Here is a 121,896-nt window from a genome sequence, read left to right as displayed (position 1 = left end):
GTACCTCCAATGGGAGGACAGAGTTGCTCCTTTGCAGCAGAGAATGTCCAGGGAATTGCTGGGCCATTTCTAGGACAATTTCTGATTTCGTAAACCGCTTTTCCTGGTCCCTCGGAGTTTAATATGAGATTATACTGTATAATCTAAGAGATGGCTCCATCCCCTCACCCCATGTAACTGGGCTCCTTGCTGCTCACCCTCCAGCCATGTGACACTGGGCCAATCCCGTGGATTGGTGCAGAAGCTCAGGTGGTAGCCCATTGCTTGTCAGCTTTGCACATTGTTGTGTATCATGACATCATTGCATGTGCACGACCGTAGCCACTGTATGCAGAGTGTAAGCGTCACAGGATCAGGAAAAAGCCCTTTGTTTTTTTAGGGTGGGGAAAAACAAAACTAAAAAAAAACAAAACCCCAATACAAACTCTCCATGTACTTTAGGCTACGTTTCCACTAGAAGCAAGAGAATCTTATTTGAATTTTCTGATGCTCAATTTGTATGCGTAATCGCATACGCATTTCTGCAATCTTTAAATGTGAATTTGCCTGAAACATTTTTAGAGTTCTTTTTACAAAAAAAAGTCAGTCCTATAATTATGGATTGCGTATGCAAAGAAGTGAAAATCGCATCACGCGATTTTTCCTGAATGGGACGTCTGAAAAACGGCAACATGGCTGTTTCTTCCTGGATGCGATTTTCACATCTATAGGACACTGGCCCATAGGAAAAATGCAGGTTGGTCTAACATGGCAACCTTGGGGCCTGAATGCCAGCTTCTCTGACCCTCTGCAAGACTATTATGGGGGCCAAAGATACTACATTGCCTTTCATTTTAAACCTTTTCCGATAGGAAATCATTGCTATGTGAATTTTTGTGCTGGAGGGAAAAAAATAAATAAAAAAAAACGCACAAATTTGGACCTAGCAGAAACAGGCCCTTAGGCAAAGGGGGGTAGATAACAGATGAGAAAAAAAAAAAAAAAAAAACACATCCACTTTGAACACTAATTATGATTTAATTTACAATTTATTGATTTGGTTGCCTCATTATACAGTTTTGTTAGAATCCTTTACATAAAAAAAAGATAAAACAAAGTCCTATAAAGTAGGACCTAACAAATAAAGAATTTTTTTTTTAACCAATGTTTGTTTATGACCTAATTTTGCCACTCCATGTAATTTAAAATGCTATGTACTGAACACAAAAGAGTAGTACTCTCCACGCACACACGCACATACTTACACGCACACACATAAGATTTCCCCAGATTTTCACAGAAAACCTGATACTGTCCACCAAAATATTAAATGGATGCCTCCAAAGCCAAAAATTACAGAAGCGGAGCTGATTAGTGAGAAGCTGCAGTCCCGGCGGAGGTGACCGTATGCACGGTGAAGCCTTACTGGCCGGCGTCTTGTAGCTGGAATGTTCCAAAAACTCCATGATCCAAGCTTGTAACACATCCAAGTGCTGGTGACAAAAAACTGGGTCATTTTTACGGGAGAACAACATTATGAACTGAAGAAACAAGGCTGGAGGCACAGACTACCAAACGGTGCTAAGAATGGCAAATCCCACGCGTTTGCATTGCAGTAAGCCAATTCGCCACCGCCCTATGGCGCCCAAAGTGGGACTGCGACTTGATGAAAGGATGATGGCCTTAAGATTGCGTGAGAAAATTTCAATTTTCCTGAATAAAAATAAAACCTTTTCAAGAAAAAACTAAATAAACTAAATTTTGTAAAAGCTCTGATTCAGTTTTAAGACTGTACTGTGACTGTGTGTATAAAGAGCCTTCTAGGCAGATAAAATAAAATGGGGGAGGAGGTGGAAGAAAAAAAAACATTTTGGATAGTATTACTAGGGCAAAAGGAGAGTTTCCGCACATCTAAATTGTCTTGAGGGGGAAGAGTAGCGTTTAGGAACGTTTGGTGTACTCCACTGGCACAAATGGAGTCACTGGCAGCACTGGGATATTGGGGGGCCATGTTCCCTAGCTCCAGAGGCCGGCGTAGTTGCCGTGGAGTCCTGATGGCAGGGGACCACCTGCCACAAAGAGCTTCGTTCCGGACGAGTCGTAGCAGTGCGTGTAAACGGCGTTTGGGCAGCAGTCCATGTCGTAGAAGTAATTCCTCCACATCTCGTTATGGTTCTAGAAGAGAAGAGTGGAAATTCAGTTAAAAAGCCAATTTTTCAAGCACAGATCTAACACCACCATCAATCAACTTCAGTGGGCACGGGATAACGTCTAAAAGGACCCCTGAAGTGAACCTAAGATGTCCAGTTTAACTTGCCTAACTTCCAGCCCCTCTATAGTCCTAGTCTGACCAGCAGCTGTGCCCCTGCAAGTGATCACAAACACTGGTCCACATGACAGCCCAGGGGCCCCAGGTCTCTCTCACTCACTGGGGCCCCCAAACCACCATGTGACACCTAGAGGGAAGTGCGGGCAAGCCCTGGACCTCTCACCTCCAGGGAACTCACCCCACCACCTCTAAACTGAATGCCAACTGCAACAAACACAATTGCTAACTTCCAGTCAGAGCAATATCCTGCCTCCATCTGGCCAGCAGACGCTTGTCAGCCAATCAGGTGCACTTTCATACACCCTTTGCCTGCTGTACCATACCTAGCAGGAATTACATAGATTAGCATTCAGGTGGGAGGCTTCGGTTGGACGCAATCGTGAATTGCGTCGTTTAACAGGGACGCCCCGTGTAGGCACATCTCCCACACGGTCCCCTCCCTAACCACTCACCTGTCAACCGCATCATAGAAGCTGCAAAAAATAAAATTTAAAATAACAAACACTGGTCCACATGACAGCCCAGTTGTGTTTGTTGCAGTTGGCATTCAGTTTAGAGGTGGTGGGGTGAGTTCCCTGGAGGTGAGAGGTCCAGGGCTTGCCCGCACTAACCTCTAGGTGTCGCATGGTGGTTTGGGGGCCCCAGTGAGTGAGAGAGACCTGGGGCCCCTGGGCTGTCATGTGGACCAGTGTTTGTGATTTTAAATTTTATTTTTTGCAGCTTCTACGATGCGGTTGACAGGTGAGTGGTTAGGGAGGGGACCGTGTGGGAGATGTGCCTACACGGGGCGTCCCTGTTAAACGACGCAATTCACGATTGCGTCCAACCGAAGCCTCCCACCTGAATGCTAATCTATGTAATTCCTGCTAGGTATGGTACAGCAGGCAAAGGGTGTATGACAGTGCACCTGATTGACTGACAAGCGTCTGCTGGCCAGATAGAGGCAGGATATTGCTCTGACTGGAAGCCCCTGCAAGTGATGGCAGAGAGAACCAGTCGTTGGCTACGCCGCATGCATGGCTGCACGCCTCCTCGATTGTGCTCCCATAGCTGGCAACATTCGGCACATGCATAGCTGCAATTTATACAAACTGCACAAGCGCAGTATGCTGCCGGCCACATAAGCGTAATTTAAGAGGCGCAAGCTTGAAGCTTTCATAGTGAACAGCAGCTGAATGCATCTGACTGCAATGACAGAAAGGGACCAGAAGGACTACAGGGGGGCTAGAAGAAACTCTAGGGAAGTTACACTGGGCACTTTGGGTTCACTTTAAGCAGGCTGGATAATGTAATGGTTAAGGGCTCTGCCTCTAATGCAGGAGACCTGGGTTCGAATCTTTGCCTGTTCAGTAAGCCAGCACCTATTCAGTAGGAGACCTTGGGCAAGTCTCCCTAACACTGCTACTGCCTATAGAGCGCGCCCTAGTGGCTGCAGCGCTGGAGCTTTGATTCCGCCAGGAGAAAAGCGCGATATAAATGTTCTGTGAGTTTGCTTGTTTAAGCCTCTTTCACATAGGAGGCTTAACTGCACGATTGCAATTAAGATGCAGCGTTCACCACACCCGTAACACCGCACGCAGTGGTAATGACCAATGGCAATAAATAAATAAGTCAGGACTCTGTATTCCGTTAGCTGATCTGTTTTTTACAGTGGAAGAGGATCCTATTTTTAACAATAGATTCCGCTGTCTGCATTTTTCGGAGGTGTAGAAAACTCAGTCTGTACATTTCCTGCTCAAGTGGGAAAGGAGGCTTATGGTTATGTTAGAAGACCATGGAAAAACAAAGGTGGTTGAAGAGAGGAGGGGGTCTTTGGGGGGATGGAAGAGGGGAAAAAAAAAAAAAAAAAAAAACCTTGAACAGGTGGTTTGAAAATTTATTCTCCAAAACTTAAAGGGGAACTTCAGCCTAAACAAACCTACTGTCATTAAGTTACATTAGTTATGTTAATTAGAATAGATCGGTAATATAATCTCTCACCCACCCCGTTTTAAAAGAACAGGCAAATGTTTGTGATTCATGGGGGCTGCCATCTTTGTCATGGGGGCAGCCATCTTTTTGGTTGAAAGGAGGTGACAGGGAGCAGGACACACAGTTCCAACTGTCCTGTGTCCTGATCACCCCTCCCAGCTGCACACGCTAGGCTTCAAATGTCAAATTCAAAATGTAAAAAAAAAAAAAAAAATTGCCCCAAAACAGCAGAACGAGAACATCAGAAATCCCACCATGCTTTGCACAGCATTAGGGGAAAAATGCCCAGGCAGTTTTTTTCTGTGCAGCTAAAAATGAGGCTTGTATAAGAGAAAAAAAAGTTCTGATGCTGTGAAACAGTTAAAGAAACACCAGGCCTTTCCAGTGCTGCTGAGTAAATTTTTAGTCTGGAGGTTCACTTTAAAGCAGGAAGACAAAAAAAAAAAAAAAAAAAGGTTTCACTTGCCTGGGGATTCTGCCAGCCCCCTGCAGCTGCCCTGTGCCCGACGTTGCCAAAGGATCCTCCAGTTCCCCTGCTGCAGCTTCATTTCTTTACCGCCAACTTACAAGTCGACGGCCACTGTGCCTGTCCTGGCCGTCCGCATCTTCGTTCCTGTCACTGGGAGCATCCTGCGCAGGTTCGAGGAAAAAAAATCATAATGCGCCTGTGCATGATGCCCCTGGTGACACGAGCGGGAGAGATGATGCGTACAGTACATACGCGTAGGCGCAATGGTCGTTGACGATAATTCAATGGTAAAGAATCACAACTGCGGCGGGAGACCGGATAATAGTTTTGCCCCGGCGTGGGATAGGACGTCTGCATGGGGCCGTGAGAAGCCCTAGGTAAGAAACTTTTTTACGTTGAGTCTTCAGGTTTCTTTTAACTGGAAGAGGTCAGCAGCACAAATAAAAAGCTCTTTACTAATTCCCCTTCATAAAAGTACAAAGTTAACTATATGAAGATGGTAGCAAAGCAGCTGGAAAATATACAGCAACAGCTTGCTGTTCCTGGAGCATGCTTGTTTTTAAGCTCTCTAGCACACAGAGCTTAACAGCAGGCTGCTGTGACCACAAGATATTCAAATGCCATGGGAAACCTTCAAAACATGGATGACAGGGATTCCCATGATGCTGTGTGACCTGATGCAGATGAATGGGCAGAAGTTGCATTGGTCAGGCTCCGGTGATAAGTCATCACAAGAGAATGGGCACTCACAAGCCAGCCTTTCCCTGTCGTCAGTTTCAGCATCTCTGCTCTGAATGTTGACGTTTGGATACTGCTGATGGAATCGTCCAGGAAGCGCTGAGCTCGGATGTCGTAGAAGAGGATGGAGCCCTGGCCGGTCCCCACTGTGATTATATGTTCATAGAAGCTGACCGATCTGATGCCTGCGCACAAAAAAAACAAACAGAAAAAAAAACACATTAACCGGCTTTAGAAACATCAGTGACTAGTCTGGTTTTAGATTTGATCTGCTCGATCATATTGTATTTTCATGCACCAGTTTTGCATGGGTTTCTTTGGCTGTGCTCACACATAAATACGTACATTTCCAGTCCCGTCCGTTTTTTTGTTTTTTTTTTAATCAGGCGTGTCAGACACTTCATCTGCTCTTGGGTTTCAGCAACATCAACAATTTCCCTGAGAGCAAGACTGGAGAAATACCAACTAACAGCTTGTACAATTAGCTAGCTTACTTGGGGGTTGATTCACTTTGTAGGACGAGATCCCCACACTTTGGCCCAATAGGCTGCCGGTCAAGTGACAGGCAGCCTATTGGGCCAATCTAAGTGCAGGGATCTCATCCTACACAGTCACTGGACCTGACAGGGTCCAGAGTGGGACATCTGGAACAGCTGTTAGTTTTGGGGGGAGCGCGAGTAAGTTAGTGGTTCATGCTGCAGCAATTTTTACTTGCGCTGCCATACTAAGCTGTGCTGCTTGTGCAGTGTAGCTTAGTGAATTAACCCCTACTGATCTGTATGTGAGCCAGATGTAGCCATCAAAAGAACCACATCTGGCTCCTAAACCATAGGTTCCCGACCCCTGCCTTAGGGCCTGTGCACATTGAACATCACCAAGCAAAATTGCAAACAATACAATCTTAAAATCACATGCGTTTTATTTTTTTACTTGCATTTTTGATGCATTTGCATTTTTTTGTGATTGCCGATTGGCTAAAATATTTGACCCCTGAAAAACGCAATGCAATTGCATAGCATTGCATCTTATTCAAACGCAGCACTTAAAAAGTGCAGCAGTCACTGCAACTGGAATTTTCTAAAAACGCATCACTGTGTACAGGTCATCATGGTTCTCATTATGTTGCAAAAGATTTTGCAATTTAAAAAAAACATGCAATTTAAAAAAGCAACGCAACGTGTACAGGGCCTTACAGCCCTTTTTTACTGTATCAGTTGCTGTCAGTTCAAACTGGAAAAATAAAACGGATGTGACGGTAATGTCCAGGTTTCCCTCTGGCTCCAGTGATCTTACTGGTTAGTGGGCAGCTGAGCCGGAAGCTGTTACAGGATCACTGCCATTTTTTAAAATGGGGGACAGAGAATTCCATCGATCCCAATGCACAAACAGGAAGAGATCGACAAGCAGACTATGTGGGATGTAAGTATGACGTGTGTATGCTTATTCTGACTTATTTTTCAATTCAGGTTTGCTTTAAAAAGAAACCCGAGGTGTGAGACCTACGGAAGCTGCCATATTTATTTCCTTTTAAACAATACCAGTTGCCTGGCTTTCCTGCTGATCTTTCGGGTCAGTAAGGTCTAAATCACACAAATGAAACAAGCATGCAGCTAATCTTGTCAGATTTTTCACAGATAGGAGTATTGTAGGCAAAGGATCAGCAGGACAGCCAGGCAATGTGCATTGTTCAAAAAATAAACAAACAGGTCATCCTCCACATCATTCTCACCTCAGCTTCCCTTTAAAGGGACTCCGACCAGTATTGCAAAGTACTTAACCACTTGCCGACCAGGGGATATTACAGTGATCGGTGCTGCGTGGACTCTACAGCCCGCAGCACCGATCAGGAGTGCAGCAGGGTGATCAGACTTCCCCCCTTTTTTCCCCACTAGGGGGATGTCCTGCTGGGGGGGGTCTGATCGCCGCCGGCTGCATTTGCTTAGCGGGGGGGCTCTTCAAAGCCCCCCTCCGCAGCGTTCTCCGCCGTCTCGCCGCTCCCTCCCTCTCCCTCCCCCTGTGAGCTGCGCAGGACGGATTTCCGTCCTGCGCATTGAAGGATAGGCTTCAGCCTATCATATGCCGGCGATCCCCGGCAAATTAGAGGCCGGAGATCGCCGATCTGCCTTACGGCGCTGCTGCGCAGCAGTGCCGTATGATGTAAACAGCAGGGATTTCTCCCCGCCTGTTTATATTTTGCCGGCGAGCCGCGATCGGCGGCTCTCCGGCTGTTCATGGAGACACCCTCCATGAACTGACATGGAAAGGCCGCTCGATCGAGCGGCCGTTTCCATGGTAACCCGCAGACGACCAGTTTACGCCAATCGGCGTTAGCTGGTCGTCAAGAGGTTAACGATGCATACCATTCTGTAGCTTGTTCTCTCCTCTCATTTGTACACCAAATAATTTTACATTTAAAAATCGCGGCTGCCATCTTGGCTATGTTATACCTTCCAGGTCACCCCTGTCTTCTCTGTTACAGAAGTACATCACTGAATGAAACAAGAAGAGGAAGTGACACGCATGCAAGAGGCTCCTCCAGATGAGTCACAGCACGACTTTGAATGAAGTCGTCTGGCCCCACGCATTTTATAGCGGCAACACCAGGGGAAGTTTGGATAAGGGCTGGTTCACATGGACGCTTGGCGGCGTTTACCGTCAAGCGTTCGGGACTCATTGGCTAAATTATCCCATTCAAGTTAATAGGAGCTTTTAGCATCGCGCGGTTACCTGCGATTGCGGAAACGCGGCGTTCCGATCCCGCTTTTACCAGATCTAGAAGCTGCATGCGACATCCAGGGCAGGCTTGCCACCACGGCTTCATGTCCGCTTGCGGGGACGAGAAACGCCGATCGTGACGGGAAGCCAATGATCACCGTACCACTGCCCCCAAGCGAGACGTCACAGGACGACGCTGCTTCCCGGCCGTCCCAACGCCGTCTGTGTAAACCAGCCCTTAACCTTCCTGGCGGTAAGCCTGAGCTGAGCTCGGGCTATGCCAGGCAGGAGGATATCTCTGCCCCTGGTGGGGCGATTTGCCCCATTTAAAGTGCTGTGCGCACAGCTAACACTTTGCTAGCCGCGCGCGCAGCTTGATCGCCGTCCGCACGCAGCGGCAGAAGAGGGCCCCCCCCACCAGAGCCCTGCGCTGCCCGGACCAATAAGTTCCAGGCAGCGCTATGGGCTGGATCGGAGGCGTCTGATGTCAGGACGTCGGCTGACGTCCATGACGTCATTCCAATCGTCGCCATGGCGACAGGAGAAGCCAAACAGGGGAACGCGTTATATATGCGTTCCCCTGTTTGCTATTGATGCCGGCGACGATCGCACTAGAGGGACACATGCGCCCTCTAGTGGTGTTTCATGTAGCTACCACTCTGGTAGCTTTACATGAAACAAAACAAAACAAAAAAAAAAATAAAAATGGATTTCTGCCTATTTGGCAGAAAAAATTAACCGCCAGGAGGGTTAAACAAGTGGCTGGTAAGTGTGCCGACACACAATTGTTCATGGGTATGCTTAAAGGCATACCCCATGAGAGGTGCCCGGAATCACTTTAAGGGCAGAATGTAGAGACTGGGTGGCAAATCACATGTTGGGATAGGGATGCAAATAATACGGAGTTGATACAATGTGAAAATGTATGCATTCAAATACAGCATTCATTGGTCAAATTCCAAGCTGCGTATATTTGCATAACATTAAAAAGGAGTCGGATTTTTATTTTTTTTTTAAAAAAGGCTTCAGATACTTACCTAAGGAGAGTGAATGCTCTGGGTCCTTATGAGCCTTCCCTCTCCTCTCCTAGTGTCCTAGTTCCCCCGCATGCTCCCCTGTTACCAGTCCACGACCAATTTGGTCATGGACTGCTCTCTCCTGGGTTGTGGCTTCCGAAGACGGGCCGCTCTGTACTGCCCATGCGCAAAAGCGCCCTCTCTCGCATGTGCGCAGTACAGAGCGCCGGTCTTTAGAAGCCCGAGCACTTCCGAAGACTGCAAAAGTCTCCGGTGGCAGGAGATTCAAACTGTGGAGCCTGCGGGGGAATGAGGACACCAGTAAGAGAACGGAAAGGCTCGTTAGGACCCAGAGCTTTCCCCACCCTTAGGCAAGTATCTGTTTTTATTTTAAAACAGGCTTCAGATTCACATTAAGCTAGCATTTTCATGGACTGGCAATGGTTAGCAGCGCGCAGCGCATGTATAGCCTGAATACTGTTAACATCATACTCACCACTGCCCTGCTCCCTGCAGTACACAGAGCGGGCATCCTCTGGCGGCTGACGAGGATCCAGGAATGAGACGTGAGCCTGGGAGCCCACCGCGTACACCGACCACTCCTGCCCATAGGCCAGACACACGTTCTCTCTGCAGTATGGTAGCTTGGTAGACAGCAGCTGCACAGAAGCAGGGAAACCAAACACAAACTGTCACTTCCCGGGTAATCAGCACACTATATAGACTACTCAATAGCCTTTCATTATAGTATTAATATCACTAGTAAAAAGGCCCGCCCGTTAAAAAACAGGCGCTAGGTCACAGCCGCTACCCCCGCAATGCGCGCACATATGCGTCCCGCTTGCTCGTTCCCCACCACTGTCTGAAGTATATGCACACAGGAAGCTGCTTGCTTGGCAGTTGGAAAAAGCTGTTATTTTCCCACAATGCAATGAGAACCTCTTTGAACCACACACAGCAAACTGACAGATCCGGCCCTGTGTCCTAACTGCCCTGGTTGCGCACATGCTCAGTACAAAAAAAAGCCAGGGACACAACCATTCAGTTGGTGACGCAGGGACACTTGCATTTTATTGTATAGGATTACGTATCTATATAGGGCTGACATGTTCACCAGCGATGTACAGTCTTGGCACTTTTCTGTCCCTCAGAGGGGCTCACAATCTTATCTCTACCATAGTCATATGTCTGTGTATGTAATGTAGTGTAAGGCCAATTTGACAGGGAAGCCAATTAACTTATCTGCATGGTTCTGGAATGTGGGGGGAAACCAGAGTGCTCGAAGGAAACCCACGCAGACATGCTGAGAACATACAAACTCCGTGCAGGTGAGGCCCAGTCTGGGATATGAACCAGGGACTCAGCACTGCAATATAATACAGATTAACCTGAAATGATAGCACTTGTAGGAAGTGTCAGTGAAGGGCTGAAAAAGAGAATGGGACGTATATAGTGTCTCTCTGTGTCCTACTACAGCAGGTAGTTTTTTTTTCTTTGAAAGGCGGACAAAAAAAAGGATTTTTACACTATTAAGGGCTTGTTCACACTAGAGGAGTTCTGGGAATTTTTAAGTGCAGGCGATTTGTACAAATCACCCTAAAAGCGCTTACACTATGCTTTCCAATGAGAGAGTTCTCATTGGGGCGTTCCGTTTGCTTGCCGCTGACAAAAAAACGCTGTATGGACTATTTTCAGGGCGATTTGCCCTAAATAGGAGGTATAGGGAAATGGCAAAGCGCTTGAAAAAACACTATGTATAGCGATTTCCCCAGCTTTTTAATGAATAAATACATTGTATTTATTCATTTCCAGGGGCAAAGTAATCACTTCCTGACTGACCGCAGGAAGTGATTGCTTTGGTAAAGCGCTTACAAAACCGCTTCTAACACGCAGAGCGAATAGAAGGGGGAAAAAATAGATAAATAATCGCTCAGAACGGGCGATAGGGCGAGCGCAACGCAATGTGAACAAGACCTAAGTGAGAAAAATGCACAGCCTTGCAGAACTTGGTCCCTGGTTCAAATCCCAGCTGGGGCATTATCTCTTAGTTTGCATGTTCTCCCCATGTCTGCGTGGGTTTCCTCCATTGGCTTCCCCCCTGAAATTGGCCCTAGCACTACAATGGACATAGGACTATGTCCCCTACCTTCCGTGTCCTTACCTCTCCCTCTAGATTGAAAGCCTTTGGGCAGGGTCCTCCTCCTTTTGTGTCCTACCTGATCATGCACCTCCATTACTGTGAACCCAAGCTATGCATCTGAGTGAACCTAACTTGCCTAATCTCCATGCTCCCCTCCAGTGACTAAGCATTACCTTGTACACACACTGTGCTGCGTGATCTGGTCTTTTTTGTATTCGGGTATTGTCAGGAAGAAAGCAAGAAAAAAAAAAAATCGGCGTGTTCGCGTACATGTAAAAAGTATGTTATTGTGTCAATTTTTACCGCAATTTTAATGAAAGTAAATGGGATTGAGTTTTAAAAAGCACTCCGAAAGCGATAACCAATCGCAAGCACTCAGAAAAGCGCTTATATAGTGTGCCTGAGCTCTTTGAGACTATATGTAGATGAAATATACTCTGTAAAGTGCGGTGAAAGATGTCGCCACTATATACTGTATATACTCAAGTATAAGTCTAGAAATGTAGGTCTGATTCGCTTCATAAAAGTAAGTCGACTTATACATGAGTCACAGGCAACACTGATCACAGACTAAATGTGTGTACTAATAGTGACATTCCCATTCACAGTAATTTACCCAGTGGTAAGTGATACTTTGTGGAAAGGAAATGCCAAGAAAACAGATCTAAAAATCCTGGCTAATGGCCACAACAATTTCCAAGGAAAGAGGCGGGGGGGGGGGGGGGGAGGAATACTGGGCTGCATAAAAGGGAGTGAATAATTTCAGCACTTGGGGCCCTGGAGGGAGGTACTGGCTGCACTTAAGGGACAGGTAGGGTTAATGGCTGCAATACTGTATGCAGTGTGGTCATTAACCTTTCCTGAGCCCCAAGTGCAGCCATTAACTTTGCTGGGTAGACTTATACTTGAGTCAATAAAAAATTCCAGCTTAATGCCCGTTCAGATCACAAATGCGGATGGCCATGCGTGCGTAACGCGCGCGGACCGCAACGCGTACGAACGCATGGCCATCCGTGTTTGTGTGCGTTGCGTGGCTGATCCCATCACTGAAAAGTGAATGGGACAGCCACGCGTTTTAGCAAAATCTGCGTGCAGCATGCGTTCCCGGACCGCACAGGTCCGGAACGCATGCAGTGTGAACATCAGACATTGCACTCTATGCAATGTCTGATGTCGTGCGTATCGGCCACCTGCACGCGTTTCCAAAACGCGGCTGGAAACGCGTGCAGTGTGAACGGGCCCTAAGAGGATTGAATATTGGAGTTGACTTATACACGAGGTCAACTTGTATTCGAGTATATACGGTAAATAATGATAAAGTCTGCTTAAAACATCTTATGGCTCTTAATACTGCAAAATAGTTGCTTTTAGTTCCATTTTAAAATACTGGCTCATGACGCACATTGCTGACATTAACCGGTTCAGCGCCGCAGTGCCGAAAATCTCATGCATCCGAGCAACGTTCACCTCCCATTCATTCGCCTATAACTTTATTGCTACTTATCACAATGAATTGATCTATATCTTGTTTTTTCCGCCACTAATTAGGCTTTCTTTGGGTGCTACATTTTGCTAAGATTTATTTTTTTCTAAATCCATTTCAACAGGAAGATTAAGAAAGAAATGAAAAAAATTCATTATTTCTCAGATTTTGGCCATTATAGTTTGAAATTAATATACGCTACCGTAATTAAAACTCGTGTATTTTATTTGCCCATCTGTCCCGGTTATTACACCGTTTAAACGATGTCCCTATCACAATTTATGGTGCCGATATTTCATTTAGAAATAAAGGTGCATTTTTTCAATGTGCGTCCATCACTATTTATAAGCTTATAATTTTAAATAATATAATAACATACTCTCTTGACGTGCATATTTAAAAAGTTCAGACCCTTGGGTAACTATTTATGTTGTTTTTGTTTTTTTATTGTATTTTTTATTTATTTTTTTATAAAAAATTTATGTGGGTAATTTTTGGTGTGGGAGGGAAACTGCCTATTTTAAATGTAAAATATTATAATTCTTTAATTAAAAATGTATGTGGGTGCAGTTTACTATTTGGCCACAGTGAAAAAAGTCCTGGATGCGAACAATCTCCCATCCAGGAACTAAAAATCAGAGGAGAAGTTTCCTGGGGGCAGAAATACCGCGCTCTCTGGATAGAAGAAACACTTACCTGGGGATTTCTAGGGCCAGCCCCTAGAAGTCTGTGTCCCTCGCTGCAGCTTCACTCTCAGCCGGTCTCCCCTCCATAGCGGCTGGCCTCTGTGCATAGAGCAATCCCGGACACGGGAGCGCAACAGACGCATGCCTGCCAGGAGGGGACCCTGGGAGACTGACAGAGTGGAGCTGCGGCAAGGGACACAGAGGCTTCAAGGGGCTGGAGGAAACCCCAGGTAAGTGAATAAATTTTTTTTTTTTATGGTTATCAGGGAGGGCTGAAGTACTAATCTGTTCTGCTCAGTGGATATAAGCAGTGCAAACTAACAGAAATACAAGTGAACGTTTCTCCAAAGAACATTTTTCGAGAAAAGGATCAGCACACACTGTGGCTAATATACAGTAAGCATTAACCTCCTGAGCGGTCTGGACGAGCTCAGCTCGTCCATCACCGCCGGAGGCTGCCGCTCAGGCCCTGCTGGGCCGATTTTTATCAAATAAAGTGCAGCACACGCAGCCGGCACTTTGCCAGCCGCGTGTGCTGCCTGATCGCCGCCGCTCTGCGGCGATTCGCCGCGAGCAGCGGCGAAAGAGGGCCCCCCTAGCCGCCTGAGCCCTGCGCAGCCGGAACAAAAAGTTCCGGCCAGCGCTAAGGGCTGGATCGGAGGCGGCTGACGTCAGGACGTCGGCTGACGTCGATGACGTCACTCCGCTCGTCGCTATGGCGACGATATAAGCAAAACAAGGAAGGCCGCTCATTGCGGCCTTCCTTGTTTATTCTGGGCGCCGGAGGCGATCGGAAGATCGCCTCCGGAGCGCCCTCTAGTGGGCTTTCATGCAGCCAACTTTCAGTTGGCTGCATGAAATAGTTTTTTTTTTATTTAAAAAAAACCCTCCCGCAGCCACCCTGGCGATTTAATCAGAACGCCAGGGTGGTTAAAGAGGAACTGTCGCAAACATCTTAACATTTAAAACACATACAAATAAGTACGTTTCTTCCTGAGTGAAATGAGCCATACCTTACTTTTCTCTTATGCTGCTGTTACTTAAAGTAGGTAGTAGAAATCTGACAGAAGTGACCGGTTTTGGACTAGTCCATCTCTTCATAGGGAGATTCTCAGCATGGCCTTTATTCTTTATAAAGCCATTCCCTGAAAAAGATTTATAAAAGAGCTCACCGCACACTTTTTTGGCAGTTGGACAGAGCAACTGCCATTCACTAAGCGCATTTTGAAAATAAAGAAAATTCCTGTGAACCCTCCATGAGGAGATGGGCTAGTCCAAAACCTGTTGGTTGTGTCAGATTTCTACTACCTACTGTAAATGACAGCAACATATGAGAAAGTTCATTTATGGCTCATTTTACTCTAGAAGAAACACACATCTTAATTGTATAGGTTTACATATAATTTAAATTTTAAGATTTTTGCGACAGAGGTCCTTTAAGTAAACGCTTGCACAGTACACACAGGGGGCCTGTCAGTATTATAAAATCAGGGCTGAAGTCAGTGATGCAAGTAAATTGCATTATTGACCTGGACCCCGTTTTAAGAGGTGATGAAAGCACACCTAAGCGCCAGTACTACAACGCATTAAAATATTATCATCCAGGAACTCATGCTATTCACAATACCTTGGCCAGCGTGTGCTCTGCTTTCCACAGGTGGAAGTAGCCATCGAGGGATACAGCGCCCAGTTCCTGCAGATTCAAGAAGAGACAAAATATAAATCACACATACAGGACATTTATTTTTTTGTTCCTATAAATATCTGCTTCCTAGTTTAGACCCCCCCCCCGACCGCATGGCCCTCAGCAATGAGAGTGTGTGGAAAGGTTCAGGCACAGATGTCTATCTACAGTGCCAGCTGGAATATAGGGGAAGATTTAGAAACACCAGTGTACAGTGGCACGGGGATCACCATAGCACCCATAGCGTCTGCTATGGGGCACACAGCCAAGGGGGGGGGGTGCAGTTTGTAGCCAGGAGAGTTTTGTCACTTCCCTCCAGTGCACCACCCACTTACTCTGCATATGGGGGGCTGATCTGGCTACCTATACTGGCGGTACATTTGGCTATTTATAGTTGGACCACCTAATACTGGCGTTTGGGGGGGGGGGGGGCAGTGCACTCTAGCTCTCTACTTTGGGGGGCTACCTAGGGGTCCAAAGGTACCTTATTTTTTCATTTTTCAGGGGTTGGCCAATCAAAATGTTGCTATGGGAACTCACAATTTCTAGCTACTGCCCTGGACACCCCCTCCCTTCCCCTCATTAAAGAGGTCTGAAACTGACATAACATTCAATAAGAATGTGTTTTGCTACGTATTATTCATACAGTTATCTTATTTGCTTTTGTGCACAAGTAATATTGTCTGTCTGCAAATTACAAGTTTCAAAAGTGTAGTTTTTCTTGCCCTGAAAGCTGCCATTGCATTTTATTCAAACTGATTTTTATTATATATTAAAATCTAATGAATTGTTCTGAACTGTATGTGTGCCTGAAGCAGACAGCTTCTCAGAAAGTGTTTTTACTTACGTTATCTCCAGTTTGGATGCGGATTTGAAGCTGAATAGCAGGACAAAGTGCTTTGTTTAACCATTTCAGTGATGTTCTGCTACAATTTTTTTTCTGGGATAGTACCTTTAAAGCTATGAGGAATCTTTTAGAACTAAGTACAAATGCTGACTTTCAGACCACTTTAAGACTGCCATGAAAGGCTCCGTGTTTGATACATTTTAAAAAGAGTACATCCAGTATAAATCAAAAGTACTGCTGAAAAGGTTGCTCTGGAACACGGTCCATTAATTGATCCAACAAGTCCTTGTCTGGTACATGCAGAGTGATCCTGCACATAACAGGGGGCTCCTAGAAGAACCGGAAAACCTTTGAATTTTCTCCCACTACTTTTTGGGGGGGGGGGGGGGGGGAAGAGATTAGGGGAGTTACAGGTTCACTTTGACTGATCTACCTATCCGTCTTAATCTACCTTATTAACTACATCACAGTCTGGATGAATCCGAAAGTTGGGCATTACCTTGCTCATGCTGTTGAAGGCCAGAGCGCGGACCTTGCAGTTGGCGGAGTTGCTGCTTTCTTTCGGGATATCCTTCAGAGCTTTGTGGCTGATATGGAAGTAGTCTGGCTCCTCAGAATGATCATGGCGGAAGTCACATTTATTCAAGACCTCGTCATTTACCTCCCACAACGCCATCGAACCATCCCGGGAACCTGCAACGGCAGAAGGCTTCCGTGTGACCATACAGTGTGCGAGAGAATGCATGGAAAAATGGAGGGTTAGAACTTGGGATTCTACAAGGTTGCCGGGACCAATGCATTCTTCCTGACAATGCGACAGCCATAACACCGGATCTCTAAACCAATCTACACTAGTTACATTTCAGTGGGTTGTGTACTGTAGAACACACAAAAGCAAACCTGCACTGGGCACGCACATGCTATAGAACATTAATAAACCTGATGTTAGATTCAATAAAAAATGTGTAAGAATTTAAAGAAATCCTTAAATCAGGAGACTTCCTTTAGGTTTGATACTTACCCATGTAAAGCTAAGGCACTATATCTTATAGAGGAGGCATGTCCAAACTCAGCCCCGGAGGCCAAATGCAGCCCACGAGCCTTTTCTGATGGCCACCAAAGCTCTATACAGTTCATTTCATGCTGGCCTCAGGCCCTAAGCTGCAGTGCCGCATGCAGGGGCCACCTTGTGTCACTGCTCTGCCTCCCCCTTCGTTCACCTGTAGGTTATCAGCCACCACTATGCCAGCTGAAATAACAGCCACGGATTAGCAGCTTCCACTGTGCTAATGGTATATGGGTTATTTCCTGTGGAAAGGTTTTATTTGACAAAATGTCACAGGCATAGGGTACCTAACGGCGGTCAGCAAAAATAGTGTTTTATTTTCGCTAATTTGACCCCAGCACTCTATAGAACACTGGTATGTCCCTTGTCATGAAGTTTGGACAACCCTGCTATAGAGCCTTCTCAGTCTTCACTCGATCCAGTTTTCCGTCCGGCTATGTCTTGACCCTCCTCAGGGAGGCTTCAGAGATGGTCTGCACCCGTGCATGCGCAGTACAAAGCCAAAGGCTTCTTCGTCATTAGCGTTGGATCAATGGGGGCCCCGCAGTGGAAAGGAGGGGACACAGAGGACCAGGAAGATTCTATGGGGTCCAGAGCATTCCCTCTGCTTTGACATGCAACTTTGTTTGAGGGGGGCTTGCTACAGGTATTCTTTTAGGACTCTTCTTGATCAATGTTTGGTCATTTCAGGCTCCCAATCAAGGTGTGGGTGGCTACAAGCAGGAGCGTTCTGCAATCGTCATGTACAAAGACAGGCAAACTAAATAAGTCCGAGCGATGGAAGATCTCACTTACTGAGAAAAGTTGGGCAATCTGGGTTTATTTAGCTTAGAAGAAAGATGGCTAAGGTGATACCAGATTAGCATGAATAAATACATCAGAGGGCAATACATAAGCTTGGCAGATGAGGTTTTTTGTCCCTAGGCTTGTACAAAAGACAAGGGGACACGATCCGTGTATGGAGGGAGAAAAAAAAGTTTTGCCATCTATTTAAGAAAGGGTTATTTACAGTGAGTGTTATTAAAATGTGGAATATTTTACTACAGGAAGTAGTTATTGTAAATCTATATCTGCATTTAAAGGACTTACGAGGTTAAATCGTAAAAAAAGTCAAATACCTGTATGCTAATTTAAGGCAACTTGTAGCGTGGATCGGGGGGGGGGGGTTTGGCCCTAGAGCTGCGCAGCCGCGCTCGCGGCTAAGCGGACTGCGCAGTCGCGGCCGGCTCATGCGGCCATCTTTGAGCAGCCAAGAGAGCCGACCCAGGCCGAGCGGTTGGGAGCCGGCCGGGGGGGCTATTGAGCGCAGGGGACCCGGCGGAACGGCACGGAGGGCGCGGACGGCATCCTCCATGCCTTAAATTAGCATACAGGTATTTGACTTTTTTTACGATTTGACCTCGTAAGTCCTTTAAAGAGGGCTTGGGTGCTTTCCTTGCATTGAAGGATATCCAAGGCTATATTTACTAGGAAATTTCCAGCAGAGTTGATCCAGGGATTTTGCCAGACTACCACCTGTAGTTGGCTCGGAATTTTTCCCTTCAAAGGTTAATTGGCCAAGCCTTGTAAGGGTTCTTTACCTTCCTCTGAATCAACTGAAATATGAGAGGGTGCAGGAAAGAAAGGTATCCAATTTTAACTTGTTTTTCCCCCTCCTGTTTGGACTTGATGTCTTTTTTACGACCCAATTAACTACCAGTATATGTAACTATATTGCCTGTTGCTGTGTCATAATGAGTGACGTTGCGATACCTCTCACCATGTCAAACTGGTCTGACAGCAATACAAAAAGAACACAAAAAGTGAGATCTCAAAGCATGGCTTATCCTGACCCTGCCTCTGACCATATTTAGGTGGTGCCACAACTGCACATTTTCTTTAATGAGGAACTCCAGTGAAAATGTAATAAAGTGCTTAATTTTTACAATAATTATGTGTAAATGATTTAGTCAGTTTTCCCATTGTAAAATCTCTCCTCTCCCTGATTTACATTCTGACATTACATGGTGACATTTTGACTGCTGGCAGGTAATGTAGCTACTGCATGCTTTTTTTGGCAGTTGGAAACAGCTGTAAACACAGCTACTTCCCACAATGCAACAAGGTTCACAGACAGCAAACTGCCAGGAGTACCACGGTCCTCAGTTTCTTGTGGGAGGGGTTTCACCACAATATCAGTCATACAGCGCCCCCTGATGGTCTGTTTGTGAAAAGGAATAGATTTCTCATGTAAAAGGGGGCATCAGCTACTGATTGGGATAAAGTAAAATTCATGGTCGGAGTTTCTCTTTGAGGCAGGGGTCACACTTGCCTTTCAGTTTCTACACTTTTCAGAAAACTGAAAGACAAATGTGACCTCTACCTTACAACAGCTAATGTAATTTATAGAGAAAACTGACAAATTGCGCAAGATGTCAGTTTTTTTTCTGCATGCGAAATCTGCATTAATGTGTGACCAAGCTCATTGATTAACATGAGTTCTCAGTTGAAGTCAGTTTTTCTGTGCAGAAAACGCGTACGAAAGCCGGTAAGTGTGACCCCTGCCTAAGGCAGGGTTCAATCTTCTCTCTGTGGAAACTTTCCGCACGCTAGTTTCTGGAGCTTTGCATTTGTCTGCGTTACAAAGAGCATTTTGCATAATGATACTTAAAATGCACAGCATGAGGTCTCACACCATGGACCACTGTGCAATTCACGTTTTCTCCTGAGTTTTCTTCTAGAAGGTAATTTTTCATCTTTAGTTTAAAATAACTTTAGCACTTTGCAATGGAACAAGTACCAAAAAGTAGGTAAATGACTGAAATTATTTTTAGTACTTGTTTGCTTGCTGGTGGTTTAACTATTTCACATTCCTGGACGTGAAACTCACGTCCAGGAAGCCATGTGCGCTCCTGCGCGTCCACGCGGCCGATCGCGCGCGTGCACGCGCGCGATCGGCCGGCGGTTTGTTAGCCAGTGAATCAGTGAATCGGGCAACGGTGCCCGATCACTGATTCCTCTCCCCCGCAGAAAAAGCGACAGCTTCTCTCGGAAGCTACGCTTCTTCTGCCTCCTATGTCGCTCTAAGCGTACGTGGTACGCTTAGAGTGACGTCACTGTAAACAACTCATGGCTGCCATCTTGTGGCCAAAAAGTAAACTACATCTAAATGTTAAATAAAAATAAAAATACACATATATTTACAAAAAAAATACAATTTCAATCCCACCCTCCCAAAAATACCCACATAAAATGTTTAATTAAAAAAAAAAAAAAAACATTACAATTAAAAAAAAAAAAAAAAAACACAAATATTTACCTAAGGGTCTAAACTTTTTAAATATCTATGTAAAGATGAAATATTTCTTTTTTTTTTTTATTATAAGCTTGTAAATAGTGATGAATGCAAAACGGAAAAAATGCACTTTTATTTCCAAATAAAATATTGTCGCCATACATTGTGATAGGGACATAATTTAAATGGTGTAATAAACGGGACAAATGGGCATATACAATACGTGGGTTTTAATTATGGAGGCATGTATTATTTTAAAACTATAATTGCCGAAAAGTGAGAAATAATGATTTGTTTCCGTTTTCTTCTTATTCTTCCTTTTAAAATGCATTTACAGTAAAGTGGCTCTTAGTAAAATGTACCCCCCAAAGAAAGCCTAATTGGTGGCGGAAAAAACAAGATATAGATCAGTTCATTGTGATAAGTAGTAATAAAGTTATAGGCTAATGAATGGGAGGTGAACATTGTTCGGATGCATGAAGCGAAAAACGACTGAATGCGAACTGGTTAAAGAGAAGCCGTAACCAAGAATTGAACTTTATCCCAATCAGTAGCTGATACCCCCTTTCCCATGAGAAATCTATTCCTTTTCTCAAACGGATCATCGGGGGGGGGGGGGGGGGGGGGGGGGTTCTGTATGGCTGATACAGTGGTGAAACCCCTCCCACAAATGATGTCAGCACCACACAGCACTGAGGTACTGACATCACACTGTGGAAGCCTTGTTGCATTGTGGAAAATAACAGCTGTTTCAAACTGCCAAAAAAAACAAAAAAAAAAACAAGCAGCATCTCCTTCCAGTGACATCACCTGCCAGCAGTAAAAATGTCACCATGTGATAAATGTCAGAATGTAAATCTGGGAGAAGATAGATATTACAATGAGCAAACACTGACTAAATTTATACATAATTATTGTTAATATTATGCACTTTTTTATTACATTATTTTCACTGGAGTTCCTCTTTAAAGTGCATTTTATTTTAAGTTGTGAAAATATCAACTAATAGAAAAAAACTCAGGTGAAAAACTGAATTGCAAATGGGCCCCATGTGCTTCTCATTTCCTCCATGTGAAAATAAGATTGGAGCCCCGTTCACAGTACTGCATTGTAACTGATTGTCTTATTCTAACTGGCTGGATGCAGGCTTTGTATTAAAGCACCTCCAGTCTCCACTGCAGTTCATACATTGGGCTCCAATCACAAAGCATTACTGCATTCAGTAATGCTGAAAACAGCGGATTTTACCGATTACCTTCCCAAGTTACAATTCCCTAAACCCATCACCACACAGAAAACCACAGTTCCCGACTAGTGAGGTAAATTACCGACTTGTGATGCTAATTCACAAAGACTTCTGCACGTTATTTACCGGCCAAAAGTGTTTGGTAATTTTCTCCAGCTCACAGCAGCCAATAACTGTCTCTGTGCGGTAGATTAGACGGACAGCCTTTGGGGAGAGCCAAGTAGCCAATAGGCAGAGCCACACAACCTGCTTCTCATGCTGATTGGATGTGGCAGGGATGCCGGTGGGTCTTTAAGTGTATCAAAGCAGTAGAAGCTGACAATTCTGCGGGCATCCCTGCATCCCTTTAGATGCGCATATGTGTATTGTAGCACACAGAAGAGCTCCCCCTGGTGGCTGCAGCACATCTAAAGGGATGACAGGATGCTCAGGACAGAAACCTCAGAGACAGACACTCTACACACAGACACACTACACACAGACACACACACACACAGACACTCTACACACAGACACACTACACACAGACACACACACACACAGACACACACACACAGACACACACACACAGACACACACACACAGACACACACACACAGACACACACACACAGACACACACACACACACACACACACACACAGACACACACACACAGACACACACACACAGACACACACACACAGACACACACACAGACACACACACAGACACACACACACAGACACACACACACAGACACACACACACAGACACACACACACAGACACACACACACAGACACACACACACACACACACACACAGACACACACACAGACACACACACAGACACACACACAGACACACACACAGACACACACACAGACACACACACAGACACCTCTCCCTGCCTGCCCGCTGCCCTGCTAGAAGGCTGGTAAGTGACACTTACTGGGCAGGGGGCTTAGTGAATGGAGGCATGTTTGTTCAGTAAATTACCTAACTTCTGCCTCATGGGGGAAAACTTTAGTGAATTTGGGGAAAAAAAAAAAAAGTGTAAAATACCGCATGAGGTATTTTACCATCCAAAATGATTTTACAGAACTGCTTATTGTGAATAGAGCCCAATATGACACTATAATGTGTGCTTTATGCAACTGGCCACTGTGAACCTGGCCTTAGAGGTGAACCTCACTGACTTGCATACTAATACAAATTTGACAAGTGTGAACCCTGCCTAACACTTTCCTCTGCTGTTCCCAGGCCAAAAAAGAAAACAGACAAGTTATATGGAATATAAGTGCTTTGAAAGGGGTAAGTTTAGTAGACTAATTGTTTTGGGTAATAACTACCACAGGACCGGTGCAGCATGTGAGAAACCCTGAAAACAAAGTCATAAGGGATGATGAAACTTACCAGACACTGCCAGGGTGTCACTGATCCACGAGATGGAGAATATCCAGTCGTTGTGACCCGCCTGGTGGAGAAATAAAAGTAAGCATTACACAAACCTCTTTAGCAAACTCACAGAACAATGGCTTCCTAGGTAACACTAAGGGTATACAGAGGACTGAAGGGAACCTCAGTTGATGGACACTGCGCCTGCACAGCCCTTGTGCCCGCGTCCTCAGTGCCGGGAGCGTCCTGCACAGTATAAGAAAATCTCTTCTGCGCAGAAGTCTCCTGGCAACAGGAGAGCGAACGAGGATGAGCGCATGCAGTGGCCATCGACTGGCCAGTTGGGGGAAAATCGAAATGTAGCTGCAGCGGGGGACCGGAGGATCGTGAGCATCAGTGCAGGCACAGGGTGACTGCAGGGTGCTGTTAGAAGCCCCAAGACTAGACTTTAGGTTACCTTTAAAGTGAACTAGAGAGGAAGCACCCTCATGTATTTTACCATGTATATCAGTGGGAACATTAGAGAAAACACCTACCCTGCTCTCTGTTTCATTCTTCACTGCTCAGCCTGCTTGTTATCAGCCCTGATAAAATCCCCGACTGAGCATTCAATCTGGCTTTGCTCAGGAATCATAGCAGAGTCTGTCTTCTCTGATGTCTTTTCAAGCACAAGCCTGCCCCCTTCTGGCTCTGCTATAATAACTCAGCTATGATTCCTAAGCAACACCAAACTGAATTTTCAGACGGGGATTTTATCAGGGCTGATTATAAGCAGGCTGAGCAGTGAATGATGAAACAGAGAGCAGGGTAGGTGTTTTCTCTAATGTTCCCACTGATCTATATGGTAAAATACATGAGGGTGCTTCGTCTCTGGTTCTCTTTAACCATTACACTATCCAGCTACGAGGTCAATGCATGCTTCTAAACAGGGCTGTGGAGTCGGAGTCGTGGAGTCGGGCAATTTTGGGTGCCTGGAGTCGGAGTCGGGAAAAAATGCACCGACTCCTAATGAATTTGTAACTGTAATTAAAATAGAAAATATGATAAAATGTTCTATTTCTCAGATAATAGTCATTAAAAATAATGTATATATACAGTAATAGCTGTGCTTAGTCCACAAAAATGAAATAAACCAATCAAAATTAGTTACTTGTGCTGCTTCAATAAAGCAGTCCCCGTATTTTTAAGATCAGATATACATATCTGATTGTGACTGTATATATGATGCGTACACAGGAATCTCTTATATATACTAAATAACATCTATGCTGTAAGAATAAAGCCTGATGTGTAGCTGTGTCACTAATAGAGATGGTCAATGAGATGGAAATAATTCTGCACTGATGCTGATTTATGCAAATGTATGCACTCCCTTTGCTGATGAAATCAAATAATAGTAATAATAGCAATAGTGCTGCACAGGTGTAGTATGCTCCTAGCGGTGGAGTGTGTTCATGCGCACTACGCCAGACTGGCTCAAGTACCTGGACTCATAGCAGAAGATCCAGGTGGTGGAGGAGGACAACGAGGGACTGATTATCCTGAAGGCGGCTGGAGGAAGCCCCAGGTATGTATAAAACTTTAATTTCATCTGTCTCAGGTTTACTTTGTTACACAGTAGTACTATACTCTACATATGCACTCCTCACAGAGCTGCAGGGAATCCACTGAGAATGCTGTGCACATTGAACACAGAGGTGTTGTCTGTTTACAATCTCCTCATTCCCCTGCAGAGTACCTGCACATCATTCTTACATGTACCCACACTTACATTGCCTAGGGCCTGATAGATGTTCTTTGTTCCGGTTTGTACCTTTTACAAGTACTATTACTAAGGACTAGTTTTAGTCTAAAGGGAATAAATATAGTAGTCTACATATCCTTCTCACTTCAGTTGTCTTGTAAAATTCCTAAGCGTTGGCAGTTATGAGACGAATTTCATGTTACATACTTTTAATCAACAAAATTGTAATATGCAAATTAGAGGAGTCGGAGTCGTGGAGTCGGAGTCGGTGGAATCCTAAACTGAGGAGTCGGAGTCGGTGGATTTTTGGACCGACTCCACAGCCCTGCTTCTAAACAGCAACTCACATCTCCCACGCAGACCGGATCCAGGGTGGGCAGGCGGTAGATGGCCAAGCTGTTGGGATTATCGCCTCCAGTAGCTAGCAGGGTCCGGGAAGGATTGATCTCAATGGCGTGGATGCCGCAGCTCTGGGGTGTTGCAACAACCGGTTCACGGTCCTTTAGGATGGGAATCTTTGTAAGTTGTCCAGTTACTATGTCCACTACAAACAACTGCCAAGGAAAAAGATGAAAAGCACCATTACTGGAGGGTAAAAACCTCAAAACCATCTATAGTAAAAAAAAAAAAAATTAAAAAAAAAAATGATAATCACACAACAGAGATAATCCTGAGAAAACAAAGACATGAACATAAATAACAGGAGGGTCTTGACTGATGCCGGATAGTTGTGAATTCCAGTTGCTTGAACGTTCAATGAACTGGTGGACTGTAAATCTTGAAGTCCGCAACAAATGCAGTAGCAAGCAAATGGTGCTTCTGTTTGCTTCCCAATGATAAGAACTTGTGGTATGCAATGCAATGATTCAAGTAAGAAAGTAAATGAGGCACCTAAGCATGCGTACCTATGAAATCGGCACGGGAGACTTGGGCTCAGGATACAGCTGATCCTGCTGCTGCACAAGTCCCGGCAGCGTTGTTTACTATTCCCCCTCCAGGTCCACGTGGAAAGTGAGGAATTATGCAATTCAGCTTCCAGCCATTGTTGCCGGCCGAATTATAGTGTTTTAAAAGTAACTTAAGCTCTGTCTTCTGACAGCGTCGAAGTTATTCAGCTTGTGCTGCTTGTAATTCCTATTACGGCCTATGGCGGTGCCGGCTGCGCCCAAAACTCCTGCGCTGTTTTAACAGGGCTTGCCAAGTCACTGCTAATAGAGTGTATTCAGCAATCCAGCACCAACAAGACGTACCAGCAAGGGTTTAAAGGAAACCTGAAACTACTAAATGTAAAACCTTTATACTTACCTGGGCCTGACTACCCCCGCCCCTTTTTTTGTCAATACAGATCTGCTTAAAGTGTACCTAAGACAAATTAAATTTAAAACCTTTATACTTACCTGTGGCTTCCTCCAGCCCCCTCAGGCTGTGGGGTCACTTGACTGCCTCTACGGGCCACTCCTGTCGTCCGCTAGCTGTCCCAGTACTTCTGCCAGACGAGGTCTATCACGCATGTGCGGCTGCAATGTTCTGTGCATGCACTGCAGAACTCTCTTGGCGATGGGAGCGCGAGAGGCCTGGCCAAGCATGCGCATCTGACAGAAGAACCGGAAGGCTAGCGGAAAACAGGAGTCGCCTGGAGAGACAGTCGATGGACCCCACAGCCTGAAGGGGGCTGGAGGAAGCCTCAGTTAAGTGTAAATGTTTTACATTAATTCATCTTAGGTACACTTTAAAGGGAATCTAAACTGAGAGGGATATGGATGTTTCCTTTTAAAAACAATAGTCCTGCTAATCTCTTTGGCTGCAGTAGTGGCTGAATCACACACCTGAAACAGGCATGAAGCTAATCCAGTCTGACTTCAGTCAGAGCACCTGATCCGCATGCTTGTTCAGGGGCTGTGGCAAAAAGTATTAGAGGCACAGGATCAGCAGGAGAGTCAGGCAACTGGTATCATTTTAAAAAGGAAAAATCCATATCCTTCTCAGTTTAGGTTCCCTTTAAAGAGAGTCTGAGGCGAGAATAAATCTCGCTTCAGACCTCATAGATTGCAGGGGCATGTGTGCCCCTGCTAAAGCGCCGCTATCCCGCGGCTTAACGGGGGTCCCTTCACCCCCAATTCCCCTCTGTACAGCGGGGGAGCGCTTCCGCATTGGGGCAGGGCTAACCGCCGCAGCCCTGCCCCACGCGCGTCCGTCAGACGCGTATCTCCGCCTCTCCCCCGCCCCTCTCAGTCTTCCTTCACTGAGAGGGGCGGGGGAGAGGCGGCGATGCGCGCCTGATAGACGCGACTAGAGGCAGGGCTGCAGCCGTTAGCCCTGCCTCCAGGAAGGGAAGATTTACGACCAAGTCTACGACCAAGGTCGATTTATTCTCGCTTCAGAGTCTCTTTAAGCAAATCTGTATCGACAAAAAAAAAAAAAAAAAAGGCGGAGTCAGATACTTACCTATAGAAAGGGAAGGCGTTGGATCCTATAAGCCTTTCCGGTCCTCTCTCAGCAGAATCATTCCAGAGTTGCCCCCAGATCTAAATTGCCACCTCAGGGAGCCCTCAAATGCACTCCTGTCTCCAAGCGCTTCCAAACATGTGGCTGGCTGTGTATGTGCTTGTGCACACATTTGCGGATGTGTAGTATGGAACCACCCGTGTTCGGAAGCCCTCGGGGGCACGAGTGATTCCAAGGTCAATCAAGGGTTCCTGCAGGTGACCCAGTTAGATGCATACCTGGAAAGAGGGTGACAGCACTGGAACCAGGGGACCAAGAAAAAAAGAGAAGAAATGCTCTATAGCAGGGGGAGGGAACCTACGGCTCGGGAGCCACATTTGGCTCTTTTGATGGCTACATCTGGCTCACAGACAAATCCGTAGGGGTTGATTCACTAAGATACATTAATCAATACATCAATTCCCAAGTCAGCTAGCTAATTGCACAAGGAGTTAGTCGGTATTTCTCCAGTCTGGCATGTGTGACACTTCTACTCCCGGAGGATCAACTGTATATACATCACCATGGCAACAGGGGTGGGAGTCCTCTGCTGCACCTGCGCACTGTCCCAGTTTGAAACATTTTATGACTCCCACAAAATTACATTTTTAAATATGCGTCGTTTATGGCATTTCTGGTCCCTGAGGAAGAGGTATTACCCATGAAACAGCTGTCGGGCCGGTATCTCACCTTAACCCATACTGGTATGTCTTATCGGTGCTGGTATTCTGAATAAATCTGATTAAAAGTGATATTGGTGCCTCGTCTACTTTCTCACTGGAATCATTGAACTGTAAATCTGGTGGTAAAGCTTCATACCATGCAACCAAACCATATTAGCCACATACTCTAATTATTAAATGGACCCCCCCCCCCAGTTGACCCTGCTGGCGAAAACACAAAGAATAAGCTTACCGTATTGCATTTTGTTCCACACACAACCTGCCGATGATTCAGCCATTGTGACGCAAAGACTTTGTTGAAACTGCCGAGGTTAAATTCTCTTTCTTTCAGAACTTTAGGCAGGGTTTGAGCAGCGTAGGCTCGCAACAGGCGTTGGTAGTTGCGCTCATTGTGGGTTTTCAGCTCTCGTGCCTTCAGGTAGTACACCATAGACTTCTTCTCCGGGGGCAGCCTCCTCCGCTTCTGAGCGCCATGATCCCACTCAGCCTGAGCAGGACAGAAGCAGAAAACACAACGTCAAACCAGGTGCAAGAAAAGCCTTAAAGCGGAATATAACCCTGCATTTCAACTTTGCTCTAAAACATTATTTACAGCATATTATATGCAACCAGCATTTTTTTTTTACTAGACCAGCATTGGAAGGGTTAAACACAGACGTTTCAAGTTCCGTGGAGAGAACTGCAGAAGTCAGATTGTTACATTGTATTTAGTTAGATGTATTTATTGATAAACAGTTACACACTCTTTGGCAGTCCTCCAAGCTCCTTTTCAGTGAGAGAGATGAGTCACATTCAAGAATTAGATACATGTATGTAAACAAAATGTATCTAATTGCAGGTTCGGATGCGTCTACAGAAATCTCAAGGGACTTTAAAGCCCTGTGTAACCCTTCCAATGCTGGTCTAGTAAAAAAAAAAATGCTGGTTGCATATAATATACTGTAAATAATGTTTTAGAGCAAAGTTGAAATGCAGGGTTATATTCCGCTTTAAAGAGAATCCGAGCCAAAGCTCAGGTTCAAAAAACACGAAAGCTTCTGGATGCTGATGAGGCTTCCTACGGCGTGTACATGCAATTAAAGGGATGCTTAAAGAAAACCTGAACTGAAAATTAAAAAAGTCAAAATAAGCATACACAAGTCATACTTACCTTCCATGTAATCTACTCCTCAGTGTCTTTCTCCTGTCCCGCGTCCTGTTTGTTCACTGTGATCGGGGGAATTTTCCGTCCTCCATTTTGAAAATGGCCATTACCCATAACAGCTTTCTGGTCAGCACACAGTTAAACTGTAACATCGCCCACTTGAGCCATAGGGAAACATGGACATTACCTGGTACATCAGTTTTCCTCTCAGCTATAACTGACAGCAACTGATATTTTACTGACAGCAACTGATATATTTCAGATCTGACAAAATATTGTCAGAACTGGAAGGGATTATTGTCATTAGAAAATGGTGAGCTTCTGAGAGGAACTGATGGCAAGGTAACTATGTAATGTTCATTTGAAGTTACCTCATATGTTTATTTTAAATATTTTTACTCAGTACAGGTTCTCTTTAAGCCGATTAAAAAAAAAAAAAAAAAAAAAAAAAACAACAACACAGTTTTACTCACCTGGGGCTTCTACCAGCCCCCTGCAGCCGTCCTGTGCCCTAACAGCCACTCACGGATCCTCCTGTCCACCGCCGCCAGCTAGTTTTGTTTTCGCCGACAGGCTTACTGCACCTGCGCAGACCTGGCCACGCATCTCATTCTTTGCGCAGGACACTATTGCAGATGGGAACGCAACAAAGGCTACGCGTGACTAGGACTGTCGGCGAAAAAAAAACTAGCTGGTGGCGGGAGACAGGAGGCTCTCTGAGTGACTGTGAGGGCACGGGATGGCTGCAGAGGGCTGGTAGAAACCCCAGGTGAGCAAAACTGATTTTTTTTTTACCATTGGCTTAAGTATCCCTTTAAGGCGCCGGGAAATTTGGGTACAGGATGAAGCCGGAAAACAGCTCACCCTGCTACTGCAAAAGTCCCAGCGGTATTAATCACTATTCCCCGTCCAGGCTGCAGTGGACTGTGGGGCAAGTAGTAATTTGGCCAATGTAACAGGAACACATCAGAACAAAGTCGTACCGCACATTACGTTGCATACAGACAAGGAAAAGTATGCTTTCTCCTGTACCAGTTAGGCCCCCTCCACACTGCAAATCTGATCTGCGATTCCAATTTTCCCTGGATGCTATCAAAGCAAAAAACAAAATGCAGAAAAACAGCATGCAGTACCGGGGGGGAAGGGGGGGTCCCAATCAGTAGCTGATACCCCCTTTCCCATGAGAAATCTATTCCTTTTCACAAAAGGATAATCAGGGGGCTCTGTATGGCTAATGTTGTGGTGAAACCCCTCCCACAAGCAACTCTGAGGACCGTGGTACTCCTGGCAGTTTCCTGTCTGGGAACCTTGCTGCATTTTGGGAAATAGCAGTTTACAGCTGTTTCCAACTGCCGAAAAAGCATGCAGCAGCTACATCACCTGCCAACAGTAAAAATGTCACCATGTAATAAATGTCAAAATGTATATCAGGGATTTAAAAGATTTTACAATGGGCAAACACTGACTAAATAATTTATACATAATTATTGTAAAATGAAGCACTTTTTATTACATTATTTTCACTCTTTAATATTGCATTGCATCATTCAGCATTGCAATGCCTCTTTAAAGGAAACCTAAACTGAGAAGGATATGGATTTTTCCTTTTAAAATACCAGTTGCCTGACTCTCCCGCTGATCCTCTGCCTCTAATACTTTCAGCCACAGCCCCTGAACAAGCATGTAGATCATGTACTCTGACTGGATTAGCTGCATGCTTGTTTTAGGTCTGATTCAGCCACTACTGCCAAAAAGATCAGCAGGACAGCCAGGCAACTGGTATTGTTTTAACCTCCTTAGCAGTATGGACCAGCTCAGCTCGTCCATTACCGCCGGAGGGTGCCGCTCAGGCCCTGCTGGGCCGATTTGCGCCAAATAAAAAGCAGCACACGCAGCCGGCACTTTGCCAGCCGCGTGTGCTACATGATCGCTGCCGCTCTGCGGCGATCCGCCGCGAGCAGCGGCGAAAGAGGGTCCCCCCAGCCCTGCGCAGCCGGACCAATCAGTTCCGGCCAGCGCTAAGGGCTGGATCGGAGGCGGCTGACGTCAGGACGTCGGCTGACGTCCATAACGTCACTCCGTTCGTCGCCATGGCGATGAGAAAAGCAAAACAAGGAGAGCCGCTCATCGCGGCCCTTCTTGTTACTTCTGATCGCCGGAGGCGATCAGAAGTATGCGGCAGGAGCGCCCTCTAGTGGGCTTTCATACAGCCAACTTTCAGTTGGCTGTATGAAATAGTTTTTTTTTTTTATAAAAGAAAACACCTCCCGCAGCCGCCCTGGCGATCTTAATAGAACGCCGGGGTGGTTAAAGGAAACATCCATATCCCTCTCAGTTTAGGTTCCCTTTAACATCCCTCTGAGAACTTAGCATCAGGGCTGCATTCCACTGCCTCACCCGCATACACAAAGCATTGGTCTATTAAAGAGAAAATCCGACCAAGAATTTAACTTAATCCCAATCAGTAGCTGATACCACCTTTTACATGAGAAATCTATTCCTTTTCACAAACAGACCATCAGGGGGCGCTGTATGACTGATATTGTGGTGAAACCCCTCCCACAAGAAGCTCTGAGGACCATGGCACTCCTGGCAGTTTCCTGTCTGTGAACCTTGTTGCCTTGTGGGAAATAGCTTTTTACAGCTGTTTCCAACTGCCAAAACAGCATGCAGCAGTGACATCACCTGCCAACAGTAAAAATGTCACCATGTGATAAATGTCAGAAAGTAAATCAGGGAGAGGAAAGATTTTACAGTGAGCAAACACTGACTAAATCATTTATACATAATTATTGTAAAATGAAGCACTTTTTTTATTACATTATTTTCACTGGAGTTCCTCTTTAACTCTTGCAATAAGTAGAAAGTGAACATGGGCAGGTTGGAAGTAGGCTTTGTACTTTTATCTACCCATATGCTTTTTTGCACCACATCACGTCATGTCAGGTACACTTCAACAAAAATGTCCCAAGATGCTTTTTAATCAAGTCCTACACACAACGTAAACACAGTCAAACTGGTCCGACATGCGGTTCTGCATCATGTACACAGGCCGAAGAGGAAAAAAGGGGAATGGGGTAGAAGGTTTGTATTAAAAAATGTTTGCTCAGCTGCCCAAATTGACTTTTCTTCCATCCTCTTCCTCAGTTTTTGCGCTGAAGCCATCTGGCTCTACATCTCTGCTGCCCATCACTCCACTCATCTGACAGGTGTCTTGTCCACTGCCAAACCTTCAAGCAATCCCTGCCCCATCTTCGCACTGGAAGAAGTGGAATTGTATACAGCGATCCAATCACACACAGAAGGGGAATGCACCAAAAAGTGTAGTGGACAGCGCAGCTCCCTCACCATTAGGAAGGGCAGTAATGAGGGGGTAGTAAGGCTGCTTAGATGCCACCTTGGGACCTGTTCACACCATGTGCAATTCGATGCGCATTATATGTGCGTTTTAAAGGGAAACTGAAGTGAGATGAATATGGAGGCTGCCATCTTCTTTCTCTATCAAGCAATGCCAGTTGCCTGACTTGAGCTGCAGATCAGATGCGGTGACTTTGGTGTGACTCCACTGGCTGCTTGCTTGTTGTAGGTGTATGTGCTTAAAGTGGATCAGAGATGCATAATTGTGTTCCTTTCCTATTGTTTATAGGGCTTTCCTCAAGCCAAATACTTTTTTGTTTTTGTTTCAATACTCTAATTCCTTATAAACTAAACCAGCCACGCCCACAGCTTTTCAGAGAGCCTTGGCAGTAGCAAGGGCTCATGGGAGCTTAGTCTGGGCAGGAGGAGGGGGGAGGTATTCCTAGCCAGAGATTTCAGAGGCAGAGGGGAAGAGGGAAGGGGGGGGGGGGGGGGGGGAGGGGATTAGGTTTTTTTCACAGGTTGAGTGCTGAAGATGCAGATAAGCTTGCCTGTGTGTAATGTGCACAAACAACATGGCTGCTGTCGTATCACAGGAAGAAATACTCATATTCTATTGAAGCTGTTTGCAGCTAGATTTGCTGTGTAAATTATCTAAACTTTAGATAACGTATATAGACAAGTTACTTGTTATAGTTAGTTTTTCATCTCAGATCTACTTTAACACATTTACTGCAACATTACTGAATGATTACCGACTGTTTAACCGCACTTTTATCAAACATTAATCACGCTCTGTAAATTTTTAGTAAACACTCAAAGTCTGTAAGTGTGCAACCCAAAAAGATTTACCGCACGTTATTGTGAATAGAGCCCATTGTGCTCAGAACGAGCTTACTGCCAGCGAGGTTAAAAAGAGAGCCCAAGGTGGGCTCATGAAATTAAAAAAATAAAAACTTGGCTACATGATCCGGGGGGCTGAGCAGATCAGGTAGCCGCCAAAATCCCCACTCTCGTGGCTCCCACTGCCCTACTTTCACGACCTCTGGGTCACGATGCTGCAAGGAGAGATTGATTCTCTCATCCAGCGTGCAGGGAGGAGGGGGAGCAGCAGGGGACGAGAGCTGGCCAATGGCAGCTCTGGAAACTCTGTAGGAACGCCCCTGGCGGGCGTTTTGAACAGGGAAGCCCTCGCCCACATGTTTACCCTCGAGATAGGGGGGGCCTCTGTGTCTCATCTGCAACCCGATCCAACCCCCCCATGAATAGCCTCGGGTTCTCTTTAACCATGAGCTAAATACAGGCATACCTGGCTAGAGAATGATTTGGATAGCAAATGTTTGATGGTTGAAACTACCAATACCCTATACACAGATTTATCCCCCCCCCCCCCCCACATGTACAGGTACACCCCTTCCCCAGAGGCACCCTGATATCACACACACAGAGGTGTACTCCCGCAGCCCACCCAAGGAACCCAACATCATCATTGATCAATTTTTAGACAGTGCAGGAAAGGTAGCATTTTGCAGCATATGCATTTGTGGTTTTTACCGCACATGCGCTTTTCTTGTGTCTTGCATGCATTTTAATGTGATTTAATGTGATTGCAGTATAAATGTCAACAGGAATTGGAAGTACATCATTTTTTTTTTTAAATACATACAAAAGCGCACAAAAAACAAAAAAAACAAACACATACTAAAAACGCAATACCTCTGCATCACCATTGACATTCATTATATGCGTTTTAGATGAGTTTTGGAAAAATATGCAGCAAGACCAGCGTTTTTAAAAACACAAACATATGCGTTTTGTCATGCGGCGCATTAACTTGCATGATGAGAGTTTTCCTCAACGCTAGATTTTCTGCCCAATGTGTTTCTACCGAGGGCAACATTTTAGGAAACAAGAGCTGTACAGAAAGCTGACATAATGGCAGTACACACACTGGATTCTTAGCCGAGATAGCCTGGAGAAATTGTCTCGGATGAGTGAGTAAAGGTAGCCCATACACTGGTCGATTTGCCATCAGATCCGACCAACAGATAGATCACTCTCTGATCGAATCTGATCAGCGAGGGATCGTATGGCCAGTGATTCTCCACGTTCCCAGCCGCTATATCACCCTCTATGCTGCTATAGCATATAACATATACACCAGCACCATACAGCTTCAGGGGGCTGAGGGATGCCCCAGGTGAGTAAAAATCATTTTTTATTTTTGACTTAAGTATCCCTTTAAGTGTGTGTGTGTGTGTGTGTGTGTGTGTGTGTGTGTGTGTGTGTGTGTGTGTGTGTGTGTGTGTGTGTGTGTGTGTGTGTGTGTGTGTGTGTGTGTGTGTGTGTGTGTGTGTGTGTGTGTGTGTGTGTGTGTGTGTGTGTGTGTGTGTGTGTGTGTGTGTGTGTGTGTGTGTGTGTGTGTGTGTGTGTGTGTGTGTGTGTGTGTGTCTTTACTTTTCCTCTCACAATTATGCAACAAACGTAGAAGATACAAAAGATCTGGATATCACCAGTCCCATTCAAACAGATAAAAATACAATCAAATGGCTATAAACAATGGGTTGTGTGGCATATAATCATGTAATTAAATAATAGAGACACACAACTAGAGGTCACTCTTTAGCCAATTCTGAACACCATTGTGTTTCCCCTGGATTGTTGGTAGTGCACTCAACCTAACTTGTATGCAGAGTACAAGCTGTGGGAAAATGCTACTGCACACGGGAGCAGCTAAATATATAAACTGACCTCTGGCTTACATGTCATAATATCCCAACCCCTCACTGTGGGTATTGAGGTCAATCTTATTCTGAAACTTTCACTGCATACACCTCACAGCAAACTACCTGTCATCACCCACACAAGGGTACCGCATACAGACTACCTGAATTAAAAAGGACAAACTGTAACCACCAAAAATAAATAAAAAATATTAGATATTCAGCTAATAGGAGAGAAGGCTTTTGAATCCCTAAGGGCCCTTTCTCGACGTTGCGATCCTAGTGTAGTGTACAGTGCCGTGCACAGTGGGTTTTGGGGGGAGGGGGGGGGGGGCTTGGGTGTGGCGGCATAGCTAGCATAGTTGCCCCAGTATAGGGAGTTTAGTTGTCCCAGTATAGCTAGCATGGTGTCCCAGTATAGCTAGCATGGTGTCCCAGTATAGCTAGCATGGTGTCCCAGTATAGCTAGCATGGTGTCCCAGTATAGCTAGCATGGTGTCCCAGTATAGCTAGCATAGTGTCCCAGTATAGCTAGCATAGTGTCCCAGTATAGCTAGCATAGTGTCCCAGTATAGCTAGCATAGTGTCCCAGTATAGCTAGCATAGTGTCCCAGTATAGCTAGCATAGTGTCCCAGTATAGCTAGCATAGTGTCCCAGTATAGCTAGCATAGTGTCCCAGTATAGCTAGCATAGTGTCCCAGTATAGCTAGCATAGTGTCCCAGTATAGCTAGCATAGTGTCCCAGTATAGCTAGCATAGTGTCCCAGTATAGCTAGCATAGTGTCCCAGTATAGTGCCCCAGTATAGTTAGTATAGTGCCCAGTATAGTGCCCCAGTATAGTGCCCCAGTATAGTTAGTATAGTGCCCCAGTATAGTTAGTATAGTGCCCCAGTATAGTTAGTATAGTGCCCCAGTATAGCTAGTATAGTGCCCCAGTATAGTTCCCCAGTATAGCTAGTATAGTGCCCAGTATGAATAGGTAGTGCCCAGTATAGGTAGGTACGCCGTACGGTACTCGAGGGGCGGATCCAGTGGAAGAAGCAGTGCATATTTATGATGCTAATGAGCCGGGCAGTGGAGGAAGGAGAGTCCAGTCCGGAGCGGCGCTTCACACACAGCTTCATCAATCGCTGAATAGCGATGGTATGACGGCAGCGGTAGGCGGAGCTGTACTAGAGCGTACAGCTCCGCCTACGTCATTCCATTGCTATCCAGCGATTGGTAAAGCGCCGCTCCGGACTGGACTCTCCTCCCTCCGCTGCCCGGCTCATTAGCATCATAAATATGCACTGCTTCTTCCACTGGATCCGCCCCTCGAGTCCCGTACGGCGTACCTACCTAGAACTGTGTGCCGCTCTGCACTGGACGCCCACTCTCCCGCTCATTTAGAACCGAAAAACGCCGGATACAGACGATCCCCAGATCGTCTTCACAGGAACCGCGGTTTCGGTTTAAAACCGAGAAATCGTGCAGCCCTACCCGACGCTGCGGTTCAATGCGTTGCGGTACCACGCATCCCGGTGGATTTCATCGTCTGGAATCGGCGTTTCCCCTTCGGTTTAATTAACTACTACCGCCGCTACTCAGCGTCACACCGCGGATTCCCGACGACACCCCGCAACGCGTGCAGGAGCCGTTCTCCTGCACACTTTTAGGGCTGGTGCACACCGAGCGGCTTTTTGGGCGTTTTCAGATCCGCTTGCGGGTGCGGATCCGCTTGGTCAATGTATCTCAATGGGGTGGTGCACACCAGAGCAGGAGGCGTTTTGCAGAAACGAATCCTCCCGGGGTGAGGCATTTTTTGGATTGTGGATGCATTTCTGCCTCAATGTTAAGTATAGGAAAAACGCAAACCGCTCTGAAAAACGGCAGTTCAGAGCGGTTTTGCAGGCGTTTTTGTTTCAGAAGCTGTTCAGTAACAGCTTTACTGTAACAATATATGAAATGTACTATACTGAAATCCGCTGCAGCAATCAGCAAAACGCCATAGGAAAATTAAAAAAAGCGTTTAAAAATCTGCTAGCATTTTGCGGATCTGCTAGCGGTTTTTGGTGTGCACCAGGCCTTAATGTGTAACTGGCCTAAGGGCCCTTTCACATGGACATTTGAACTGTGTGCTCTGAGCAGTTACCAAGCAGCAGTAAGCAGTTACCAGGCAGCAGTTAAAGCGGGCGTGTCACCATAAAAATCAAATTTCAACAGCAACTGGTCTGAGTGTATTAAGTGATAAAGATGCTAATCCTGCATTCAAAACTTTTTCTGCTGTTATGATTTGGAGTTATCATATACCTTAGGAGCACTGGCTCTTTAGTAGTCGGTGCCAAAGAGTTGAATGCTGGGGGTTCTTTTTATCTATAATATATTCCTCCTCTTCCCTTTATTTCCCTGCCTGCTGCTTATCTGAAACATGATCCTCTGCTCACTTGTGTTTACAAGCAAGGCGGAGGTGACTCAGCGATTGGAGGAGAAAAGAAAAAAAGTAAAGGGCAGAAATGACATCATGAGTTAGCCTTAATTGTGGGCAAAAGGCATGGCCCCCACCAGGAAAAGAATTCTCGTCATTTACTATATAACATTCACTGAAATCAAAACGTGGACAGTACAATACATGTGTCATGTAAGTAGAGCAAGTATTTATCTACTTATGTGTTTTTTTTCCCTGGCATAGTATGGCTGATCCTACTGCTTTAAGAGAGTTCGACAGGCTTTTCACTGCCTATCAACTGCTCGTGTGAAAGGGCCCTTAGAGCAGGCTTTCTTAAACAGAGTTCCCTGGACCCTCAGGGTTCCTTGAGTACTCTACATGGGTTCCTTGGCATTTCCCCCCATCGTGGTGGCAGTATAATAGAGCACATTATAATAGGCGGTACTTAACAAGAAGCAGTAAATTGGGGGGTCAGGAGACAGTATAATGAGTGGCAGTGTAATAGGGGGGAGTGAAATAAATAGCCACACATACTTGCTAAACACCATGCCTCCTGCAGAATAAATGCAGGGGTTCCTCGAAATCAAAAATTGTTTGCAGGGGTTCCTTGAGATCCCAAAGTTATTTGCAGGGTTCCTCCAGGGTAAAAAGGTTGAGAAAGGCTGCCTTAGAGCCTTGATGTTCCTCTTTGCATCCCCTTGTTCCACTGTCAGGATCCTTGTTCCAACCTCCGACTTTAAGGCTAATTTCACACCAGGACGTTGCGTTAGAGGGGGCGTTAAGGTCGCATAACGTCCCCCTAACGGAACGCCTGGTGGTGCTAGATCTGGACGTCAGAGTGAGCCGCGTAGTGCAGCTCACTCTGGCGTCAGTGATGCCGTGATGCGCACTCTTGTGCGCATGCGGCATCACGTGGTCCCGCTGGCCAATCGCCGCACAGAGCGGCTGCTCCAGGAAGTAAACACTGCACGTCATAACGTGCAGTGCATATTAATTAGCCATGTGCCTGGCCGCTCTCCGCTCCTCCCCAACATTACTGAGCATGTGCAAGCAGTCTAACGCGGCTCAGCCGCGTCCAAAGTACTGCATGCAGTACGTTGTCTTGTGACGCAGCGTTACAATGTAACGCAACGTCCGCACTGAACAGCCCCATTGATTTTTCATTACTGTGCGGTGGGCTGCGTTACAGGCTGCTCTAACGTGCGCCTGTAACGTCCCACTGTGAAACCAGCCTAAAGGACAGATGCGAGGCGGATTAAACAATTAAAAAAAAAAATCCACTTCCTTCAGCCTCTGGCAGCATATGTCCCTCGCTGCAGCTGGTGGTCAAGGTTCCCCTCTGTTGCAGATGCAAACCGGCATCTACTGCGCATGTGCAACTGCTGCTTAGATCATTGTGCACAGGTCCAAAAGTACCGCGTATAATGATCCAGACCATGTAATTGGTAACGAGCGACGCGGCTGTGTGCGCAAAGGTGCAGAACATGCTGACCTGGGGAGGTGGATATCTGCAATGGAGGGGACCCCGGGCCATCGGCTGGGAGCGGAGATGCAGCAGGGAACATATCAGCTGCCAGGGGCTGGAGGAAGCACGGGGAAAGCAGATTTTTTGTTTTTATTCTGCTCTGACGTTCCCTTCAATGTCGAAGAGGCATTTGAGTCTCATCAGAACGCCACGGATGTACTCGGATCTCAGAGTTCTTCCAAATACAAGCGGCGGATGCCCGATCATGGACGTGCGCAGTTCAGAGCCGCTCGTCTTCGGAAGCACCCAAAGACCCAGCAGGTGGCAGATTTAGGAAAATTGAATACTCACCTTACAGGTAATTTTCCTTTCCTGGTGCTCTCCATGTCAGCATACTAATGGGCAAAGACCCGCCTCCTTTGCCCCAGTAGGATGTCCAAAGATGTTAAAAGACTATCCCTCCCCCATACTGCCATTCTAGTTAACAAGTACGAGCCGACAGTATAGGGTGGGAACGTATGCTGACATGGAGAGCACCAGGAAAGGAAAATTACCTGTAAGGTGAGTATTCAATTTTCCTAATTCCCTGGTGTCTCCATGTCAGCATACTAATGGGCCAATAACTAGACAATAACAAGGGTGGGAGATGCAATAACAACAACAAAATTTAATTAACAGAATGTCAACATTATATAAATCATATTGCAGAGCTGACAGTGGAGGAAATAACTTTCTTTCCAAATTCCACAGTAGACAATAGTGCAGGGTCTACACTATAATGTTTCAAAAAGGTGTGCCCAGAGGCCCAGTTAGCTGCTCTGCATACTGTGGTCAACTCGACCTTACCTAACGTTGCCCACGAGGAAGACAGACTTCTCGTTGAATGGGCCAATATTTCCTGCGGAGGCTCAAGACCATTGGTTTTGTAAGCCTTTTGGATTAGAGTGACAATCCACCTCGCTATGGTTCTTGTAGTAGCGGGTTTTCCTTTCCTATAACCGTTAGGAATTACAAACAATCTATCTGAGTCTCGAATCGAGTTAGTTGCTTCTAAATAAGCCTTGACTGTAGAAGGAATGTCCAATGGATGCAGTTTTGAGACATCATCCTGTAATCTGAAACTTGGTAGTGTCCATTCCTGATTAAGATGAAAAACTGACGTTACTTTTGGCAAAAAAGCTTGGACGGGATGGAGTACTAGTCTATCCTCATAAAAGATCAAGTAAGGCTCTGAATGCCCCAAAGCCTGCAACTCTGACACCCTTCTACCAGATGTGATTGCCACCAGAAATACTGTGATCAAAGTTCGATCATAAAGGCTTAACTCCGTTTGTTTAGATAGGGCTTTCTCAATGTAGTCCAGGACTAACGGAAGTTCCCATTTAGGGAACTTTGGTTTTAACGGAGGCCGGAGTTTAATTGTTGCTTTAAAGAATTGCTTTACCAGAGTATTGGAGGACCAGGATATTCCAGATATTGATGAAATGGCCGAGACCTGCCTCTTCAGTGTGGAATAGGCTAAGCCCATATGAAGACCTTCCTGAAGAAAAGATAACAAATTAACTACTGTAAACTCTGATGTAGGAAATCCTGACTTAGCAGCAAAGTCTGAAAAGGTCTTCCAAACTCTGTTGTAGGAGAGTGTTGTGGTTGGCTTTCTTGCTTTAGCTAAGGTTTCCGCCACCTCTGCAGAACAACCTATGTCTAACAACCTAAGCCTCTCAAATTCCATGCCATCAATCGGAGTCTTTGAGGATTTTGATGGCACATCGTTCCCTGTGAGAGTAGATCCGGCAAATCTGGAAGAGCTAGAGGATGTTGAGTGCTCAACTGAAGTAGTAGGGGAAACCACGGTCTCCTGGGCCAATATGGCAACACTGCCAGTACCGTCATTTTCTGAGTCATTAATTTCCTGAGAAATCTGAAGATTAACGGGATCGGTGGAAAAGCATATGCGAGATTGAAGCTCCAAGACTGGGAGAGAGCATCTGTCGCTAGAGCATTGGGGTCTCTGTACCTCGAGAAATATTTCTTCACTTTGTGGTTGGAATGAGAGGCAAAGAGATCGATCTCCGGACAACCCCATGTTTCGGAAATTGTTTGAAACACCAATGGATGTAGCGACCACTCGTTGTTGTTGAGTAGATTCCTTGACAGATAATCTGCTGTCGTATTTAATATTCCCGGAATATAAAGAGCCGAGAGATCCCCCAGACTCTCCTGCGCCATCTGCATTATCGGGCCAGTTTCCTTCATCAATGTCCTGCTGTGCGTTCCCCCTTGATTCTTTATATAGGATACTGCTGAGACATTGTCGATCCTCACCATCACTGATGTATTCTGTAAGACTGGAAGAAAATGTATCAAGGCTTGGAGGACAGCTCTTAGCTCTAGGACGTTTGAAACTATCCCTTGTGTTGGAAACTCCCAACAGCCTTGAGCAACTTGGTCTTGAAATACTGCCCCCCAACCTAAAGAACTGGCATCCGTTGTCAGAATATTCCAATTCTGTGGAAAGAGTGGACGACAATTTTTGAGGTTTGCCATGTTCCTCCACCATGAAAGGGAAGACCTGACTTTCGAGGAAAGTAGGATGTGCTGTGTTAACGATTCTTTGTTCCACTGTCTTAGAAATGACCACTGAAGAGGACGGAGATGCCAATGAGCCCACTTCACCATCGGTATCACTGAAGACATGAGCCCTAGGATCTGCATACATTTCCTGGCTGGAATCCAAGCTGCTAGTTCCAGATTTAGAACAGCTCGTTGAATTTTGTAAAGTTTGTCTGCTGGAAGTGATACTGTCCCTTTGACTGTGTCCAATTGAGCCCCCAGAAATATCATCCGACGAGTTGGTTGAAGCTGACTCTTGGGAAAATTTATCACCCAACCGAAAGCCTGCAGAGTATCTATCAGCACAGACCTGTCTCGAAGTAAGGCTTCCTTCGAAGAGGCCAACAGGAGAATATCGTCTAAATAATGAAGGACGCGTATTCCCTGTACCCTTACAACAGCAATTACCGATAACAGAACCTTGGAAAAAGTTCTCGGAGACGTCGATAGGCCGAACGGCAGGCAAACAAACTGAAGGTGCAACTCTCCTACTGCAAATCGAAGAAATTTGTGAAAATTGTGATGTATGGGTACATGGAAATACGCGTCCCTCAGGTCCACTGAACACATCCAGTCGCCCGGTTGAATTGATAGGAGTATAGTTTGAAGACTCTCCATTTTGAATCTCGGGGTGAAGATGAATCTGTTTAGGCTTTTTAAATCTAATACCGGCCTCAGCTTCCCAGTCTTTTTCTTTATTAAAAATAGAGGGGAATAGTATCCTGTACCTCTTTCGGAAGTTGGCACCTGCACGACTGCTTTCTGCCGCATTAGCTCTGTCACATAGTCTATTAGAATTAACAACTTTTCTCGATTGTTTGGTATCCTTGTCGAGATAAATCGATTTAGAGGCGGACTTCTTTTGAAGGACCACTTGTGACCTTCTAGCACTGTACTTAAGACCCATGGGTCCTGACAAGTCCCCGTCCAGATTTTCCCGAAATTCAAAAGCCTGGCACCAACCGGAAAATCTAGGACGGGCGTCCCATCAAAAAGGCTTAACTGCATTACTTGTGGCTGAAGATGTTCTGGCTTTTGTAGACCTTTGAAAGGTATTTTGGGGGCGTTGCCAGTTTTTACGGTACTCCCTTCCAGGGCGATAAGACTTTGACTCGGTAAACTTGCTTGCTAACTGCTTTCTGTATTGAGAGAATTTTTGTCTACTGAATCTTCTGTCCTGGGGCAACAGACCCGATTTGCCCCCTGTAACTCTTGAGATGGCCGCATCCATCTTGGGCCCGAATAAATTCTTTCCATCAAAAGGTATTTTCGACCAGGCCTGTTTCGATGTAGGATCTGCTGACCAGGGTTTCAGCCATAAATTTCTTTTCGCCATGACGGCATATAACATTGAACGACTGGCAGAGCGGACTATGTCCACACTGGCCTCACCCAAGAAGTCTGCCGATAATCTTAACTCATTTAAGCCAAACGTAACTTCATCCATCGATGCACCCCTTGCTATATCTCTTTGAACCTTGTCTATCCAAACTCTGTTAGCCTTTGCTACTGAGGTTAATGCAATAGCGGCCCGAGACGTTTCCCCTGAAGCTAAGTAGGATCTCTTCAGGTCCTGATCTATTTGCCGATCTAATACATCTTTAAAGGCCACAGCATCTTCTATCGGCAGGGTAACGTTCTTCACTATTCTCATTAATGATGCGTCTACAACAGGGCATGTCTGAATAAGTGCTTCATCCCGATCCTCCAAAGGATACATTTTTTGAAATTTATTCTTGAGAGAAGGTTTCTTGACTGTCTTCTCCCATTCTTCCAATATCACTTCCTTAATCTCCTCCATCAAAGGAAACGAAACTTTAGTTTTAGTCAGATGTTTGTAATATCGTCTTCTCTTGTTTTTTGGCGATGCCGCTTCATCCTGCCACTCTATTGCTGATCTTACACTTGAAATAAATGAAGGAACGAGGGAGAAATCAAAACATTCCATTTCTATATTCGAATCCTCATCTGAGCTATCATCTTGTGATGAGTTTCTGGAGGAACGAGTGTCTGGAGAGTGACGGCTTTGACTGTGCGACATCTCTGCCACCGTATCCTTTACCACCTGCTTTATTAGCGTGGACACTTCCCTATCCTCCCTAGCAATGTCCAGGTGGCACAACTCGCAAACCTTCTTGTGGGGTAAAGCAGGTCTACCACAAATCCAACATTGATTCTTTTCCATGACTGGTCCAAAGGAGGTAGAAGGAATCACTCGATGGTCCGAATCTTCTGTTGACGACTGCGATCTTCTATTATCATATTGTTGTAATTGCTTAAGAGCCGAGGAACTTGACGAGGATTTTGATGATGCTAAATTGGACGATTTAATATCCGTAGGATGATCCTGCCGAGAATGCTGAAGCTCCGGATCCTGACGTCGTTGGGAAGATGCAACTGACTGATCCGTAGTCCCAAACGAGGATCTATGGGAGGCTTCCTCTTTCTGCTGCTCCACCTGACGATCCTCCTTGTCGCGTCTGAAAAAAGAGGGTAATCCCCTTAATCTCAGACCAATTTGATGCTCTTTTCAAAAAAATAATTACTTACCACCCTTACCTTTTAGATTTTGATTCACCCCCTTTATGCTTTCCCATGGCAGCTGGAATAAAATCAAAAGGTTGCTTTAGTGAAAAATCTATGCTGTACCTATCATCATAAAAAACAAAAACTTTTATTATATTTTTTTTTTTTTTTTTTTTAGTGTCAACCTACATAAAACCCACTTCTAATATATATCCCCTTATTTACCTAGCAGGCTAGCAGGAGCCAACAGCCTAGTCCGGAGCGCACTGGAGAAACGACCTTCCAGCAGCGCTGCCCGCTCCTACTGACTCTCTTATAGAAGAGTCGGCTGAATTCCTGCCTCCTCCTCTGAGATCCGGAATTTGCCCATAACAAAGATGGCGGAATTACAACTTCCGCCCCGGGCCCACAAAGGCAGCCGAAATCTCGCGCGCGCGCGCGCGAGAACACCGCCCAATCACCCGGAGAGCTCCGCATCAGCGTCCTCCGACACCAGCAGGAGCCCACAGGAGGCAAACAACCGACGTGTGTCCCGGTATCAGACCGACAGCCGAAGCGGGCGGCCATGCCAGACGAGAAGCACCCTAAGGTAACACGCTGCACAGACTATATACACACCTGAGCTACAGCAACCACAGCATGCCAGGGACCCACTGCATCCTTTAGATACATAGCGTGGCCGCAGGAGTTTGTATAAATGCCCCAGGGGGAGCCATAATCAATGGCTAGGGCTCTACTACTTTTAGGAGCCTTTAGCAACCTAAGTAGCAGACTACAGCAGGAGAGCCTGAACCTGCTGGTGCCGCAAAAAAAGAGCGGAGGTAAGGGACAAGTAGAACAACATCCATGGAATCCACTACTGGAGGCGAGGACGAAAAAAAGAATGGCAGTATGGGGGAGGGATAGTCTTTTAACATCTTTGGACATCCTACTGGGGCAAAGGAGGCGGGTCTTTGCCCATTAGTATGCTGACATGGAGACACCAGGGAATTGAACAAGGGTCCAGCGGATACAGAGAGAACCAGGAAGCCTCAATACATTCCAGAGCCTTTCCTCCTCTTAGGCAAGTATCGAACTTGTTTTAGGAGGTTATAGTTCTTATTTAAGATACAAGCTGTAAAACCTCATACACACAACCCACAACATCACACATAGGATACACCCCCCCCCATACACTTCCTACTTTCACAGGATTTACCTCATCCTATAGCTTCCCTTGCATCACACATAATATACACCCCTACTCCATACATTGTCTCTCCCTGGCACTAAACATGGGGACATCGCTGCCCATACAAATACATCCTGGCACATCACACAAGGTGCTCAGCTATCACATGCACAGATCCCCTGGCATCACACACAGGGTACTGCTCTCACATGCAGATCCACTGTTTTCTTACACAGGGTACACCCTTTTCCCATGCATACAGCCTCTCCAGGCATCACAGCACAGGCGGTACACCCCTCCCCCACGTACACAGTCCCACCTGGCATCACACAAGGTTCACCCTTCCCCACGTACACAGCCCAACCTGGCATCACACAGGGTACACCCTCCCCCCTGTACACAGCTCCACCTGGCATCATACCCATCCCCCATGTACATACACAGCCCCACCTGGTGTCAAAACAGGTTACACCCCATCCCCATGTATGTACACAGCATCGCCTAGACCAGGGCTTTTCAACCTGTGGTACGCGTACCACCAGTGGTACTTTGCTGTTGGCCAGGTGGTACACACCAGGTTTGTCTGCCACTTGTCATCATCTCATCCTGCCTCCACAAAGTATCAGCTCCCCTCGTTTTCTCCCCACCGTGCTGCCCTGCGGCATACTTCAAACCACAGATCAGTGGTAAAGAGACAGCCAGGCAATCGGTGCACAGTGACAGTCGGGTTACTGCGGATCTGAGGTCTGAACTATTCTGCAGGGCAGCACAGCGAGGACCTTGGGGGCTAAAGAGGCTTCCACCTTCCTCCACAGTAGAGGGGATCCAGCAAAAGGACGCCCAAAGATCTCCTTGTCAGCATACCCGCATACGCCGTAGCAGCTCTCCACCTTGATTTTGGTGGAAACAGCCGAGCCTGATCGGGTCCGCTTTACTGCGCAGGCCCAAGGGTGGTACTTCTAAATTTTCATGTGATAAAAGTGGTACAATTAGTGAAAAGATTGAAAAGCCCTTCCCTAGACATCACACAGGGTACACCCCTCCCCCATGCATACAGCCCCACCAGGCATCACACAGGGTACTCCCCTCCCCATGTACACAGCCCCCCTGGCATCACACACCCCTCCCCATGTATGTATACAGTCTCCCTGGCATCACACAGGGTACACCCCTCCCATGTATGTACACAGCCTCCCTGGCATCACACAGGGTACACTCCTCCCATGTATGTACACAGCCTCCCTGGCATCACACAGGGTACACTCCTCCCATGTATGTACACAGCCTCCCTGGCATCACACAGGGTACACTCCTCCCATGTATGTACACAGCCTCCCTGGCATCACACAGGGTACACTCCTCCCATGTATGTACACAGCCTCCCTGGCATCACACAGGGTACACTCCTCCCATGTATGTACACAGCCTCCCTGGCATCACACAGGGTACACTCCTCCCATGTATGTACACAGCCTCCCTGGCATCACACAGGGTACACTCCTCCCATGTATGTACACAGCCTCCCTGGCATCACACAGGGTACACTCCTCCCATGTATGTACACAGCCTCCCTGGCATCACACAGGGTACACTCCTCCCATGTATGTACACAGCCTCCCTGGCATCACACAGGGTACACTCCTCCCATGTATGTACACAGCCTCCCTGGCATCACACAGGGTACACGCCTCCCATGTAAGTATACAGTCTCCCTGGCATCACACAGGGTACACCCCCTCCCCATGTATGTACACAGCCTCCCTGGCATCACACAGAGTACACCCCTCCCATGTATGTACACAGCCTCCCTGGCATCACACAGGGTACACCCCTCCCATATATGTATAGTTCCCTGGCATCACACAGGGTACACCCCTCCCATGTATGTACACAGCCTCCTTGGCATCACACAGGGTACACCCTTCCCATGTATGTACACAGCCTCCCTGGCATCACACAAGGTACACCCCCTCCCCATTTATGTACACAGCCTCCCTGGAATCACACAGAGTACACCCCTCCCCATGTACACAGCCTCCCTGGCATCACACAGGGTACACCCCTCCCCATGTACACAGCCTCCCTGGCATCACACAGGGTACACCCCTCCCCATTTATGTACACAACCTCCCTGGAATCACATAGAGTACACCCCTCCCCAGGCCAGCAGGCCTCCAGCACCCTCTGGCGGCGTCACCTGATCTCCGGGCACCGGCGCCGCCTTCCTCTTCCTGCTAGCTGCTCTCCGGGTCATGCTCCCGCCCACACAGCATGGAGAGAGCTGGACAATAACGGCACATATAACGGAATTTCGGCGAGACTCTCACAAAACGCTGCTCCCCGTGACCCCTCACCTCGAACGACGCTCCCTGCGTCACCACGCATAGCGTGCTCCTCGCCACGCCCACATCTCTTAGCAACAGAGGGATAGGCTGGAGCGAGCTGTCACTTGGTGTGCTGTGCGAGCCTCCTGGGTGGGCGGAGCCTCCTGTCACTGAGGCGAGAGCGAGCGCGGGGAGAGGCACGTGGTGTGCGTGTGGGGGAAACGTGCGGCTCCCGCTGGTCGAGGCCAAAGCCGGAGGTGTCTGTCTGTTCTTTTCACCTCCGTATGATCTTCATCCTACCTCACCCCTTACAGTATCTGCCCCCAGAGTGCACCAGATGCTTCAACCAGCCCCCCCCCCCACACACACACACACACAATGCACCCACCAAACACACAGTGCCTCTTCCAATAACTGCACAGTGCACTGCTCCACCCCCCTCCCCCCCCACTGCCACCTCTCCACACTGCCATCTCTACTAACTGCACAGTGCACTGCTCCACCCCCTCACACGCTGCCATTTCCACTAACTGCACAGTGCACTGCTCCACCCCCTCACACGCTGCCATTTCCACTAACTGCACAGTGCACTGCTCCACCCCTCACACACTGCCATCTCCACTAATTACACAGTGCACTGCTCCACCCCCTCACACAGTGCCACCTCTCCACACTGCCATCTCCGCTGACTGCACAGTGCACTGCTCCACCCCCTCACACAGTGCCAACCCCCTCACACACTGCTATCTCCACATTGCCATCTCCACTAACTACACAGTGCACTGCTCCACCCCCTCACACACTGCCATCTCCGCTAACTACACAGTGCACTGCTCCACCCCCTCACACACTGCCATCTCCACACAATGCCATCTCTGCTAACTATGTACTGCACTGCTCCACCCCCTCACACAGTGCCACCTCTACACACTGCCATATCCGCTAACTACACAGTGCACTGCTCCTCCCCCTCACACACTGACATCTCCACTAACTGCACAGTGCACTGCTCCACCCCCTCACACACTGCCATCTCCACTAATTACACAGTGCACTGCTCCACCCCCTAACACAGTGCCACCTCTACACACTGCCATCTCCACTAACTACACAGTGCACTGCTCCACCCCTTCACACAGTGCCACCCCCCTCACACACTCGTATCTCCACATTGCCATCTCCACTAACTACACAGTGCACTGCTCCACCCCCTCACACACTGCCACCTCCGCTAACTACACAGTGCACTGCTCCACCCCTCACACACTGCCATCTCCGCTACCTACAGAGTGCACTGCTCCACCCCCTCACACACTGCCATCTCCACACACTGCCATCTCCACTAACTACACAGTGCACTGCTCCACCCCCTCACACAGTGCCACCTCTACACAGTGCCATCTCCACTAACTACACAGTGCACTGCTCCACCCCTTCACACACTGCCATCTCCGCTACCTACAGAGTGCACTGCTCCACCCCCTCACACACTGCCATCTCCACACACTGCCATCTCCACTAACTACACAGTGCACTGCTCCACCCCTTCACACACTGCCATCTCCTCTACCTACAGAGTGCACTGCTCCACCCCCTCACACACTGCCATCTCCACACACTGCCATCTCCACTAACTACACAGTGCACTGCTCCACCCCTTCACACAGTGACACCCACCTCACACACTCGTATCTCCACATTGCCATCTCCACTAACTACACAGTGCACTGCTCCACCCCCTCACACACTGCCATCTCTGCTAACTACACAGTGCACTGCTCCACCCCCTCACACACTGCCACCTCCACTAACTGCACTGTGCACTGCTCCACCCCCTCACACAGTGCCACCTCTACACACTGCCATCTCCACTAACTACACAGTGCACTGCTCCGCCCCTTCACACAGTGCCACCCCCCTCACACACTCGTATCTCCACATTGCCATCTCCACTAACTACACAGTGCACTGCTCCACCCCCTCACACACTGCCACCTCCGCTAACTACACAGTGCACTGCTCCACCCCCTCACACACTGCCATCTCCACTAACTGCACAGTGCACTGCTCCACCCCCTCACACAGTGCCACCTCTACACACTGCCATCTCCACTAACTACACAGTGCACTGCACCACCCCCTCACACACTGCCACCTCCACACAATGCCATCTCCACTAACTGTAGTGCACTGCTCCACCCCCTCACACAGTGCCACCTCTACACACTGCCATCTCCACTAACTACACAGTGCACTGCACCACCCACTGCCATCTCCACTAACTACACAGTGCACTGCTCCACACCCACACACTGCCATCTCTACTAACTGCACAGTGCACTGCTCCCCCTCACACACTGCCATCTCCACTAACTGCACAGTGCACTGCCCACTTACTGCCATTGCCACTAACTACACCGTGCACTGCTCCACCCCTTCACACACTGCCACCTCCACACAATGCCATCTCCACTAACTACACAATGCACTGCTCCACCCCCTCACACACTGCCACCCCCACCCCCTCTCACACACTGCTATCTCCACATTGCCATCTCCACTAACTACACAGTGCACTGCTCCACCCCTCACACACTGCCACCTCCACACAATGCCATCTCTACTAATGGTGTAGTGCAATGCTCCACCCCTCACACAGTGCCACCTCTACACACTGCCATCTCCACTAACTACACAGTGCACTGCCATCTCCACTAACTACACAGTGCACTGCCATCTCCACTAACTGCACAGTGCACTGCTCCACCCCGACACACTGCCACCTCCACACAATGCCATCTCTACTAACTGCACAGTGCACTGCTCCCCCTCACACACTGCCACCTCTACACAATGCCATCTCTACTAACTGCACAGTGCACTTCTCCCCCTCACACACTGCCACCTCCACTAACTGCACAGTGCACTGCCCACTTACTGCCATTGCCACTAACTACACCGTGAACTGCTCCACCCCTTCACACACTGCCACCTCCACACACTGCCATCTCCACTAACTGCACAGTGCACTGCCCACTTACTGCCATTGCCACTAACTACATTGTGCACTGCTCCACCCCTTCACACAATGCCATCTCCACTAACTACACAGTGCACTGCTCCACCCCTCACACAGTGCCACCTCTACACACTGCCATCTCCACTAACTACACAGTGCACTGCCATCTCCACTAACTACACAGTGCACTGCCATCTCCACTAACTGCACAGTGCACTGCTCCACCCCGACACACTGCCACCTCCACACAATGCCATCTCTACTAACTGCACAGTGCACTGCTCCCCCTCACACACTGCCACCTCTACACAATGCCATCTCTACTAACTGCACAGTGCACTTCTCCCCCTCACACACTGCCACCTCCACTAACTGCACAGTGCACTGCCCACTTACTGCCATTGCCACTAACTACACCGTGAACTGCTCCACCCCTTCACACACTGCCACCTCCACACACTGCCATCTCCACTAACTGCACAGTGCACTGCCCACTTACTGCCATTGCCACTAACTACATTGTGCACTGCTCCACCCCTTCACACAATGCCATCTCCACTAACTACACAGTGCACTGCTCCACCCCTCACACAGTGCCACCTCTACACACTGCCATCTCCACTAACTACACAGTGCACTGCCATCTCCACTAACTACACAGCGCACTGCCCACCCACTGCCATCTCTACACAATGCACTGCTTGCCTTACCTACTGCCCCTCCGCACACGCTGCCATCTCCACTAACAGCACAGTGCCCTGCCCTCCACACACACCCACTGCCATCACCACTGGCCACACTGTACTCCTCTACCGCACACATACACTCTCTTTCTCACTCCCACTACCCCCCTCTCTATCCCTCTCCCATTTCCACTAACCACATTACCCTACCTGGTGCCCCTACACACACACACACTGCCATCTCCACTAACCACATTGTTCAGTGCTCACCCTATCTGATGACCCTACACACACACACTGCCATCTCCACTAACAACACAGTGCACTGCTTATAAGGACTACCAACCATGTAGGCAGGTGGAGATTACAAGCTCATCTCCACTTGGCTGATCGCTGGATCCTCTTTGAGTGGCCACTTTCTTTGGGGAAAATAGGGACTTCAGCCAGAGCTGGGAGCCACAAACTACCCACACACCAGGGATTCTTGCGGAGTTCTCATTTCTGAGATTCCGATCAGAAATTGGCTTTCCACGGCAGATATCAGTATTCTTTGGAAATGCCAGACATTTAAAGCCAATCACGAGAATCGGAAGAACGTGCGCCCTTACTCGGCAACCACGCGGGGCGCGCGAGTATGCAGAACAGGCAGATAACGTATCAATTGCGTTTTGCACGAGGGGGACTTTTACATTAGGGAGGGACAGCGTCGGGGTTTCGTTTACATTAGGGAAGGACAGCGCCGTTATCGCCGCGCTCAAGTCGCAACTACATGTTGCAGCATGCGCGATGGACTAAGTGGCCAATTTCGGGTCTGAAATTGGTCGAATTGTCGGTTGGGCGTGCACTTGGCGGCAATGATTTTCATTTGATTAAAATAATCAAATTGAATGGTTGATCGGTCGCCAAGTCACCTGATGTATGGCCACCTTAAAGTGAATGGGAACCGCATTTAAAACAATGAGACAGATACTTACCCAAGGAGAGGGAAGGCTCAGGGTCCTATAGAGCTTTCCGGCTCCTCTCCTGGTCCCCTCGTTCCGGTGCTGGCTCGCCCGGTAGCAGTATTTGACTAAATTAGTCAAATACTGCTTTACCCGGCCGAAGGAGGCTTCAGAAGTCTTCAGGGAGCCCGAGTGCTCCTGAAGAAGGGCGGCCCTGTACTGCGCCTGCGCAAGCACGCTCTCTTGCACGCTCACACCTGTGCAGTATGGAGCCGCACGTCTTCGGGAGGACACGGCTGCCTGCGCAGTAAGCTCTCGGTGACGCGAACGGGAGTGCGCAATATTCTTCTTGTTAGACGGCGGGGAATGGGTAATTGGAGGAGGATGGCGCGGGACATGACAGCTACAGGGGGCTGATAGAAGCCCCAGGTAAGTGTCAGAGAACCCCTTTAAGGCAGTGCTGGAAAATAATGGTGGGCACACTAAATACCCACCATTTTAAATTATTATGCAAATAAAATTTTTCTCTTTCCTAAATAGTTGATGCCAGGGATGCTCATCACGACTTCAGTGATTACGGAACGATTTGAGCAATCATGGGCTCGAAATCGTAATCTGTGATCAGCCGCGATCACAAATTCGGATTTCGAATGCATCCGTAATTTCATCCGCATTCCACCCGTAATCAAGGCTTATGGCCGTAATCACGAGTCGGAAATCCGTGATTACGTTAACGGTTAATAGCAAAGCCCCTGTACGTGGTAAAACACCAAATTTGAACAAGAGGAATACTTTTTTTCAAAAAGACCTTATAGTTTTTAAGAAAATCGATTTTAAAATGATAGTGCAGTGTGTGGGAAATGTTTCTCTGGCTGCCGACTTTAACAGTTAATAGCAAGGCCCCCTTACATACTAGAATTTGCAGGGTATGTATGGGAGGACAGTGGGTAGTGGGTACAAGAGGAAAAACATTTTTTCAAAAAGACCTCATGGTTTTAGGCTGGTTTCCCAGTGGGGCGTTAAAGTCCCACGTTACAGCAGCCAGTAACGCAGCCTAACTCACAGCACTGTAAAATCAATGTGCTGTTCACTGTGCACACGTTGCGTTACATAGTAACGCAGCACGTTTAAACAAAGTGCTGCATGCTGTACGTTATACTGGGCTAAGCAGCGTTAGACTGCTTGCACATGCTCAGTAATGTAGGAGGAGGAGGTCTCCCCTCCTCCTCCTCAGCGGCCAGCCACATGGCTAATTAATATTCACTGCACTGTGGAGACTCCTGGTAGGACTGTAGTGTTGTCTGGATCATGAACAAATCGTTCATTTGATCCGGATCTTTTTTGTGAGTCGAATCATCCAGATCATCACAATGAAAGATTCGGCTCACAGTGGATGTCTGTCTGGAAGAAATAGGAACATACAGAATGTACAGTGCAGGGAAAGTCCTGTCCTGCAAGTCATTTCACCCAGTCTGCTTCCCTAGTAAAATGATTCAAATGATTCGGTTCATAGATCCGGATCTTTTCAATGATCCGATTCAAATGATCCGAATCCTTAAAAAGATCCACTAACCTGGAGCAGCTGCTTTGAGAGCTGCATAACGCAGCTCAATTTAACGTCCAACTTCAACACCACCATGCGTTGCGTTAGGGGCACGTTTTGCGACCATAACGTCCCCTAAAACGCAACGTCTTGGTGGGAAAGTAGCCTTAAAGTTAGAGGGAAAAAATAGCAACCTATAGCAAAGTCACTGCGCTCTCTCCCCATGATTCCAACCTAAAACATGACTCCACCACCTCTTTGCTGACGTTGCAGCCTTGTTGGGACATGGTTGCTGTCTACCAATCCACCCATTTGGACTATGCATGCATTTGCATGGATCTTTGAAAAGTAGTCTTCATGTAGTTCTGGACCCACTGCAGAAGTTTCTTCTTGTGAGCAATGGTTATGGGTGGCCAAATGGAAGGTTTATGCACAATTACTGTTAGGACCAGCAGCTGCGGTGAGGGACATGCTGGGAGCTTGGGGCTGGAGGAAGCCCCTGGTAAGTAGCACTTATTTTATTCAATTTTCCCTGATAACTCCTTTAAAGGGACCTTGAGCAGTGCATTGAAATCAAAATCTGCACTTACCTGGGGCTTCCTCCAGCCCCTCGTAACCCACAAGTCCCCCGGAGTCCTCTGGGTCCCATCCATGGCGGCTCTGCTAAGCTGGCGACTTCGGCTGAGGTCATGAGCTATTGCGCCATCCGCGCACCCAACACTATCAACCGCCCTTCGCCATAAGCCTTTTGGGTATGCACGATTTACTTTTTTGAGAACCGCACATGCGCAGGAGGTTATCACAGGCAACAATCAGCTGCACCAACTAGACTTTTATACTGCACCAATCAGGAGATCTCCACCCAGAGGCCAGCCAATGAACGCCAAACCTGCCTCTAGTGATTGACTCGGGACCAGTCAACCACTTCCTGGTTTCGAGGTGGCACCAGAGAGCATACGCCGAGCATCTCTGTCGCCTGGCTATGCCAGAGGGAGTTTACCATGCGACGTTCAATGCCAAGCACATGGAGGGCTGCAAACTCATCCATACTTAGCGTGCGCATTCCCACAGGGAAGACATAGCAGCCGTGCGTGCCCTCTGCCACAGACAGACTAAGACTTTCCACAGGAGTGTGTGTGTACTCCAGCGCGGACATACTGCGCCGGCTACGCCGACCACTGCTTAGGACCGGGTCCTTCTTATGCTGAATGGAGACAGACACAGTCTCGTACAAGCGTTAACTTTTTCTCACTGCATAAACATCATTAAATTTGGAGTCTTCTATAGAGCTATTTGCCTATAAGGCATTACTTTATTATTTAGCATTTACATAGCACCAACTTCTTCCGTAGCGCTGTACAGTGTATACTGTCTTGTCACTTAAAGGTAATATCCGAGCTGCAAAAAAAATGACACCTACTTACCCGGGGCTTCCTCCAGCCCCTATCAGCTGTTATGTCCCTCGCCGCAGCTCTGCTTTCAACCACTGGCTCCCGGTCCCCTCCAGTGCAGAGGCCGGGTCGTCCTCTACTGCACCTGCGTGAACGCTGCTGTCAATCACTTGCACGTGGTGTGGCGTGTACTGCGCAGTCGCAGAACTGCTACACCTGCGAATTACACTCTACACCAGCCCTAAAATAAAATCACTTCAAAAATTGCGGAATATTGCTGTACAATGCTAAGAAATTTGTGAATAGTCATCTGCAATGGGCACCTGGCCTCAACTAAAATTAGTATCTTGTTGTCCATTCTCTGCCTGCTATGCTGAAGGCAGCTATTCAGTGAACAATACATAGTATGTTGTGAAATTCATTTAGAACACTAGGTGGTGGTATTGTATGACCTAAATCATTATACATGGCAAGGAAGAGGAGACAAGGAACTGCAACCATTTCCTGACAAATAACACCCAACATTGAGGGCCCGTTTCCACTAGAGCGAATCTGCATGCGTTTCCTGCATGCAGATTCGCATAGACAATACAAGTGGATGGGACTGTTTCCACTTGTCAGGGTTTCTGAGCGTTTTTCTTTGCAGAAAAAATCTGCACGGCAGAGCCATCATAATTCGCATACCGTATACCGCTATGCGATTCGCATACAATGTATTTAATAGGGAATTCGCATGCGGTTTTGGTAGGCGAATTTTCATGCGAATTCGCATGGAATCAATGGAAAAGCACACAGGCACTGCCATGGTTAAATTCGCATACATCGTCATCCATGCAAATTCGCGTGAAAATTCGCATATAACCGCATGTGAAATTTGCATCCGCATGCAAATTTTTCCCGCAGCGATTCCCACCGCACAAGTGGAAACGGGCCCTAACTGGACATGCCAGCAATTTGCCTACATCCTAACTATGAAATTATCATTTTGTCTGTGTGTAACAAAATACTTAATTATCTAAAGAAAATGGTGATACAGAATAATGTCTTAAACTCGCAAAATAAGGTTTACAAAATCTAAACAACAGCCATAGTTTCTCTGTAAATACAAATTTATAGTAAACTGCAAACAAAAGAGAAAGTGTTGTGTGCTCATGCCAGGTATCACCTGACTTATATACTGGCAGCCAAAATGTCTATTATCAAATTAAAGGGCACATCCTATGCATGTTGCATCTGCTTGCCAGAATATGCAGGGTGTTTAACTCACTGCTATACCCATTGGGGACGGGGCAAGTAATGCAATCGCCCCAGGCCCCGCACCGCGAGTACATCCATGCCCACCATGCTGGCCGCTCATCTAAAAGCCCCCTCAGGACGATTGAGACTCTTCCTAGTCAGCTCAGGTGCTGACCTAGTGCCGTACGTCCTTGATTGCATGCCTGCAGCCAGGAGCGCCCTGCGCATGACGGCACGGTTGATGTAATACGCTCCTGGACACAGGCTCGCGATCAAGGATGCAAGCCACCGGGTCAGCTCCAGCGCAAAGTACCGCTGACCCAGCCGACCAGGAAGAGCCTCAGTCTGAGGGGGGCTTTTTTTAGGTGAGTAGAGCCAGAGGGGGCTGGAGGGTATAACATAAACTGGACTCACCAGTCACAAGTGGTGTATCCAGTGGTGATGGGTGTGCTGACACTAATGTAGCCTGTAGTTTTCTGCAGGGCTGTGGAGTCGGAGTCGTGGAGTCGGAGTCGGGGCAATTTTGGGTGCCTGGAGTCTGAGTCGGGAAAAAATGCACCGACTCCTAATGAATTGAAACTGTAATTAAAATAGAAAATATGATAAAATGTTCTATTTCTCAGATAATAGTCATCATAAATAATTTATACATACAGTAATAGCTGTGCTTAGTTCACAAAAATGAAATAAACCAATCAAAATGAGTTACTTGTGCTGCTCCCCGTATTTTTAAAGTCAGATATACACATCTGATTGTGACTGTATATAGGATGTGTACACAGGAATCTCTTGTTGTCACGGACGGTTGCGGGGCCGCAGACGCGTCCTGGAACCGTCCGTGAAGAAAAAGCGATCGCACTCGATTCTCTGCATCGATTGCGCTTCAGATCAATAGAATCTGGATTGATTGTGTAGGAGCATCTGTCTTTTCTCAGCAGAGAGAAGACTTCAGCTTAACTGCAGGATGGCTCTTTTGATATGCTAATATGCTAATAAGCAGGAACAAACCCTTGAGTTCAGAAGGCTAATCTCCACAGGGGGGCCATAGAAAGCCAGCAGAAGCGGCTCCGACCAGGCCATATATGAATGTATGTGGGGTATGGTTTCTTGATGATTATATGGCAACCATACCTCGCACAGCTATAAAATTCATATCGTTTTGTTCGGTAAAATCTGGCCATCGTGCTGATATGAAATTCATTGTGAGGTATGACCCTTCTCAAGAACTGGACCCGCTGCCCTAGCCATGTCTGATGCCATATTAATCTGTATTTTCCGACAAGTATGAATCTGTTATCCCCCTAAATATAACGTGTATCGTTTGTGTGGTACGGCAGTTTGTAAGTTTAAAACCTAAAATTTCTCAGAGGGAATGAACTGTCATTGGTGGGTGACTCAGAGGGGGACCGGCATTGCCACACCCCCAAACCAGCTTCATCAAAAGCACATGGCTGGCAGGCGGGCCCTCATTCCTCCATTTTTCCACCTTCATGAACACACGGCCACCGTGAAGAACAAGTGGTGGCCATTTTGCTTGAACTTAGCTGAAACAAAGAACTCTGCGGAACTTGAAACCAAGGACTTGATGATTTTCCCACAAAAGGACATTTTCCATGAAACTAAATATTTTTTCTCCCTTTCTTTTATTTTTCATACTGGCTATTACTGTTTTAATAATTGTTGATTTTAATAATTGTCTGTATATATTAATTATTTATATTGCCGTGAATAAACGACTTTATCCAAGTCATTCACTGTTCCGCTACCCTGCTTCGCAGCCTCACAAACTAAACCAGACTTCTGAAGAGACGCTACTATTGTATTGTTGCTAGCTAGACAGAATACACCGTGTTTTAACCGTTTTTATTTGTAGATCTAGGTTCAGACAGTCAGCGGGCTCCTCTGTCCCCTGGTAACAAAGGTGGTGGCAGTTATACCCTGAACTAGTGTGTAAAGTGTATTTCCGTAACCCACAGGCTCCCTTGTGGTCAGGCTGCTGCAAAAAATTTCTGTTGGTTTCTGCGCAAAGATCGCGACCAAAGCTTGCATGGTCTGTGTGCTGAAACTGATTAGAAGGCAATTTGCGGTCTGACCACTAGGGCTCCAGTGACACTTATATATACAAAATAACATATTTGCTGTAAGAATAAAGCCTGATGTGTAGCTGTGTCACTAATAGAGATGGTCAATGAGATGGAAATAATTCTGCGTTGATTCTGATTTATGCAAATGTACGCACTCTCTTTGCTCATGAAATCAAATAATTTGATATGTTGTTAAAATTTCGTTTGGTGACTACGAATTAAATGGTACCTGAGAAGGATGAAAAGAAAACGTTTTATACATATCTGGGGCTTCTTCCAGCCCCCTTCAGGCTAATCAGTCCCTCGCTGTCCACCTCCACCACTTGGATCTTCTGCTATGAGTCCTGGTAATTCAGCCAGTCAGCGCAGTCTGGCCGCGCGCCGCTTCCACAGCCAGGAGCGATCTGCACCTGCGCAACAGTGCTGCGCAGGTGTAGTACGCTCCCGGCGGCGGAGTGTGTGCATGCGCACTATGCCAGACTGGCTCAAGTACCTGGACTCATAGCAGAAGATCCAGGTGGTGGAGGAGGACAACGAGGGACTGATTATCCTGAAGGCGGCTGGAGGAAGCCCCAGGTATGTATAAAACTTTAATTTCATCTGTCTCAGGTTTACTTTGTTACACAGTAGTACTATACTCTACATATGCACTCTCCACAGAGCTGCAGGGAATCCACTGCGAATGCTGTGCACATTGAACACAGAGGTGTTGTCTATCACCCATAAACCTGGTTCAGATTGTGCATGAAGAATGTGTAATAGAAGAAGACTCTCCTTATTCCCCTGCAGAGTACCTGCACATCACTCTTACATGTACCCACAGTTACATTGCCTAGGGCCTGATAGATGTTCTTTGTTCCGGCCTGTACCTTTTACAAGTACTCTTACCAAGGACTAGTTTTAGTCTAAGACTAAAGGGAATAAATATGGCAGTCTCCATATACTTCTAACTTTAGTTGTCTTTTAAAATTCATAAAGCGTAAGCAGTTAAGAGACAAATTTCATGTTACATACTTTCAATCAATACTGTAGGAAATAGAGGTGTAGAAAACGCTGGCACTGCAGTTAGTGGACTCCTGAATAGGTGGGAGGGGGAGGAGATGGCTCAAACCACACAGTCGGGTACGGATAGGTGAATCCCCAGCGTGCTCAGGCAGCAGTGTGTCTGCATCAGTAAGGAAGGAAAGAGAGCGCCGGCACTGCTGTCAAACACAATTTATTGCTCCAAAGAAAGCAACATGTAAATACATGCATGCATAATAACATCGTGGTAGGAACACATACCCTGAGGTGGATTGTTGTGGCGTGGTGGTGGGTGCAGAGGGAAGGAGAGCCTGACGGCCGTTTCGCGCTATGCGCTTCTACGGAGGCCACCCATCACCACGCCACAACAATCCACCTCAGGGTATGTGTTCCTACCACGATGTTATTATGCATGCATGTATTTACATGTTGCTTTCTTTGGAGCAATAAATTGTGTTTGACAGCAGTGCCGGCGCTCTCTTTCCTTCCTTACTGATACTTTCAATCAACAAGATTATAATATGCAAATTAGAGGAGTCGGAGTCGGTGGAATCCTAAACCGAGGAATCGGAGTCGGTGGATTTTTGGACCGACTCCACAGCCCTGGTTTTCTGACTCCAGCAGCTGGATCAGCAGAAGAAACAGAGGCTATCTAGTTTGTTAATTTTGTGTGCAAAATGTTTCTGAATCATTAATTCAGTTGGTTAAAGGCCACTAAGTCAATATAAGAATAAATACAATACGTAATGTATTCAAATGGCAGATGGTAGTACCAATGTTTTAGCAAATCAAATGTAAACTTTTGTTTTTATAACATCTTTTAAATTACTCTCCCTTTGCAAGTGCTATCTAGATGATTGTACATTCCAGATGACATCTGCACAACCTCAAGTGACAGGTGATGCTAATCTACCACTGTTGACAATTTTCATCATAGCTAACTCCAAATCACTGGTAGAAAACAAAAATAAAATAAACTGCCAATACAAACTAGAAAAAGCTCCCAGTAAGCAGATTATTATATTTTTTTGCAAACATGACAGACTTTCTCTTTAAACACAATATGAAACAACCCTGTTTCAGACTTCTTTATCTTAGCAGTCCATGCCACAAATTTCCATAGCTCAAGAGACTAGGGCTTGGACCAGAGCAGTGGAATACCCAAGCAGCTTGGAGTGACCCAAAACTACTAGGAAAGTTTAGAGGTTTAGAGGTTAAAACAGAGACAGAAAATCCTTCCTACTAAAAAGCAATGCTTATTATGATTTGCCTTCAAAAAATAAAGAATTTGCGGTAATTGAGGGAGCAACTGTGGTTATCCACAATGCACCGCTAACTGAATATGCACATTTTGGCTTTCTATACACCAGCAGTTCTGGATATAAGCCTGGCTTCAGGGGGGTAGTAAGAGATAATTTGCATATTCAGTAGTGGTGCATTGTGGATAACCGGTTGTTCAATTAAAGCTGAATTTTCGCAAATATCTTCTGTTTTAGGCCTCTTTTCCGCGAACTGTTGAGCCGTGTGCTCAGCAAGCAGTTACCAGTCAGCAGTTACCAGGCAGCAACAAGCAGTTACCAAGCAGCAGTGAGCAGTTGTGAGAGTTTGAGAGGCATTTCACTGCCTGTCAACAGTTCGTGGAAAAGATTCCTCTAAGGAATCATCAGGCAAAAAAAAAAAAAAAATCAGGCTTACTAACCTGGGGCTTTCTTCAGCCCCTTGCAGCCGACTGTTCCACGCTGACCACTTCACTCTCCGCCGCCAACCCGGGCTCCCTGCATACTGTTCAGGCTGACCTCAAAGCCGTCCTTACTGCAGCTGCGTGAAGTGCCGCTGTCAATCATGGTCACGTGGTCCGCGGCGCAGGCGCAGTAGTTATCCCTTTTTATTATTAAATCAAACCAGCCAACTACTCCCAAAAGGTGTTCTAGCGTGAGCCAAAACCAGAATTTGCATAAACTGAGAACAAAGCAAGATCTTGATTTTGACAACTCTCATACACTTTTCTAAGTAAATCATTTGTGAATTAAAATCAAGCCTGACTAAAATACAGTAAATTGTTTTATTTCATAGAAAAAAAAAATTGACGTTAATCTCCCTATGTTGGTAATTTTCAGCAGATGTGGCATTTAAGAAAAACTATAGCCTAGCTTGGAAATGTGTGGAGAGAAGCTCAGTGCTGAGGCTACTTGCAGGGTACTTAGGTTGCTCATCTAACATGCCTTGGGGAAGGTCTGAGACAAGAGCCTCCAGCTGTTTACACAAAGCATTGCTTGCTTCAAGCAAGTGGCTTCCCATCAACCTTGGTCAGCTTGGGATTTCAAGGCAAAAGATGTGGACATTACCTCAAATCTGGTGCTTCCACTGATGTGAGGTGTCCAGCTTGGAACTGACCCATGGCTGGCAAATATAAGTCCAATAACTGAGGGGATGATTTCATAACTCAATTCAGACTACTCTCTCTTCACTTTTGCACCATTACAAAGGAAAAGACAGATATGTTTCAAAAACAATCATGGTTGTTTTTCCACATCCTCACTGCTCATTATGGTTCACATCTTCATATAAGCTGGCATTGAAAATCTTGAGCTTTATAGACAATCCAATTGTAAAATGTTATAATTTTGGCAAACGCAACATTTGATAGGCCGCAGTACTTTTTTATTTTTAAATCAAACCAGCCAACTACTCCCAAAAGGTGTTCTAGCGTGAGCCAAAACCAGAATTTGCATAAACTGGGAAAAAAGCAAGATCTTGATTTTGACAACTCTCATACACTTTTCTAAGTAAATTATTTGTGAAATGATATCAAGCCTGACTAAAATACAGTAAATTGTTTTATTTCGTATACAAAAAAATTGACATTAATCTCCCTATGTTGGAAATTTTCAGCAGATGTGGCATGTAAGAAAAACTATAGCCTAGCTTGGAAATGTGTGGAGAGAAGCTCAGTGCTGAGGCTACTTTCAGGGCACTCAGGTTGCTCATCTAACATTCCTTGGGAAAGGTCTGAGACAAGAGCCTCCAACTGCTTACACAAAGCATTGCTTGCTTCAAGCAAGTGGGTTCCCATCAACCTTGGTCAGCTTGGGCCTTCAAGGCAAAAGATGTGGACATCACCTCAAATCTGGTGGTTCCATTGATGTGAGGTGTCCAGCTTGGAACTGACCCATGGCTGGCAAATATAAGTCCAATAACTGAGGGGATGATTTCCTAACTCAATTCAGACTACTCTCTCTTCGCTTTTGCATAGTTCTAAAGGAAAAGAAAGATATGTTTAAAAAACAATCATGGTTATTTTTACACATCCTCACTGCTCATAATGGTTCACATCTTCATATATGCTGGCATTGAAAATCTTGAGCTTTATTGACAATCCAATTGTAAAATGTTATAATTTTGGCAAATGCAACATTTGATAAACTGCAGTACTTTTATTTTTAAATCAAACCAGCCAACTACTCCCAAAAAGTGTTCTAGCATGAGCCAAAACCAGAATTTGCATAAACTGAGAAAAAAGCAAGATCTTGATTTTGACAACTCTCATACACTTTTCTAAGTAAATCATTTGTGAAATAAAATCAAGCCTGACTAAAATACAGTAAATTGTTTTATTTCGTGTACAAAAAAAAACTTGACGTTAATCTCCCTATGTTGTTAATTTTCAGCAGATGTGGCATTTAAGAAAAACTATAGCCTAATTTGGACTTGTGTGGAGAGAAGCTCAGTCCTGAGGCTACTTGCAGGGCACCTAGGTTGCTCATCCAACATGCCTTGGGGAAGGTCTGAGACAAGAGCCTCCAACTGCTTACATAAAGCATTGCTTGCTTCAAGCAAGTGGGTTCCCATCAACCTTGGTCAGTATGGGTCTTCACGGCAAAAGATGTGGACATCACCTCAAATCTGGTGGTTCCACTGATGTGAGATGTCCAGCTTGGAACTGTCCCATGGCTGGCAAATATAAGTCCAATAACTGAGGGGATGATTTCCTAACTCAATTCAGACGTATCATTCTTCTCTTTTGCATAGTTCTCAAGGAAAAGACAGATATGTTTCAAAAAACAATCATGGTTGTTTTTACACATCCTCAATGCTCATAATGGTTCACATCTTCATATATGCTGGCATTGAAAATATTGAGCTTTGGGGGCGGCACCTGGAAACCGAGCGGGACAGACGCATGGCTCCTTAGCTCCGGCTAAATCAGCCTTCTGAGCACCTCATACCCGGTCAGACCCTACCAAAACTAGCTCACCCGGACCTCTAAGATCTAGGCTATCCAGCTATGGGTCCCAAGAAGCAAAATGCGGACTCTGAGGGACAAATCGCGGAGATCTTTAACCGCAGAAACAAAGGCACGAACTCCCAAGATGGCGCCAGCTTAAGAGAAGAAGGCCTGCAGACGCCAGGCCAACAGAATCTACCTAAAGATATGGCGACTAAGGCTGATCTCAACCAACTCTTTACTAACCTATGGCGACTAAGGCTGATCTCAACCAACTCTTTACTAACCTAGAGAAGCTCATCAAGTCCACTAACTCAGAGACTGTCCGCGAGATCCGTACAGAAATTTCATCGCTGGGTGACAGAATACACGATCTGGAGAAGGGTCTTGACGGAGTAAGAGCACATGGCAAGCAGACAGAGGCCGATGTAACGGCCTTAAAAGCGGAGGTAGCTGCCTTGAAAGAAGCTAAGGAGGACAGCGAGAATCGCGACAGGAGGTGTAACTTGAGGATCCGTGGGGTCCCGGAATCTGAGGAGGAGATTCATTCTTACCTGTCAGAACTGTTTCATATAGTGGCTTCCTCCCTGGAAGAAGAAGACCTGAGGATGGACAGGGCCCACAGAGCTCTAAGGCCCATATCGCAAGATGGCATCCCGCCAAGAGACATCATCACTCGGCTGCACTATTACAGCTCTAAAGAAACCATCCTGCTAGCTTCCAGAGACATACCCGAGATAAACTTTAGAGGAGCCAGGATTCAAATCTTCCCAGACCTATCTCCAACCACGCTGAAGAAGCGCAAAGACATGAAGCCACTCACCACCGTCCTGATAAAACACAAGATAAGATACCGCTGGGGATTCCCCTTCAAGCTGACGATTCTACACAACGGTAAACAGCTCTCCCTGAGTGACCCAGACGACATCAACAATATCCTGGCAAAACTAGGGTTACAGCATGAAGCTCCACCACCACCGACCTTACAGTCACAAGTGGAGAGGATCCCCCCACCGGAACCTGAATGGACCACTGTGGCCCCGCGCAGAGACTCGAGATCTCCTCAGACCTCGGCTCCAGCTTCTCCCACTCCTTCTTCATCGAACTCAGAGGGCACAGCTGGGTGAGACCTTTCCATCTTTTGATCCCCACTGTTTACCTTTCCTCCTGCTGTAAATCACTCACGGCGCATAGTCGTCTGCCTTAGACAAGGCTGCCACATGCCGTAACTTATCGTGACAATGCCCTATCTATACCTTTACGCCTGTTATGATCGCTTCTGCAGCGTTTACTGCTGACTGCAGTGGTATTGCAAACCAAGCAGTTCTAATGTCATTACATGCATTTGCTTGCATAGTTTGGTTTGCACTTAAACTAGTTGCTGATTCCATCTGCAGTCGCTCTGAAGTTAATGACAGTTTAATATGCTTTTGTGTAAACAAACATTGTCTGCTGCAGTGGAGGGGCGGTCCCTTTCCTGCAGGCTGCATATCATTGTCTGCCTTTTCCTGCTATCAGCCTGTGATTAATTACCATTCACTTGTGTGGGAATCTGCAGGTCTGCTCCCATTGGATGACCTCAGTATAAAGAACTGCTTCCTGCAATGCCTCATGGGCTATCATAGTCTCAGATTGTATCTGTTACTCTGCTCGTGCCCCACCTCGTTCCTGGTCCGTGTGGACTGCGCTGACTCCTGCGAAGGGGTCAGCGAGTCCTCCTAGTTCTGCTCTTGTTCTAGAAGTTGCTACTTGCTTGTCTTGTGTCATATATTGGTTCATCGCCAATATATACGCATACTTGCGCATTTTGTTATTTTCCTTGTATTCGGGTTACGTTAATATATCAGTGTTGCTGATATATACGTACACGAACTGTTTATTTCCTGTGTTCAGTTAGTCAGTTTTCCAGCACGTTTTGGTAGTTTGCGCGTACCGTGAACACCCGTGCTGAGCTAGTTATCCTGTTCCTGGTTCTGTTTGTGGATTGCGTTCATCTCTGCGAAGAGATAGCGAATCCTTCTGAGTCCTGTTCCCTGTATTACTCCAGTCTTAGTCAGAGTTCCTGCTTATGTCATATATCGGTTCATTGCCGATATATACATATGTTAGTCAGATCTTACAAAGAGTTTCATTGATAGCTGTAATTGTAATACGCTAGGAAAACATACTTATTGTATATTTATCTGTGTTACGTTCATCTGTCTCGATCCTGCTATTTTCTGACTATCCTGTCCTGTCTTTGTGAGGCACGCCATCGCCGCAACGCATTGGCTGCCTCATTCCAGTCTGTCTGGTTTTGGACGCTTGCTGTCGCTAAGTAGCCGCTAGCTAGCAAGCGTTCATTCTGTCTACTTATTCTGATCTCCTCAGTCCTGGTTTATGCGCTCAGCGCTACTTTGCGCTGAGACGTTATTACGAAAGTGTTGTTTGTGGCTGTTCGGATCTGCACCGGCTCTGTGCGCCACAATCTCCTATTGGAGTCAGTCCTCTCCTCCACTAAACTGGGGATATTCTGATCCCTTGTGCTGGTGTGTGTACCTCCTTCACGTCAGCTTATGTGTTGTATGCTGACTGTGGAGATTACACCTCCAAGCTTAACATTATGATAGCCCCATTACCAATCCCCATTGTGGGGGGGGTTCCCAGCAAAAATGACTCTGTTTGTTATGGTTCCTGTTCCTTTAAGAAATTTGAGAAGCTCAATTCTGAAACAGAAAATGAGTTTTTTTCTGAATGTACCAGGTTCCTGGCCAATCCCGAGCTCCAGGCTACTCCTGTTTCAACGTGGGCCTCCCAGCTAGTTTATGTTTTATTTAAGGGAAGATTGTTTCAGTGGGCCTACGATGTCTTAGATCATACCAATTTAAAAGAAAGACCACTGGAATTTCTAGCGTTTGTGATCCATAACTGGCTGCGCAAAACCGATTTGCCTAGCCCTTTTGATAAGCTCCTGGCAGCTTGTCAATCAGCTGCTCCTTCTACTGCCTACAAAAATAATCAGCAAGCAGATAATTGTTCTGATAACTTTTCTTCTGCTAAGGCAGCAGGGTCTAAAGCCAAACGTAAACGCTCCAAAAGAAAAGCGTTACAATCAGCGGAGTCGTTGCCCTTAGCGACTGCGCATCAGATCTGTAATGAGACTCCGCCAGTAGCAGATAATGAAATTCAGTCACCATTCAGGGGAGTCAAATGGACCTATGAAACTACTAATGAACTTTCATTGCTAGCCAGGGAAAATAAAAGTTCTTGTTTAAATGAATTATCTGAATATGATTATGAAGATATATTACAGAGTATTGAACAGATCAATTTATTCGTGCAGCAAGGGAAATTTGCATACACTACAGTTCAACACTTGCTACAGGTATTGGAGATCCTTAGGAATAAGAAATCGGCCAATCACCTGCTAAATAACCCAATGTATGTTTCTGCCACTAACACATTTGCAAACTATGATCAGCCGGAATGCTCAGCTGTTAAATATGCATGGGATCCTCCATTTGAGAGAGGAGAGATGGAAGCCCTGGTCTATGAATGGAAGAAAGATGCAAGTTCATTTTGTCAGTTTTACAGTGCAAAAAGTGAATTAGTATTGAATGCATGCATTAAGTCTGCCTATAACCTAATAAAAACTGGTGTGTGTGGGTATGACTTTGTGGCTCCATTGATCGATGTGTGGAGAATGATTCTGGACGATTTTTATGCGATTCAATCAGTTGATACCAGGGAAGACACACTGTCAAGTGGAGATTGTTCCACTTCCTCAGTTCCTGAGGACTCGCCTGCTTCAGCACCTTTGGCTGATTCAGCGAGTGATTCAGAGCTCCTTTTGTGTGAAATTGAAGTTCCTGTAATTCCACCCTGTACCATGGATAACTCAGTGTTACTTCCCAGTAAGACAGAAATTACTAATACTTCCTTAATCTTGCCCTGCACAAATTTCTCAGCAGAGGACCCAGAGGTCCTGCTGACTTCTGAGTCCAGCCTAGCCAGTACTCATGAGTCTTTGTTCAGTGAAACAGACACCAGAAAAATCTTGCCTGTCTCTGCAAACACTTCTGCAGAAATTACCTGTGTTAATAAAGTTCAACTCCTGTCTGATCCAGCAGATGCCAATAGATGCACTACATCAGTTTCTGAGTCCCAGCAATCCTGTCCAGAAATCTCAGAACCCCAGCATCTGAATTTTCCAATTTCACAATTGAATGGTGATTTAGATGCGCAAACATTGTGTTTTGATCTTCCTGTTTCTACACCTCACTCTAGTTTCATGAATAACTCAGAGCGTCTGCTATGTGAGTCCGAAATCGCAGAATTATTACCGTGTTCAGAAAATGTTCCAGTGAACTTGCCCTGTACCATGAATTGTGCAGTAGATCTCTCCAATGAAACTCAGGTCACAGAATCATTATGCTGTCCAGCAGGTGCTTCCATGGTTTTGCCCTGCAGTGTGGACTGTTCGGTGATCCTGTCCAGTGAAGCTGTGGTCACAGAGTCTTATGCTTCACCCAGTACTTTGGATACTTCAAACCCTCTAGCAGAACAGTCTGAGGCACTGCTTACCTCAGTTGGTGTTACAGTAATATTCACTTGTCTAGCAGCTGTTTTGGAATTACAGTCTGCTTTAATAAAACTTGATGAATTTCTGCCCAGCGAAGCAGAAGCCATTGAAATATTGTCCTCGTCAGCAAGTGTGTTAGATACCTTGCCCTGTACACAGTCTGATTTAACCAATGTTGTTGAGTCCCTCTCCAGTGTTGTAACAGCCGAGGAACTCCAGCCCTGTCCTCTGAATGTTTCAAAAGTCTTGCCCTGTAACATGGATAATTCTGACTCGCTGGAAAAAATAATAGAAATATCAGAATTTCAGTCCGGGTTAATGAGTGTTTCTGAAACCCAGCCCTGTATCCTGGAAAATTCTGGTTCTCTGGCCGGTGTGGCAGAAGTTCCTGAATTCCCTTCCTGTCCAGTGAGTTACTCAGTTTTGCCTAGTTCAGTGGGGATTGCTGCACTATTGACTTGTTTTGCAGCCCTTCATGAGCTCCAATCCAGTGTATTTGATGAGTCTCTGTCTAGTCCAGAAGAAGTTATGGGAACCCTGTCTAGTTCGGTGCATACATCAGAAGATTTGTCCTGTCTTGTAAATGCCCCTGAACATGATTTGTTAATAACTTTGCTGGAATCAGAGACATCTAAGTCTGATCCTGCATTTTTTAGTGAGAATCCAGTAACTGTGAAGTCTAGTCATGATGATTTTTTTTTGCCCAGTCCTGGTTTCGGTCCTACCTTGACTGACTTTGAGGTTTGCAGTTCCTTGACATGCCCAGAAGTCTCTCTTGTGCCGGTGTGCCCAGATGTGCTTCGTATGCCAGAGTGCCCAAGTGTGTCTGTGTTGGCGTGCTCACACGCTTCCCTAGTGGAGACATGTTCTGATGTTGCCGGTTGGCCTGCATGCCCGGAGATGGTTCTGGTCCCTAAAAACCCTGATCTTGATGTTTGTCCTTGTGACCCTGACTCTAGAGTTGCCCTGGGTTCCATAGGGGTTCTTGATGGTTCTCCATGTGAGCCTAAGGGGCGTTCTGACCTGTGGGGATCTCTTTGGAGCTTCCAAGTGTTCTGGGAGATCTCTGAGGAAACTTGTCCTGGTACCTTGGACTGGTTCAACGGTGGGTTTTGTGTTGGTGGGGACAGTTCCGGTGGGCATTGCAAAGGCTTTGGCGTTTTTGGACAGTCCCGGGAAGGCGATGGGTATCGCTCAGAGAGTTTCTGGGGGCTTTTCTCTGGAAGTCGTGGTTCTGATGGGTATCACACTGAGGCTTGTGGTGCTGACGGGCATGGTTCGGTAGGTTCTGGTTCCAATTGGTCTAGTTTTGGTGAGACTGATTCGGGAATTTGGTTTTGTCGGACGGATCCGACCTTCATGAATTTTCAGTCAGATCAGTTTGCTGGATTTCCCACTTCTGATTTTTTGGTTTGGGTGGTTCAGGAGAAATATGTCAGTTTTCATAGGCGTCCAGAGGCCGCGTTTAAGGGAGGGGGTACTGTTATGATCGCTTCTGCAGCGTTTACTGCTGACTGCAGTGGTATTGCAAACCAAGCAGTTCTAATGTCATTACATGCATTTGCTTGCATAGTTTGGTTTGCACTTAAACTAGTTGCTGATTCCATCTGCAGTCGCTCTGAAGTTAATGACAGTTTAATATGCTTTTGTGTAAACAAACATTGTCTGCTGCAGTGGAGGGGCGGTCCCTTTCCTGCAGGCTGCATATCATTGTCTGCCTTTTCCTGCTATCAGCCTGTGATTAATTACCATTCACTTGTGTGGGAATCTGCAGGTCTGCTCCCATTGGATGACCTCAGTATAAAGAACTGCTTCCTGCAATGCCTCATGGGCTATCATAGTCTCAGATTGTATCTGTTACTCTGCTCGTGCCCCACCTCGTTCCTGGTCCGTGTGGACTGCGCTGACTCCTGCGAAGGGGTCAGCGAGTCCTCCTAGCTCTGCTCTTGTTCTAGAAGTTGCTACTTGCTTGTCTTGTGTCATATATTGGTTCATCGCCAATATATACGCATACTTGCGCATTTTGTTATTTTCCTTGTATTCGGGTTACGTTAATATATCAGTGTTGCTGATATATACGTACACGAACTGTTTATTTCCTGTGTTCAGTTAGTCAGTTTTCCAGCACGTTTTGGTAGTTTGCGCGTACCGTGAACACCCGTGCTGAGCTAGTTATCCTGTTCCTGGTTCTGTTTGTGGATTGCGTTCATCTCTGCGAAGAGATAGCGAATCCTTCTGAGTCCTGTTCCCTGTATTACTCCAGTCTTAGTCAGAGTTCCTGCTTATGTCATATATCGGTTCATTGCCGATATATACCGGTACATATGTTAGTCAGATCTTACAAAGAGTTTCATTGATAGCTGTAATTGTAATACGCTAGGAAAACATACTTATTGTATATTTATCTGTGTTACGTTCATCTGTCTCGATCCTGCTATTTTCTGACTATCCTGTCCTGTCTTTGTGAGGCACGCCATCGCCGCAACGCATTGGCTGCCTCATTCCAGTCTGTCTGGTTTTGGACGCTTGCTGTCGCTAAGTAGCCGCTAGCTAGCAAGCGTTCATTCTGTCTACTTATTCTGATCTCCTCAGTCCTGGTTTATGCGCTCAGCGCTACTTTGCGCTGAGACGTTATTACGAAAGTGTTGTTTGTGGCTGTTCGGATCTGCACCGGCTCTGTGCGCCACAATCTCCTATTGGAGTCAGTCCTCTCCTCCACTAAACTGGGGATATTCTGATCCCTTGTGCTGGTGTGTGTACCTCCTTCACGTCAGCTTATGTGTTGTATGCTGACTGTGGAGATTACACCTCCAAGCTTAACAACGCCACGGCACAACAAGAAGGGCCCACTTTTGCATTTAAAAAAAATGAGCCTCTGTTCTGCTTAATGAGACGCGTTCTGTGGAGGCATGTGTCGTCCGGAGGCACCCGGGATGCACAGACCCCAACTTATGCTGCAGCTTTTTCTGCAGCGCAAACTATTTGCCATTGATATATTGTTCACACATATCTCCCCCCTGGCTTATACCAGGGGCGCCCTGTCTAAATACATTTTTTTTTCTTATTAACCTTCAGACCATGCCCAAATCTCGACCATTTATCTGGACCGACATCAAGCAAAATCATCACCAGGCTATTTTTTATTTTTCCAATTTACAAATCTAAAAGAGCAGAGAACCCCTACTCAGCTGCATCAATCATAGCAAAGCAGTCCTCCACGACCTGCAAATCTCTGGCCGAAAAGACAACCAAAGCATCTGCCAACCTTTTTTCTAAGAAAGGACACTCATCTTTTCCAATCTCATCTAATCGATCCTCCAACCAACTTGGAAGAAAGAAGTCCAGCTCTGCCTTTCTTTTCTTCATAGAATAATAAGCCGCAGCATATATTTTTCTTGCCGAAATCATAGACGTCCCATCTCTCTTTGCAATTTTTTTGGCTCCTACCTTCATATTACTTCAAATATAGTCAATTTCATACTGTGTACATGTCTCCAATCTTTCTTCCACCCTTTTAACTGCACGTTTCTGCTCTGGCTCTTCAGAATCGGATAACACTCCTCTTTTAACTTTGCGGGAGACCCTTTCTTCTGGAGACTCAGCTCCAACTTCACCTTCTGGCTGCCTTGTCTCTTTCTCTTTTTTAGGTTCTTCTTTACTCACTTCCTCCTTCCTGTCGGGGTCTTTTCCCTCCTCTACCACCTTTCCCTCCTCCTCCACAACTTGACTTTCTCCAACCGCATCCTCCACATCCTGACTCTCTTCCACCACCTCCTCCTCCTCCTCCTCCTCTTTTTCACCATCCTCCTCCTTTTTACCATCCTCCGTCCTGCTTCCATCTCCACCTGTTTGGTATCTGGCCTTACTCTGGCTTCGAAAAGGACAAGTTGCAAAGAAGTGCCCCACTCCTTTACACAAATTACATCTCTTCCCCTCAGGACAGCTCTCAAATCCTTGCTCTGTACTTTCACAGTTAGGACAAATCTTCACATTACAATCGTCTCTGGTGTGACCATATTTCTTGCAGCTCCTACAAAAGCTTTCCATTCCGTTATAAAACAGGTCACAATTGACTCGCCCCAATTTAAACCTTGCAGGGGGTCGCTGGTCATCTTTAAAGTCCACTGCCAACCTCCATTTAGATGTCCACACTCCAAATTCATTCAGTACAGGGCCCAACACTTTCATTTCTCTACAAAATCTGGTCAGGAACACCTTGATATCCTCCACCGACAGGTAAGGAGAATATGATTTCACCACCATCCTTGTCTTCTCTTCAAAATGCGGGGTAATGACAAATGCAGCCAGCCTTTCATCACTTCTTCGTCTCCGCAATGCCACTAAAAAAATCACGGTACATCCCTTCCGTCATGATGACCACATCATAGACACCACGTTTTTGGTAGTCCATCACGTCTCTCATCTCCCTTTTCTGAAGGCCAAAAACGTTCTCCAGAGCTTCAAAAAGATAGCCCAGTCCCTTTCCGTTCCTTCGTTCCGGCATATACCTGAAACGGACTGCAAATCTAATCCTTGCATATTCCGGAACCTCACTTAGCCCTCCAATGCAGGGACCCGCATCCCCCATTGCCTCCTCTGGAACGCCCTGATCCGAACCATCCTGTTCATCCATATCGCTATGGACGATTTGCCTCCACCAGCACTACCCTAAGGCAGCGCTGGCAAGGTGATCCTTCCCGCTAACCTCCGCCCCAGGCCACCCAATAGCTGCAACAGCGGCAAGACTGAAGGCCGAGTGACCCAGGGTTTCGGAAACCTAATGACTAAGACCACGGTATTGATCTTAGCCAAAAGGCCGAGAAGCACCCAGGATGCACAGACCCTGACATATGCTGCAGCTTTTTCTGCAGCGCAAACTATTTGCCATTGAGATATTGTTCACACATATCTCCCCCCTGGCTTATACCAGAGGCGCCTGTCTAAATACATAAGTTTATGGATGGTATTATGCATTATAAATGTTCTTTACTTTATATGTTCTTGTTCAAAAGTTCTTAAAGTGACCGACTACTTGACTAAGTATGACCACACGTTGCATGGGAACCCGAGGCATGAGTACAAAACAGACCTTAATATATATTCCACCTGCCCTTCTGAGATCCGTCATGGGTCCTGATCCTAATAGCTCACAAAGCCCGAATCTTTCCTCCGTCAAGATCTTAACGCATAACGTAAAGGGTCTCAACTCCCCAAATAAGCGCAGATTAGCATGTAAATACTATGCAAATTTAAAAGTTGATATCATATTCCTGCAGGAAACCCACTACAAGAGAGGCCATGAACCTAAATTTTGGCATAAATCCTATCAGTCAGCTTTCTATGCCTCGGCTTCCCAGAAAAAGTGTGGAGTGGCCATCCTGATTCATAAACGAATTCAATTTACTATGTCGTCTATCTATAGAGACAAAGAAGGGAGGTATATCATAGCCATAGGAGAAATCCAAGGGACTCCAGTCTCCAGTTTCGGTGTACGCGCCCTCTGAGGGTCAGCGCTCCTTCTTCAACACACTGACAGATAAAATTGCTATGTATAGGAGGGGGAGAGTGCTGATTCTGGGCGACTTTAATTCATCCCTGGATGGTAGAAGCGATGGCTCCCATAGGAGAAGCTTCTCTACTAGAATGCTTCTGCAATGTATGAAAAACACTAACACGTGGGATGCATGGAGGGCTAGGCATCTGGGGGAGAGAGGGCACACTTTCTTTTCGCACCCCCACCAATGCTACACGAGAATAGACTACATCTTGCTAGATGCCCCCTCCCTCAGTAATCTGGAGAAGTCTGAGATCCTCGAGATCTCTTGGTCGGATCATGCACCAGTTGTTGCCAGCTTAGATTCCCTATGTAGCAAAAGCTCCCCTAGCTGGAGATTAAACGACTCACTATTGGTGGATACCGAGATGGCCTGCAGAGTACTAAAGGAGATAAAACAATTCTTTTTATTAAATGCCCCTACAGACACGACACAGGCAACAAGATGGGCAGCGCACAAAGTAACCATAAGAGGTAAATTGATCCAAGTAGCGGCCAGACTAAAGAGACAAGCCAAAGCGAAGTCCACCTGTGAGAAAACGCGGAAAAGCCGCCGCGTCTGCTGAAAGCAAGGCGGCTGATTCCGCGTCCAACGCGGCGGTTTGCTCGCGTAGGCACGCGTCTGGTAGTGTGGCAGAATGCGGAGAAGCCGCCGCATGTTCTAATAGCAAAGTGGCTGTTTCCACGTCCAAGGTGGCAGTTTGTACGCAGCAGCGTGCCTTTGGAGTGGCTGGGTCTGTTAGTCCACATAGAGGGATGAAGAGCTACGCGCGCGTGGGCCAGAAGTCAGGACCTTTATACCAGCAGGGGAAGTGTCAGCTGATCAGGACGATCAGCTGATTCCTGCTGGACTTATGATTGGCTGAGTGGCTCGGACGGGGCAGCAGTGTTCAGCTACTATATATTCTGCTTGCTTGTCAGTTGCTGGTTGTCTGCCATTGCGAACACTTACGTGGAAGCATTCAGACCTTAGTCAGATCCAACAATGTGTTAGAACCAGGAGGACCTGGGAATTCACACTTAGCCAGATTATTTGAATTGTATTTTGTTTATGCTTAAGCTAGTTCCAGGGTGTAGAGACCAAGGACCTCACACCTAGTTTAGGGAACTGTATTATCATTTGTGTTATACTCCAGACTAGTTCCAGGGTGCTAAGACCACGGACCTTGCATCCAAGACTAGGGAACTGTATTATCATTTGTCTTATACTCCAGACTAGTTCCAGGCAGTGCAGTTTCTAGGCTAAAATGCACCCAGGGCGAGGGTGTAAAAATTGCGCCCCCCCCCCGCCCCCCGAAGCAAGGTATGGGTGCCGGCAGTGTAGGTTAGCCAGGTCTAGTTGCACTCAGTATAGATTCCCCCAGAATAGGTACCCCAGTATAGGTAGCCAGCTATAGGTCCCCCCAGTATAGGTAGCCAGGCATAGGTGAGCCAATATAGTTGCCTCCGGTATAGGTTAGCCAGGTAGGTGCCTCCAGTATAGGTAGCCAGTATAGTTGCCCACAGTATAGGTTAGATAGGCAGGCGTCCCCGGTAGATAGTTAGGTGCCCCCAGTACAGGTTAGCTAGGTGGGTGCCTCTAATATAGGTAGCCAGAATAGTTGCCCCCAGCATAGGTTAGATGGGTAGATGCCCCCTGTATAGGTTAGTTAGGTAGGTTCCTCCAATATAGGTAGCCAGAATAGTTGTCACCTGTATAGACTAGCTAGGTAGGTAGGTGCCCCAATACAGGTTAGATAAGTTAATGCTCCCACTATAGTTTACATAGGTAGCTGCCCCCCAGTATAGGTTAGGAAGGTGCCCCCCAGTATAGGTTAGATAGGTAGGTACCCCCAGTATAGGTTAGATAGGTAGGTGCCCCCCAGTATAGGTTAGATAGGTAGCTGCCCCCCAGTATAGGTTAGATTAGGTAGCTGCCCCCTCAGTATAGGTTAGATTAGGTAGCTGCCCCCCAGGTTAGATAGGTAGGTGCCCCCCAGTATAGGTTAGATAGGTAGCTGCCCCAGTATAGATTAGGTAGGTGCCCCCCAGTATAGGTTAGATTAGGTAGGTGCCCCCCAGTATAGGTTAGATTAGGTAGGTGCCCCCAGTATAGGTTAGATAGGTAGGTGCCCCCCAGTATAGGTTAGATAGGTAGGTGCCCCCAGTATAGGTTAGATAGGTAGGTGCCCCCCAGTATAGGTTAGGTAGGTGCCCTCGGTATAGGTTAGATTAGGTAGCTGCCCCCTCAGTATAGGTTAGATTAGGTAGCTGCCCCCCAGGTTAGATAGGTAGGTGCCCCCCAGTATAGGTTAGATAGGTAGCTTCCCCAGTATAGATTAGGTAGGTGCACCCAGTATAGGTTAGATTAGGTAGGTGCCCCCCAGTAAAGGTTAGATTAGGTAGGTGCCCCCCAGTATAGGTTAGATTAGGTAGGTGCCCCCAGTATAGGTTAGATAGGTAGGTGCCCCCAGTATAGGTTAGATAGGTAGGTGCCCTCGGTATAGGTTAGATTAGGTAGCTGCCCCCCAGGTTAGATAGGTAGGTGCCCCCCAGTATAGGTTAGATAGGTAGCTGCCCCAGTATAGATTAGGTGGGTGCCCCCCAGTATAGGTTAGATTAGGTAGGTGCCCCCCAGTATAGGTTAGATTAGGTAGGTGCCCCCAGTATAGGTTAGATAAGTAGGTGCCCCCCAGTATAGGTTAGATAGGTAGGTGCCCCCCAGTATAGGTTAGATAGGTAGGTGCCCCCCAGTATAGGTTAGATAGGTAGGTGCCCTCGGTATAGGTTAGATTAGGTAGCTGCCCCCTCAGTATAGGTTAGATTAGGTAGCTGCCCCCCAGGTTAGATAGGTAGGTGCCCCCCAGTATAGGTTAGATTAGGTAGGTGCCCCCCAGTATAGGTTAGATAGGTAGGTGCCCCCCAGTATAGGATAGGTAGGTGCCCCCTCAGTATAGGTTAGATTAGGTAGCTGCCCCCCAGGTTAGATAGGTAGGTGCCCCCCAGTATAGGTTAGATTAGGTAGGTGCCCCCCAGTATAGGTTAGATTAGGTATGTGCCCCCCAGGATAGCCTAGATAGGTAGGTGCCCCCAGTATAGGTTAGATTAGGTAGGTGCCCCCCAGGATAGGTTAGATAGGTAGGTGCCCCCCAGGACAGGTTAGAAAGGTAGCTGCCCCAGTATAGGTTAGGTAGGTGCCCCCCATGATGGAGGGGGGAGCCGCAGCCGCGGGGAGGGCAGCCCGACCTCTCCCTCCCTTCCTCTCCCCGGGCCGCCCTCCGTGCGATCCCCCCTCGGACTGCAGCGTAATGCGCAGGGAAGCGCTGTGCATAACTACTCACCTCGCTGGCTCCAAGCGCTGCTCTCTCGCCGCCAGTCTCCTCTCTGCCTACACGCTGATACACACACACTGCTAAACAGGAAGCAGCGTGTGTGTGTATCAGCGTGTATGGAGAGATGAGACTGGCGGCGAGAGAGCAGCGCTTGGAGCCAGCGAGGTGAGTAGTTATGCACAGCGCTTCCTTGCGCATTACTCTGCAGTCCGAGGGGGGATCGCACGGAGGGCGGCCCGGGGAGAGGAAGGGAGGGAGAGGTCGGGCTGCCCTCCCCGCGGCTGTGGCTCCCCCCTCCATCACAGCGCCCCCCTCCCAGCAGCGCCCCGGGCGGTGGCACGCCCCGCACGGCCGTAGAAACGGCCATGGTTCCAGGGTGTCGAGACTACGGACCTCACACCAAGACTAGGTGTTGTTTGATATCTGTTACTACCTTGGGAGCTATCTCTCTTCCTTAAGAGATAGTCTCCAGAACTGCTAGTGACATCCACTCTTCAGGTGTCACTCCCGCAGGGGTCCCCTACTCCACAGAGGGGACACTGCTCCTTATCAGTCAGGGACTCCCTTTCCAGGGGTCCTTGACTGCAGTAGAGTTGTCTCTACTTATTGGACCACCTGCTACCCCGGTGGTCCAAAGGTTACTGTTGCACCAAAACACTCATAACACTCTCACTTCTGGTGTCCAGAGGTTAGTAATACATCTGTATTATCGCTGATTCTGCAGATCATCGATAATCAGGCGTATATCTGCATTTTTGGTGATACTGCAGATCACCAATAATCAGTTTCTCTCTGCGTGCTGACACCAATCGTTACACCACCTCACCGATGAATGAAATCAGGAGACTGGAACTAGTGCACGCAGCTGGTAATGACCCGACCATATTCAGGCAACTTCAGGCCTTAAGAAAAGAGCTATGCAACATCCTTTATTCTAAGGCAGACCACTCATTACGCTTAACTAACCAAAGGTTTTATGAAAAGGGCAACAAGCGCGATACAATGCTAGCTAGAAAATTATCACAGAGGCTTGCCCTCAACAGACTTAACCCAATACGAGCCGCCAAGGGCCAGATGATCCATGACCCTAAATTAATCTTACAGCAATTTGCTAAATACTACAGTGACCTCTATGACGGAACCACCACCGACAAGCGCCAGACTCCTATCACAGCGATTTCGGAGTATCTCTCTAATATCCCTATACCCAGATTGGACCCCTCTCAGGCAACAAACTTAAACGCTCCAGTAACCCCTGAAGAAGTGATGGAGGCTATTAAAACCTTGAAACCGTCCAAGGCCCCGGACCCGGACGGCTACTCCCCACAGTATTATAAGGTCCATAAGGACTTATTGGCCCCAGAGTTGGCTATCCTCATGAACCGTCTGATGCTGGGTGAGGAGGAACTTCCCCCGGATATGCTTAGAGCCACTATAGTAGTGATACTCAAACCAGGCAGGGATCCGGGGGAGGTCAAAAACTATCGCCCGATTTCTTTAATCAACACAGATTTAAAGCTAATAGCAAACGTTTTCTCCACAAGACTCAATAAATGTTTACATACGGTCATTCACCCGGACCAGACGGGTTTTATCCTCGGGAGACAAACCACAGACAACATACGTAGGACACTGGGGGTTGTGGAGGCTATGCGGGCCTGTCGGACGCCTTCTCTGCTTCTCTCTTTGGATGCGGAGAAGGCGTTCGACAGGGTCGACTGGAGATATATGAGGCTGGTGATGCAGAGATTCGGCCTACCGACTGGATTTACGAATATAGTTAGAAGCATGTACATGGGACCGACAGCCACTGTGAGTAACATGGGGCTATCATCGCAACACTTCCCAATACTAAACGGGACGAGACAGGGGTGCCCTCTCTCCCCCCTGCTATTCGCACTTTGCATCGAGCCGCTTGCCATCCAGGTTAGGAACAGCCAAGATGTGTCGGGGATAGACATAGGTGGGTCCTCTTACAAGATTGCCCTCTTTGCAGACGACACCATCTACACACTTTCCAACCCAAGGTTTTACTCCCCAATCTTTTTAAGCTTCTGGAAAGCTTCAGTAAAACATCAGGCTTCAAAATCAACAAAACCAAATCAGAGGCCCTGGGAATAGGCCTGTCTGAAACCCAGAAGCAAGCACTCTCCTCCTCCTTTGGTTTTAAATTTAGAGATAAAGCTTTTAAATACTTGGGAATTATCCTGACCCCTGATAAGGAGTCTCTCTACAGAGCAAACTACCCGCCCATGTTGCAAACCCTTCATGGTTTATTGAACAAATGGTCACAGTATGGTATATCCCTAACGGGGCGTATCGCAGCTGTAAAGATGACCATCTTACCCAAACTTCTGTACTTATTTAGGGCCCTACCTATACCTGTTGTCATAAAGGACATCCGGAAGCTCCAGTCACATATTACAAAGTTTGTATGGGGAAACCGCCCTCCCAGGATAAGATACCAATTTCTAGCTAGAAGTAAACTACAGGGTGGGTTTGGTGCCCCTAAACTTCTACACTACTACCGAGCCTCCAGGTTAGCCCAGATCATCCAGTGGGCAACCCCAGAGGGTGTAACTAGATGGGTGGACCTCGAAGCATCCTGTAATGATCGGTGTAACACAGAGAGGGTCTGATTACCGGTGAACTGCAGTATCACCGAGAATACAGAATATACCCAATTATTGGTGATCTGCAGTATCACCGATAATCAGATATATCTACTAACCTCTGGACACCAAGATAACAAGTGAGTGTTTAGATGCAACAGTATACTTTGAGTACTTCTCCAGAAGTAGGTTCCTTCCTCTAGCCTAGACTCTCCAGGGGGGAGGAGCTAGGCTGAGGGGAGGAAGGACAGAGCGTGAGTGACACTCAAAAGAAAGGGTGACACTAACAGGTCTGGGAACTGCCTCTAACAGTAAGGCCAGTTCTCGAGGTCGGGCAAGCCAGGTCGTTATCACACGGACAGATAAGGTACAGATTCAGAAGGCCAATACAGAGTCCAGGAACGAGCAGAGATTGGCAACAGGGTAACAGAAATAGCAAGGTACAGAATCAGAGTTCAGAGGAGTGGTCGGACAGGCAAAGGGTCATAACAAATAATACAGTTCAATATTCCTAATGCTAAGGTGTGAGTTCCTTGATCGTCAACACCTTTGGAAACTATGCTAGAACACAGATACAGACAAGGTCTGAGTGCTACCACGTAGTGATCGCAACGGCAGACAACCAGAGAATGACCAGCACCCAGTATATATAGCAAAGCACTCTCCAGCGCCTCCCCTAAGTGCTGGACCAATGGCAGGTGGTGAAAATGTCAGCTGACCTGCCTGGTCAGCTGACCCTTTTCTGGCTGTCATATAAGCTCTGCCTCTCAGCGCGCGCGCGCGTCCTTCTGAACCTGTGTGGACTAGCAGTCCCAGCCACACCAGACATGTCTTGTACTGTGACCACTGACTCAGGCGCGGAGACCGCCGCCCCGCTCTCTACGCGAGCGGCGGTTTCCCTGCGTCCAGCCGCAATGCCAGCTGCTATGTCATGCGTACAATCCGCCGCCTCCAACGCGGACTCCACCGCTCTGCCCATGCGGCGGTTTCTTCGCGTTGTGCCGCCATGTTAGACGCGGAAACAGCCGCCTTACTCTGAGCCCTTGCGGCGGCTTTTCCGCGTTTCCTCACACATCCCTAATTCGGCCTTTCCCTATATTCAACCTTATCTGGACGGACAAACCTAATATCCCCCACCCAGGCCAATCATATATAATCCAAAATTCCCTAACAATATGGAAAAACATAGCTAAATCACTAGATCTGGGAAAAAACAGCTCACAGCTAGTCTCAATTTTCTACAACAAAGATTTCCCTCCAGGTCTGGATCTTCTGGCTTGGTCAAAATGGACGGATAGGGGTATCACTTGCATCAAAGATATGATTTCAGAGGGTCAGGTATTCTCTTGGGGAGACCTTTCTAGCAAACATTCCCTGCCCCCGTCCGAGATCTTCAGATACCTACAGCTCAGAGGATTTACATTAACTACAGTAAAGAAGGGCCTGAGATTTAATCTCAATGAAATAGAAAAAGTATTCCTTAGCAGAGCAATAAAGAGAGGCCTTATCTTTGAAATGTACACAACACTTTGGTATCAAACCCTAGACGATATCACTCCGGCCATGAGCAAATGGCAGGATAGACTACAATGCTCCCTGGATGACAAAGCATGGCTATCAATCTACAGTAGCATGGCTAAATCCTCTATTAACATTACACTCAAAGAGCGCTCATACAATATTCTATATGACTGGTACCGAACCCCATCTAAGCTTTTTCAATGGGGCTTGATCCCCTCTGATCGATGCTACAGGGGATGCGGTCAAAGTGCAGACCAGATGCATTGCTGGTGGAGCTGTCCAATGGTACACTCATTCTGGGTCATGTGTTTTGGGCTGATGTCGGAAATATTAGGTCGTGAGGTCCAGCTAGACCCGTGGGTGGCTTTATTTCATAAACATCTACCTAAGCTATCCAAACATGCTAATGCATTTATAGCCCAGGTATGTAATGCGGCCCTGTCCCTACTAGCGAAAACGTGGAAAAAAAACCCACCCTCTAAAGAGAACCTGATTACCAAAATAAAAGAACTATACTCAATGGAATATTTAACCTCATCCATATCTAATAAACCAGACCACTTCCTTGGTACTTGGAGCCGCTGGTCCGACTGGACCTCCTCAAAGGGGGATGACTGAGATCCCACCTAATAGGGCACCCTGCTTAAACCAATACAACAGACATCAAGTTTACTGTTGTCATCTTTTATGGATTAGCTAACTACTCGGAATCTCCTCATGCCGTGTATATATACTTGGCCTCGGTCACTGACTGTTGCTGTTGTTGTTGTTGTCAACACTTTCCATGTTTTCCCTTATCTTTTACCCTTCCTGATACTTTATAAGCACACCAAAATCTGGATTTTGTACCCGGCAGCCAAGACTCTTTCACACAGGACTAAAGCAAAAGACTATATTATTTTGATATGGACATTATATTGACCTCCCTGTCTAACTTCCAAGTCCCTTATTGCTAATAGATGTATGGCTGTAAAATGGCACTCTTTCAAATGTAAAATCTGAGTGTAACTGTGTACGCATAAAAGTTTATTTTTTCTCAATAAAAATCAAAGTTGAAAAAAAGAAAATCTTGAGCTTTATAGACAATCCAACTGTAAAATGTTATAATTTTGGCAAATGCAACATTTGATAAGCTGCAGTACATTTTTATTTTTAACCTCCTGGGCGATAATCCCGAGCTGAGCTCGGGGTATGTCGCGCAGGAGGATTTCTCAGGCCCTGGTGGGCCGATTTGCATAATTTTTTTTGTTACACGCAGCTAGCACTTTGCTAGCTGCGTGTAACTTCCGATCGCCGCCGCTCGCCGCCGTGCCACGCAGCCCCCCCTCCCCGACCCCTTGCGCAGCCTGGCCAATCAGTGCCAAGCAGCGCTGAGGGGTGGATCGGGACTCCCTCTGATGTCACGACGTCCATGACGTCGGTGACGTCATCCCGCCCGGTCACCATGGCGACCGGGGAAGCCCAGCAGGAAATCCCGTTCTGAACGGGATTTCCTGCTTACTCTGATTGCCGAAGGCGATCAGAGTGGGTGGGGGGATGCTGCTGTGCAGCGGCTATCATGTAGCAAGCCCAGGGCTCGCTACATGATTTAAAAATTTTTTTTTTTTTTAAAGTGCTGCGCCCCCTCCTGGGCGATCTAATTGTATCGCCCAGAGGGTTAAATCAAACCAGCCAACTACTCCCAAAAGGCATTTAAGAAAAACTATAGCCTAGTTTGGAAATGTGTGGAGAGAAGCTCAGTGCTGAGGCTACTTGCAGGGCACTTAGGTTGCTCATCTAACATGCCTTGGGGAAGGTCTGAGACAAGAGCCTCCAACTGCTTACACAAAGCATTGCTTGCTTCAAGCAAGTGAGTTCCCATCAACCTTGGTCAGCTTGGGCTTTCAAGGCAAAAGATGTGGACATCACCTCAAATTGCATTGTTCCACTGATGTGAGGTGTCCAGCTTGGAACTGACCCATGGCTGGCAAATATATGTCCAATAACTGAGGGGATGATTTCCTAACTCAATTCAGATTACTCTCTCTTCTCTTTTGCATAGTTCTAAAGGAAAAGACAGATATGTTTCAAAAACAATCATGGTTGTTTTTACACATTCTCACTGCTCATTATGGTTCACATCTTCATATATGCTGGCATTGAAAATCTTGAGCTTTATACACAATCCAACTGTAAAATGTTATAATTTTGGCAAATGCAACATTTGATAAGGTGCAGTACTTTTTTATTTTGAAATCAAACCAGCCAACTACTCCCAAAAGGTGTTCTAGCGTGAGCCAAAACCAGAATTTGCATAAACTGATAAAAAAGCAAGATCTTGATTTTGACAACTCTCATACACTTTTCTAAGTAAAGCATTTGTGAAATAAAATCAAGCCTGACTAAAATACAGTAATTGTTTTATTTCGTGTACAAAAAAAAATTGACGTTAATCTCCTTATGTGGTTAATTTTTAGCAGATGTGGCATTTAAGAAAAACTATAGCCTAGTTTGGACTTGTGTGGAGAGAAGCTCAGTGCTGAGGCTATTTGCAGGGCACTTAGGTTGCTCATCTAACATGCCTTGGGTAAGGTCTGAGACAAGAACCTCCAACTGCTTATACAAAGCATTGCTTGCTTCAAGCAAGTGGGTTCCTATCAACCTTGGTCAGCTTGGGCCCTCAAGGCAAAAGATGTGGACATCACCTCAAATTGGGTAGTTCCACTGATGTGAGGTGTCCAGCTTGGAACTGACCCATGGCTGGCAAATATATGTCCAATAACTGAGGGGATGATTTCCTAACTCAATTTAGATTACCTTCTCTTCTCTTTTGCATAGTTCTAAAGGAAAAGACAGATATGTTTCAAAAACAATCATGGTTGTTTTTACACATCCTCACTGTTCATTATGGTTCACATCTTCATATATGCTGGCATTGAAAATCTTGAGCTTTATAGACAATCCAACTGTAAAATGTTATAATTTTGGCAAATGCAACATTTGATAAGCTGCAGTACTTTTTTATTTTTAAATCAAACCAGCCAACTACTCCTAAAAGGTGTTCTAGCGTGAGCCAGAACCAGAATTTGCATAAACTGAGAAAAAAGCAAGATCTTGATTTTGACAACTCTCATACAGTTTTCTAAGCAAATAATTTGTGAAATAAAATCAAGCCTGACTAAAATACAGTAAATTGTTTTATTTCGTATAAAAAAAAAACTGACGTTAATCTCCCTATGTTGTTAATTTTCAGCAAATGTGGCATTTAAGAAAAACTATAGCCTAGTGTGGAAATATGTGGAGAGAAGCTCAGTGCTGAGGCTGCTTGCAGGGTACTTAGGTTGCTCATCTAACATGCCTTGGGGAAGGTCTGAGACAAGAGCCTCCAACTGCTTACACAAAGCATTGCTTGCTTCAAGCAAGTGGGTTCCCATTAACCTTGGTCAGCTTGGGCCTTCAAGGCAAAAGATGTGGACATCACCTCAAATCTGGTGGTTCCATTGATGTGAGGTGTCCAGCTTGGAACTGACCCATGGCTGGCAAATATAAGTCCAATAACTGAGGGGATGGTTTCCTAACTCAATTCAGACTACTCTCTCTTCACTTTTGCATAGTTCTAAAGGAAAATACAGATATGTTTCAAAAACAATCATGGTTGTTTTTCCACATCCTCACTGCTCATTATGGTTCACATCTTCATATAAGCTGGCATTGAAAATCTTGAGCTTTATAGACAATCCAACTGTAAAGTGTTATAATGTTGGCAAATGCAACATTTGATAAGCTGCAGTACTTTTTTATTTTTAAATCAAACCAGCCAACTACTCCCAAAAAGTGTTCTAGCGTTAGCCAAAACCAGAATTTGCATAAACTGAGAAAAAAAGCAAGATCTTGATTTTGACAACTCTCATACACTTTTCTAAGCAAATAATTTGTGAAATAAAATCAAGCCTGACTAAAATACAGTAAATTGTTTTATTTCGTATAAAAAAAACTGACTTAATCTCCCTATATTGTTAGTTTTCAGCAGATGTGGCATTTAAGAAAAACTATAGCCTAGCTTGGAAATGTGTGGAGCGAAGCTCAGTGCTGAGGCTACTTGCAGGGCACTTAGGTTGCTCATCTAACATGCCTTGGGGAAGGTCTGAGACAAGAGCCTCCAACTGCTTACACAAAGCATTGCTTGTTTCAAGCAAGTGGGTTTCCATCAACCTTGGTCAGTTGGGCCTTCAAGGCAAAAGATGTGGACATCACCTCAAATTGCATTGTTCCACTGATGTGAGGTGTCCAGCTTGGAACTGACCCATGGCTGGCAAATATATGTCCAATAACTGAGGGGATGATTTCCTAACTCAATTTAGATTACTCTCTCTTCTCTTTTGCATAGTTCTAAAGGAAAAGACAGATATGTTTCAAAAACAATCATGGTTGTTTTTACACATCCTCACTGCTCATTATGGTTCACATCTTCATATACGCTGGCATTGAAAATCTTGAGCTTTATACACAATCCAACTGTAAAATGTTATTATTTTGGCAAATGCAACATTTGATAAGGTGCAGTACTTTTTTATTTTTAAATCAAACCAGCCAACTACTCCCAAAAGGTGTTCTAGTGTGAGCCAAAACCAGAATTTGCATAAACTGAGAAAAAAGCAAGATCTTGATTTTGACTACTCTCATACACTTTTCTAAGTAAATCATTTGTGAAATAAAATCAAGCCTGACTAAAATACAGTAAATTGTTTTATTTTGTGTAAAAAAAAAAAAAATTGACGTTAATCTCCCTATGTTGTTAATTTTCACCAGTTGTGGCATTTAAGAAAAACTATAACCTAGTTTGGACTTGTGTGGAGAGAAGCTCAGTGCTGAGGCTACTTGCAGGGCACTTAGGTTGCTCATCTAACATGCCTTGGGGAAGGTCTGAGACAAGAGCCTCCAACTGCGTACACAAAGGCTTGCTTGCTTCAAGCAAATGGGTTCCCATCAACCTTGGTCAGCTTGGGCCTTCAAGGCAAAAGATGTGGACATCACCTCAGATCTGGTGGTTCCACTGATGTGAGATTTCCAGCTTGGAACTGACCCATGGCTGGCAAATATAAGTCCAATAACTGAGGGGATGATTTCCTAACTCAATTCAGACTACTCTCTCTTCACTTTTGCATAGTTCTAAAGGAAAAGACAGATATGTTTCAAAAACAATCATGGTTGTTTTTACACATCCTCACTGTTCATTATGGTTCACATCTTCATATATGCTGGCATTGAAAATCTTGAGCTTTATAGACAATCCAACTGTAAAATGTTATAATTTTGGCAAATGCAACATTTGATAAACTACAGTACTTTTATTTTTAAATCAAACCAGCCAACTACTCCCAAAAGGTGTTCTAGCGTGAGCCAGAACCAGAATTTGCATAAACTGAGAAAAAAGCAAGATCTTGATTTTGACAACTCTGATACACTTTTCTAAGTAAAGCATTTGTGAAATAAAATCAAGCCTGACTAAAATACAGTCATTGTTTTATTTCGTGTACAAAAAAAAAATTGACGTTAATCTCCCTATGTGGTTAATTTTTAGCAGATGTGGCATTTAAGAAAAACTATAGCCTAGTTTGGACTTGTGTGGAGAGAAGCTCAGTGCTGAGGCTACTTGCAGGGCACTTAGGTTGCTCATCTAACATGCCTTGGGGAAGGTCTGAGACAAGAACCTCCAACTGCTTACACAAAGCATTGCTTGTTTCAAGCAAGTGGGTTCCCATCAACCTTGGTCAGTTGGGCCTTCAAGGCAAAAGATGTGGACATCACCTCAAATCTGGTGGTTCCATTGATGTGAGGTGTCCAGCTTGGAACTGACCCATGGCTGGCAAATATAAGTCCAATAACTGAGGGGATGATTTCCTAACTCAATTCAGACTACTCTCTCTTCACTTTTGCATAGTTCTAAAGAAAAAGAAAGATATGTTTCAAAAACAATCATGGTTTTTTTACACATCCTCACTGCTCATTATGGTTCACATCTTCATATATGCTGGCATTGAAAATCTTGAGCTTTATAGACAACTAGCCGACCCGCGTCGTAGCATACGCCGCATAAGAGGGTAGAGGGCAAGAAGGGGGTATTGGGCACAGCGGTGGGGAGGGGGGTTGGACCCCCCCTCAACTGGGTCCCCCATGTGTGCTCCCCTCCAGCTTAAGCTCAGCAGGAAACCCCCCCTCACCTTGGTCCCCCATGTGCACTCCCCCTCCTGCTTATGCTCAGCAGGAACCCCCTCCCCTCACCTTGGTCCCCCATGTGCACTCCCCCTCCAGCTTAAGCTCAGCAGGAACCACCCCCCCCTCACCTTGGTCCCCCATGTGCACTCCCCCTACTGCTTAAGCACAGTAGAAGCCGCCACTATTAGTAAGAGGCAGCGGGCGGGGATGACTCACCTCTACCGTGTTCCATCATGCGTTTCACTGTCGTCACTTCCTGTAATGCCGCACACTGTATTGGTGTAATTTAACTTTTTAAAACAGAAGGAAATCTGCAATAATTCAGCTATAAGTGAAAATGTGTGGTTACCCACAATGCACTGCTACTAAATATGAAAATTACCCCTTTTCCCCCTTGGTAAGTCAATCAAGCATCCAGAGCTGCTGGTGTATAGCAAGCATATAGCTTTAAATTTTACACAGTCATATCAAACCCACATGTACACAGCCTGTTTCAGACTTTTGGTCCTCATCAGTACATGACAGGGATTGATACAGCTGTATGAGATAGGGCTTGGACCAGTACAACAGAGTAACCAAGCAGCTCAGGGTGAACCAAACCACTCGAAATGTATAGGTGGATAAAAAGGACCAAAAAGACCTCCTACTAAAAAAAATCAAAGCTTGGTGTAATTTGCCTTCTTAATGGACTTCCGAGGCCAAAATCTGCCCCCAAAACGTAAAATAAGTTAACTACCTGCATGACTTTGTAAGGCACAGAGGACGCCGTCCGCATCCTCCGTGCCGTTCCGCCTGGTCCCCTCTGCTCAATAGCCCCCCGAAAGGCTGCAACCCCACGGTCCGGGTCAGTATCTGCAGCCTGCATAAAGATGGCCGCCGGAGCTGGCCACGGCTGCGCAGTCCGCATAGCCGCTACTGCGGCTGCGCAGCTCTAGGGCCAACCCCCGATCCACGTAACAGGCAGTGTGGATCGGAGGGTTGGCCCTAGAGCTGCGCAGCCATGACCAGCTCCGGCGGACATCTTTATGCAGGCTGCAGATACCGACCCGGACCGTGGGGTTGCAGTCTTTCGGGGGGCTATTGAGCAGAGTGGACCAGGTGGAACGGCACGGAGGGTGCGGACGGCGTCCTCCGTGCCTTACAAAGTCATGCAGGTAATTAACTTATTTTACGTTTTGGGGGCAGATTTTGGCTTCGGAAGTCCTTTAAAACAGAATAAACTCCGCAACAATTCAGCTATAAATGAACATTTGAGATTACCCACAATGCACCACTACTAAATATGCAAATTATTCAATTTCAGCCTTAGTAAGCCAAGCAAGCCTATAGCTTTAATTTTTACACAAACATAAAAAACTCACATGTGTCAGCCTATTTCAGACCTTCGGTTCTCATCAGTACATGACAGGGATTGATATGGCTGCATGAGATAGGGCTTGGACCAGTACAACAGAGTAACCAAGCAGCTCAGGGTGACCCAAACTACTAAGAATGTATAGGGGGATAAAAGAGCCCCAAAATCCCTCCTACTAAAAAAAGCAAAGCTTGGTGTAATTGTCCTTCTTAAAACAGAAGCAAATCTGCAATAATTCCGCTATAAGTGAACATTTGTGGTTACCCACAATGCACTGCTACTGAATATGCAAATTATCCCTCTTTGCCCTTGGTTCGATATGACACTACTTCTTCTTCTTGCTTGGACCAGCCTCTTCTTCTTGCTTGGACCGGCCCTGGGGGCAGGGCGCTACTTCTTCTTCTTGTTTGAAGGTTGAGGCACTTACTCTATTATATATATAGATCCAACTGAAAAATGTTATAATTTTGGCAAATGCAACATTTAATAAGCTGCAGTACTTTTTTATTTTTAAATCAAACCAGCCAACTACTCCCAAAAGGTGTTCTAGCGTGAGCCAAAACCAGAATTTGCATAAACTGAGAAAAAAAGCAAGATCTTGATTTTGACAACTCTCATACACTTTTCTAAGTAAATCATTTGTGAAATAAAATCAAGCCTGACTAAAATACAGTAAATTGTTTTAGTTCGTGTACAAAAAAAATTGACGTTAATCTCCCTATGTTGTTAATTTTTAGCAGATGTGGCATTTAAGAAAAAGTATAGCCTAGTTTGGACTTGTGTGGAGAGAAGCTCAGTGCTGAGGCTACTTGCAGGGCACTTAGGTTGCTCATCTAACATGCCTTGGGTAAGGTCTGAGACAAGAGCCTCCAACTGCTTATACAAAGCATTGCTTGCTTCTAGCAAGTGGGTTTCTATCAACCTTGGTCAGCTTGGGCCTTCAACGCAAAAGATGTGGACATCACCTCAAATTGGGTAGTTCCACTGATGTGAGGTGTCCAGCTTGGAACTGACCCATGGCTGGCAAATATATGTCCAATAACTGAGGGGATGATTTCTCAATTCAGATTACCCTCTTTTCTCTTTTGCATAGTTCTAAAGGAAAAGACAGATATGTTTCAAAAACAATCATGGTTGTTTTTACACATCCTCACTGTTCATTATGGTTCACATCTTCATATATGCTGGCATTGAAAATCTTGAGCTTTATAGACAATCCAACTGTAAAGTGTTATAATGTTGGCAAATGCAACATTTCATAAGCTGTAGTACTTTTTTATTTTTAAATCAAACCAGCCAACTACTCCCAAAAAGTGTTCTAGCGTTAGCCAAAACCAGAATTTGCATAAACTGAGAAAAAAGCAAGATCTTGATTTTGACAACTCTCATACACTTTTCTAAGTAAATCATTTGTGAAATATAATCAAGCCTGACTAAAATACAGTAAATTGTTTTATTTTGTGTAAAAAAAAAAAATTGACGTTAATCTCCCTATGTTCTTAATTTTCAGCAGATGTGGCATTTAAGAAAAACTATAGCCAAGTTTGGAAATGTGTGGAGAGAAGCTCAGTGCTGAGGCTACTTGCAGGGCACTTAGGTTGCTCATCTAACATGCCTTGGGGAAGGTCTGAGACAAGAGCCTCCAACTGCTTACACAAAGCATTGCTTGCTTCAAGCAAGTGGGTTCCCATCAACCTTGGTCAGCTTGGGCCTTCAAGGCAAAAGATGTGGACATCACCTCAAATCTGGTGGTTCCATTGATGTGAGGTGTCCAGCTTGGAACTGACCCATGGCTGGCAAATATAAGTTCAATAACTGAGGGGATGATTTCTGAATTCAATTCAGATTACTTTCTCTTCACTTTTGCATAGTTCTAAAGGAAAATACAGATATGTTTCAAAAACAATCATGGTTGTTTTTCCACATCCTCACTGCTCATTATGGTTCACATCTTCATATAAGCTGGCATCGAAAATCTTGAGCTTTATAGACAATCCAACTGTAAAGTGTTATAATGTTGGCAAATGCAACATTTCATAAGCTGTAGTACTTTTTTATTTTTAAATCAAACCAGCCAACTACTCCCAAAAAGTGTTCTAGCGTTAGTCAAAACCAGAATTTGCATAAACTGAGAAAAAAGCAAGATCTTGATTTTGACAACTCTCATACACTTTTCTAAGTAAATCATTTGTGAAATAAAATCAAGCCTGACTAAAATACAGTAAATTGTTTTATTTAGTGTAAAAAAAACGGACGTTAATCTCCCTATGTTGTTAGTTTTCAGCAGATGTGGCATTTAAGAAAAACTATAGCCTAGCTTGGAAATGTGTGGAGAGAAGCTCAGTGCTGAGGCTACTTGCAGGGCACTTAGGTTGCTCATCTAACATGCCTTGGGGAAGGTCTGAGACAAGAGCCTCCAACTGCTTACACAAAGCATTGCTTACTTCAAGCAAGTGGGTTCCCATCAACCTTGGTCAGCTTGGGCCTTCAAGGCAAAAGATGTGGACATCACCTCAAATCTGGTGGTTCCACTGATGAGAGGTGTCCAGCTTGGAACTGACCCATGGCTGGCAAATATAAGTCCAATAACTGAGGGGATGATTTCCTAACTCAATTCAGACTACTCTCTCTTCACTTTTGCATAGTTCTAAAGGAAAAGACAGATATGTTTCAAAAACAATCATGGTTGTTTTTACACATCCTCACTGCTCATTATGGTTCACATCTTCATATATGCTGGCATTGAAAATCTTGAGCTTTATACACAATCCAATTGTAAAATGTTATAATTTTGGCAAATGCAACATTTGATAAGCTGCAGTACTTTTTTATTTTTAAATCAAACCAGCCAACTACTCCCAAAAGGTGTTCTAGCGTGAGCCAGAACCAGAATTTGCATAAACTGAGAAAAAAGCAAGATCTTGATTTTGACAACTCTCATACACTTTTCTAAGTAAATCATTTGTGAAATAAAATCAAGCCTGACTAAAATACAGTAAATTGTTTTATTTTGTGTAAAAAAAAAAAAAATGACGTTAATCTCCCTATGTTCTTAATTTTCAGCAGATGTGGCATTTAAGAAAAACTATAGCCTAGTTTGGAAATGTGTGGAGAGAAGCTCAGTGCTGAGGCTACTTGCAGGGCACTTAGGTTGCTCATCTAACATGCCTTGGGGAAGGTCTGAGACAAGAGCCTCCAACTGCTTACACAAAGCATTGCTTTGACAACTCTCATACACTTTTCTTTTTTTTTTTTTTTTTATTCTTTATTTATCCAACAATAAATATTTCCCATCATCTTACAAAAAGAGACAAAGAGATACCAGTACAACATCTTATACATATACTCCTAAAAGTGTGTCTACCACCCCCTCCCCTTCCCCAAATCTGACCCACCTCCACTGTTCCCAGGGCAGTACTTCTTCTCTCACCTCTTCCTACACCAATTCTTATTAGCCCTACCTCCTTCCTAACCTTTCTCCCATCTTGGGGAAGAGGCCCTTTCCTTCCCCTCAGTTTACAACCCCCTCTAAAAGACACTGGTACAAGATTTAGAACCACCACCCAGAGATTTAGATCACACCCAGTGTAGTGAATAGATACCCATCGGTCCCACCTGTCTTTCTCTTCTTGCCGACCAAGATTTATACATAATGGCCTCAGCCCCGGAACTCCACCGTGTGCCACCTCCACCAACCACCCGGCCACCAGCAGATACCTACGAGCCCAGGCCTATGTCTCCCTGCCCATAGGCGAGCCTCCCATCCCCTTCTGGACACTATATCTTACCCTTCTCGTATTCTTCTGTTTCTCTGAATTCTAACCATTTATCCCACCCCCGATTTTCTTTTCCCTTAATTATACTTGAAAGTTCTTCCATCTGATAAGTTTGGTCTATTTCTGTAAACCATTCCCTTATGGAGGGGGCCTGTTGACACTTCCAGTTTCTTGCAATTAGAATTCGAGCTTGTAAGGCTTGGTGGTGTATTCTCCACAGTCAGCATGCAATGCATGAGCTGGCGTGGAGGAGGTACACACACTAGCACAAGGAAACAGGCTATCCCTAGTATAGTGGAGGGGAGGACTGACTCCAATAGGAGATTGTGGCGCACAGAGCCGGTGCAGATCTGACAGCCACAAACAATGCTTTCGTTATAACGTCTCAGCGCAAAGTAGCGCTGAGCGCATAAACCAGAACTGAGGAGATCAGGACAGGTAGACAGAATGAACGCTTGCTAGCTAGCGGCTACTTAGCGACAGCAAGCGTCCAAGACCAGACAGACTGGAATGAGGCAGCCAATGCGTAGCGGCGATGGCGTGCCTCACAAAGACAGGACAGGATAGTCAGGTAATAGCAGGATCGAGATAGATGAACGTAACACAGATAAATATACAATAAGTATGTTTTCCTAGCGTATTACAATTACAGCTATCAATGAAACTATTTGAAACGTCTGACTAACATATGTATATATCGGCAATGAACCGATATATGACATAAGCAGGAACGCTGACTAGGACTGGAGTAATACAGGGAACAGGACTCAGAAGGATTCGCTATCTCTTCGCAGAGATGAACGCAATCCACAAACAGTAACAGAACAGGATTCAGAAGGATTCGTTATCTCTTCGCAGAGATGAACGCAATCCACAAACAGGAACAGAACAGGATTCAGAAGGATTCGTTATCTCTTCGCAGAGATGAACGCAATCCACAAACAGGACCAGGAACAGGATAACTAGCTCAGCACGGGTGTTCACGGTACGCGCAAACTACCAAAACGTGCTGGAAAACTGACTAACTGAACACAGGAAATAAACAGTTCGTGTACGTATACTGATGTATCAACGTAACACGAATACAAGGAAAATAATAAACGTGCTGGTATGCATATATATTGGCAATGAACCAATATATGATGCAAAACCAGCAAAGTATCTTTAGAACAAGAAACACGATCGGGGGCTGAAGCGACAGCAAGACGGGCTTAACTGAAGCTATGAAAACCCAAGGAAACCCTGCAGGAAGCAGATCTTTATACTGAGGTCATCCAATGGGAGCAGACATGCAGATTCCCACACAGGTGAATGATAATCAGTCACAAGCTGACAGCAGGGAAAGGCAGACAAAGCTATGCAGCTTGCATGGAAATAGATCAAAACTGCCTGAGCTGCAGCACTACGGCTTCCAGCAATACCTGCTGCAGCAGCGATCATTACAGTACCCCCGCCCTTAAAAGCGGATTCCAGACGCTTTTCAAAACTGAAATTCCCAACAAAACAGTCCGACTGATAATTCATGATGACCGGGACAGCCCGGCAAGACCGAATTCCAGAATCAGTCCCCACAAGACTGGACCCATCAGAACCAGAACCTATAGAACCATGTCCATCAGTACTACAAGCCCCAGTGTGACACCCATCAGAACCATGATTTCCAGAAGAAAGCCCTCCGAAACTCCCTGAGCGATACCCACCGCCTTCCAGGAACCGTTCAGAAACGCCAAAGCCTTTGCAATGCCCACCGGTACTGTCTTTACCAACACAAAACCCACTGTTGAACCAGTCCAAGGCACCAGGACAAGTTTTCTCAGAGACCTCCCAGAACACCTTGAAGCTCCAAAGAGATCCCCATAGGTCAGAATGCCCCTTAGGCTCACATGGAGAACTATCAAGAACCCCTATGGAACCTAGGGCAATTCCCGAGTCAGGGCCACAAGGACAAACATCAATATCAGGGCTTTCAGGGACCAGAACCATCTCTGGGCATGCAGGCAGACTGGCAACATCAGAACATGTTCCCACTAAGGAAGCATCAGAGCACGCTAACACCTTAAACACACTTGGGCATTCTGGCACACAAAGAACATCTGGGCACACTGGCACAAGAGAAACCTCTGGGCATGTCAAGGAACTGTGAGCCTCAGGGTCAGCCAAGACAGGACCAAAACCAGGACTGGCCAAAAAAAAATCATCATGACTAGACTTCGCAACTACTGGATTTTTACACGAGAATGCAGGATCAGACTTAGATGTCGCTGATTCCAGCAAAGTCAGTAACAAATCAGATTCAGGGGCACTAACAAGACAGGACAAATCTTCTGATGTATGCACTGAACCAGATAGGGACTCCACAACTACCTCTGGACTGGACAGAGACTCATCTAATACACTGGATTGGAGCTCATGAGGCGCTGCAGAACAAGTCAGTATTGCAGCAGCCCCCACTGGACTAGGCAAAACTGAGGAATTCCCTGGACAGGAAGGGGACTCTGGAACCTCTGCCACAGCGGCCAGAGAACCAGAATCTTTCAGGATACAGGGCTGGGTTTCAGGAACACTCATCAGACCGGACTGAAATTCTGAGATTTCTATTATTTTGACCAGAGAATCAGAATTATCCATGTTACAGGGCAAGACTTCTGAAACATTCAGAGGACAGGGCTGGAGTTCCTCGGCTGTTACAACACTGGAGAGGGACTCAACATTGGTTAAATCAGACTGTGTACAGGGCAAGGTATCTAACACAATTGCTGACGAGGACAATATTTCAATGGCTTCTGCTTTGCTGGGCAGAAATTCACCAAGTTTTATTAGAGCAGACTGTAATTCCAAAACAGCTGCTAGACAAGTGAATATTACTGCAACACCAACTGAGGTAAGCAGTGCCTCAGACCCTTCTGCTAGAGGGTTTGAAATATCCAAAGTACTGGGTGAAGCATAAGACTCTGCGACCACAGCTTCACTGGACAGGATCACTGAACAGTCCATATTGCAGGGCAAAACCATGGAAGCACCTGCTGGACAGCATAATGATTCTGTGATCTGAGTTTCATTTGAGAGATCTACTACACAATTCATGGTACAGGGCAAATTTACTGGAAGATTTTCTGAACAAGGTAATAATTCTGCGATTTCAGGTTCACATAGCAGATGCTCTGAGCTATTCATGAAACTAGAGCGAGGTGTAGAAACAGGAAGATCAAGACACAATGTTTGCGCATCTGAATCACCATTCATTTGTAAAATTGGAAAATTCAGATGCCGGGGTTCTGATGTTTCTAGACAGGATTGCTGGGACTCGGAAACTGATGTAGTGCATCTATTGGCATCTGCTGGATCAGACAGGAGTTGAACTTTATTAACACAGGTAATTTCTGCAGAAGTATTTGCAGAGGCAGGCAAGATTTTTCTGGTGTCTGTTTCACTGAACAAAGAGTCATGAGTACTGGCTAGGCTGGACTCGGAAGTCAGCAGGACCTCTGGATTCTCTGCTGAGAAATTTGCGCAGGGCAAGGTTAAGAATGTATCAGTGGCTTCTGTTTTACTGGTAAGTAACACTGAGTTATCCATGGTACAGGGTGGAATTGCAGGAACTTCAATTTCACACAAAAAGAGCTCAGAATCACCTGCTGAATCAGCCAAAGGTGCTGAAGCAGGCGGGTCAGAACGCCAAATTTGCGAATTCGGAGTCACATAAAAATCATCCAAAATCAGTTCCCACACATCAATCAATGGAGCCACAAAGTCATACTCACACACACCAGTCTTTATTAGGTTATAGGCAGACTTAATGCATGCATTCAATACTAATTCACTTTTTGCACTGTAAAATTGACAAAATGAACTTGAATCATTCTTCCATTCATTGACCAGAGCTTCCATCTCTCCTTTCTCAAATGGAGGATTCCAAGCATACTTAACAGGCAGATCATGGTTTGCAGATATGATTGTAGCAGGGACATATATTGGGTTAATTAGCAGGTGATTGGCAGATTCCTTATTCCTAAGAATCTCCAATACCTGTAGCAAGTGCTGAACTGTAGTGTATGCAAACTTTCCTTGCTTCACAAATAAGTTGATTTGTTCAATACTCTGTAATATCTCCTCATAATCATACTCAGATAATTCTTTTAAACAAAAATCTTTATTTTCCCTAGCCAGGGAGGAAAGTTCATTAGTAGTTTCATAAGTCCATTTAAGTCCCCTGAAAGACAATTGCATTTCATTATCTGTTAATGGCAGAATCTCATTATAGGTCTCAGTCGCTAAGGATAACGACTCTGCAGATCGGACACGTTTCTTAGAACGTTTGCGTTTGGCCTTAGACCCTGCTGTTTTTGGTGATTTATTCAAGGCTGCAGGAAAATTATCAGTAACACTTTCTGCTTGCTGAACATTTTTGCAAGCAATTGAAGGAGTAGCTGATTGGCCTGCTGCCAGGAGTTCATTAAGAGGAAAAGGCAATGGATCTATGCGCAACCAGTTATGGATCACAAACGCTAGAAATTCCAGCGGTCTCTCTTTCAAATCGGAATGATTGAGAACATCAAATGCCCACTGGAATAATTCCCCTTTAAACAAAATATAACTTAGTTGGAGTGCCCAGGTTGAAACAGGAGTCGCTTGGAGATCAGGATTGGTCAGGAACCTGGCACATTCAGAGAAAAACTCATTTTCTGTTTCAGAGCTAAGTTCTTCAAATTTCTTAAAGGAACAGGAACCATAATTAACAGTGTCATACTTTCTGGGAATCCCCCCCACAATGGGGATTGGTAATGGGGTTTTCATAATGTAAGGCTTGGTGGTGTATTCTCCACAGTCAGCATGCAACGCATGAGCTGGCGTGGAGGAGGTACACACACTAGCACAAGGAAACAGGCTATCCCTAGTATAGTGGAGGGGAGGACTGACTCCAATAGGAGATTGTGGCGCACAGAGCCGGTGCAGATCTGACAGCCACAAACAATGCTTTCGTTATAACGTCTCAGCGCAAAGTAGCGCTGAGCGCATAAACCAGAACTGGGGAGATCAGGACAGGTAGACAGAATGAACGCTTGCTAGCTAGCGGCTACTTAGCGACAGCAAGCGTCCAAGACCAGACAGACTGGAATGAGGCAGCCAATGCGTAGCGGCGATGGCGTGCCTCACAAAGACAGGACAGGATAGTCAGGTAATAGCAGGATCGAGATAGATGAACGTAACACAGATAAATATACAATAAGTATGTTTTCCTAGCGTATTACAATTACAGCTATCAATGAAACTATTTGAAACGTCTGACTAACATATGTATATATCGGCAATGAACCGATATATGACATAAGCAGGAACGCTGACTAGGACTGGAGTAATACAGGGAACAGGACTCAGAAGGATTCGCTATCTCTTCGCAGAGATGAACGCAATCCACAAACAGTAACATAACAGGATTCAGAAGGATTCGTTATCTCTTCGCAGAGATGAACGCAATCCACAAACAGTAACAGAACAGGATTCAGAAGGATTCGTTATCTCTTCGCAGAGATGAACGCAATCCACAAACAGGACCAGGAACAGGATAACTAGCTCAGCACGGGTGTTCACGGTACGCGCAAACTACCAAAACGTGCTGGAAAACTGACTGACTGAACACAGGAAATAAACAGTTCGTGTACGTATATATCAGCGACACTGATGTATCAACGTAACACGAATACAAGGAAAATAATAAACGTGCTGGTATGCATATATATTGGCAATGAACCAATATATGATGCAAAACCAGCAAAGTATCTTTAGAACAAGAAACACGATCGGGGGCTGAAGCGACAGCAAGACGGGCTTAACTGAAGCTATGAAAACCCAAGGAAACCCTGCAGGAAGCAGATCTTTATACTGAGGTCATCCAATGGGAGCAGACATGCAGATTCCCACACAGGTGAATGATAATCAGTCACAAGCTGACAGCAGGGAAAGGCAGACAAAGCTATGCAGCTTGCATGGAAATAGATCAAAACTGCCTGAGCTGCAGCACTACTGCTTCCAGCAATACCTGCTGCAGCAGCAATCATTACAGAGCTGCATTAATTAAGTGCATCCCCAATGACCCTCTATACTCTTTAATCCCTTTTTCCACCAGATGTAGCAAATATACCTCCGGACCTGACTGAACTGGTATTCCAGCCAGTTCCCATATATATTTCTTTACCTTCTCCCAATATCCAGCAAGGCCTTCACATGTCCACCAGATATGCAGCAACTCTCCTCTTTCCTTACCGCACCTCCAGCACATTGGGCTTGCCCCACTCATCTTGTTTAATCTAACTGGCGTATAATACCACCTCATTACTAACTTATACCCAGATTCCTGTATTCTAGTGGACATCGAGGCCTTGTGTGTCATCCTCAGAATTCTTTCCCATTGGGTGCTCTCCCAGTTCCTCCCCATGTCCCCCTCCCACTTTATTTTGTACTTTAGAGTATGGTCTTCCTCTTCCTCCAATATTTTATAGATTTTTGCTAATGTTTCCTTTGTCGGTCCCTCCATCAGACAGAGCCTCTCAAACTGAGTCAGTTCCCTTGAAAGTGTCTCCCTCGTGCCCAATGTGAGAAGGAAATGTCTAAATTGATACATACTCCACCTATCTATCTGCATCACCTGAAGTTGTTCTGCTATTTCCCTTTCATCCAACCATCTACCTTTTCTAATCATGGAGCAAATCTGTGGGCTTCTTCCCATCCTCCATTCTCTGTAACCTCCTTTAAGGCACCCCGGTGGGAATCTGTTATTTCCCAACAATGGCATAAGGGGAGAGGGGCTCAAAGAAATCTCCCTCCTACTACTTACCTTCTTAAAAGTCTTCAGGGTATTTTCTACCAGTGTACCTGGCATTCGGTAGTCCTCCAATACATATGGGAGCCAGGGGGCTTCCCTCAGTTCACCCTCCACAAATTCCTTTTCCACCCCCACCCACTGTTTAGAGGCTTCATTTCTGTTCCAATCAACCACCCTTGTACAGACAGCTGCCTGATAATATCTTATGGGATCCGGTACCGCAAGACCCCCTTTATCTTTTGACTGTGAGATAAATGCAAATTTCAACCTAGCCCTTCTATTCTGCCATATAAATTTTGTAAACATCCTTCTTAATTCATCCAGGTAGCTCCTGGGTAGAGCAACAGGGAGGGCCTGGAAGACATATAACAGCCTCGGCATAATATTCATTTTAAGCACATTAATCCTTCCAAACCAGGAAAGTTTCAGTTTAACCCATCTTTCTAGGTCTTTTTTCAGGATATTGAGCAATGGATAGTAATTTAATCTAATATTCTCCTGCGTATTTCTCGCCAGTTTAATACCTAGGTAATTTAAGGAGTCTTTCATCCATCTAAATGGAAAATTTGTTTTTATTTGTTCTACTTCCTCCTCCTTCATCCCCATACTCATCGCCTCACATTTATCCTGTAACGCTCGGTGAAGCACAGAGAGGTCTGATTACCGGTGACCTGCAGCGTCACGGGGAATACAGACGTATACTAGATTATATGTGATCTGCAGTATCACCGATAATCCAATATACTAGCTAACCTCTGTTCACCGGAGTAGAGTGTAGTGTTTAGGTGTAACAGTAACACTTAGAGGACTAGGCCTCAGTACAGTAAGACGTACTGTACAGATTACTTCCGCAACCCTGAGCTCTCCAAGACGGGAGGAGTCAGACTGCTAGCAGGAAGTATCTTCTGAAAGTCACCCTCAGGCGGAAGGGTTACTAAGAGAACGAGGAACCTCCTCCAATGGTGAGGTCGGTTCTCGAGGTCGGACAAGCCAGGTCGTACACACACAGACAGATAAAGTACAAGATCGAGAGGCAGAGGCGGAGTCAAAGTACAGGCAGGGTTCGGCAACGGGGTATCAGAAATATCGGAGTACAAAATCAGGAGGCAGAGGCGGAGTCAAGGTACAGGCTGGGTTCAGCAACGGAGTATCAGAGATAACGAGGTACAAGGTCAAGGTTCAGAAGGATAGTCGAGGCAGGCAAAGGTCATAACAAATAATCACAATCAAACTAGTACTTTAAGCTATCAACAAATCTAGCTTAGTGTAGGATTACAGCTCCAGCTGGTCCCGGCACACTAACGGATCTGACTACGGATCTGGGTGCTCCCACGTATGTGAACGCAACGCCAGACAAGGAACAAATGAACAGCTAGCAGTATATATACATATCCTCTCTCCAGCACCTCCCTAAGTGCTGGACCAATGAGGTGTGGAGCCAGGATCAGCTGACCAGCCTGGTCAGCTGACCCCTTCCTTGCTGCCATATATCCCCTGCCTGAGTGCGCGCGCGCGCGTCACTCTAAAACTAGAGGGACTACGAGTCCCAGCCAGCGCAGCCCCGCTCAGCGGTGACTCCGCAGCGGGGACCTGCGGGCTACTCGCCGCACCCAACGCGGCGGTTTCGCCGCGTTCTGCGGCCTCATGCACGGAGGCAGCCGCCTCATGATGCGAGGAGGCGGCTGCCTCTCCGTGCGAGACAAGGCTGAGTGCGGAAGGAGCCGCCCGCCGCCGGCTCATGGCGGCGGCTCCTCCGCGCTTTCTCACATATCCCAGTTAATCTTAAAATTTGCAATCCTCCCATATTCCATAAATGCCTTCATTAAGTTTGGCATAGCTATTCTGGGATTTGTCAGATAGAACAACAAGTCGTCCGCGTATGCAGCGATCTTATGCTCTGTCAGACCTATTTTTACTCCTGTAATATCTGTGTTATTGCGAATTGTTCTCAGGAAAGGCTCCAGAGTTAGGGCAAATACCAGGGGGGATAACGGGCAACCCTGCCGGGTTCCATTTGTTATTTCCAGGGGGCTAGACAATATTCCGTTTACTTTGACTCTGGCCGTTAAATCTTTATACATAGATGCTATCCAGGCTCTCATGTTTTCACCCAAGCCTATGTGTTCCAGCACCACCTTAATATATCCCCACCTGACCCTGTCAAATGCTTTTTCCGCATCTGTAGATAGCAAGACAACAGGGCCAGGTGAGGATCCAATCCACTGAATCACATCTACCGACCTCACGGTGTTATTCCTTTGCCTCCCTCCCCTGTATAAATCCCACCTGGTCATAATGCACCAACTCCTTTAATACTGGGTTTATCCTATTTGCTAAGATTTTTGCTAGCACCTTTAGATCTATGTTGAGTAAGGATATGGGCCTATATCCCGCGCAGGATGCCAAATCCTTCCCCTCCTTTGGAATCACCGAGATATGTGACACCAGGGATTCCCGGCCCAGTCTACCCTCACAGTTATCCTTTGCCTTAATGGCATTTAATGCCCTCACCCAGTACGGCTTCAGGATTTCTCCAAATCTCCTATAATATTCAAGGGTGTATCCGTCCGGGCCTGGGGCCTTCCCCCCTGGCATTTGCCCCAGTGCTCTATCCAATTCCTCCACAGATATTTCTCTTTCCATATTATCTGCATCCATAGGATGTATTTTTCCCATGCCAGAGGCTGTCACATAGTCCTGCATGCCCTCCCTGCTCCCCAATTCACCCTCTTCCACCCCATACAGTTTAGCATAGTATTTATGGAACATCCTGCATAAGGACTCATTCCTATAATGCTTCTGCCCTTTATTATCGCACAAAAATGGAATGTAATTCGCCGTCTGTTGCTGCTTTAGCTGTCTCGCCAGCAACCTACTTCCCTTGTTTCCAAACTCATAGAAATTTCTTTTACATCTAGTTGCTGCAAATTTTGCTTTTGAGAATAGCAAATTCTTAAGCTTTTCTCTTTCTCTTATCAGGTCTGTCCGTACATTTTCTGCTAACGTTTTTTTATGCTGTCCCTCCAGCCTTGTTATTTCTGCCAGGCACCCTGCTATTTCCCCTTCCCTCGCTTTCTTTATTCTACTCCCCTCTCTTATCAGGATTCCCCTCATTACCACCTTATGGGCCTCCCACACCACTATCGGCGATATCTCACCTCTGGCGTTCTCCTCGAAGTAATGTTTCATCTCCTCCTCGAGCATCCGCACCCTTTCCTCTTTTCTCAACAATGATTCATTTAACTTCCAATTCCATGGGCCCCTCTCCCTTAGTCTAAATCCCACCTTGATACTGATCGGGGAGTGGTCTGATATTACCGATGATTCAATTCTTGTCTCAATTTCTTCTGATAATAAATTATGCGAGACCAGGAAGTAATCCAATCTCGAATATGATTTATGCGGGGGCGAATAATATGTATAATCCCTTGATGTGGGGTGTTGGATCCGCCAGATGTCCACTAATTGGCGCTTACTTAATTCCCTCCTGACTCTTTGATGGGCTCCTCTGGTGAGGGATGACTTCCCCTTGGAAGTATCTACCTGGGGGTCCATTACAAAATTTAGGTCCCCTGCCACCACTATTGTACCCTCTGCAAATTCATCTAGTTTATTCAAAAACTGATCCATAAATCCCACCTGTCCCGTATTTGGCGCGTATATTACCCCTAACGTCATCCTTCTGTCATTAAATACCCCCTTTATTATTAGATATCTTCCCTGTGTGTCTTTACTTATTTCGATCTCCTCTTGACGTATACTATTTGCTAGTACTATTGCTACTCCTCTACTTTTAGCTTCCGTATTGTTACTATAGTATGCGGTCGGGTACCTTCTATTGGTAATCCCTGGATGTTGCTCCCCTGTCAGGTGTGTTTCCTGCAAGAAAGCAACATGGATTTGTTGTTTATGGAGACTCTGGAGTAATATAGCTCTCTTTTCTGGGATATTCAGCCCATGGACATTCTGGGAGACCATATTAATTTGTGTCATCTTTTTTGTTTGTCTACTCTTCTTTTATGGACCGGTGGGGAATTTCCAAAACAGTGCCAAAATAGTGAAAGAAAGAAAGAGAAAAAGAAAAGAACACCAAAAGAAAAGTTTAAAACAGCCAGCCTTCCCTGCCTACTCTCGTTTAGTGGACGTCGTCCACTCTCCCTTCTACCGGGGTGTATGAAAGTCCTTCTATTTTGAGGGTTTTTCTCCCCTCCACTTTCCAGGGCTCTCAGCCCTTTAAGAGGCTGAAGACGGTACATCACCACACGTAAGGCGCCCCCCCACCCCCCCCACCAGACGGATCATCTCCTCTTTGCCTTCCCTGCTGTTACCTACACAATACGCCTCCCCCTACTTTTCCCCTATTCCTCCTCACTCCTATTCCTAACCTCCTCCTCCTCCCCCACACTACTCACTCCAACCCTCCCTAGTGCTGGGCTATTATATACGGTTCCAGGGAGATGGGTCAGAAAAATTTCCCCTTTTTTTTTTTTTTTCCCCCACATATTATGGTCCTCTTAATCATTATAACTTTCCCCTTTAACCACCCCTACTGGTACTATCCACCTTTTACAATTTCAAACAACAACTCTTCACCCCCCCACCCCCCACATCAATGCACATCACCTCCCAAATTCTTATCCTCAAAAAGAGCACTCAAAAACACACACAATATATTTGCCCTTTTCCCTTTTGGAGTATATATCAGTCCCCTCCCCCCTAAACCTAACCACACCCCATGTGTCACTCTATATCCCCCATTTCCTCCCCATTACCCCCTCCTAACAGGACCTTCTACATCCCCTAACCTACACTTTAGGGTTTTAGTTAACCACCTCTCTCACTGCTGGGCCGAAATTACGCATGAGCGTAATTACGCATCGTAATTCAATGTAAATTTACGCGTAAGCGTTACGCGTAACTTACGGTCTTACGCGTAATTATTTACGCGTAAGACCGTAAGTGGTATCGTAATTACACTGTCTACCGTAATTGCTAGGCATGCGTAATTTTACGAACACTTACGCGTAATTTTACGCGTAAATACTAAAGTAAAATCTCCCATTTTCTAAGAGTAGCCAATCAGTCAACATCCTAAGCAACCAATAGTATCTTCTCCCGCCCTTCAGTATAAGCGTACGTTTTGACGCATACGAAGGATATGTACGCAATAACTGTCACATTGACGGCTATTGCGTACATATCGTCCGCATGCGTCAAAAAATACGCATTAATGGGTATTACGGCACTACGCGTAACATCGTAGTGTAAGCGCCTTCATTACGGTATCCTTACGCGTAATTGCGTAAGTTTACGCGTAATTACAGTGATGTACCGTAGATAATTTCCTACGCCGTAACCGTAATTGCGTAATGCGTAATAGCGTAAAATTACGCGTAATGATCCGTAAGCGTAGATTTTTCCATTACGAGCAGCACTGACCTCTCTACTTTAATCGTGTGTATTCACCTTTTCAATCCTTACAACCACCCTGTACGATCTGTGGCAATCCACCCCGCGGTTCTAATCACATCACACATTGCTCCCCTACCCCCCCCATTTCTGCACCCATACCCCCCCTCCGCTGTCCTATACACTTTTATCCTAAGCTTAGGGCCTTGTTAGCACACCACTTAACTTTAACCACCTCTATTTCCTTATATCTTCACCTGTTGTGTGTAATTACCTATCCTTAGATCGCTCCACTCTCCCTCCCCCCCCTCTACCCCGTGGTTTTCAGGCTGGGCGAGGGGGGCACCTGTGGTGCGCCCCCCGTCCACCCCTACAGACCACCCCCCCCCCCACCCCATCCCTCAAGGTATAATTGTATAAATATATTTCACACCCATTCACATCCTATATACCTCCATTGTGTCTTCACATATTATGTGTAAATACATACCATTATATCACACCACTCCCCTTCCCCCCCCCCTGGTTTTCAGGCTGGGCAAGGGGGGCACCACGGTGCACCCCCTGTCCACCCCTACTGACCGCCTCCCTCCCCCGCCCCCACACCCCCCCCCCCTACCAAACATAATTTGTCTACATGTATTTCACACCCACTCACAACCTATACACCTCCCTTGTATCTTCCCATATTGTGTGTAATTACATGGCATTATATCACACCACTCTCCCTCTCCACCCCCTGGTTTCCAGGCTGGACGAGGGGGGAACCCAGGTGCGCCCCCCGTCCACCCCTACTAGCCACCGCCCCCACACCCCCCTCCCCTGCAACCCACCCCTCAAAACCTGGTTGTGTACATCAATTTTACACCCAAACATATCCTAGATACATTTCTCTTCCCCTCCCATCCTCCCCAGTCCGTAGCACTTTCAACCCATCCCTCGGTTGGAGATATTACTTAATGTGGAGGTTAGTACTCCTTAGGCATATAATGTTCAGTTCAGCAATATAGAAATGTTGTAGAATAACTTTCAGCTTCGGCGGCCTAGCCGCGTCTTACCCAACATTATCCCCTCCATGTCCCAGTCAGGAAGCTCAACCGCTGCAATATCAAATGTTCTAAAAAGTTCGGGCAGGTCCTCAGGCTTTCTAAGGCCTAGTGCACACCGGAGCGTTTCCGCTGCGGTTTGCGATCTGCTTGCGGGTGCGGATCTGCTAGGGTAATGCATTTCAATGGGGTGGTGCACACCAGAGCGGGTGGCGTTTTGCAGAAACGCATACTCCCGGGCTGCAGCAGATTTTGGATTGCGGATGCGTTTCTGCCTCAATGTTAAGTATAGGAAAAACGCAAACCGCTCTGAAAAACGGCACTTCAGAGCGGTTTGCCAGGCGTTTTTTGTTACAGTAGCTGTTCAGTAACAGCTTTACTGTAACAATACATGAAATCTACTACACCAAAACCGCTACACAAAACCGCAAAACGCTAGCTGAAACGCTGCAGAAAAATAAGAAAAAGCGTTTCAAAATCTGCTAGCATTTTGCGGATCTGCTAGCGGTTTTTGGTGTGCACCAGGCCTCAGAGTAAACGCAAGAGCTCCCCTTTTAATTTGCAGAGAAAATGGGTACCCCCATCTATAGATCGCTCCTTCCCTCTGTAGCACCTGAATCAGGGGTTTAAGGGCTCTGCTCTGTTGAAGCGTTGACGTTGCCAGATCTTGAAAAAGTTGTAGCGATTTGCCTTCAAATTCTATTTCTGGGTGTTTCCACGCTGCTGTCATAATTGCTTCTTTTTCCGTGTAATAGTGTAGGCGACAAATCACATCCCTATCTTTTTCCCCTGTTCTTGGGTTTAATCCCAGCGCCCGATGAATTCTGTCAATAACAATCGCTTGATCTTCCGGCCTTTTCAAGATCCTATTAAAGATAATCTGAGCAGTTTGACGCAGCCTCTCTCCTCCTATGGATTCCTGCAGCCCCCGGATCCTGATGTTTGAGCGTCTGGAGCGATTTTGCATATTTTCTAGTTGGGTATACACCACCCTATTAATTAATTTTTGATTATTTCTTTCTTGCTGTAGCTCCGTCAGCGTTGTTTTCACCTTAGAGAGTTCCTGCTCTAGTGCCTCCGCCCGTGCGGTTAACACTCCCACCTCTTCTCTTAATGTGTTCACCTCTACACGTGTGGCGGCTAATATTGTTTCCGTCTGATCACTTAAGTCCTGTTTTGTAGGCAACATTTGTAGGTATGCCCACATTTCTTCTAGGCTAGTGGATTTTCTGTTTATGTCAGGTTGAGGTGGGCTCTCCTGGGCTGTTCTACTTGTCTTTGCTGCTGTTCTTTCGTGCGGGCTACCAGTGTTTGCCGGGGTAAAAAAGTCTGCTGCACCCCTCTGTGGTGTCTTAGTCCCGGTACCTGTCGCCCCCACGTTCCCCGTTTCAGTGCCCTTTTTCTTTGTGCCCCCTGCCATCTCAAGGTGTTCAGCGCGGCCTTTAATATACTTCAGTGTGATCTCTGCAAGCTGACAGACACTTTTAGGTTCACAAGAACAGCTAAAGCTTAATACAGCACGTCACACTTGCTCCCACTGCTGCCAGACCATGCGTCACTTCAGGTTCCAGCCCTACCACTCAACCTGCTATCATATTGTGGAGACTTCGCAGTACAAGGGGGGCAGGGGGGGCAACCGTCTCACCTTCACAGCCTGCTTTCAAATTTCCGTCCTCTCACAACTCCAAGCTGACAGGACCGCTCAGCGTGACACAGATGGACGTGGGCAACTCTCCGGGGTCACTCTACTCTCTTCACCCCCTCTCAGTCAAGTCCTCCTGGCCCTTCCTCCCTCAGCCTGCTCGAGGGGAAACTCTTTGCCTCCTCCGCCTTGCCTCCACTTCCACCGGGCAATCTTGGCGCACTCGGCGCACTCCTGACTCAGAGCCTACGGCGTCCAGCCGCACTCCGCTCCACACCGCCAGCTGTCGCCGCCCGCTCCGGCTCCCTTCCGAGCCGCGGTAGCCGCCTCTCCTATCGCACCCCCGGGCGTCTGGTTCCTCTACAGGGCCAGCTCCACAAACGCCTTACCTCTGTCACGTGGTGGGGAAGCGGCGCGGACGAACCTACGTCATGACGTCCGCTCCTCCTCTCTCCCATACACTTTTCTAAGTAAATCATTTGTGAAATAAAATCAAGCCTAACTAAAATACAGTAAATTGTTTTATTTTGTGTAAAAAAAAAAAAATTGACGTTAATCTCCCTATGTTGTTAATTTTCAGCAGATGTGGCATTTAAGAAAAACTATAGCCTAGTTTGGTAATGTGTGGAGAGAAGCTCAGTGCTGAGGCTACTTGCAGGGCATTTAGGTTGCTCATCTAACATGCCTTGGGGAAGGTCTGAGACAAGAGCCTCCAACTGCTTACACAAAGCATTGCTTGTTTCAAGCAAGTGGGTTCCCATCAACCTTGGTCAGCTTGGGCCTTCAAGGCAAAAGATGTGGACATCACCTCAAATCTGGTGGTTCCATTGATGTGAGGTGTCCAGCTTGGAACTGACCCATGGCTGGCAAATATAAGTCCAATAACTGAGGGGATGATTTCCTAACTCAATTCAGACTACTCTCTCTTCACTTTTGCATAGTTCTAAAGGAAAAGAAAGATATGTTTCAAAAACAATCATGGTTGTTTTTCCACATCCTCACCGCTCATTATGGTTCACATCTTCATATATGCTGGCATTGAAAATCTTGAGCTTTATAGACAATGCAACTGTAAAATGTTATAATTTTGGCAAATGCAACATTTGATAAGCTGCAGTACTTTTTTATTTTTAAATCAAACCAGCCAACTACTCCCAAAAGGTGTTCTATCTAGCGTGAGCCAAAACCAGAATTTGCATAAACTGAGAAAAAAGCAAGATCTTGATTTTGACAACTCTCATACACTTTTCTAAGCAAATAATTTGTGAAATAAAATCAAGCCTGACTAAAATACAGTAAATTGTTTTATTTCGTATAAAAAAAAACTGTCGTTAATCTCCCTATGTTGTTAGTTTTCAGCAGATGTGGCATTTAAGAAAAACTATAGCCTAGCTTGGAAATGTGTGGAGTGAAGCTCAGTGCTGAGGCTACTTGCAGGGCACTTAGGTTGCTCATCTAACATGCCTTGGGGAAGGTCTGAGACAAGAGCCTCCAACTGCTTACACAAAGCATTGCTTGCTTCAAGCAAGTGGGTTCCCATCAACCTTGGTCAGCTTGGGCCTTCAAGGCAAAAGATGTGGACATCACCTCAAATCTGGTGGTTCCATTGATGTGAGGTGTCCAGCTTGGAACTGACCCATGGCTGGCAAATATAAGTCCAATAACTGAGAGGATGATTTCCTAACTCAATTCAGACTACTCTCTCTTCACTTTTGCATAGTTCTAAAGGAAAAGACAGATATGTTTCAAAAACAATCATGGTTGTTTTTACACATCCTCACTGCTCATTATGGTTCACATCTTCATATATGCTGGCATTGAAAATCTTGAGCTTTATACACAATCCAATTGTAAAATGTTATAATTTTGGCAAATGCAACATTTGATAAGCTGCAGTACTTTTTTATTTTTAAATCAAACCAGCCAACTACTCCCAAAAGGTGTTCTAGCGTGAGCCAGAACCAGAATTTGCATAAACTGAGAAAAAAGCAAGATCTTGATTTTGACAACTCTCATACACTTTTCTAAGTAAATCATTTGTGAAATAAAATCAAGCCTGACTAAAATACAGTAAATTGTTTTATTTTGTGTAAAAAAAAAAAAAATGACGTTAATCTCCCTATGTTGTTAATTTTCAGCAGATGTGGCATTTAAGAAAAACTATAGCCTAGTTTGGAAACGTGTGGAGAGAAGCTCAGTGCTGAGGCTACTTGCAGGGCACTTAGGTTGCTCATCTAACATGCCTTGGGGAAGGTCTGAGACAAGAGCCTCCAACTGCTTACACAAAGCATTGCTTGCTTCAAGCAAGTGGGTTCCCATCAACCTTGGTCAGCTTGGGCCTTCAAGGCAAAAGATGTGGACATCTCCTCAAATCTGGTGGTTCCATTGATGTGAGGTGTCCAGCTTGGAACTGACCCATGGCTGGCAAATATATGTCCAATAACTGAGGGGATCAGTTCCTAACTCAATTCAGATTACTCTCTCTTCTCTTTTGCATAGTTCTAAAGGAAAAGACAGATATGTTTCAAAAACAATCATGGTTGTTTTTCCACATCCTCACTGCTCATTATGGTTCACATCTTCATATAAGCTGGCATTGAAAATCTTGAGCTTTATAGACAATCCAATTGTAAAATGTTATAATTTTGGCAAAAGCAACATTTGATAAGCTGCAGTACTTTTTTATTTTTAAATCAAACCAGCCAACTACTCCCAAAAGGTGTTCTAGCGTGAGCCAGAACCAGAATTTGCATAAACTGAGAAAAAAGCAAGATCTTGATTTTGACAACTCTCATACACTTTTCTAAGTAAATCATTTGTGAAATAAAATCAAGCCTGACTAAAATACAGTAAATTGTTTTATTTTGTGTAAAAAAAAAATTGACGTTAATCTCCCTATGTTGTTAATTTTCAGCAGATGTGGCATTTAAGAAAAACTATAGCCTAGCGTGGAAATGTGTGGAGAGAAGCTCAGTGCTGAGGCTACTTGCAGGGAACTTAGGTTGCTCATCTAACATGCTTTGGGAAAGGTCTGAGACAAGAGCCTCCAACTGCTTACACAAAGCATTGCTTGCTTCAAGCAAGTGGGTTTCCATCAACCTTGGTCAGCTTGGGCCTTCAAGGCAAAAGATGTGGACATCACCTCAAATCTGGTGGTTCCATTGATGTGAGCTGTCCAGCTTGGAACTGACCCATGGCTGGCAAATATATGTCCAATAACTGAGGGGATCATTTCCTAACTCAATTCAGATTACTCTCTCTTCTCTTTTGCATAGTTCTAAAGGAAAAGACAGATATGTTTCAAAAACAATCATGGTTGTTTTTACACATCCTCACTGTTCATTATGGTTCACATCTTCATATATGCTGGCATTGAAAATCTTGAGCTTTATAGACAATCCAATTGTAAAATGTTATAATTTTGGCAAATGCAACATTTGATAAGCTGCAGTACTTTTTTATTTTTAAATCAAACCAGCCAACTACTCCCAAAAGGTGTTCTAGCGTGAGCCAGAACCAGAATTTGCATAAACTGAGAAAAAAGCAAGATCTTGATTTTGACAACTCTCATACACTTTTCTAAGTAAATCATTTGTGAAATAAAATCAAGCCTGACTAAAATACAATAAATTGTTTTATTTTGTGTAAAAAAAAATAATTTGACGTTAATCTCCCTATGTTCTTAATTTTCAGCAGATGTGGCATTTAAGAAAAACTATAGCCTAGTTTGGAAATGTGTGGAGAGAAGCTCAGTGCTGAGGCTACTTGCAGGGCACTTAGGTTGCTCATCTAACATGCCTTGGGGAAGGTCTGAGACAAGAGCCTCCAACTGCTTACACAAAGCATTGCTTGCTTCAAGCAAGTGGGTTCCCATCAACCTTGGTCAGCTTGGGCCTTCAAGGCAAAAGATGTGGACATCACCTCAAATCTGGTGGTTCCATTGATGTGAGGTGTCCAGCTTGGAACTGACCCATGGCTGGCAAATATAAGTCCAATAACTGAGGGGATGATTTCCTAACTCAATTCAGACAACTCTCTCTTCACTTTTGCATAGTTCTAAAGGAAAATACAGATATGTTTCAAAAACAATCATGGTTGTTTTTCCACATCCTCACTGCTCATTATGGTTCACATCTTCATATAAGCTGGCATTGAAAATCTTGAGCTTTATAGACAATGCAACTGTAAAATGTTATAATTTTGGCAAATGCAACATTTGATAAGCTGCAGTACTTTTTTATTTTTAAATCAAACCAGCCAACTACTCCCAAAAGGTGTTCTATCTAGCGTGAGCCAAAACCAGAATTTGCATAAACTGAGAAAAAAGCAAGATCTTGATTTTGACAACTCTCATACACTTTTCTAAGCAAATAATTTGTGAAATAAAATCAAGCCTGACTAAAATACAGTAAATTGTTTTATTTCGTATAAAAAAAAACTGTCGTTAATCTCCCTATGTTGTTAGTTTTCAGCAGATGTGGCATTTAAGAAAAACTATAGCCTAGCTTGGAAATGTGTGGAGTGAAGCTCAGTGCTGAGGCTACTTGCAGGGCACTTAGGTTGCTCATCTAACATGCCTTGGGGAAGGTCTGAGACAAGAGCCTCCAACTGCTTACACAAAGCATTGCTTGCTTCAAGCAAGTGGGTTCCCATCAACCTTGGTCAGCTTGGGCCTTCAAGGCAAAAGATGTGGACATCACCTCAAATCTGGTGGTTCCATTGATGTGAGGTGTCCAGCTTGGAACTGACCCATGGCTGGCAAATATAAGTCCAATAACTGAGGGGATGATTTCCTAACTCAATTCAGACTACTCTCTCTTCACTTTTGCATAGTTCTAAAGGAAAATACAGATATGTTTCAAAAACAATCATGGTTGTTTTTCCACATCCTCACTGCTCATTATGGTTCACATCTTCATATAAGCTGGCATTGAAAATCTTGAGCTTTATAGACAATCCAATTGTAAAATGTTATAATTTTGGCAAATGCAACATTTGATAAGCTGCAGTACTTTTTTATTTTTAAATCAAACCAGCCAACTACTCCCAAAAGGTGTTCTAGCGTGAGCCAGAACCAGAATTTGCATAAACTGAGAAAAAAGCAAGATCTTGATTTTGACAACTCTCATACACTTTTCTAAGTAAATCATTTGTGAAATAAAATCAAGCCTGACTAAAATACAGTAAATTGTTTTATTTTGTGTAAAATAAAAAATTGCCGTTAATCTCCCTATGTTGTTAATTTTCAGCAGATGTGGCATTTAAGAAAAACTATAGCCTAGTTTGGAAATGTGTGGAGAGAAGCTCAGTGCTGAGGCTACTTGCAGGGCACTTAGGTTGCTCATCTAACATGTCTTGGGGAAGGTCTGAGACAAGAGCCTCCAACTGCTTACACAAAGCATTGCTTGCTTCAAGCAAGTGGGTTCCCATCAACCTTGGTCAGCTTGGGCCTTCAAGGCAAAAGATGTGGACATCACCTCAAATCTGGTGGTTCCATTGATGTGAGGTGTCCAGCTTGGAACTGACCCATGGCTGGCAAATATAAGTCCAATAACTGAGGGGATGATTTCCAAACTCAATTCAGACTACTCTCTCTTCACTTTTGCATAGTTCTAAAGGAAAATACAGATATGTTTCAAAAACAATCATGGTTGTTTTTCCACATCCTCACTGCTCATTATGGTTCACATCTTCATATAAGCTGGCATTGAAAATCTTGAGCTTTATAGACAATCCAATTGTAAAATGTTATAATTTTGGCAAATGCAACATTTGATAAGCTGCAGTACTTTTTTATTTTTAAATCAAACCAGCCAACTACTCCCAAAAGGTGTTCTAGCGTGAGCCAGAACCAGAATTTGCATAAACTGAGAAAAAAGCAAGATCTTGATTTTGACAACTCTCATACACTTTTCTAAGTAAATCATTTGTGAAATAAAATCAAGCCTGACTAAAATACAGTAAATTGTTTTATTTTGTGTAAAATAAAAAATTGCCGTTAATCTCCCTATGTTGTTAATTTTCAGCAGATGTGGCATTTAAGAAAAACTATAGCCTAGTTTGGAAATGTGTGGAGAGAAGCTCAGTGCTGAGGCTACTTGCAGGGCACTTAGGTTGCTCATCTAACATGTCTTGGGGAAGGTCTGAGACAAGAGCCTCCAACTGCTTACACAAAGCATTGCTTGCTTCAAGCAAGTGGGTTCCCATCAACCTTGGTCAGCTTGGGCCTTCAAGGCAAAAGATGTGGACATCACCTCAAATCTGGTGGTTCCATTGATGTGAGGTGTCCAGCTTGGAACTGACCCATGGCTGGCAAATATAAGTCCAATAACTGAGGGGATGATTTCCAAACTCAATTCAGACTACTCTCTCTTCACTTTTGCATAGTTCTAAAGGAAAATACAGATATGTTTCAAAAACAATCATGGTTGTTTTTCCACATCCTCACTGCTCATTATGGTTCACATCTTCATATAAGCTGGCATTGAAAATCTTGAGCTTTATAGACAATCCAATTGTAAAATGTTATAATTTTGGCAAATGCAACATTTGATAAGCTGCAGTACTTTTTTATTTTTAAATCAAACCAGCCAACTACTCCCAAAAGGTGTTCTAGCGTGAGCCAGAACCAGAATTTGCATAAACTGAGAAAAAAGCAAGATCTTGATTTTGACAACTCTCATACACTTTTCTAAGTAAATCATTTGTGAAATAAAATCAAGCCTGACTAAAATACAGTAAATTGTTTTATTTTGTGTAAAAAAAAAATTGACGTTAATCTCCCTATGTTGTTAATTTTCAGCAGATGTGGCATTTAAGAAAAACTATAGCCTAGCGTGGAAATGTGTGGAGAGAAGCTCAGTGCTGAGGCTACTTGCAGGGAACTTAGGTTGCTCATCTAACATGCTTTGGGAAAGGTCTGAGACAAGAGCCTCCAACTGCTTACACAAAGCATTGCTTGCTTCAAGCAAGTGGGTTTCCATCAACCTTGGTCAGCTTGGGCCTTCAAGGCAAAAGATGTGGACATCACCTCAAATCTGGTGGTTCCATTGATGTGAGCTGTCCAGCTTGGAACTGACCCATGGCTGGCAAATATATGTCCAATAACTGAGGGGATCATTTCCTAACTCAATTCAGATTACTCTCTCTTCTCTTTTGCATAGTTCTAAAGGAAAAGACAGATATGTTTCAAAAACAATCATGGTTGTTTTTACACATCCTCACTGTTCATTATGGTTCACATCTTCATATATGCTGGCATTGAAAATCTTGAGCTTTATAGACAATCCAATTGTAAAATGTTATAATTTTGGCAAATGCAACATTTGATAAGCTGCAGTACTTTTTTATTTTTAAATCAAACCAGCCAACTACTCCCAAAAGGTGTTCTAGCGTGAGCCAGAACCAGAATTTGCATAAACTGAGAAAAAAGCAAGATCTTGATTTTGACAACTCTCATACACTTTTCTAAGTAAATCATTTGTGAAATAAAATCAAGCCTGACTAAAATACAATAAATTGTTTTATTTTGTGTAAAAAAAAATAATTTGACGTTAATCTCCCTATGTTCTTAATTTTCAGCAGATGTGGCATTTAAGAAAAACTATAGCCTAGTTTGGAAATGTGTGGAGAGAAGCTCAGTGCTGAGGCTACTTGCAGGGCACTTAGGTTGCTCATCTAACATGCCTTGGGGAAGGTCTGAGACAAGAGCCTCCAACTGCTTACACAAAGCATTGCTTGCTTCAAGCAAGTGGGTTCCCATCAACCTTGGTCAGCTTGGGCCTTCAAGGCAAAAGATGTGGACATCACCTCAAATCTGGTGGTTCCATTGATGTGAGGTGTCCAGCTTGGAACTGACCCATGGCTGGCAAATATAAGTCCAATAACTGAGGGGATGATTTCCTAACTCAATTCAGACAACTCTCTCTTCACTTTTGCATAGTTCTAAAGGAAAATACAGATATGTTTCAAAAACAATCATGGTTGTTTTTCCACATCCTCACTGCTCATTATGGTTCACATCTTCATATAAGCTGGCATTGAAAATCTTGAGCTTTATAGACAATGCAACTGTAAAATGTTATAATTTTGGCAAATGCAACATTTGATAAGCTGCAGTACTTTTTTATTTTTAAATCAAACCAGCCAACTACTCCCAAAAGGTGTTCTATCTAGCGTGAGCCAAAACCAGAATTTGCATAAACTGAGAAAAAAGCAAGATCTTGATTTTGACAACTCTCATACACTTTTCTAAGCAAATAATTTGTGAAATAAAATCAAGCCTGACTAAAATACAGTAAATTGTTTTATTTCGTATAAAAAAAAACTGTCGTTAATCTCCCTATGTTGTTAGTTTTCAGCAGATGTGGCATTTAAGAAAAACTATAGCCTAGCTTGGAAATGTGTGGAGTGAAGCTCAGTGCTGAGGCTACTTGCAGGGCACTTAGGTTGCTCATCTAACATGCCTTGGGGAAGGTCTGAGACAAGAGCCTCCAACTGCTTACACAAAGCATTGCTTGCTTCAAGCAAGTGGGTTCCCATCAACCTTGGTCAGCTTGGGCCTTCAAGGCAAAAGATGTGGACATCACCTCAAATCTGGTGGTTCCATTGATGTGAGGTGTCCAGCTTGGAACTGACCCATGGCTGGCAAATATAAGTCCAATAACTGAGGGGATGATTTCCTAACTCAATTCAGACTACTCTCTCTTCACTTTTGCATAGTTCTAAAGGAAAATACAGATATGTTTCAAAAACAATCATGGTTGTTTTTCCACATCCTCACTGCTCATTATGGTTCACATCTTCATATAAGCTGGCATTGAAAATCTTGAGCTTTATAGACAATCCAATTGTAAAATGTTATAATTTTGGCAAATGCAACATTTGATAAGCTGCAGTACTTTTTTATTTTTAAATCAAACCAGCCAACTACTCCCAAAAGGTGTTCTAGCGTGAGCCAGAACCAGAATTTGCATAAACTGAGAAAAAAGCAAGATCTTGATTTTGACAACTCTCATACACTTTTCTAAGTAAATCATTTGTGAAATAAAATCAAGCCTGACTAAAATACAGTAAATTGTTTTATTTTGTGTAAAATAAAAAATTGCCGTTAATCTCCCTATGTTGTTAATTTTCAGCAGATGTGGCATTTAAGAAAAACTATAGCCTAGTTTGGAAATGTGTGGAGAGAAGCTCAGTGCTGAGGCTACTTGCAGGGCACTTAGGTTGCTCATCTAACATGTCTTGGGGAAGGTCTGAGACAAGAGCCTCCAACTGCTTACACAAAGCATTGCTTGCTTCAAGCAAGTGGGTTCCCATCAACCTTGGTCAGCTTGGGCCTTCAAGGCAAAAGATGTGGACATCACCTCAAATCTGGTGGTTCCATTGATGTGAGGTGTCCAGCTTGGAACTGACCCATGGCTGGCAAATATAAGTCCAATAACTGAGGGGATGATTTCCAAACTCAATTCAGACTACTCTCTCTTCACTTTTGCATAGTTCTAAAGGAAAATACAGATATGTTTCAAAAACAATCATGGTTGTTTTTCCACATCCTCACTGCTCATTATGGTTCACATCTTCATATAAGCTGGCATTGAAAATCTTGAGCTTTATAGACAATCCAATTGTAAAATGTTATAATTTTGGCAAATGCAACATTTGATAAGCTGCAGTACTTTTTTATTTTTAAATCAAACCAGCCAACTACTCCCAAAAGGTGTTCTAGCGTGAGCCAGAACCAGAATTTGCATAAACTGAGAAAAAAGCAAGATCTTGATTTTGACAACTCTCATACACTTTTCTAAGTAAATCATTTGTGAAATAAAATCAAGCCTGACTAAAATACAGTAAATTGTTTTATTTTGTGTAAAAAAAAAAATTGACGTTAATCTCCCTATGTTGTTAATTTTCAGCAGTTGTGGCATTTAAGAAAAACTATAGCCTAGTTTGGAAATGTGTGGAGAGAAGCTCAGTGCTGAGGCTACTTGCAGGGCACTTAGGTTGCTCATCTAACATGCCTTGGGGAAGGTCTGAGTCTGAGACAAGAGCCTCCAACTGTTTACACAAAGCATTGCTTGCTTCAAGCAAGTGGGTTCCCATCAACCTTGGTCAGCTTGGGCCTTCAAGGCAAAAGATGTGGACATCACCTCAAATCTGGTGGTTCCATTGATGTGAGGTGTCCAGCTTGGAACTGACCCATGGCTGGCAAATATAAGTCCAATAACTGAGGGGATGATTTCCGAATTCAATTCAGATTACTCTCTCTTCACTTTTGCATAGTTCTAAAGGAAAATACAGATATGTTTCAAAAACAATCATGGTTGTTTTTCCACATCCTCACTGCTCATTATGGTTCACATCTTCATATAAGCTGGCATTGAAAATCTTGAGCTTTATAGACAATCCAACTGTAAAGTGTTATAATGTTGGCAAATGCAACATTTCATAAGCTGTAGTACTTTTTTTATTTTTAAATCAAACCAGCCAACTACTCCCAAAAAGTGTTCTAGCGTTAGCCAAAACCAGAATTTGCATAAACTGAGAAAAAAGCAAGATCTTGATTTTGACAACTCTCATACACTTTTCTAAGTAAATCATTTGTGAAATAAAATCAAGCCTGACTAAAATACAGTAAATTGTTTTATTTCGTGTAAAAAAAAAAAATGACGTTAATCTCCCTATGTTGTTAATTTTCAGCAGATGTGGCATTTAAGAAAAACTATAGCCTAGTTTGGAAATGTGTGGAGAGAAGCTCAGTGCTGAGGCTACTTGCAGGGCACTTAGGTTGCTCATCTAACATGCCTTGGGGAAGGTCTGAGACAAGAGCCTCCAACTGCTTACACAAAGCATTGCTTGCTTCAAGCAAGTGGGTTCCCATCAACCTTGGTCAGCTTGGGCCTTCAAGGCAAAAGATGTGGACATCACCTCAAATCTGGTGGTTCCATTGATGTGAGGTGTCCAGCTTGGAACTGACCCATGGCTGGCAAATATATGTCCAATAACTGAGGGGATCATTTCCTAACTCAATTCAGACTACTCTCTCTTCACTTTTGCATAGTTCTAAAGAAAAAGACAGATATGTTTCAAAAACAATCATGGTTGTTTTTACACATCCTCACTGCTCATTATGGTTCACATCTTCATATAAGCTGGCATTGAAAATATTGAGCTTTATAGACAATCCAATTGTAAAATGTTATAATGTTGGCAAATGCAACATTTGATAAGCTGCAGTACTTTTTTATTTTTAAATCAAACCAGCCAACTACTCCCAAAAGGTGTTCTAGCGTGAGCCAGAACCAGAATTTGCATAAACTGAGAAAAAAGCAAGATCTTGATTTTGACAACTCTCATACACTTTTCTAAGTAAATCATTTGTGAAATAAAATCAAGCCTGACTTAAATACAGTAAATTGTTTTATTTTGTGTAAAAAAAAAAAATGACGTTAATCTCCCTATGTTGTTAATTTTCAGCAGATGTGGCATTTAAGAAAAAGTATAGCCTAGTTTGGAAATGTGTGGAGAGAAGCTCAGTGCTGAGGCTACGTGCAGGGCACTTAGGTTGCTCATCTAACATGCCTTGGGGAAGGTCTGAGACAAGAGCCTCCAACTGCTTACACAAAGCATTGCTTGCTTCAAGCAAGTGGGTTCCCATCAACCTTGGTCAGCTTGGGCCTTCAAGGCAAAAGATATGGACATCACCTCAAATCTGGTGGTTCCATTGATGTGAGGTGTCCAGCTTGGAACTGACCCATGGCTGGCAAATATATGTCCAATAACTGAGGGGATCATTTCCTAACTCAATTCAGACTACTCTCTCTTCACTTTTGCATAGTTCTAAAGAAAAAGACAGATATGTTTCAAAAACAATCATGGTTGTTTTTACACATCCTCACTGCTCATTATGGTTCACATCTTCATATATGCTGGCATTGAAAATCTTGAGCTTTATACACAATCCAATTGTAAAATGTTATAATTTTGGCAAATGCAACATTTGATAAGCTGCAGTACTTTTTTATTTTTAAATCAAACCAGCCAACTACTCCCAAAAGGTGTTCTAGCGTGAGCCAGAACCAGAATTTGCATAAACTGAGAAAAAAGCAAGATCTTGATTTTGACATTTCTCATACACTTTTCTAAGTAAATCATTTGTGAAATAAACTCAAGCCTGACTAAAATACAGTAAATTGTTTTATTTTGTGTAAAAAAAAAATTGACGTTAATCTCCCTATGTTGTTAATTTTCAGCAGATGTGGCATTTAAGAAAAACTATAGCCTAGTTTGGTAATGTGTGGAGAGAAGCTCAGTGCTGAGGCTACGTGCAGGGCACTTAGGTTGCTCATCTAACATGCCTTGGGGAAGGTCTGAGACAAGAGCCTCCAACTGCTTACACAAAGCATTGCTTGCTTCAAGCAAGTGGGTTCCCATCAACCTTGGTCAGCTTGGGCCTTCAAGGCAAAAGATGTGGACATCACCTCAAATCTGGTGGTTCCACTGATGAGAGGTGTCCAGCTTGGAACTGACCCACGGCTGGCAAATATAAGTCCAATAACTGAGGGGATGATTTCCTAACTCAATTCAGACTACTCTCTCTTCACTTTTGCATAGTTCTAAAGGAAAAGAAAGATATGTTTCAAAAACAATCATGGTTGTTTTTCCACATCCTCACCGCTCATTATGGTTCACATCTTCATATATGCTGGCATTGAAAATCTTGAGCTTTATAGACAATGCAACTGTAAAATGTTATAATTTTGGCAAATGCAACATTTGATAAGCTGCAGTACTTTTTTATTTTTAAATCAAACCAGCCAACTACTCCCAAAAGGTGTTCTATCTAGCGTGAGCCAAAACCAGAATTTGCATAAACTGAGAAAAAAGCAAGATCTTGATTTTGACAACCCTCATACACTTTTCTAAGCAAATAATTTGTGAAATAAAATCAAGCCTGACTAAAATACAGTAAATTGTTTTATTTCGTATAAAAAAAAAACTGTCGTTAATCTCCCTATGTTGTTAGTTTTCAGCAGATGTGGCATTTAAGAAAAACTATAGCCTAGCTTGGAAATGTGTGAAATGAAGCTCAGTGCTGAGGCTACTTGCAGGGCACTTAGGTTGCTCATCTAACATGCCTTGGGGAAGGTCTGAGAAAAGAGCCTCCAACTGCTTACACAAAGCATTGCTTGCTTCAAGCAAGTGGGTTCCCATCAACCTTGGTCAGCTTGGGCCTTCAAGGCAAAAGATGTGGACATCACCTCAAATCTGGTGGTTCCACTGATGTGAGGTGTCCAGCTTGGAACTGTCCCATGGCTGGCAAATATAAGTCCAATAACTGAGGGGATGATTTCCTAACTCAATTCAGACGTATCATTCTTCTCTTTTGCATAGTTCTAAAGGAAAAGACAGATATGTTTCAAAAAACAATCATGGTTGTTTTTACACATCCTCAATGCTCATAATGGTTCACATCTTCATATATGCTGGCATTGAAAATATTGAGCTTTGGGGGCGGCACCTGGAAACCGAGCGGGACAGACGCATGGCTCCTTAGCTCCGGCTAAATCAGCCTTCTGAGCACCTCATACCCGGTCAGACCCTACCAAAACTAGCTCACCCGGACCTCTAAGATCTAGGCTATCCAGCTATGGGTCCCAAGAAGCAAAACGCGGACTCTGAGGGACAAATCGCGGAGATCTTTAACCGCAGAAACAAAGGCACGAACTCCCAAGATGGCGCCAGCTTAAGAGAAGAAGGCCTGCAGACGCCGGGCCAACAGAATCTACCTAAAGATATGGCGACTAAGGCTGATCTCAACCAACTCTTTACTAACCTATGGCGACTAAGGCTGATCTCAACCAACTCTTTACTAACCTAGAGAAGCTCATCAAGTCCACTAACTCAGAGACTGTCCGTGAGATCCGTACAGAAATTTCATCGCTGGGTGACAGAATACATGATCTGGAGAAGGGTCTTGATGGAGTAAGAGCACATGGCAAGCAGACAGAGGCCGATGTAACGGCCTTAAAAGCGGAGGTAGCTGCCTTGAAAGAAGCTAAGGAGGACAGCGAGAATCGCGACAGGAGGTGTAACTTGAGGATCCGTGGGGTCCCGGAATCTGAGGAGGAGATTCATTCTTACCTGTCAGAACTGTTTCATATAGTGGCTTCCTCCCTGGAAGAAGAAGACCTGAGGATGGACAGGGCCCACAGAGCTCTAAGGCCCATATCGCAAGATGGCGTCCCGCCAAGAGACATCATCACTCGG

The 121,896-nt window shown here is 45.3% G+C and overlaps 2 protein-coding genes across 2 annotated transcripts; both read right to left on the bottom strand.

The window, feature by feature from the left end:
- Nucleotides 1-1,009: 1,009 nt before the first annotated feature.
- On the bottom strand, nucleotides 1,010-47,739 carry DCAF12 (DDB1 and CUL4 associated factor 12). The gene is made up of 9 exons (XM_068271936.1): nucleotides 47,556-47,739; nucleotides 28,165-28,419; nucleotides 25,113-25,319; nucleotides 23,040-23,100; nucleotides 16,557-16,750; nucleotides 15,154-15,219; nucleotides 9,714-9,876; nucleotides 5,499-5,671; nucleotides 1,010-2,154 (listed from the first exon to the last, which is right to left on the bottom strand). Exons 1-9 carry the CDS (start codon nucleotides 47,610-47,612, stop codon nucleotides 1,996-1,998), a joined length of 1,335 nt encoding a protein of 444 aa, XP_068128037.1. The 5' UTR covers nucleotides 47,613-47,739; the 3' UTR covers nucleotides 1,010-1,995.
- On the bottom strand, nucleotides 42,650-44,258 carry LOC137562050 (uncharacterized). The gene is made up of 2 exons (XM_068273394.1): nucleotides 44,221-44,258; nucleotides 42,650-44,141 (listed from the first exon to the last, which is right to left on the bottom strand). Exons 1-2 carry the CDS (start codon nucleotides 44,256-44,258, stop codon nucleotides 42,650-42,652), a joined length of 1,530 nt encoding a protein of 509 aa, XP_068129495.1.
- Nucleotides 47,740-121,896: the final 74,157 nt, after the last annotated feature.

The sequence above is a fragment of the Hyperolius riggenbachi genome, chromosome 1 (genome assembly GCF_040937935.1).
Source record: "Hyperolius riggenbachi isolate aHypRig1 chromosome 1, aHypRig1.pri, whole genome shotgun sequence".
Classification (NCBI taxonomy): Eukaryota; Metazoa; Chordata; class Amphibia; order Anura; family Hyperoliidae; genus Hyperolius; species Hyperolius riggenbachi.
Note: the sequence above shows the minus strand (reverse complement) of the source record. Positions and strands in the feature narration are given on the sequence as shown.

What these genes read in the sequence shown, in the direction of transcription:
- LOC137562050 (XM_068273394.1), bottom strand. Translation starts at nt 44,258, where the DNA reads ATGGGAAAGCATAAAGGGGGTGAATCAAAATCTAAAAG. An exon ending in GGTGAATCAAAATCTAAAAG is followed by an intron (nt 44,142 to 44,220) that starts GTAAGGGTGGTA and finishes CTCTTTTTTCAG; the next exon opens with ACGCGACAAGGAGGATCGTC.
- DCAF12 (XM_068271936.1), bottom strand. Translation starts at nt 47,612, where the DNA reads ATGACCCGGAGAGCAGCTAGCAGGAAGAGGAAGGCGGCGCCGGTGCCC. An exon ending in ATCCGGTCTGCGTGGGAGAT is followed by an intron (nt 23,101 to 25,112) that starts GTGAGTTGCTGT and finishes TTTCTCCACCAG; the next exon opens with GCGGGTCACAACGACTGGAT. An exon ending in CCTTCAACAGCATGAGCAAG is followed by an intron (nt 15,220 to 16,556) that starts GTAATGCCCAAC and finishes TTGAATCTGCAG; the next exon opens with GAACTGGGCGCTGTATCCCT.